This window comes from Bos indicus x Bos taurus, chromosome 19, assembly GCF_003369695.1.
Source record: "Bos indicus x Bos taurus breed Angus x Brahman F1 hybrid chromosome 19, Bos_hybrid_MaternalHap_v2.0, whole genome shotgun sequence".
Classification (NCBI taxonomy): domain Eukaryota; kingdom Metazoa; phylum Chordata; class Mammalia; order Artiodactyla; family Bovidae; genus Bos; species Bos indicus x Bos taurus.
This window is the reverse complement of record NC_040094.1, coordinates 46,072,101-46,208,885: the sequence shown is the minus strand read 5'-3', so window position 1 is coordinate 46,208,885 and position 136,785 is coordinate 46,072,101. Positions and strand designations below refer to the sequence as shown.

The 136,785-nt window shown below is 50.2% G+C and overlaps 2 protein-coding genes and 1 non-coding gene across 9 annotated transcripts; all 3 read left to right on the top strand.

Moving 5' to 3' along the window:
* The first annotated feature begins 15,609 nt into the window (after positions 1–15,609).
* Positions 15,610–72,814, top strand: PLEKHM1 (pleckstrin homology and RUN domain containing M1). Of its 3 annotated transcripts, XM_027517323.1 has the most exons (13): positions 15,610–15,717; positions 18,569–18,731; positions 22,228–22,316; positions 25,538–25,785; positions 27,516–28,142; positions 36,472–36,877; positions 52,665–52,929; positions 56,285–57,205; positions 59,627–59,772; positions 63,096–63,289; positions 68,922–68,985; positions 69,725–69,882; positions 70,614–72,814. In XM_027517323.1, exons 3-13 carry the CDS (start codon positions 22,269–22,271, stop codon positions 70,723–70,725), a joined length of 3,189 nt encoding a protein of 1,062 aa, XP_027373124.1. In that variant the 5' UTR covers positions 15,610–15,717; positions 18,569–18,731; positions 22,228–22,268; the 3' UTR covers positions 70,726–72,814. The 3 variants fall into 3 exon arrangements, with proteins under 3 accessions (XP_027373124.1, XP_027373126.1, XP_027373125.1); XM_027517324.1 differs by lacking the exon at positions 18,569–18,731 and having other exon boundaries at positions 15,616–15,717; XM_027517325.1 differs by lacking the exons at positions 68,922–68,985; positions 70,614–72,814 and having other exon boundaries at positions 69,725–69,858.
* A 1,509-nt stretch (positions 72,815–74,323) lies between these two features.
* Positions 74,324–110,495, top strand: ARHGAP27 (Rho GTPase activating protein 27). 5 transcript variants are annotated; one of them, XM_027517318.1, is made up of 18 exons: positions 74,324–74,514; positions 75,457–75,589; positions 76,876–77,550; positions 99,534–99,941; positions 100,211–100,393; positions 100,578–100,658; positions 100,731–100,820; positions 101,174–101,241; positions 101,538–101,628; positions 102,121–102,225; positions 106,170–106,268; positions 107,256–107,361; positions 107,508–107,630; positions 107,704–107,802; positions 107,995–108,072; positions 108,207–108,341; positions 108,490–108,595; positions 108,701–110,495. In XM_027517318.1, exons 3-18 carry the CDS (start codon positions 76,894–76,896, stop codon positions 108,876–108,878), a joined length of 2,607 nt encoding a protein of 868 aa, XP_027373119.1. In that variant the 5' UTR covers positions 74,324–74,514; positions 75,457–75,589; positions 76,876–76,893; the 3' UTR covers positions 108,879–110,495. The 5 variants fall into 5 exon arrangements, with proteins under 5 accessions (XP_027373119.1, XP_027373120.1, XP_027373123.1 ...); XM_027517319.1 differs by having other exon boundaries at positions 74,325–74,514; positions 99,537–99,941; XM_027517322.1 differs by lacking the exons at positions 74,324–74,514; positions 75,457–75,589; positions 76,876–77,550 and adding an exon at positions 82,664–82,779 and having other exon boundaries at positions 99,537–99,941.
* LOC113878608 lies at positions 81,651–81,755 on the top strand. The gene has a single exon (XR_003507037.1). It is a non-coding gene; the product is annotated as a U6 spliceosomal RNA (small nuclear RNA).
* Positions 110,496–136,785: the final 26,290 nt, after the last annotated feature.

Genomic DNA, 136,785 nt, shown 5'->3' with positions numbered 1-136,785 from the left:
TCTGCACAATGCACACCTTCCAAGTGAGCCAGGAAGGAAGAGGGCAGGGCACAGTCTCTAAAAGAACACCATAGTCCTTGAATATACGACACAAACTGGCTAGAACCAGTGAGGTCCAAGATGGCAGAAGATTTGACTGCTGGTAGACCTCGAGCCTCTTGCCTTCTGAGATGGCCCGCACTCTGTGTGGGGTTTTTCTCCCATGGTCGCTCTCGGTTTCCGAGATGGCCCCATGCCCTGGGGCTGCTCTTGCCAGCTGAAACTACACAACTCAGATGGGACTTGAACCCACTGTCTTTGAGTTGAGTTCACAAAACTGGCCTTAGGACTTAATGAAGCTCAAGTTCTTGATGTTTATCACAGAAAGAATTCAGTGAAAGGCAAAGTGATAGGTAAAAAGTAGATTTATTTAGAGAGATATACATTCCATAGACAGAATGTCTCAAAAGGCATGAACTCCCCTCCAGGACATGTGGTCATTTCGGAAAATAAGTCCTCAAAGAGCTATGTCATTCTTCTAAAGGTTGTGCCCTGCCCTGTCCCTCCTGTTTTACAAACACCCTGCCTCCTGAACGAGTTTGAGAACTGGTGTAACAGGGAACAGGGATCCTGCTTGTAACCTGTATCCAGGTCAGTTAAGGAGGGAATGGGGGTAAGACAGGAAGAGGGCAAGGAACAATCTTTAAAAGAATAACATAGTGGGAGGACAGGACATGAACTGGTTAGAACCAACTAGGCCCAAGATGGCTGGCAAATTGACTTCCACTGGAACTTGACCCTCACTGCAACACATCAGCATGCTAAATGACACACCCACAGGCACCATGACAGTTTCAAGGCTGACCATAAAAGTCAAAAAGTGGACAGTGGCCTCGATCCTGGAAATCTCCACCCCTTCCTCAAAGTAGCCGGAATACTCCTCGCACTCATCCTATGAAAGTACCCAGCCCTATAGAACTGACAACCCGTACTCCACTGCCACTCTCCCCTTTGAGACGGCCCTGTTTGCAGAGTAGGTTTCTCTCTAAATAATCTCACTTCTTACCTATCAGTTTGTCTCTCACTGAATTCTTTCTGTGATGACATCAAGAAACTGAGCTTCATTAAGTCCTGAGATGAGGTGTGTGATACCAGTTAAAAGACTGTGAGTTCAAATCCCAATCTGAGTCACATGGTTTCATGACCAGGGATTGAACCAAATCTGGGCAGTGAAAGATCTGAGTCTTAACCACGGGGCCACCATGGAATTCCCTGCAAAAACTATTAGTTACCTGGAGACAGTGACGTAACTAAGTCTCAAGAATAGTTTGGGGGTGGCAACTCCTTGCCAGTGCCAACTAGGAATTCAATAGACAGGGTCTAAAATGGATAAATCAAGAACTAGATATGCAAAGAGAAATGGAGAAAAGCAGCAGAAGATCCATCTAAAACCTGCTCCGTAGAGGTGCCTAGGCCCACTGAGCAGGCTCGGGAAGGCAGGCAAGGACCTGGTCTGGGGCAAGGAACTGCTATGAGTCCTTGTGTTTCACCCCATTTCATTTCACTTGGTACTATCTGAATATAAACTGCATGTAATACAATTTTTTGTTGGTTTTTGTTTATTTTCCAGTTCATTACTTGGTGACTTTTTTTTTTCCAATAAGAGGTATAATTGACAATTTAAAAATTTAAATCCATTTTTAAAAAGAATGGGACGTGGAATTCCCTAGTGGTCTAGTGGTTAGGGCTCCATTAGAAGGGTCACAGGTTTGATCCCTGGTCCTGGAACTAGGATCCGGCAAACCATGTCATGTGGCCGAAATGAAGAGAAAGAGAGAGAGAGAGGGAAGAAGCAGTTCCCTACTAAAGAGCCTGGGAAAACACCAGCTATTCCATTGTTGAAAGAAATGGTTGCAGTAATTATCTGTTTCATGATTTTAACCTGATGCCGAGTAAGAATATATCTGGGATCCAAAGAAGAAAAGATCTCACTCCGGCGCTCAGAAGAGCAGTGAAAGGCAGGGGCCTGACTGAATTGGGAAGGTAAGAATTGCCTTGGGCTTCCCTGATAGCTCGGCTGGTAAAGAATTTGCCTGCAATGCAGGAGATCCTGGTTCGATTCCTGGGCCAGGAAGTTCCCCTGGAGAAGGGACAGTCTACCTGCTCCAGTATTCTGGGGCTTCCCTGGTGGCTCAGAAGAATTACCAGAATTGTAATAATAATAGTCAGCTTTCAGTGCTTCCTACAGACCAGAAACTGTCTTAATGATATTATCTTATTTAATCTGATGTTTTTCCCAATTTACAGATGAGGAACTGAGGCTCAGCGAGTTTTAGGAACTTCCCTGAAGTCACACATTCCGGACCACTCTGCCTGAGGCTAAGGGGCCAGAGGATGTTGTGACTTACTTCTCTTTTCTAAACATCAATAAAACTCAATTTAGAAGTTTCATTTTCAGTGATATCTCAAGGGACCCATGAAAATTAACAACACTGTGGCAGTTGTCCTAGCTTCACACTCACTGGATGGCCCTGAGCCTGGACTGTTTTAGGGAAAGCTTAGCAAACACCTGGGCTTCCCAGATGGTTCAGTGGTAAAGAATCCGCCACCAGTGCAGGAGACATGGGAGATGCAGGTTCGGTCCCTGGGTCAGGAAGATCTCCTGGGGAAGGAAACAGCAATTTACTCCAGTATTCTTGTATTCAGTATTCTTGCCTAGACAATTCCACGGACAGAGGAGCCTAGCAGGCTACAGTCCATGGGGTCGCAAAAAGTCGGAGATGACTGAGCACACATGTCCATCCATTTACTATCGGCAAACAGTATGGGATTCAAAACTAAGCATTCCTGTCTCCAAAGCTCACTTGCTCTGCCACTGAACTATGCTTCCTCACCAACCAGAATCAGAAAGAGCTGGGTGAGAATCCTGCTTCTGCTGTTTATTCATTGTGTAGCCTTGGGCCCCAAGTCACTTAACCTCTCTTAAGCCTGTTTTCTTATTTGTACAGTTGTTAGGGGAAGCACTGACCAAAACCATCCTCCCTGGCCAGACCCAGTAATAACCACTTGCATGTGTTATCTTACAACAAGAGGTCCTGGGAAGGAACATGAAACTAACAAGCTACCACCAACCAGGAAGAAGTTGGGAAAAGTCAAAAGGAGAGAGGAGACGCCAGTCCATATGTCCTACCGACCTCCCAGAATCCTTCTCGGTGGAATCCATCTTGGCTGAGCAGTGTGCATGCCATCAGGAAGGACCCTGAGTCAGAATGATCAGCCAGAGGGACTTCCCTGGTGGTCCAGTGACTAAGATTCCATACTCCCAATGCAGGGGGCCTGGGTTCAGTCCCTGGTCAGGGAAATAAATCCCACATGCTGCAACTGAGATTCTGCATGCCACAACTAAAGATACCACATGCCACAACTAAGACCCAGAGCAGCCAAATAAATAAATAAATAAAAATAATAATAATAAAAAATGACTGGGTGGAGACAACCCAGAAACTAACACCATCACCATAGAACCTAAGACTGTGAACTGCATGGCAGAGTTCTCCTGGATTCTCTTACCCTACTGCTCTCTGCTGGAGCGCCCCTTCCCAATAAAGTCTCTTGCTTTGTTAGCATGTCTTCTCCTTTGGACAACTCATCTCCGAATGTTAGACAAGACCTCACTCTCAGGCCTTGAAAGGAGGCCCCCTTCCTGCAATACCATGGGCATACCAAGGACGCCTACCTCCCAAGGGCTTGGTAAGGGCAGATCACAATTCCATCCTGGCAAACAGTAGGAGCTTCTATTTTCCACAAATGTCAAACCCTTACCCTTCATCTCCCAGGTTGGGGCAAAGATTCTCACATTGTATTATGCTTCACATCCATCAGAGGTGAGGGCAGAAGACAAGAGGGATGATCAAGCCCAAATTTTTGGACCCTGTCTTGTAGTGACTCTTTAGAGTAGGGGTGGAGTTCAGGATTCTATATGTTGGACCTGTCCCCAGGGAATTTGGATGGCTGCAGTTCTCCTATCTGGCCTCAGATAACTCTGGATAGTGCTAGAAATCTAAGCTTTCAGACCAGTAGGAGATGAACTGCCTTTGCAAATGTTTTGAGCCCTCCTTGCCCTGGTCTCCAACTGTGTCTGTGCCTCCTCCCTTTCTCTCTGGTGGAACCTATCTTTATCTTCCCTTTTATCCTGACCCCCTGCTCTGACTTTTCCCTTTCATTACTTCCTTGCTTCCCCTCCCCATCTTGGTCCACCCTCCCCGGAGCTCAGCTTGCATTTCTACCCACCAGCCATTTCTTCTTCTCCTTCTTCTTTTAATATTTATTTATTTGGTTGCAACAGGTCATTGCTTCAGCATGCGATATAGTTACCTGTGGTATGTGGGATCCTCTATTGACAAGAAGGCCCAGATCAAAAGCCACCTCCTCCAGGATGCCTTTTGAGCTCTCCTGTCTAACACTTTGTGGATGCCCTTATTATTGTTCAAATTACGTGGTGATGTGAGGCTCCTTTTCTGGCTGGAGCCTACCTGGTGCACTCATGGTCCACATAAAATCTTTTGTGGGAATGCACACTCACCTTCATTCTCCAACCCTCCAACAACCCCCCAACCCCTGCCAGGATTCAAGGCTTTATTCAGTTTCACAAAGGCTTGTAGAACAAGAGGAAGAGAGGAAGACAAGCTCGCAGACTTTGCACAGAGGCTGAGAAGCCTGGGAAGAAGGAGAGGACTGAGAGATGGGCGTGCTCCTGAAAAATCAGACAACAGATTATTCCAGGGGTTTCCCACAGCTTTTGCAGATGGCAGTCGTGCAAAAATGCACTGAAATTGAAATTGCTGGGTGGCATTTCAGGGGGCTTGAAGAGCTCTGGTTCTTTATGTCTCAGAACAGAAAGAATTCAGTGAGAGGCAAAGTGATAGATAAGTGATTCATTAGAATAGGGTGCTTTTGAGGTGTACAAGCGGGCGGTGAGAGGTTGCCTTGCCCCAAGAACTTAGTGGGTTACAGATTTCTAATCAAAGGAAAAGTAGGGAGGGGAAAAGACCATCTTCTTCCTCACTCATGAATAGACTTCCACCATTAGCTCCTCCTCTATCTCGTGGCGGGATGGGGGTGGGGCGGGAACATAGTTTTCTTGTCCCTGTGTGGTCAAGCTGGGACTGTCATGACTATGGTGAAAGTATTTCAGGTCTCATTACAATGAGTGCCTTTCACTTTGAAATGCCACATTTCCATAAATTCTTGTTTTTTTTTGTCTGCAGAGAGTATGTCCAGGGGTCATTAAATTACTGAGCCCACTGGGCAGGCTGCGGGTCGTCTGTCACCACTGTTTCATTGTTTGGGGCATGTCTTGTGCTTCTGTTGCGCGTTTTTCTTGCTCAGCGAGCCTGCTTGGTTTTGTGATTAAGCAAACCCCTGCTTTCTTACAGGGGTCTCCCATGCTATTCTTTCTCCTTACAATGCCCTAGTGGAAATAACTGTTAAACACCTATCTTGTCCCTTTACTTGTCCCTATCAGAATAACCAAGGAACACTGAATGCTCCATTTGAGGGGAGGGTATGCTTGACCAAAAATACTGCCCTTTGGCCAAGGTGACCAGATTTCCCTAGTAACTCTCTTACTTTCCACCTTGTTTAAAATGAATTTAACACTGGGACTTCCCTGGTGGTTCAGTGGTTAAGAATCCGCCTGCCAGTGCTGGGACACAGGTTCGATCTCTGGTCTGGGAAAATCCCCTGTGATGCAGGGCAGCTGGCCCCATGTGCTGTAACAGGAGAAGCTACCACAAGAAGCCCTCTCATAGCAACTAGGGAGAAGCCCTCGCTCACTGCAACCAGAGAAAGCCCGTGCGCAGCAATGAAGACTCAGCTCAGCCAAAAATAAAAACATTAATTAATTTTAAAAAGGAGTTTAACAGTGAGAATACTTTGCCTCTATATCCTTCTTTCTAATCTTCCTGATCAAAAATTAACTCTGGTGAACGCATTCAGCAGTCAGACTCATCAAGCCCAAAGCCAAAGATGGGGTGGTTCTCACTCCTGGACAATTTCAAAAGGGGCAGACCACAATGCCAACAGCCAGGTAGGTGGGTTATTATTATTATTATTATTATTATTTTTTGAGAAGAGAATAGAGTTTTATTAGAGTTTATTAGAGTGGGAGACGCAATTAGAACAACAGGCCAGCTCAAGAGAGAGCTGACCCCTTTCAAGGGTTAGTTGCAAATCTTTATAGCCTTAAGAAGTGAGTGAAGTGAAGTCACTCAGTCATGTCCGACTCTTTGCAACCCCATGGACTGTAGCCTACCAGGCTCCTCCGTCCATGGGATTTTCCAGGCAAGAATACTGGTGTAGGTTGCCATTTCCTTCTCCAGAGGGCTTCCCAACCCAGGGATTGAACCCTGGGTCTCCCCCATTGTAGGCAGACACTGTACCATCTGAGTCACCAGGGAAGTTCTTAAACAGAGACAAATTCTACTGGAAGGGTGGTATTGGGATGGCTAGGATGTTACGGTGTGGGTGATCAGTGCAAAGCAATAGAGGAAAACGACAGAATGGGAAAGACTGGAAATCTCTTCAAGAAAATTAGAGATACCAAGGGAACATTTCAGGCAAAGATGGGCTCAATAAAGGACAGAAATGGTATGGACCTAACAGAAGCAGAAGATATTAAGAAGAGGTGGCAAGAATACACAGAAGAACTGTACAAAAAAGATCTTCAAGACCCAGATAATCACAATGGTATGATTACTCACCTAGAGCCAGACATCCTGGAATGTGAAGTCAAGTGGGCCTTAGGAAGCATCACTGCAAACAAAGCTAGTGGAGGGGATGGAATTCCAGTTGAGCTATTTCACATCCTAAAGGATGATGCTGTGAAAGTGCTGAACTCAATATGCCAGCAAATTTGGAAAACTCAGCAGTGGCCACAGGACTGGAAAAGGTCAGTTTTCACTCCAATCTCAAAAAAAGGCAATGCCAAAGAATGTTCAAACAATTGCACAGTTGCACTCATCTCACACACTAGTAAAGTAATGCTCAAAATTCTTCAAGCCAGGCTTCAGTAATACATGAACCATGGACTTCCAGATGTTCAAGCTGGATTTAGAAAAGGCAGAGGAACCAGAGATCAAATTGCCAACATCCGTTGGGTTGTCGAAAAGGCAAGAGAGTTCCAGAAAAACATCTATTTCTGCTTTATTTACTATGCCAAAGCCATTGACTGTGTGGATCACAACAAAATGTGGAAAATTCTTAAAGAGATGGGAATACCAGACCACCTTGCCTGCCTCCTGAGAAATCTGTGTGCAGGTCAGGAAGCAACAGTTAGAACTGGACATGGAACAACAGACTGGTTCCAAGGGAAAAGGAGGACGTCAAGGCTGTATTTTGTCACCCTGCTTATCTAAATTATATGCAGAGTACATCATGAGGAACGCTGGGCTGGAAGAAGCACAAGCTGGAATCAAGATTGCCAGGAGAAATATAAATAACCTCAGATACACAGATGACACCACCCTTATGGCAGAAAGTGAAGAAGAACTAAAAAGCCTCTTGATGAACGTGAAAGAGGAGAGTGAAAAATTTGGCTTAAAACTCAACATTCAGAAAACTAAGATCAGGCACCTGGTCCCATCACTTCATGGCAAATAGATGGGGAAACAGTGGAAACTGTGACAGACTTTATTTTGGGGGCTCCAAAATCACTGCAGATGGTGACCGCAGCCATGAAATTAAAAGACGCTTGCTCCTTGGAAGAAAACTTATGACCAACCTAGACAGCATATTCAAAAGCAGAGACATTACTTTGCCAACAAAGGTCCATCTAGTCAAGGCTATGGCTTTTCCAGTAGTCATGTATGGATGTGAGAGTTGGACTATAAAGAAAGCTGAGCACCAAAGAACTGATGCTTTTGAACTGTGGTGTTGGAGAAGACTCTTGAGAGTCCCTTGGACTGCAAGGAGATCCAACCAGTCCATCCTAAAGGAAATCAGTCCTGAATATTCATTGAAAGGACTGATGCTGAAGCTGAAACTCCAATAATTTGGCCACCTGAGGAGAGGAACTGACTCATGTGAAAAGACCCTGATGCTGGGAAAGATTGAAGGCAGGAGGAGAAGGGGACAACAGAGGATGAGATGGCTGGATGGCATCACCGGCTCAATTAGTTCCAGAAAAACATCTATTTCTGCCTTATTGACTATGCCAAAGCCCTTGACATCTCTTGGGCTGCAAGGAGATCAAATCAGTCAATCCTAAAGGAAATCAACCTTGAACTCAATGGACTCAATGGACATAAGTTTGAGTAAACTCTAGGAGTTGGTGATGGATAGAGAGGCCTGGAGTGCTGCAGTCCATGGGTTGCAAAGAGCTGGACATGACTGAATGACTGAACTGAACTGAACTGAATAGGGTGAGTATTTTACATAATGTGGGGTCAGGGAACTGCCTGGTTTAAACCAGGAGGATCATGGTAACAGTTGCTATGGGGCTTGGTTAATTCTAGACATTTTTTTCCTGGGACCTTGGTATAAGGCTCCACACCTGTGACCTTTGTATGCTGCTGCTGCTAAGTCGCTTCAGTCGTGTCCGACTCTGTGCGACCCCATAGATGGCAGCCCACCAGGCTCCCCTGTCCCTGGGATTCTCCAGGCAAGAACACTGGAGTGGGTTGCCATTTCCTTCTCCAATGCATTAAAGTGAAAAGTGGAAGTGAAGTCACGCAGTCGTGTACGACTCTTCGCAACCCCATGGACTGCTGCCTACCAGGCTCCTCTGTCCATAGGATTTTCCAAGCAAGAGTACTGGAGTGGGGTGCCATTGCCGTCTCCGGTGACCTTTGTATAGGGCTCCACAATTCCCCTCTTCATTTATGGGCCAATATCCTGCTCATGACTAAGACTACCTATCCCTATCTTGGCCCCAACAGCCACTTATAAGTGGGAACAGTCACCAGTGTTCCCTAAAAGCTGGGTTCACCTCTTGGGTGTTGAGCCAAAAGACACAATTATTATTAAGGCTGTTGCTCCAGATTCATACTGCTGCCTCTCCCTCAAATGGAAACTAGTTGCTCTTACCTAAGTTTCAGGAGAAAGTGCAAAGAGAAAAACAAGAACTAGTTATAACCAACTAGGTCCAAGATGTTGGAAGATTTGACTTCCAGTAGACTTTGAGCCTCATTATATACTCACTGTATGAACTATTATACTAAATGACACACCCATCAGCACAAGGACAGTTGACAACTGCCATGACAACTGGAAAAGCCATTTAAGGACTGAAAAGGAGCACTGCATCAGTTACTGGCCCAAACCACACCCTTGTACTGGATAACTCATGGCTATTCCTCCCTCTCTTTCCAATTTACTCCCTTTAAACTGGACCCTCCTATACATATGGTGTCTCCACCTGAAGTGGGTTGAAAAGGTGACTTGAGAACTAAGTTCTGCTTCTCCATTCTTTGTTGTTGTTCATGGCTCAGTCCTGTCCAACCCTTTGTGACCCCATTGATTGCAGCATGCCAGGCTTCCCTGTCCTTCACCATGTCCCAGAGCTTGCTCAAACTCATGTCCATTGACTTGGTGATGCCATTCAAACATCTCATCCTCTGTCATCCCTTTCTCTTCCTACCTTCAATCTTTTCCATCATCAGGGTCTTTTCCGACGTATGGATGTGAGAGTTGGACCATAAAGAAGGCTAAGTGCTGGAGTGTTGGAGAAGACTCTTCAGAGTCCCTTGGGCTGCAAGGAGGTCAAACCAGTCAATCCTAAAGGAAATCAACCCTTAATATTAATTGGAAGGACTGATGCTGAAGCTGAAGCTCTAGTATTTAGGCTACCGGATGTGAAGAGCTGACTTACTGGAAAAGACCTTGATGCTAGGAAAGATTGAAGGCAGGAAAGGGGGATGACAGAAGACAAGATGGTTGGATGGCATCACAGACTCGATGGACATGAGTTTGAGTAAGCTCCGGGAGTTGGTGATGGACTGGGAAGCCTGGCGTGCTGCAGTTCACGGGGTGGCAAAGAATCAGACACAACTGACTGAACTGAACTGAACTAGATTGGTCATCGTTTTTCTTCCAAGGAGCAAGTGTCTTTTAATTTCATGGCTGCAGTCACTGCCTACAGTGATTTTGGAGCCGAAGAAAATAAAGTCTGTTACTGTTTCCATTGTTTCCCCATCTATTTGCCAGGAAGTGATGGGACTGGATGCCACGATCTTCATTTTTTGAATGTTGAGTTTTAAGCCAGATTTTCACTCTCCTCTTTTATCTTCATCAAGAGGCTCTTTTATTCCTCTTTGCTCTCTGCCATAAGGGTGGTGTCATCTGCATATCTAAGGTTACTGATATTTCTCTTGGCAATCTTGATTCCAGCTTGTGCTTCATCCAGCCTGGCATTACCCATGAGGTACTCTGGCTCAGATCATGAACTCCTTATTGCCAAATTCAGACTTAAACTGAAGAAAGTAGGAAAGACCACTACACCATTCAGGTATGACCTAAACCAAATCCCTTATGATTATACAGTGGAAGTGAGAAATAGATTTAAGGGACTAGATCTGATAGACAGAGTACCTGATGAACTATGGACGGAGGTTCGTGACATTGTACAGGAGACAGGGATCAAGACCATCCCCATGGAAAAGAAATGCAAAAAAGCAAAATGGCTGTTTGAGGAGGCCTTACAAATAGCTGTGAAAAGAAGAGAAGCAAAAAGCAAAGGAGAAAAGTAAAGATATAAGCATCTGAATGCAGAGTTCCAAAGAATAGCGAGGAGAGATAAGAAAGCCTTCCTCAGCGATCAATGCAAAGAAATAGAGGAAAACAACAGAATGGGAAAGACTAGAGATCTCCTCAAGAAAATTAGAGATACCAACGGAACATTTCATGCAAAGACAGGCTGTATAAAGGACAGAAATGGTATGGACCTAACAGAAGCAGAAGATATTAAGAAGAGGTGGCAAGAATACACAGAAGAACTGTACAAAAAAGATCTTCACGACCCAGATAATCATGATGGTGTGATCACTCAGAGCCAGACATCCTGGAATGTGAAGTCAAGTAGGCCTTAGAAAGCATCACTACGAACAAAGCTAGCGGAGGTGATGGAATTCCAGTTGAGCTATTTCACATCCTGAAAGATGATGCTGTGAAAGTGCTGCACTCAATATGCCAGCAAATTTGGAAAACTCAGCAGTGGCCACAGGACTGGAAAAGGTCAGTTTTCATTCCAATCCCAAAGAAAGGCAATGCCAAAGAATGCTCAAACTACTGCACAATTACACGCATCTCACACGCTAGTAAAGTAATGCTCAAAATTCTCCAAGCCAAGCTTTAGCAATACGCGAACCGTGAACTACCAGATGTTTAAACTGGTTTTAGAAAAGGCAGAGGAAGCAGAGATCAAACTGCCAACATTCGCTGGATCATCGAAAAAGCAAGAGAGTTCCAGAAAAACATCTATTTCTGCTTTATTGACTATGCCAAAGCCTTTGACTGTGTGGATCACAATAAACTGTGGAAAATTCTGAAAGAGATGGGATTCCAGACCACCTGACTTGCCTCTTGAGAAACCTATATGCAGATCAGGAAGCAACAGTTAGAACTGGACGTGGAACAACAGGTCAATTCAGTTCAGTCACTCAGTCGTGTCCAACTCTTTGCGACCCCATGAACTGCAGCACGCCAGGCCTCCCTATCCATCACCAACTCCCAGAGCTCACTTAAACTCACGTCCATCCAGCCATCTCATCCTCTGTCATCCCCTTCTCCTCCTGCCCCCAATCCCTCCCAGCATCAGAATCTTTTCCAATGAGTCAACTCTCCGCATGAGGTGGCCAAAGTACTGGAGTTTCAGGTTTAGCATCATTCCTTCCAAAGAACACCCAGGACCAATCACCTTCAGAATGGACTGGTTGGATCTCCTTGCAGTCCAAGGGACTCTCAAGAGTCTTCTCCAACACCACAGTTCAAAAGCATCAGTTCTTCGGTGCTCAGCAGACTGGTTCCAAACAGGAAAAGGAGTATGTCAAGGCTGTATATTGTCACCCTGCTTATCTAAATTATATGCAGAGTACATCATGAGAAACACTGAGCTGGAAGAAGCACAAGCTGGAATCAAGATTGCTGGGAGAAATATAAATAACCTCAGATATGCAGATGACATCACCCTTAGGGCAGAAAGTGAAGAGGAACTAAAAAGCCTCTTCATGAAAGTGAAAGAGGAGAGTGAAAAAGTTGGCTTAAAGCTCAACATTCAAGAAACTAAGATCATGGCATGTGGTCCCATTACTTCATGGCAAATAGATGGGGAAACAGTGGAAACAGTATCAGACTTTATTTTTCTGGGCTCCAAAATCACTGCAGATGGTGATTGCAGCTATGAAATTAACAGATGCTTACTCCTTGGAAGGAAAGTTATGACCAACCTAGATAGCATATTCAAAAGCAGAGACATTACTTTGCCAACAAAGGTCCATCTAGTCAAGGCTGTGGTTTTTCCAGTGGTCATGAATGGATGTGAGAGTTGGACTGTGAAGAAAGCTGAGTGCCGAAAAATTGATGCTTTTGAACTGTGGTGTTGGAGAAGACTCTTGAGAGTCCCTTGGACTGCAAGGAGATCCAACCAGTCCATCCTAAAGGAGACCAGTCCTGGGTGTTCATTGGAAGGACTGATGCTGATGCTGAAATTCCAAAACTTTGGCCACCTCATGTGAAGAGCTGACTCATTGGAAAAGACCCTGATCCTGGGAGGGACTGAGGGCAGGAGGAGAAGGGGATGACAGAGGATGAGATGGCTGGATGGCATCACTGACTCGATGCACATGAGTTTGGGTGAACTCTGAGAGTTTGTGATGGACAGGGAGGCCTGGCATGCTGCAATTCATGGGGTCGCAAAGAGTCGGATATGACTGAGTGACTGAACTGAACTGAACTCTACATAGAAACTAAATAAGAAGGGTTGACATACTAAATAAGCAGGTTGACATACAATATATAGCCTTCACGTACCTTTCCCAATTTGAAATCAGTCCATTGTTCCAGGTCCAGCTCTAACTGTTGCTTCTTGACCTGCATACAGGTTTTGCAGGAGGCAGTAAAGTGGTCTGATATTCCTATCTCTTTAAGGATTTTCTACAGTCGTTGTGATCTATGCAAAGAGTAGACACGACTGAGCGACTGAACTGAACTGAACACAGTCAAAGGATTTAGCATAGTCAATGAAGCAGAAGTAGATGTTTTTCTGGAATTCTTTTACTTTTTCTATGATCCAATGGATGTTGGCAATTTGATCTCTGGTTCCTCTGCCTTTTCTAAATCTAGCTTGTACATCTGAAAGTTCTCAGTTCACATACTGTTGAAGCCTGGCTTGAAGGATTTTGAGCATTAGTTTGCTGGCATGTGAGATAAGTGCAATTGTGCAGTAATTTGAACATTCTTTGGCATTGCCCTTCTTTAGGTCTGGAATGAAAACTGACCTTTCCAGTCCTGTGGCCACTGCTGAGTTTTCCAAATTTGCTGGCATATTGAGTGCAGCACTTTCACAGCATCATCTTTTAGGATTTGAAATATCTCAGCTGGAATTCCATCACCTCCACTAGCTTTGTTTGTGGTGATGCTTCCTAAGGCCCACTTGACTTCACATTCCAGGATGTCTGGCTCTAGGTGAGTGATCACACCATCATGGTTATCTGGGTCATGAACATTTTTTTTTTACAGTTCTGTTTATTCTTGCCACCTCTTCTTAATATCTTCTGCTTCTGTTAGGTCCATACACTTTCTGTCCTTTATTGTGCACATCTTTGCATAAAATGTTCCCTTGGTATCTCTAATTTTCTTGAAGAGATCTCCAGTCTTTCCCTTTCTATTGTTTTCCTCTGTGTCTTTGCATTGTCCACTTAAAAAGATTTTCTTATCTCTCCTTGCTATTCTCTGGAAGTCTTCATTCAGATGGGTATCTTTCCTTTTCTCCTTTGCCTTTTGCTTCTCTTCTTTTCTCAGTTATTTGTAAGGCTTCCTCAGACCATTTTGCCTTTCTGAACATGTGTATTTCATGAAGGGGCTTGGATAGTGTATGCACCTTCATGAAGGGGCTTCAGCAGAGGGATTTAACGTAGACTAAGGAAAACGTTGACAGAGTTCAAGTTTTAGTTGATTGAAGTCCCAAAGTCAGAAAGGTCAACATCATTCCTTATTTTTCCTCCAGGCTGGTAACTAAGCATGCAGTTACCACCCGCCACCTGGTGGGAGGGAGGGTGGGGATGTGGGGGGTGAGGGGGGCAAGGGAGACTTAGTTCCTGTAACAAAACTCAAAGATGTGTATCAGATTGTTATGTCCAGCCCTTGAGGAGGAACTAGGATTCTTGTTTCATAGCTGAATTATTGTTTCCTGATTGCAATCCTTTGTTCTTTTCAGATCATTAATTACTGAGAACTGTTCAAGGGCAAGCATTGTGGCCAGGCTTAGAGCACAAAACAGCTTAGGCCGAAAATGGCTTCTCTTATGTCAAAAAGCTATATTGAGTTCTTTTCCTCCTAGGACCTCCCCATCCCCCCATCCTATCTGCTTACACTGGGACCTCAACCTTCCCAGAGATATGAGGGACACCTTCCCTGAAGAGGTGGATGGAGCATAAGATTCCAGCAGGGATCAGTGGAGCTTCCTCCCAAGAACTGGTGTGTCCCCCATCCCCCAGTCCTGTGAAGCCACCCCAAAGTCCCACGGCCCTGCATGTAGTGGTACCTCTTCCACACGCAGGCCCTAGTCTCACTAGATCGATACCTGCGCGTGGTAAATGTCTCAAGTATGTCAGGACCCACCCCCCCCACCCCCACTTTTGACCTTTGGTTCTCAATACCCCCCTTTTTTAAAAATATTTGGCTGCGCCAGGTCTTCACTGGGTTGTGGGATCTAGTTCCCTGAGCAGGGATGGAACCTCCTTAATTGGCAGCATGGAGTCTTAACCACTGCACCACCAAGTAAGTCCCTATTATGATTCCATTTGAAAGAGAAATATCGCTTCTACAACAGAAAGCAAACAACTACAAGGCTACGTGAGAATAACTGCTTGAGCGAGTGTGGCGCAGGCATGATGGTACGTTACTAGATAATGCCCAGGGGACCTCAAGGTGTTTCCTTGATACAAGCTGTGCTTAAAACACACTCTTTTCCTGAGAAACGCCAGGCGGGACAGAACCTCCAAGTTGGGCCTGGGCTCTGCCCATCTGGCTACACTGATGCCCTGGGGGAGGCAAAAATAGGGTAGGCGTTGGTCCCATTTTACAAACGGGGAACCTTCGCTGGAGGCCAAGTGACGGCCCCAGTTCTACGCAGATGAGGTCCGGAACTCAGAAGCCAGGATCTCGTCTGACACAGATCCAGCGGAAGGCGGGCAGTGAGGACGCATTCCGCCGGACGCCGGCGGCCTTGCTTCTCCGCGCCCCGCTAGGGTACGGTGACCATGAGCCTCCCAGACCACGTATCTACCTACACCCGGACTGGGAATCCTCCGGCACCGGAGAGCGCTGGCCCCGCCCCGAGGCCCCTCCGGGCCCCACGATTGGCTCCACGGGCAGGGGCGGGACCGGACGCAGAGCTGACGTGACGGCGTCAGGCGCCGCGGGAGCCGCTTCCTGTTGTCAGTGGCCGGGAGGCCGCGGCGTCCCATCCGAGGCTTACGGGCTGCAGCGGCTGGCAGTGCCCCCGCCCCCTCGCTTCTCCCTTCGGTGAGTTGAGGATCCGGGGCGAGGCGGGCAGCAGAGGGGCGGCGAGGCCGGGACGCATATGGGCAAGGGGACACCAGCCCTCTCCGTGAGCCCAGACCCCTGGTTGCCTTGAGACTGCCCTGCTTCTGAGCCCTCACCCTTCCCAGCCCAAGCTCCGCGCCCCACTCCGACTGTAGCCTTCGGCCGCACTGCCGCTGCTGGCCTTTCCCCTCCATTTGCCACTCGTGACCTGACCCTAGGGCTTACCACCCCACCCCACCACCACCGGTCTTGCGTAAATGCAGCCTTATCCTTGACCTCACTGTAGCCCAGTTCCACCCCTGACCTTGACCACATGCCTCTGCTTACCCCCAACACATGTCGTCTTTACCTCTCAACCCCTTTGGCGATCCTCATACTGCACACTGGCCTCGATTCTGATTCGGTTCGCCCTTTTCCTGAGCAGCCTTCTTATCCTAATCTTCCACACCCTCTGCTCAGCTCCCCAAGGTATGCCCATCCTGAACACCCCATCTCTGTCCCACTGTCGTTTAAGACCCACCACCAAAGTAGATGCCCTGTTGAGCACACGCTTTTCTTTTTGATAACTCTGATCTCAGCCCTTTCTCAAATTTTACATGCCTCTTGTCTTCACAGACTCAACCCCTCACTTCTTAGCCCACCATAGACTTCCTATCCATCTCCAACCATCAGAGGACACTCCTGTCCCTAAGTCTTTGCTAAACTGCCCCCGACTCTTGGTGCTCAGTTCTTAGCATTCTCACCCAATCTTATTAAAAATGAGGTCTCCTGCTCTCTCACCTCTGCTGTCCCCATCTCAGTTCTACACCCATTTTTCCCTTAACCCAGTCCCCACTCAGTCTGAGAATTAGTGAAGAGTCCCCCCGCCAACCTCACTAGCTGCCCTTCAACAGCCAAATGTCACTGCTTGCCGGGAACCCAGCAGTTAGACACTGAGGGGCTTGATGGGTGCAGGCAGGGCCTCAGGTGGCAGGTAAGTGTGGAGAAGTAGAACTCCCTGCCTTGGGTCAGGGTCAGGGATTTTTTCCCAGATGTCTGGTCCCCTGGACTTGCCCCCTGAAATTGTATGTCTAACATTCATAGTAAATGACTTGTGCTGCCGCTGGAATGGTAGGTGTCACCAGATACCTGGAAGGTGAAGAATGGCCACTCACCTGGCTCCCACATAGCCTGGGGCAGTGGAAGCCATCACTTCCTGTTGGTTGGTTTTCTGGCCGGGAGTAAGCTCAGGGAGCACCACTGTGTGGCAGTGTTCACAGAGCCGTGTCCATGTGTGTGGTCACTTGTTATGCGCCCTCGCCTGGTGCTCCTGCCAGCTAGAGCTGAGAGCAGGCCTGTCCTGACACTGAACACAGGGCACGCAGTGGATGCCAGAGATGATGTAACACGTTGTGAAGAGCGTAGGTGAGAGGGCTCCCAGGAGGCTAAGGCTCAGGCGGGTATAGCGCTGTTGAATCACTTCCTCTTTCTGCAGGTGCTGGATCTTTGAGTTTGGGCCATTTGGTTACCCATGAACATGAGGAGCCCAGATATCTGAGTAGCTGAGGCAGAGGGACATTCCTGAGGCCCCACTTTCATCATTTATCGTTGCCTGGGCTTTGGGGATACACATTCTCTTCCAATTCTGACGACCTAGCTTTAGAGGCCATTTGGTAGCAATTTTAAAGGGTCCCCAGTAGGACCTGTTGTCTTTGTGTGCCATTCATGGTCTCTTTTTTTCATATTTATTTACCTGTTTGGCTGCACTGAGTTCTAGTTGTAGCACGCAAGATCTTTTTAATTGTGGCATGCAGGATCTAGTTCCCTGACCAGGGATCAAACCTAGGTCCCCTGCATTGGGAGCATGGAATGTTAGCCACTGGACCACCAGGGAAGCCCTCTTGCCATTTATAGTCTTGTTCCTTTGAAAAGTTGAATGCTCTTCTCCCTTCAGTGTCTACGCCCCACCCTATTAAGGTGGGATATATTGAAATAGTTTTAGCCAGCTGGCAGGGTGGTTTAATGGAAGGTGTTCCATCCTGGCTGAGAACTGTATACCTCAGCTTCCCTCAGCCTGTGAAATGGAGATTCCTGCCCTGAGCCTTATTTTTGTTTTATTCTTCGGTTCATCCAGTAGATACTTTTTGAGCACGACTGTGTGCTGTGTGTTGCTCTAGGCACCAGAAATGCAATGGTGAATGAGTCAGATAGAGTTCCTGTTATCATTCATTCAGAGTTGGTCCTTGCTGGAATCCTAAGGATGGGACAAGAATATGGGGGAGATGGGTGTTATTGATGGAAGGAAGGAAGGAGGAAAGAAAACTGCTCTGTCTTCACTGACTTCACATTTCTGGCCTTACTCACTAGCCTTTGGTTTGGGAATCACAGGGCTAGAAATTTCTCTCCCTCTAGCTGGCATCTGGTGACTTCAAAGCCTGTTCCACTCCCTTCTCCTGCCTCAAGACACTTGTCCAGAAATTCAGCTGTCTTCAGGTGGAAAGAGGTATACTTTACTCACCCAGCACTCACATGTCTGAAAGATCAGCTGCCCTTCTGAATCAGAAGATAACTTTGTCCTTCTTTTCCAACTGTAAACCATGACTCATCAGTTCATACAGCAGCTGGATGGCTTAAATGCCAGACTGTTCTCAATAGCCCGGTACAGGGTTGGCTTCAGGCCGTAGAGAGCAGGCTGTTGGGAATAGCTGAGAAGTCTCTAAGGAGAGGGGGCTGCTGTTTACTGATGGATGGAGTGTTTCAGAACTGAAGAAGCCCAGCAGTTCTTTTCTTCCTTTAGTGTAAGTCTCATCTAAGCCATTCTTTTCTTTTCTTTCTTCCTTGGTCTCTGGAGGAAGTGATATTGTACATACATAGAAGGCCAGGCAGCATAAGAAAGAAAAGCAACCAGAACAATTCCTTCCTGTATGTTGGAACATTTAAGAAAAGACAACTGTGAAACCTGGGTACCATGGAAAGGACTTGGCCTCAGCTGGTTGGGACTACAGACTTGATGGGTAAGATTGTTTGAGTTTCTGAGTGCAAAGTTAATTATTACTTCGTTCGAAAGTAATAAGTTTTGCCTGAAGCTCTTGAAATCAAAGACCTGAAACACTTTGGTGAAAGACACAAGACTTAGAATGAGGAAACCAAAGAGTTCTATCCCTACTGAGCCTCTGTTTTCTCCTCTGTAAAATGGGGATAATCACCCTTCTCTCACAGGATTGATTTAAGAGTTACATGAGATTAGAGAAGCTTGAAGCGTTGAGTCTGGGTGAATTGATACTTAGCGGGGGACATAGACTTTTCAAGGTTAGGATTTGCCTAAGGGGCAGACAGAAGTCATCTGTTCTGCCAAACTCCACCAGTGGTGTTTGAAGAACCTTTTAGCAGTGTTCCCCACATTATCCCCTTACTCTTTTTAGCCTCGGTCTCTTTGCAGCCCCGCCCCCGCCCTTTGGTTTGGTTTTTGGTGTCAGTGAAGAGTGTTCTGAGGACAGGAAGTGAAACCCGTCCCACGGGAAGGTAGACTGGGGGGGCCTGGAGAATGATGGAGTGCTGACCCAGCAGTCAGGAGACCAAGCCCCATTCTGGTTCCATCAGCAAGTTCTCATGTCATCAACCATCACATTCCTGCCCCTGAGCTGATTCCTGCCTCCCTGAGGCATGCCGGGGCAGACCCACATAGGCGGGGTGCTGTGGCTTCTTGCAGAGAAAGGTGTGCCCTAAAGTGTGGCATGAACCCCATAGCCTCAGTCCTGTTTTGTGAATTGTCAAGTGGCCATTGCCTTCTGAACTCCTCTGCGCTGTCATTCTGTAGCTTTTCTGACAGTTGGTTTTAAAAGCGACAGGTACTTGTCTGGCCCTGCTCTGACCTCAGCGTCAGTCTACTTGTGAAGAGACCCTTTCTGGCCTGGAGCACCTGCTTACTAACAAGGCTACCAGCCCCCCTCCCCGCCCATGAATATTATTTTCAGTTAATTCATTATGAGGTCTTAATGAACCCAGGCTATTGTTCGGGTTGCTGAGGCCTAAGCCTTTCCTCTCCCAACCTGTGGCTGGTTGAGGGAAGGGCAGCTGTGGGGCTTGAGGCTCCTTCCAGAAGAGGCAGGCCCGAGGGGAGGCCTGTGGCCTGAGGGGAGGCCTGTGGCCGCTGGAATTACTGAAGGGGATTGGAGCCCAGGGTCTTGGAGCCAGAACACCTGGATTTGGCCTCCTGAGCCACACAAGGTGTCCTGGAAGGAACGTTGTCCAGAGGGACTGTCTCTAACACCGGTCCTTCCGCCTGGGGTGCTGGTGGCCGGAGACTGGACGAGGGCCCGAGAATCCCTGTAGGTGGGAGGGGGAGTGAAGTGAGGGTGAGGTAGTAAGACAGTGCCTGAGGTCAAGGGTTGCATCCTGTGGTCCATCACGCCCTGACCAGGGCTGGCTCTGCAGGGGCCACCCTCCAAACACCCCCCTCACTCCGTGTGTCTTTACTGGGGGAGGTCAGCTCTGGGTCCTGTTTACCCTCTGCCAGCTCCAGGGACCAGGGTCTGAATCAGACCATCTCCCACTGTTAAGGCCACACTGCCTCTGTCACTTCCAAGTGTCGCGCTCCTGTCCTCCTGTAAACCTTTCCCACCAGGCTGACCTCAGTGTCCCACTGCAGCCCCTCACCTGGACCCCCAGGTCTCCCTGCCCCCTTGTCCCTCCCTGCCTCAGCCCTTGCCCACACCCACCTCTTCCAGAAGGGAGGTGATCACACTCCATCAGTCTGAGGGTTTCCCTTGAGCAGGGGTGACCCTTGTGCTGGCAGTGGGTGGTAGAGTTGGCCACTTACCCGCCTTGGAATCTTGGGAATTTCCTTGACCCACATCAGCTTCTGTTTCTTATCTGTCAGACTAAGATAATAAAACACTCCCAGGGTGGTTATGAGAAATGAATGAGGCGATAAATGTAAAAGGTACAAAACCCCATTGAGCGTGCCTTGGTTTTAGTAACGTCTTTGGGCCGTGAGTTTCCGTTGATTGTTTTTTTTGGCTGCGCCACATGGCATGTGGGATCTCAGTTTCCCAACCAGGGATTGAACTCACAGCCCCTGCAATGGAAACATGGAGTCTTAACCACTGGATTGCCATGGGACTCCCATGGGCCATGAGTTTTTGAGAGCAGAGACAGCAATAACCCTTTTTTCTTTTTTTGGTGTCCCCTCATGCTCAGCTGTGTGGCCACTCGAGATTTGTTTAGATGTGAGTGTGCCTCTCTGGGCCCGGTCTGTACAAATTGCTGTGGTGGGACCAGGCAGCAGCCCCCTCAGGTTCAGGCCAAAGTCCCCACCATCCCCCACCATGCCACCCTGGGCCTGGTTGCCTCAGGAGAAAGCCAGCTACCCCAAGAGATGTCTCTGTGTACTGACTTGAGCTGCCGTACACGCTTACTTAGGCAGTGGCATTCTTTGCCTGTAAATTTGGACGGCCACATCCACTAGGGTTAGAGATACCACTTACCCTTGGTAAATATCAGGCCCTGTGCTTGGCACTATCCACACTTATAGTCTCCATCCGAGAGGTCTGATACATGCCCCAGTGTGCCAAGTTGGTTAGTGGCAAATTAGGACTAGAACCCATGTTGTTACCCTTTAGACATGTGCCTGTGCTGTTCAGGCTGGACCCTCATGGCCTGAAGGAGAAGCAGCAGCGTGGCAGGAGTGCCATTCCTTCTGAAGCCATGTCAGTTGTACTTTTCCCCGCTGAGCTGGCCGAGCCTGGGCTAGAAGAGGAGTCAGGGGACAGTTGCAAGGCCCAGGCCCTGAATGTGAATTGTAAGCTCCTGTTTCTCAGCCCCTGTGGGTTCTTGGCGCCTTCAGCCGCAGCAGTCCCCTTGCACCCTCAGCTCTGTATCAGATCTGCCTTTCGTCCCCTGCCTTTTTGTGCCAATGTTTGGTGTGGCATGAAGGGCCCTTTCTGGGCTTCCCTGGTAGCTCAGCTGGTAAAGAATCCACCTGCAGTACAGGAGACCCCAGTTCGATTCCTGGGTCGGGAAGATCCCCCAGAGAAGGAATAGGCTACCCACTTCAGTATTCTTGGGCTTTGATGGTGCTCAGACAGTAAAGAATCCACCTGCAGTGTGGGAGACCTGGGTTCAGTCCCTGGGTTGGGAAGATCCCCTGGAGGAGTGCAGGGCAACCCACTTCAGTATTCTTGCCTGGAGAATCCCCGTGGACAGAGGAACCTGGCGGGCAACAGTCCATGGGGTCACAAAGAGTCAGACATGACTGAGCAACTAAGCACAAAGGGCCCTCTGTACCCACCTTTTGGGACAGACCCACCCTTGGCACCCAGGGCTCCTCTCCTCACGAGGTCCAATCCATCAGCCTTTTTTTCCTTCCTTATTTCCTTCCTTAAAATCCACGCTCAGTTTTCACGTTTGTATTCAGTCCTTTCAGTTGCAGTTTGCATAAGATGGGGGTGCGGTGTGGTGAAGAGGCGGGCTGGCGCAACGATTATTCCTATGGCCATGTCTTCTCTGCAGGTGTCATGTGATTCTCCTGGGGAGCTGCTGCTGGAGTGGAAATGCTCTCAGGGGTGGAGAATGGACTGGACCCCCGGGCTGCCATCCCGGTAGGCAACAAGGGAAGATCAGGGTGGGGGAAGGGGTGCCTGGGACAGCCATGTCTTTGTTTTTTCTCACTTTTTAATGAATTAGCACTGTTTAGAAAGAGAAGCCTCGGGTTGAGAAAAAGTTGCGCCCAAAAGATCCTGCCCAAAATCATCTTATTGATGATAAAATGGGGATTTACATAAAACAATGGGGATTGACTATAGGTTACCTGAAGACCAAGGATTTCTCCGAAGAAATGACCAATAAATACATGAAAATAGGCTCAATATCATTAGATGTTAGACAAAGACAAATCAAAACCATAATGAGAAAAAGAGAAGTAAAGTCACTAGTGTAGGAAACAAACTTATGGTTATCGGGGGATAAGGGTTGGGGAGGGATAAACTGGGAGATTGGGACTGATATACACACTGCTGCTGCTGCTACTGCTAAGTCGCTTCAGTCGTGTCCGACTCTGTGCGACCCCACAGACGGCAGCCCACCAGGCTCCCCCGTCCTGGAATTCTCCAGGCAAGAACACCAGAGTGGGTTGCCATTTCCTTCTCCAATGCATGAAAGTGAAAAGTGAAAGTGAAGCCGCTCAGTCGTGTCCGACTCTTAGCGACCCCATGGACTGCAGCCTACCAGGCTCCTCCATCCATGGGATTTTCCAGGCAAGAGTACTGGAGTGGGGTGCCACTGCCGCCTTCTTCTCTTCTCTTCTATATTTATCTATATATATATATAACTGATTCACTTTGCTGTGCCCCTGAAACTAACACAACATTATAAATCAACTATATTCCAACAAAAATTTTTAAAATAAAATAGGAAAAAAAAAAGCCATAATGAAGGACTTCCCAGGTGGTCCGGTGGTTAAGACTCTGAGTTTCCACTGCAGGGGGTGTGGGTTAACTCTCTGGTAAGGAAACTAAAATCCCACATGCTGAGCAGTGTGGGGGTGCGGAAAAACCATACTGAGATACTTCTTTATACCTACCAGGATGGCTGTAATGAAAATGGCAGACAACAGTAAGTGTTGGTGAGGTTGTAGAGAAGTTGGGATCCGCATCCCTTGCTGGTGGGAGTGTAAAATGGTATAGCTGTTGTGGAAAACACTTTGATAGTTCCTCAAAAAGTGAAACAGTGTTAAATACAACCCAGCAATTCCATTCCTAGGTGTATACCCAAGAGAACTGAAAACATGTCTACACAAAAACTTGTACTTGAATGTTCATAGGAACATCGCAGCCAAAAAAGTGGAAACAACCCAAATATCTATTAATTGACGAATGCATAAATAAAATGGATATATCCGTGCGATGAAATATTATTTAGCAATAAAAACGAATGAACTACTGATCCATGCTACAACACTGACAAACTTGAAAACATACTAAAGTGAAAGAAGTCAGACACAAAAGGCTGCATGTTGTATGATTCCATTTATATGAAATGCCCAGAAAATAGGCAAATCCATAGAGACAGAAAGTAGATCAGTGGTTGCCAGAGGTTAGGGGAAGAAGGGAATAGTGAGTGATTGCTAATGGGTACAGGGTTTCTTTTGAGGGCAATGAAATGTTCTAAAATTAGATAGTAGAAATGGTTGCACAGTTCTGTGAATGTACTAAAAACCACCGAGCTGTGTGTTTTAGTGAGCGGATTTTATGATATGTAAATTATGTCTCATTAAAGCTGTTCTAACAGAAGAACATTTAACTTTTCAAAGACCATTAACATGGATTGTGTTCTCTAAAATAAAAACCAGTGAGATATTTGTCCATAATCCTGTCACCTAATAATTCAAACCAGTTTTTCTGTAATCCCTTCCAGTCCTTTTCCAAACCCTTAGGTAATTTTGACATATGTACTTCTATTATGCTAGAACACTCTTAACTCTGTATTTCCAAAGGACTTTATGTATTTTAAAATATAGGCTTTCTCTAGTTGCAGCGTGCGTGGGCTTCTCTAGTCGTGGCTCACAGGCTCTTTAGTTACAGTGTTCGGGCTTAGTTGCCCCAAGGCATGTGGGATCTTAATTCCCTGACCAGGGATCAAACCCTAGCTTCTTCCCCTGAATCCAAAGGTGGTTTCTTAACCACTGGACCACCAGCGAAGGCTCCTATGTATGTTTTATGATTTACTCATTTAGCAAACATTTACTAGTACACATGCCGAGAACCAGGACCATTGTTGAGGGCACGGAATGAATAAAAAGCTAGTCCTGCCCTCAAAGAGTACTCCCACTCCAGTGCTGTAAATCACAAGGTATTATTTCTGTATAACAGATAGGAAATTGAGGCTCAGAGAGGATAAGTGGAATATCTGAGATGACCCAGCTGGTGACTACCAGAACTGAGACTAAACGCAGGCTCTGACTGCCAGGTCTAGGATCTTTCTTCCTATAATCCACTCTTCTGTTTCTGGGTGTTTTTATTGTTCTAACACAGCGCTTTTTGCCTCTTAACTTATTGACTCTCTGTGGAATGTTGGTCATATGATTAAGATGGAAAAATCTCAGTCCTGCCCTAGATGAATTACTTCAGCTCCCATATCTGTAACTATGGTGGAGTCAGAACTTAAACACAAGTTTTATACGGCTCACTGAAGTTTGGTTTAAAAAACAAGCTAACAGGCAGTTCCCTGGCAGTCCAGTGGTTAGGACCTGGTGCTTTCCCTGCTGTGGCCCAGGTTCAATCCCTGGTTGGGGAACTAAGATCCTGTAAGCCTCGCAGCATGGCCAATAAATAAGTAAATAAATTAAAAAACTGAAAACCAAGCAAGAAACCCCACAAATATCTTTGCAATAATAATAATAACAACAGTTCTCAGTGTGATTTTTTTTCTTTTTCTTCTTTCTCTTTTTTTTCTACCATTAGCCTGTACTAAATTTTTTCTTTTATTTTTAAATTAAAAATTTTTGATTTTCTTTTTAAAAAATTTTTTAAAAGAAAAAAATTTTAATTTATTTATTTGGCTGCACTGGGTCTTTGTTGCTGCATGCAGTATATTTAGTTGGGGCATGTGGGCTCTAGCTCCCTGACCAGGGACCCCTGCATTGAGAGCGCACACTCTTAGCCATTGGACCATCAGGGAAGTCCCGGCCTGTCCTAGTCTTGTTGCATAGATACACGGATTTGTGCTTACATGGGGACCCACGTGTTTGGCGACAAGCAGAGTGACATTGCAGGGGTCGCCGCAGGAGCCTCTAAAGACCTGTGTTGTGTCTGGCACCACCCAGGTCATCAAGAAGAAGCTAGTGGGCTCCGTGAAGGCGCTGCAGAAGCAGTATGTGTCCTCAGACACGGTGGTCACGAGCGAAGATGGAGATGCCAACACCATGTGCAGCGCCCTGGAGGCCGTCTTCATCCACGGCCTGCACGCCAAGCACATCCGCGCCGAGGCCGGAGGGAAGAGGAAAAAAGGCGCCCACCAGAAGCCTCTGCCTCAGCCCGTCTTCTGGCCTCTCCTGAAAGCTGTCACCCACAAGTGAGAGCCGCTGGGTGGGGGCGGGGTTCACGTCGGGGTGGAGCTTCAGAATGTGGGGCTCCAGGTTCTTCCTTCCAGGGCTTTTCTGTGGAAAGCCACAGGGAGCCCCGTGTCGTGGAGAGGAGATGGCCAGAGGAGGGTGGTGTTAGACCAGGCCTCAGTGGGCCCCTCAGGCAGTGGCCCGGCACAGTGTTGAGCCCCTGGGCTGGGCACCCTGAGTGGAAGCAGGAGCCGGCTTTTTTCCATCCTCTGGCAAATTCTGTAGTTGCAACAGAAGCTGTGTGGTCTGCAAAGCCTAAAATCTTTACTGTCTGCCCCTTTCCAGAAATTTGCTGACCCTGCCTGAGGATGTTTGCGTATTTGTGTGCTAAGTATCATACTTGTAAGGAGGTAGGGCTTTTTTTTTTTTAATTTAAGAAGAGCAGCCTCTGGCCAGAGCATCTGAATGTGTGCCCTGAGACATTTGTCTTGTCTGCCCTGCCCTGAACCGCCTGGGCTTTGGAGCAGGCAGCTGGCATGGAGCCTCTCTGGCCTATTAAATGCCCCTGGTGTCTTGTCAGTCCTGCCCCAAGGTGGCATGTCAGTCTCGAATCTTCCTTTTTGTGCCTACTGCCACTGCTCTGTCTCAGGCTCTTACCTTAATTCTGGGTGGAAGTGCCTTTCTAAGTGTCCCCCTTATCTCCTTCTGTCTTTTCTTCGGTCAGTCAGCCAGCCTTTAGTGAGCTTAAGCTGACCAGAGCTCCATCCCTGGGTTCTGCAGAGTATGGTCAGTGCTCCCGTGGAGGAGCCACGCACCGGGGATGGTGCAGTCAGAGGAGGGGCATTTACAGCAGACGGAAACATTTTAGGAGCTGAGTTTGGTACACATGGGGCCCGGATGGAACACCCTACCCTGAAGTCTGCATAGCTGTGGGCGTGTAGCTTTCCTGAGCAAAACCCTGTAGCCATAGGCTGCCATTTGTCAGGCTGGGGTCTGATTCACTTGCCTGGGGCCCCGGAACCTGTATCCTGGTCTCATTCTCTACAGAGTTCTAATGCACAGCCAGGTGTGGGTACCATTGCCCCACTCTGCTTCCCCCATTTGATACTCAAGACTGTGTTATTACCTTGCCTTGCAACCCGATCTTCCACTCCTCCTCCCCAAGCTGTAACCAGAGCACTCCCCACTCCTATTATAGTCTGTTGCTTTTCTCCCCTTTATGCCTTTTTCTCTATCAGTCTCTTATGCCTTGTAAGTTCTCCTTCCATCTTTGCCTCTTGAAATCCCTCAAGGCCCAGCGCAGAGACCCCCTTTCTATGGCATTTTTCTTACTCCAACCCAGAAATGATTGCCTGGCCCCCACCACAGTGCTGCTAACAATAGGGCTTACCTCAGTATGCCCTTGAAAAGTCATTACCTGGACCGAGGGTAGGGACCATGTCTTGACCCCGTGTCTTCACAGCTCCAAAGACCTTGCCCTGGGGGCTCAACAAACGTGTCCCAGATGAGCAGATGTTTTCGGGCCAGACAGATAGTTGTCATGAATGATCCTTCATGATACCAACCTAAGAACATTGGGGGTGATAGCTGAGTCTTTCTGAATTCCCCTTCAAATGCTGTTATCCAAGAATTCTTCATGCCTGTGTATACTTGCAGTCCTTGTTCTCGGCTCTTGCTAGCCAGTGGATAAAATGACATCTCGGTGACTGGCAGTCATTTCTTGAAACGTGTCTGTTCTCTATCTTCCCAGACACATCATCTCGGAGTTGGAGCACCTGATCTTTGTGAGCACGGACGTGGGCCGCTGCCGGGCCTGGCTGCGGCTGGCCCTCAACGACGGCCTGATGGAGTGCTACCTGAAGCTGCTGCTACAGGAGAAGGCCCGCCTGTGCGAGTACTACCAGCCCACGGCCCTGCTCCGCGACGCCGAGGAGGGCGAGTTCCTCCTGAGCTTCCTTCAGGGCCTGACGTCCCTATCCTTTGAGCTCTCCTACAAGTCTGCCATCCTTAACGAGTGGACGCTCACCCCGCTGGCCCTCTCGGGGCTCTGCCCGCTCTCAGAGCTCGACCCCCTCACTATCCCTGGAGCTCAACTGCAGCGGAAGGAGTCTCTGGACTCCATCTCCCATTCCTCGGGCTCAGAGGACATCGAGGTCCAGCACTCAGGCCACAAGATCCGACGGAACCGGCAGCTCACCGCCTCCTCCCTCAGCCTGGACACGGCCAGTTCATCCCAGCTCTCCTGCAGCCTCAACTCTGACAGCTGCCTCCTCCAAGAGAATGGCTCCAAGAGTCCAGACCGTTCCGAGGAGCCCATGTCCTATGACTCAGACCTGGGGATGGCCAATGCCGACGACTCGGACATGTCTCTGCAAGAGTGAGTTCCCCTCCCCCATGCCTTCCCCTTCCTTCCTGCTTCTCTTCCTCTTGTCCTCCCGCCCTTCCTGGAGCACGTGATTGCGTCACTGAGCTCAGGACTCTGTTAGGGCAGAAAGACAGACAGAGGTCATAAACTCTCCCTCAGGGAGCAGAGTTCCTGGGAGCTGTACCTGGAGGCAGACTGGGGCTAGTGGGGAAAATGCATAGAATGCATTTTAAAAATATATTTATTTATTTATTTGGCTGTGCCAAGTTAGTTGCAACACTTGAGCTCTTCCATCTTCGTTGTGGTATGGAGGATCTTTAGTTGCGGCATGTCAGATCTAGTTCCCTGATCAGGGATCAAACCCCAGCCCCCTGCATTGGGAGCACGGAGTCTTAGTGTGGTCCAGCAGGGAAATCCCTGGGATGCCTTTAGATGGGGCTTAGAGCTGGTTCCAGCCCCAGCTCTGTCCTAGGTGACCTGTGACAAGTTAGTTAGTCTCTCTTTCAGTGTCAGATATCATTGTCATCTTCATCTAGAGAGAAGGAAACCAATAGTTCAGAGCTCTGTGTACAACTTCCAAAAAATACAGTAAAACACAGTGCCCAGCGTGATCTTCTAGGACCTCACAGAAGGTCTTCTGGAGGACATAAAACCTGGGTGATGCCCGCACGGGAGTGGCAAGCAAATGGGGACGAGCAAGTGTGTGGAGGAGGAGGACATGGAGGGACAAACTTGACTGGAGACAGAAGCCTGGGCAGAGCCTTCCTTCATTCAGGCTTTTTAACATTGATTTTTGATCATCTATTTTTATAGTTAAAAAAAATCTAAAATGTGTACAGTGAAAAATCTCTCCCACCCCTGTAACCATAAATATTAATTTCTTACATATTTTTCCAGTGTCTCTAAATCCAGCTATACCATGTGTGAATATATAGATTTGAACTTTTTCTTTCTTATTTTTTTTTTAATCGAAGTATAGATGATTTACAGTGTTGTGTTAGCTTCAGATATATATATATATACACACATATATATATCGTTTTATAGATTCTTATTATCATTTCTTTTTTTGGCTACGCTAGTCTTCGTTGCTGCACATGGGCTTTCTCTAGCTGTGACACACACAGCTTATCTGGTTGTGGCACATGTGGCTCAGGGGCTGTAGAGCGCAGGCTTAGTAGTTGGGGTACGCGGGCTTGGTTACCTCGTGGCATGTGGGATCCTAGGTCCCCAACTAGGGATTAAACCCACGTCCCCTACATTGAAGTCAGATTCTTTACCACTGGACCACAGGAGAAGTCCTTAATCTCTTCTTTCTTATTTTCCCACTTCTTTCCACAAAAGCTAGTACAAATTATAAATATACCATTCTATACCTTACCAGGGCTTCCCTGTGGCTCAGTGGTAAAGAATCTGCCCGCAATGTAGGAGACCCAGGTTCAATCCCTGGGTTGGGAAGATCCCCTGGAGAAGGAAATGGCAACCCACTCCAGTATTCTGGCCTGGAGAATTCCATGGACAGAGGAACCTGGTAGGCTACAGTTCATGGGATTACAAAGAGTCAGACACGACTGAGTGATTAACATACACACACATACCTTATTTGGAAGATCTTGTCATATCGGAGCTTCTTTTTCTATTACATATTTGTCCACTGTATGAATGTACCTTAGTTTATTGAACCATCCCTGAGTTTAATGGACATTGGAGTTCAGGGCTTCTACAAATAACCTGTGAATGTGGTCCTTTAGCTCTATGCAAGTTCTCTCTGTTCAGTAAATTCCCAGAAGAAAAATTACTGAACCAAGGGGTAGATTAATTAACAGTTTTTATAGACGTTGCCTATCTACACTTCATCAGGGGTATGCCTGTGTCCTCTCAGCCTTGACAACAGAAGGTATCAGCAAACTTTTGGATGTTGGCTCATCTGATAGGTAAAAACGGTAGCTGTTTATGAAGCATTCCCTCCAGGTAGGACTATTTTTCCATCAACTGTGTTAGGACCTTCTTTCCACAACTGCTGTCCCCACCCTCACCGCCACCTTGGTTCAGGTCTTTCCAGGGCTTGTGGGAATCCCACCAGGACTGGGTGTCTTGGACTGGCCCGGAAGCAGATCCAGTTTCAAGCCAGTTCCACCACTTACAAGCTCAGTGGTGTCCTGCATATTACTAACTCTTTTGGAGGTTCTGTATGTCTTTTTTTTTTTTCCCAGAGTATAGCTGATTTATAATGTTGTGTTAGTTTCCGCCGTACAGCAAAGGGATTCAGTTGTACATATACATCCACCCACTCATTTTTATATTCTTTTCCCATATAGGTCATTAGAGTATTGAGTCGATTTTCCTGTGCTATACAGTAGGTCCTTATGGTTACTGTAGTTACTATTTCATTGTTTCTTTATCTTTAAAATGGAAATTCCCTCACAGGGCCGTTTAAAAGTCAAATGAGATGCCCATCAATCAGTTGCACACGTAAGAATGTGTGGTAGTTCCCAGAAACGGCTTCTGAACTTTGAGCACATCAGGTGGAATTTTCATGTGTCCAAATGGAAGGATTAGATATAATGTTCTGAGAAGGAGCAACCCCTGCCCCAGAGATGGCAGGGCCCGAGGCGTGCCTGACCGTCAGCCACCTGTCCTGGCCTTTGGTGCTTCTCCCCCCGCAGACCAGCCAGGCTTCTCTCTGTCATGTGTCTCGCCTTTATCTTTCATGTGTCTTGTGATTGGAAAATTCCAGCTTAAGGTTGTTGAATCAGTGACCGTCCGCCCTCCTTCAGGGGAAGTGTTGTCCTGGGTATTCTGGGGGAACGAAAGGGAAGATGAGGTCAGGAAGTATAGACCCAGGCTGGACAGTGATGTGGGGACCAGACACCGCACGCAGCCAGCACCAGTGTTCTCAGAGCATCCACAGAGACCAGCGTTTCTTGGAGTGTATGTTTTAAGGGAGATTCTCACCAACACTTAAAGAGTTTACTTAATGTGTTACTTAAATGTATGTAACTTAAAATTGGGCATAAACACATTGTGCTTAAACTCTTACAACTATAAAATCAGAACATCTGCAAACTGGGAATTCCCTGGTGGTCCAGCGATTAGACCTCCATGCTTTCACTGCTCTGGGCCCAGGGTTCAAGCCCTGGTAGGGGAACTAAGATCCAGCAAGCTGGGCTGTATAGGAAAAAACAAAACAAAACTACAAATCAGACATGAAACGCAAAGCCCATTTCAAATGAAATTTATTAATGTTTGGCAGAAACCAGTTTACAGTTTACCTTGTGCAGAGAGGATTAACTGGCTCTCACAAATTCTTTTGCATTCGTTAGCTCTGAGTTATAATTATCGCTGAGAAGCGCAGGTAGTCTAGTGGTAAAGAGTGTGGACTCAGGAGCCAGACTGCCTGAGTCCTGCATCAGCCAGCTTTGCCAACTCAGGCAAGTTAGTAAACCTTTCTGACCTTGATGTCCTCATCTGCTAAATGGGGGTGAGAATGCTTCAAAGGAATGCTGGGGCGGTGCAGCGAATAGAGATCTTCAAGCGCTTAGAACAGTGTCTGACTCAGCATGCATGCTGGCCACATGGTGGTGTCATCTTACTTTGGGTACCTGTGACATCAGCTGTGCTTGTCCCCATATCCACTGCTGAAAAACCTTGCTTAGTAATATTTGTCAGAGGTCACTGTCATGAGGCCTTCCCTTGGGGGAGAAATGATTCTGAGTATATGCAGCCCACCTCTGTGCTTTTATTAGTGGCTCTTGACTGCCAAATAGTACCGTGTATCACCACCACAGTTGGCATGTTCAAGAAAACCACAGGCTCAGAATTGCTTATCAGGGGTCCTTTATAAGGTGACCATTCAGATTCTTGAATCTTTTTTTCAGGCCATGCTTTTTATTTACTTTACACGTATAAGTGCTCATAAGACATATATTTTCCCACCAGATTGCTCTCTAAGTGAAAGCACAAAGTTAGAAACTTTTCAAATAGAAAGTTTTGGGTAAACAGGGCCTTGCACCAGACCCCAGTGGAAGGACTGTAGCATTTTCAGTTTCATTTCTTGGTTTTTCTTTTTTTTACTGTTTCATTTCTATGTTGTATTTTATAAATACAAATATAAAACTGTCAAAATGTTTGACAGTTTTCTTTCTTTGCCTTTGCTTCACGGTCTCCTCTCTATCCCTTTATCCCACTTGATGTACATGTCTCTTATTCTCACTGGGTCCTGAAGACTGGTACCAGTTCTGGTGAAGCTCTGTGAACTTCATTTCACCTTGCCTTTAGTTTTGATTTGACAGAACCTCTAATTGATCACACAGGCTTCTTGCCGTTTGGTGGCATTTCTCTAGGCATTAAATCACTAACTTATTCTAACACCCCATCCATTCTTGTCATTAAAATCTTTCTTCTAGATCAGGATTCATGTCTATTTGATAACCATTTTGGCAATGCTAGTGAGTGTTTCAGTAAATCTTCTCCTTTGCTTACATTTTTGCATTTGTGTACAGGGAGGCTAAGCAGCCTTATCAGTGATAATGAGGTTAGTGTTTATTGAGTACTTACTTTGTGCCAAACCCTGTACTAAGCACTTTACCTGTATTATCTCATTTAATCTTTGTCAGAGTCATAAGAGATGGATGCTGTTACCACATCTGTTTTTCAGATAAGGGAATTATGTCCATGAACTTCATGTTCATATTGTGGGGCCCACAGCCACATGCTGACCAAGGCCAGGTGAACTCAGGGGCCCTGCTCTTAATCACTCACCACACCACCTCCTGGGAGCCCACAAGGAGTCGAGACCTCACAGAGGACCTTGTCAAAAATCTGCCTCGCTAGTTCATTTCAGATGAGGTCCCATTCTGTCCCAGCGGTTTGGACACATACAATTGGTTAGCAAATGTTCCTTCTTCCTTTGCTGGTGGAAACTCCCCTCTTCTCTCCAGAACTCATCATTGCCTTCTCCCTACAAGCTGCACTCTTGGATTTCTCATGGGTCCGTTTTTAGAGTGCAGCTTTAGAGCAGGACTGAGCCCCCACCTGCCTCCCCCATAACTCTCCCACAAATACAGCTGTACCTTTCTCTGACAGGTCATCCATTTATTTGCTGTGCTGTGCTTAGTTGCTTAGTCATGTCCGACTCTTTGCGACCCCATGGATTTCTTTGTCCATCAGGATTCTCCTGGCACAAATACTGGAGTGGGTTGCCATGCCGTCCTCCAGAGGATCTTCCCAACCCAGGGATTGAATCCAGGTCTTCCACATTACTTATTGAGACAGAATTCACATAGCTTAAAATTCACCATTTTAAAGTGTAGTTTTCAGTGGTTTTCACTAGAGTCTCAAGGTTGTGAATTCAGCATCTATTCTATCTTTTTTAAAAAATATTTATTTGGCTGCATTAGGTATTAGTTGCGCCACACCGGATCTTGTATCTTTGTTGCAGCCTGCGTGATCTTTAGTTGCAGCATGTAGGATCTAGTTCCCTGACCAAGGACCGAACCCAATCTCCCTGCATTGAGAGCGCAGAGTCTTAGCCACTGGACCACCAGGAGAGTCCCCAGCATCTGCTGCCATCTAATTCAAGAATATTTTCATCCCTTACCCATTGGTTATAATTCCCCTATTCTGGACATTTAATATCAATCAAGTCATGCAATATGTGGCTTTTTGCAACTGTCTCCTTTCACCCAGTACCATGTTTTCAAGGTTCCTCCACGTTATAGCACCTGTCATGGCCAAATACTGTCCATTGTCCATTGTGTGGATACACTACAGTTTTTCTTTATCCATCAGTTAACGGGCATTTGTTTTCTTTCTTTTTAGCTATCATGTTGCTATGTGTGTTCATGTACAAGTGTTCTGTGTGGACATGGTTTTAATTCTCTTGAGTATGTACCTAAGCAGAGAACTGCTGAGTCCAGTAGTAACTCTATGTTTAATATCCTGAGGAACTATCAAATCATTTTCCACAGAAGCTAGACCATTTTACATTTCCACCAACAACGTGTAAGAGTTCCAATTTCTCTGCATCTTTGCTGATGCTTGTTATTCTCTACCTTTTTATTATAGCCATCCTACTGGGCATAGAGTAGTATCTCATTGTGGTTTTGATTTGTATTTCACTATTATCTAATGATTTTGAACACTTTTTCTTGTCTTTGTTGGCCATCTGTATGCTTTCTTTGGAGTTATATCTATTCAAACCCTTTGCCTATTTTTTAAGTGGCTTTAAATTGGGTTATTTATTATTAAGTTGTAAGAGCTCCATATTCTGGGTACTAGACCCTTAGATACTCATTGGAAAAGACTCTGATGCTGGGAGGGATTGGGGGCAGGAGGAGAAGGGGACAACAGAGGATGAGATGGGTGGATGGCATCACTGACTCAATGGACGTGAGTCTGAATGAACTCCAGGAGTTGGTGATGGACAGGGAGGCCTGGTGTGCTGCGATTCATGGGGTCGCAAAGAGTCGGACATGACTGAGCGACTGAACTGAACTGAACTGAGACCCTTAGATATATGGTAATATTTGCACATTTTGTATGCAAATATTTCTATTAGATATATTTTTTATTAGTTGCTTATGCATTAGATGTCATATCTAAGAAACCATTGCCTGATCCAAAGATATGAAGCTTTATGCTTGTTTCCTTCTAAGAGTTTTATAGTTTTAGTTCTTACCTTTAGGTCTTTGATCCATTTGGGGTTAAATTTTTCTTTTTTGGCTGTGCCACGCAGCTTGTGGGATCTTAGTTTCCAGACCAGGCATTGAACCCGGGCCAAGGCAACGAAAGGGCCAAATTCTAACCCCTGGATCACCAGGGAATTACCTGGGTTAATTTTTTTTTTTTTTACTATTCATTCATTTATTTAGCTTCCTCAGGTCTTAGTTGTGGCATGTGGGATCTTCATTGCAACACACAGATTCTCTAGTTGTGGCCCATGGGCTCAGTAGTTGCGGTACACGGACTCTCAAGTTATGGTTTGTGGGCTTAGTTGCTCTGTGACATATGGGATCTTAGTTCCCCAGCCAAGGGTTGAACCCATGTTCCCTGCATTGCAAGGCGGATTCTTTACCACTGGACCAACAGGGAAATCCCCTGGGGTTAATTTTTTTTTTATGTGGTGTGAGATAGGGGTCCAACTTCATTCTTTTGCGTGGAACTATTCACTTATCCCAGCACCATTTGTTGAAAAGACTGTTCTTTCCCCTACTGAAATGTCTCAGCACCTATGCTGAAAATCAGTTGCCCAGAAATGTGTGGGTTGGTCACCTCTTCTTGACTAGAATGCTTTAAAATGTTGTTTGGGGTCATGATGGTATAAATAAGAGCAGAGCTCACCTAGAAGGCAGTCAGATGAAAACTTGAGATCTGAAATCCTTGTTTCCATGAGCCCACACACAGGGGAGCTTAATGTGTCTTCTGCACCCACTCTAAGCCTTTAAGGCAGATGTGTGCGATGTCTTGGGCTCCAGACAGCTCTTTTGACACGAGACCCTGCATTTGTCTATGGCATCCTCACTGGATTCATAAGCAGAGGTGGAGACAGCAAATAGGTTTACTTCAGAAATAGAACTCGAATTCTCTGAAGCCTCACGAGAGGGAGGGAGGGAGGAGCAGCCACTAGCCAGTGCACATTCCAGAAGGTATAGCAGTGTGTGTGTGTGTGTGTACACAAAGGCAGTGACATTGGCCCCCTTGGCCCCAGACGTTGCCACTGAGAGGCAGGAAGCGCCAGCCCCATCAGGCACACCCCCGTGGACGTGGGCACGCATACCACATCGCTTGTGTGCACTGTTCTCCAGCAGCAGCTTCTGAAACTGTGAGGCTTCTCTGGCTCCACGCCCAGCCCATCACCCCAACCCTGCTGCCCAGTTACTGTTCCAGGGACAAAAAAGATCCTCACTTCACCCCACCCCACATCCCAGGGAGTAGAGTGCTGGAGCCCAGCCCGGAGACACCATTCACCAGGGCTCTGCCAAGGTCGGCGAGGGGCGGGACAGGCCACACAGCCATTTGGCTGAGCAGACTCGCCAGACCCACAGTTAGCCTGCTCAGAGGGTAAAAGACAGGCAGTTCCCATTCGCCTCGAGTCCTTTTCTCTGCTTTATGAGCTTTGTCACCTGACACCCTGGGCTGCACAACTCACCTGGCCAGCGAACCTGCCCAAGTCCCAGCTGGAGAAAAACTTTGGTGGGAGGGTCTGTGTGTGGGAGCTGGGAGCAGCGCCATGACTAAGGGGGTTATTTTGTTCCATCACAAAACGGCAGTTTTCCACTTAGCCTTGGGCATTCCAGCTGACAGCCCCATCACACGGGTTTCTTTGTTTAAAAACTTCTAGGGTGTTGTCGGAATTCAGCAAAGCCCAGGTAAACTCTGTGCCAGCCAATGGACCGATCCGAGAAACGGAGGTTCCCACGCTGCAGGCCCCGCTCCCCTTCCCTGGCCTCAACACCAGCACGTCCCTGCACTCAGAGGAAACAGCAGAGCCCCGCCATGCCCAGGCCTCCCCTGGAACTGGAGATGGGGACCACAAGCGGGAGCCGCTTGCCCACGCGCCCAGCCCCCTGGGCTGGCCGCAGCCGGGCCCTGCCCAAGCTGTCCTTTCGGGGAGTGCTTCAGGCCAGCAGCCTCCTTGTCCCGTGAGAGACGCCACCAGAGCAGCCAGCCAGGAAAGCGGCCAGCAGAAGCCCCCGGAGGATAGCGGACCTCGGCTCAGTCTTGCGGTTCCCTCCCCCACCAGTCCGGTGAGTGGTATAAGCTGAGTCTGGGGGGAAGGGACGGGAGGAGAGTGGGTGTTGGTGCATGTCTCAGAGCCAGTGTAGGGTTTCCCCAGCTAGTGACCCAAGTGGCCTCTGCCTTCTCCCTCTGAGCCCCCCTCGCCTTGCATGGTTCGGTATTAACACAACATCGTGGTGATGGAGCTAATGTTCTGTGGGGTTGAGTAGTGGATGGGAGCTGGGCTCTCGGCCCATCACCTCCCACGGGTGTCTCCTATCACCAGCACACCCACGCCATGGAGAAGGTAGTTCTCTCCCGACCACAGGCTCTGCTCTTCACCACGGACACTCACCAGCTTATGCCTCACTGAGCTTTGGTTTCCTCCTTGGTGCGTGTTATTATTTATTTACTTAGCCGCGTCAGGGCTCAGTTGCGGCACACAGGATCTTTTGTTGTGGTGCAGGGATTCTCTAGTTTTGGCTCATGGGCTTACTTGCTCCACAGCATGTGGGATCTTAGTTCCCCAACCAGGGATCAAACCCGAGTTCCCTACATTGCAAGGCAGATTTTTTTTTTTTTTTTTTTTTTGCTACTGTGTGTCTTTTTTTTTTTTTTGAACTTTTTATTTGGTATTGGGGTATAGCTGATTAACAATGTTGTGATAGTTTCAGGTGAACAGCAGAGGGGTTCAACCATACATATACATGTATCCATTCTCCCCCTAACTCCCCTCCCATACAGGCTGCCACATAACATTGAGTAGAGTTCCATGTGCTATATGTAGGTCTTTGTTGGTTATCCATTTTAAATATAGCATCCCAAACTCCCTATCTCTTCCCTTCCTCTTGGCAACCATAAGTGTGCTTATTGATCACATTAAAATGAAAGCATTTTAAGTACGTATTTTAAATAAAATATAAAGTTCTAATTAACTTTAAAATTAAAGTTATTAAAATTAACTTCACCTTTTTTTTTTAACTTTCTTTAATGTGGGTCCTAGAGCATCTAAGATGACCTATGTGACTTGCATTGTGTTTCTGTGGGACAACACTGTTCTAGAATAAGCTATTCCAGTGTGTTGATGACCCGAAGAAGCCAGCCCTGGGACTGTCCTGGAAACAGCCCTGAGAGTAGAGGCTGGAACTGGGGGGCCCAGCGAAGCAGTAGTCAAACTGTGAACTCGAGTTCTGGTGCCATTTCACATTTGTTCTTGGGTCATGAAAAGCAGAAGTAGGAACTGGAGTGCACAAAACCCAGAGCTCATCCCAGCTGTGTCTGGGGCTCATGTTGGGCATACAGTCTTACTCTTTCAGCTCCATCCACAAATGTCCCTTCTTTGGCCTGTAGCTTCCAGATTCTATAACTCAGGATGGGCCAGGGCCATGAAATAGACTACAGGAGGCACCCCCACCCCCTCTTTTAACAGCTTTATTGTGATATAATTCACATACCATACTATTCACCTAATTAAGTGTATAATTCAAGTTTTTTTTATTCACAGTTGTACATCCATCACCACAGTCTAAGTTTAAATATTTCCATCTTCCATAAAAGAATCCCCCTACCCATTAGCAATGACTCCTGTCCTTTCCTCCCACTCTCCTGCCTCTCCTCACCTTGCTCAACCCCAAGCAACCACTAATCTACTCTGTCTATGGATTTGCCTGTTCTGGACATGTTACATATATAGAACCATATAATCACATTTGTGATTGGCTTAGTTTCAATTAGCAAAATGTTTTTAAAGTTCATCCATGTTGTGGCATGTATTAGCACTTTGTCTTTTTTTTTTAATATCCCATTGTAAATTCCGTCATATGGATGTATCACATTTTATTTATCCATTCATGAGTTAATAAACATTGGCATTTTTCCTACTTTTTGACTGTTGTGAATAATGCTACTATGAACATTCATGTATAATTTTTTGCTCGGACATATGTTTTTAACTTTTTTGGGTGCATAGCTTAAAGTACAATTTTGGGATCATATTGCATCTCTATATTTAATCTTTTGAGAAACTGCCAAACTATTTTCCAAAAGCAGTTGTCTTGTTTTATATTTCAACCAGCAGTATATTTCTCTACATCATCACCAACAGTTCTTACTGTTTTATTTTTTTTATTATACAAGTGGTATCTCATTTTGGTTTTGATATAATTTGCCTGATGACTAATGATGTTGAGCATCTTTTCATGTGCTCATTATCATTTGTGTTTTTCTTTGAAGAAATGCCTATTCAAAACATTTGCTCATTCTTGGGAATTCCCTGGTGGTCCAGTGGTTAAGACTCTGTGCTTCTAATGCTGGGGGCACAGGTTCAGCCCCTGGTCAGGGAACTAAGATTTCCATATGCCACATGCCATGGCCAAAAAAGATTGCCTAGACTTAAATAGGGCTATGTAATAAATTACAGTTTTTTTCTGTATTCTAGATGCTAGACCTTTCCTAGATAAATGATTTGCAGATTTTTCTCCCATTCTGTGCATTATCTTTTCACTTTCTTGATGGTATCATTTAAAGCATAAACGTTTTGAATTTTGATATAGTCTCTTTTTTGTTGCTTGTACTTTCGGTTTCATCTCTAAGTACTCCTTTTCTAATCCAAGGTCATGGAAAGTTACTCCCATGTGTTCTAAATGTTATGGTTTCACCTCTTACTTTTAAATCTATGATCCACTTAAGAGTTAATTTTTGTATTTGGTAAAAGAATGGTGCCGGACTTCATTTTTTTACGTGTGCTTATACAGTTATACGAGCACCATTTGTTGGAAAGACTTTTCCCACATTTTTATTTATTTATTGGCTGTGCTGGGTCTTCACTGTGGCTCAAGAGCTTCTCTAGTTGTAGCACACGAGCATGGTTGCCCAGCTGCATGTGGGATCTTGGTGCCCCAACCAGGGCTCAAACCCACATCCCTTGCATTAGGAGGCAGATTCTTTACCACTGGGCCACCAGGGAGGTCCCTGGTGAGATGACTATTTGCCCGTTGAATTGTCCCACTTTCCCCTTTAAACATTTTTTTGAGGAATGATGTATTTAAAGCACCCAGATCCTCATTGTACACCTCAGTGGAAACTTGCATATCACATACACTCTGTAACCACCATCCAGATTGAGATATAGAACATTTCCAGCCACCAGAAGTTTCGCTTCTGCCCTCTTCCACTCACTGCCACCCCCACTCCAAAGGAAACCACAGTTCTGACTTGTATCCCATAAAGTCTTTCCTGTTGTTGAACTTTAGAATCATATAGTATATGCTCTTTTAGTTCTTTCACTGAACGTTATATATGTGAGCCTCATCTACAGCCTGAGATTCTTTTCCATTGTTCTGTAGTACGCCACCATAAGAATACAGATTCTTTACCACTGGTGCCACCTGGGAAGCCCATAGAATATATCACAATGTCCCGTAGAGTCAATTCCTGTAATGTATTCACTGTCCCGTAATAGACGTTTGAGTTATTTTCAGGTTTGGGCTATTTTGAAGAAAGGAGATATGAGCATTCCTATACTTGCCTTTCAGTGAACCCATGTATTCGTTTCTGCTGCTGCTGCTGCTAAGTAGCTTCAGTCGTGTCCGACTCTGTGCGACCCCATAGACAGCAGCCCACCAGGCTCCCCCCGTCCCTGGGATTCTCCAGGCAAGAATACTGGAGTGGGTTGCCATTTCCTTCTCCAGTGCATGAAAGTGAAAAGTGAAAGTGAAGTCGCTCAGTCATGCCTGACTCTTAGCGACCCCATGGACTGCAGCCTACCAGGCTCCTCCGTCCATGGGATTTTCCAGGCAAGAGTACTGGAGTGGGGTGCCATTGCCTTCTCCATTTGTTTCTGGGTGTGCATCTAAGAATGGAATTGCTAGGTCACTGGGTAGCCATGTGGTGAGCTCTAGACAGGGAAGCCTGGCGTGCTGCAGTCCATGGGGTCGCAAAGAGTCGGACGTGACTGAGAGACTGAACTGAACTGGACTGAACTGAGATACTGCCAAACAGTTTTCAAAGGGCTTGTACTAACTTATACTCACATTAGCAATGTGAGCATTTTCATTGTCCTTCGTCATAGTCAGTGGTATTGGCAATCTTTTACATTCTGGCTACTCTGGTAGGTGTATAGTGGGGTCTCGTGTGGTTTTAATTTGCATTTCCCTGATGACTAATGATACTGATGCCTTTTCATCTGCTTTTTGGAAGCATTCTTTAAAGTCATTGTCCCATTCTTGAATTGAGTTGTGTTTTCCTTATTGATTTGTAGCAGCTCTTTATATACTATGGATGTGTCTTTTATTGGAGAAAAAAATACATATATATATAATAGCAAATATGTTCATATAATCTATGGCTGGCCTTTCAGTTCAGTTCAGTTCAGTTGCTCAGTCGTATCCGACTCTTTGCAACCTCTCAATGGTATTATCTTTTTAGTATTAATTATTTAGCTATGCTGGGCTTTGACTGTGGCATGTGGAGTCTTTTTTTTTTTTTTTTTTTTTATAGTTTCAGCATGTGGGGTCTGGTTCCCTGGCCAGGATCAGACCTGGGACCCCCTGCATTGGGAGTGCAGAGTCTCAGCCACTGGGCCACCAGGGAAGTCCTATCAGTCTTTCTGTTTTTCAACCAATGTGTTTTGTGTCTATTTTTAAAATCTCTTTCTACCCCAAGGCTATGAAGGCTGTGGAAATCCCTGTATTTTCTTCTAGAAGCTTTCTTATTTTACCTTTTACAATTAGGTATATGATCCACCTGAGCTTATTTAGATCTGGTATGAGGTCGGTGTTTTCCACATGGATGTCAGGTTGACCTCGTGCCGTTTATTGAATACGACTATAAATCATGGAGCCGTGTATGTGTGGATCAGACTGTCCTTTTTTGCTATCCCAAAGGTGACTTCAAGCCCAGAATGTCACAAGGCCCTGAAGGCTGTGACTATGAAAACAGCAGCACACGCTGAGGTTGAAGAGAAAGGCTCTGTGGCCCCCACTAAAGGAGAGGGATGTCCCCTGGGGTCGGCGGCTGTGGGCCCCAAACAGGGTTCCCCAGAGTGGCCTTGACTGGGGTGCCTTCACTCCTGTCCAGGGCCAGCTTCTGCTTTGCAGGCTCAGACATCCTATCTTGCCAGGGTCCCAAAGCTGGTGGACGGGACAGCTTGTTTTGTCAACAAAAATCTTCCTCTGCTAACCAAGTTTTGACACCTCTCCCGACCCCACCCCAGCCTTCATGCAGCTGCTCACAAACCCAGCACCTTCCAGCCCTGGCTTTTACATTTTTAAAAATAAGGTTACTTATTTATTTTTGACTGTACTAGGTCTTCGTTGCTGTACACAGACTTTCTCTAGTTGCGGTGAGCGGGGGCTACTCTGTTGCGGTGCACGGGCCGCTCGTTGCAGTGGCTTCTCGTCGAACACGGGCCCTAGGCTGTCAGCCTTCAGTAGTTGTGGTTTGCAGGCTTAGTTGCCCTGTGGCATGTGGGATCTTACTTCCTGGACCAGAGATCGAACCTGTGTCCCATGCATTGGCAGGTGGATTCTTAACCAGTGGCCCACCAGGGAAGTCCCCGCAGCTTTTACACTTGCTGTTGCCTCTGCTTGAACTGTTTGCCATCTCGCTGCTTTTCCTCAGTGTCTGTTCAGCCTTCCCTGACCACCCTGTTTCAAAAACACCCTACCCAGTGACTCTCTTTCCTTCTCACCTGCTTCACTTTATGATACTCCTCACTTGGTTAGATTCTGTTATATCTTTGTCTACTTGTTTATTGCCTTATTTCTGTCTAGAATATTATCTGCGTGATACAAAAGACCATGCCTGCTCCCTTAGCTCTGAGCACTGTACCTGAGAGAGAGTAGGTATCAGTGAAGTTCTTCAGTTCTCCAAAGACTCTCAAGATGCCAGCCTGTAAGTTTACATGGAGGAATACTCCACTGGGTGCGTGGGGCAGGCAGGCCAGTCCAGCCAGCTCACCCGCTGCCTCCTGGCCAGCCTCAGGGGAGTCTGGTTGCTGGAGGGTTGCTTGGGGAACACGGCATCAGGGCACCAGATGCCGAGCCCAGTGTAAGATGCTGGTCCCTCCTGGGGCCTGTCCCCAGGGGGCAGCTGTGTGCCCATCCATCCCCCTTGCCCAGGAGACAGTCCCTGTGCTGCCCCTGGGATTTGACTCTTGCTATGCTGCTGTCACTGAGTCATTGCTGTTTATCCGAGAGCCATTCAGCCTTGCTTTAAAACTTTGTTTTTAATTAATTTTATTCAGAACCCCAGCTATGGGCCCAGCACTACGCTTGGTAGAGTGATGGAGCAGAACAGAGGCCCTGCTCTCTGGAGACAGACACTGGGTTAGACAAAGGCCATCTGCATCACAGTTACACTTGTGTTAAGTGCTGGGAAGGACTGGAGTGACTCTGCGTATGTGGCATCTGGAAAGTCGTGAGTTGGTTTCTCAGTTTGAATCCCAGAGGACAGTCTGACTTCTGAGACTTGGCTCTAATCACTCCCTTCAGGGACCACTGACCTCTGGAATGTGGTCGCTCTGCCAAGTCAGGCCACAGGCAGTCCTTTCACCTGACGTGATGAGGACAGACTGAACAAAAGGGATGTTTTGAAAGTGGTCTAGAGACCTGACATCTCACCCCTCTGCCAGACGCCTCTCAGGGATTCAGCTGTTGTGCGTAGCATCCCGGTACCTGTAGTAACTCCACGTGGCATTCTTCCATCTTGGGTGCTGGTGGCAGGTGCTGCTCTGGCTTAGATCCTGGGTCAATGGTGATCTCCCCCCACAGGAACAGGCCAGACGGGGGCCCCTGAGTGAGCAGGAGGCAGGAAGGTGGGGAGGGGGCACAGTGGTGTGCTTCCCCCTCCCTGTAATAACTCGGGATCCTGGAGTGGGGCACAGCTATAGAGCTCAGTCCAGGCTCATGTGCAGAAGCTCCAAGGACCCAGCGTTCCCACTGTTTTTCTCTATTGCTTAAGAGAACAAAAGGTTTTCCCCAGAGTCTTATTTCCTGGTGGGAGGCCTGTGGTCACTGGGCCATGTGTGGATACTTCCCAGCAGTCTCCCTCTCCTCCTTGGAGAGAGAAGCCCTCACCAGTGAGCATGTTGTTGTTCAGTCGCTAAGTCATGGACTGCAGCATGCCAGGCTCCTCTGTCCTCCACCGTCTCTGGGCATTTGCTCAGATTCAAGTCCATTGTGTCGTGATGCTCTCCAGCCACCTCATCCTCTGCTGCCCCCTTCTCCTTTTGCCTTTATTCTTGCCCAGCATCAGGATCTTTTCCAATGAGTTGGCTTTTCACATCAGGTGGTCAAAGTACTGAAGCTTCAGGTTCAGCAGCAGTCCTTCCAATGAATGTTCAGGGCTGAATTCCTTTAGGATTGACTGGTTTGATTTCCGTGCAGTCCAAGGAAGTCTCAAGAATCTTCTCCAGCACCACTATTTGAAAGCATCAGTTCTTTGGCAGTCAGCCTTCTTTATGGTCCAGCTCTCACATCCATACATGACTACTGGAAAAACAGTAGCTTTGACTATACAGACCTTTGTCGGCAAAGTGATGTCTGTGTTTTTTAATATGCTGTCTAGGTTTGTCATAGCTTTCCTGCCAAGGAGCAAACGTCTTTTAATTTCATGGCTGCAGTCGCTGTCCAAAGTGATTTTGGAGCCCAAGAAAATAAAATCTGTCACTGCTTCCACTTTTTCCCCTTCTATTTGCCATGAAGTGATGGGACTCGGTGCCACGATCTTAGTTTTTTGAATGCTGAATTTCAAGCCAGCTCTTTTACTCTCCTCTTTCACCCTCTTCAAGAGGCTCTTTAGTTCCTCTTCACTTTCTTCAACTAGAGTGGTATTGTCTGCATATCTAAGGTTGTTGATATTTTCTCCTAGCAGTCTTGATTCCAATTTGTGATTCATCCAGTCCAGCATTTCACATGATGTACTCTAAGTTAAATAAGCAGGGTGACAATATACAGCCTTGACTTACTCCTTTCCCAATTTTGAACCAGTCAGTTGTATATCCTGTTCTAACTGTTGCTTCCTGACCTGCATACAAGTTTCTTGGGAGGCAGGTAAGGTGGTCTCATACTCCAGTCTCTTTAAGAATTTTCCACAGTGTGCTGTGATCCACACATTCAAAAGCTTTAGCATAGTCGGTAAAGCAGAAGTAGATGTTTTTCGATCCAATAAGTGTTGGCAATTTGCTCTCTGGTTCCTCTGCCTCTTTGAAACCCAGCTTGTACATCCGGAAGTTCTCGGTTCATGTAGCTACGTTGAAAGATTTTGAACATAACCTTGCTAGCATGTGAAATAAGCACAGTTATATGGTACGGCAGCGTACAGCATCACAAAATCCACATGTGTCTCCTTCCTTGTTTCCTCACCCCACCTTTGTTATTTTACATTGAAAACATTTGGATAGTCAAGATTTATTCCCTCATCTTTTTGGGTTTTTGGGGGAACCATGCTATGCCTGTGACTTGTGGGATCTTAATTCCTCAACTAGGGACTAAACCCTGGGCCCTCAGCAGTGAAAAGCACCAAATCCCAACCACTGGACCACCAGGGAATTCCCACCTTATCTTTTTAAAAAATATATGTTTATTTATTTTTGTACTGTGTTGGGTCTTAGTTACTGCATCAGGTCTTAGTTTCAGCATGTGGGATCTTTCGTTGTGGCATGTGGAATCTAGTTCCCTGACCGAGGATCAAACCCAGGTCCCCTGCTTAGCGGGTGCAGAGGCTTAGCCACTGGACCACTAGGGAAGTACCCCCCTCATCTTTTATAACTCTGTGCCAGGCACAAAGAATGACCATTCCAAACAGCTTTGTAGGTGCTAGGATGGAGGTAAGCGTAAAATGCCATAGGAGCGCAGAAGGGATCTCAAACCTACCTGGGGGTGGGTTGGAGGGGGTGTAGGCTGAGGATGAGTAAGGACAGCTTCCAGGAGGAGGTGATGAATGACCTCTGAGCTGAGTCTTAAGGAAAAGTGGTCTCTCCCATAAGGGTTTCCCAGGTTGTGTGCGCCAAGCTCCAGGAATTTCCCTGGATGGCCACGGGATTGCTCCTGCAGCCCAATTTCCTTAGGGAGTTCCCCTGGGTGTTGATGACTTAGACAGGCTTTGTTCAGGATCCTGAGTTGTGAGTGGTCCCTGGCAGTCACCCTGATTGACACATTGTCCTGTCACTGGCAGAAGGAAGCACCTGCTGGTTCTGAGGGTTTTGGAAGAAGCTTTGGAAGCCAAGTTCTGTGAGCCTCCCTGCCACCAAGCTCCTGACTCAGAACTCACCACTCTTGGCTTAAGGAACTTGACAGCATCTGAATGGACGAAGCTGTTCAAACCAATCCTTCCGACGTTCTGGGCAGCTCCAGCCCTGCTCCCCTTCCCTGTCTGTGGGAGTGGGGAGGGCAGTCTTAATTTAGGGGTTGGAAATAGCAACATCAGAGTGAGGTTTTTGGTACTTAACACAACAGCTGGGCTGGTTGCAGCCCTTGGGTGACTCACTTCCTCTGTGTAGACAGCCACTGAGGGCATCCAGCCAGCTTCCCTGCCTCTGCTCTCCCATGACGCTTAGGCACAAAAAGACAGGGAGCACTTGAAATAGTGAAGAAAAAGAGCCAGAATTCATTCCCACGAGCCTCCTGACCCCCACCGCACTTCCGTCAGCCCAGTGAGCAACATCAGATTCAGGGAGATAGCAGAGAAGGAAGGGGCATGGCCTGGCTGCCTGGAGCCTTGGGGACCTGCTCAGAAATGGGAAGTAAATGCAGAGGAGCTAGTGATATCTCTGGGTCTTGTCTGCCCATGCCTCCTCCATCTCAAACCCTACAAGCAGTGCTGAAAAATTCAACATCCCTTTAACAAATGGTGCTGGGACAACTGGTTATCCACGTGCATAAAGGTGGATCCTTTCCTCACACCATATACAAAAATTAACTCAAAACTGATCACAGATCTAGGCATAAAAGCTAAAACTGTAAACCTCTTTGCAGAAAACATAGGAGTAAATCTTTGTAACCTTGGCTTAGGCAATCATTTTTTTTTTAATGTTTATGTATTTATGTATTTGGCTGCATCGAGTCCTAGCCACAGCACGGGGAACCCTTTCATTGCCACGTGCAGGCTGTTCACTGCGGCATGGGGGCTCTCTAGTTTCGGCATGCTGCCGTAGTTGCCCCGTGGCACATGAGATCTTAGTTCCCTGACCAAGGGTTGAACCCGCGTCACCTGCATTGGAAGGTGGATTCTTAACCACTGGTCCACCAGGGAAGGCCCCGGCAGTGGGTTCTTAAGTGTGATACCAAAAGCATAGAGACAAAAGAAAAAACAGATAAATTGGACTTCATCAAAATTTTAAAATTTTCTGCCTTAAAGAAAGTGAAAGTGAAGTCGCTCAGTCATGTCTCTTTTCGACCCCATGGACTGTAGCCTACTAGGCTCCTCTGTCCATGGGATTCTCCAGGGAAGAATACTGGAGTGGGTTGCCTTTCTCTTCTCCAGGGGATCTTCCTGACCCAGGGATTGAACCCGGGTCTCCCACATTGCAGGCAGACGCTTTAACCTCTGAGTTGCCAGGGAAGCCTTAAAGGGCACTATCAAAAAAGTTAAAAGGTAACTCACAGAACTGGAGAAATTATTTGCAGATCATGTATCTGATATAGGCCTAGTACCCCGAACTTAGAAAGAAACCTTGCAACTTGTATTTACTTCCTAGGGCTTCTTGTGAGAATTAAATGAATTACTATATATCAAGCTTTTAGTCCAGTTCCTGGCTCCAAGCGTTAGCTTTCATCATCCTCCTCATCATTATTTTTTAAATAGACTTTTTAAAATATCTTAAAAATTTTTTTTCAACTTTATTGAGTATAATTTACAAAGTTGTAAGATATTTATAGTATTTTTGTGATGATTTGATATATGATTGATTATTCTGTGAACGGAGAAGGCAATGGCACCCCACTCCAGTACTCTTGCCTGGAAAATCCATGGACAGAGGAGCCTGGTAGGCTGCAGTCCATGGGGTCGCTAAGAGTTGGGCACGACTGAGCCACTTCACTTTCACTTTCATGCATTGGAGAAGGAAATGGCAACCCACTCCAGTGTTCTTGCCTGGAGAATCCCAGGGACGGGGGAGCCTGGTGGGCTGCCCGTCTATGGGGTCGCACAGAGTCAGACACGACTGAATCGACTTAGCAGCAGCAGCAGCTTCTGTAACAAAGGACTATACACTGGATGGCCTGCAAACACAGAAATGTATTATAGTGGTCACCCCTGATCCACAGGGATATGTGCTAAGATCCCCAGTGGATGCCTGAAACTGGATAGTACCAAACCCTACATATACTATATTTTTTCCCATACACACATACCAATGATAAAGTTTCATTTATAAATTCGGCACAGTAAGGGCCATCCCTAGTGGTCCAGTGCTTAGGATTTCACCTTCCAACACAGCGGGTGCAGGTTCAATCCCTGGTTGGGAGGCTAAGGTCCCACATGCCTGGTGACCAAAAAATCAAAACAGAAAACAGAAGCAATATTGTAACAAACTCAATAAAAACTCTGAAAATGGTCCACATCAAAAAATCTATTAAAAAAATTAGGCACAGTAAAAGATGAACAATAATAAAACAGAGCAGGTATAACAGTGTTCTGTAATAAAAGTTACGTGAATGTGACCTCTCAGCCCCCCGAATATCTTACTGTACCAATGTAATGCCTTTTCCATCTTAACTTTAAGCACTTATTCATGTGCTGTGGGTATAACTTCTGTAGTTTGAGGTGCAGCAACAAAGCTGGCACAAATTTATTTTTCCTTCTTCATAATCTCACAGATAGAAGACCCTTTCTTACTGTACATCTTAACAACTTTTGAATATCCTTTATTTCTTTCCTTATTTAGTCAAGAACTTTTACTGTGTTACTTAAAGAAAGCACTTTACGGCTTCTCTGGCAGATCCGAATTGCCAGCATCACTCATCTTGTGCTTTGGGGCCCTTATTAAGTAAATCAGGGTTCCATGAACACAAGCAGTGTGATACCACGGTGGACGATCTGATAACCAAGAGGGCTACTAATGAAGTGACTGATAGTGGGATAAAGGGGTGATTCACATCCCAGGCAGGATGGAGAAGGACGATGAGAGGTTTCATCACACTACTCAGAAGGGTCACAGTGCAAAACTTGTGAATGGTTTATTTCTGGAATTTGCCACTTAATGGCAAATTAAGTTGGCTGTGGGTAACTGAAACCATAGATAAGGGGCAACTGGTGTATCTGATGGTTCTGGAGGCCAGAAGTGCACGGTCCAGATGCTGGCAGGGTTGGTTCCTTCAGGAGATTCTGAGGAAGAATCTGTTCCACGCCTTTCTCTCAGCCTGTAGTGTCGCCAGTAGCCCTGGGAGCCCTGGGCACTCCCCGGCTTGTAGACACATCACTGCAGGCCCTGCCCCTGTCACCACACGGGGCTCTCCCTCTGGATCTCTGGCTTGGCTCGGTGTTCTCTGCGTGTTCTCTTTTCTCCTCTTATAAGTAGATCGGTCACATTGGGTGAAGGGCCCACTGTACCCCAGTATGACCTCATCTTAACACATTTGCAACAACTCTACTTTCCAGATAAGGTCACATTCTAAGGTACTGGGGGGTAGGATTCCAGCATATCTTTTGCAGGGTTGTCGGGGGGACACACACAGTTCAACCCATAACACGACAAAAGAACAAATAAACCAATTTGAAAATCGGCAAAGGATTTGAATAGACCTTTCTCCAGAGAAAATATACAAATGACCAATAAGCATATGAAAACATGCCCAGTGTTTTTAGACATCAGAGAAATGCAAATAAAAAGCATAAGTGTGCACTGCATATTATAGCCATACACTCATCTGACTATAATCAAAAATACAGATAATAATGATGGAGAGGATGTGGAAAAATTGGAACCCTCATACATTGCTGGTGGGAAGGTCAAATAGTACAGCCACTTAGGAAAACAGCTTGGAAATTCCTCAAATGTTAGACGTAGTTATCATCAGTTGAGTTCAGTTGCTTAGTTGTGTCCAGCTGTTTGTGACCCCATGGACTGCAGCATGCCAGGCTTCCCTGTCCATCACCAACTCCCAGAGTGTGCTCAAACTCATGTCCATTGAGTCTGTGATGCCATCCAACCATCCCATCCTCTGTCATCCCCTTCTCCTCCCGCCTTCAATCTTTCCTAGCATCAGGGTCTTTTCTAATGAGTCAGTTCTTCACATCAGCTGGCCAAAGTATTAGAGCTTCAGCATCAATCCTTCCAATGAATATTCAGGATTGATTTCCTTCAGGGTTGACTGGTTGGATCTCCTTGCAGTCCAAGGGACTCTCAAGAGTCTCCTCCAACACCACAGTTCAAAAGCATTAATTCTTCGGCACTCAGCTTTCTTGCTTTCTTTATGGTCCAACTCTCACATCCATACACGGCTACTGGAAAAACCATAGCTTTGACTAGACGGACCTTTGTTGGCAAAGTAATGTCTCTGCTTTTTAATATGCTGTCTAGGTTGGTCATAGCTTTTCTTTCAAGGAGCAAGCGTCTTTTTTATTTCATGGCTGCAGTCATCATCTGCAGTGATTTTGCAGCCCAAGAAAATAAAATCTCTCACTGTTTCCACTGTTTCCCCATCTATTTGCTAGAAAGTGATGGGACCAGGTGCCATGATCTTCATTTTTTGAATGCTGAGTTTTAAGTCAGCATTTTCACTGTCTTTCACTTTCAAAAAGAGGCTCTTTTAGTTCCTCTTAGCTTTCTGCCATAAGGGTGGTGTCATCTGCATATCTGAGGTTATTGATATTTCTCCCAGCAATCCTGATTCCAGTTTGTGCTTCATCCAGCCCAGCGTTTCTCATGATGTACTCTGCATATAAGTTAAATAAGCAGGGTGACAATATACAGCCTTGACGTACTCCTTTCCCGATTTGAAACCAGTCTGTTGTTCCATGTCCGGTTCTAAGTGTTGCTTCTTGACCTATATACAGGTTTCTCAGGAGGCAGGTAAGATGGTCTGGTATTCCCGTGTCTTGAAGAATTTTTCACAGTTTGTTGTGATGCACACAGTCAAAGGCTTAGCATAATCAATGAAGCAGATGTTTTTCTGGAATTCTTTTGCTTTTTCTATGATCCAACAGATGTTGGCAATTTGATCTCTGGTTCCTCTGCCTTTTCTAAATCCAGCTTGAACACCTGGAAGTTCTCAATTCACGTACTGTTGGAGCCTGGCTTGGAGAATTTTGAGCATTACTTTACTAGTGTGTGAGATGAGTGCAATTGTGCGGTAGTTTGAGCATTCTTTGGCATTGCCTTTCTTTGGGGTTGGAATGAAAACTGACCTTTTCCAGTCCTGTGGCCACTGCTGAGTTTTCCAAATTTGCCGGCATATTGAGTGCAGCACTTTCACACATCATCTTTTAGGATTTGAACTAATTCAGCTGGAATTCCATCACCTCCACTAGCTTTGTTTGTAGTGATGCTTCCTAAGGCCCAGTTGACTTCGTATTCCAGGATGTCTGGCTGTAGGTGAGTGATCACACCATCGTGGTCATCTGGGTCATTGAGATCTTTTTTGTTATTATATTATCCATCAATTCCACTCCTAGGTGTGTACCAAGAGAATAGAAAACATGCATCCACAGAAAAACTTATACATCAAGGTTCTCTGCAGCATTATTCATAATTGCCAAAAAGCAGAAAACTACTCATATGTCCATCCTCTGAGGAGTGGATATATAAAACATGATAAATCCATAATTGGAATATTAATTGGTAATAAAAAGGAATGAAGTAATGATACATGCCAGGACATGGATAAACCTTGAAAACATCATGCTAAGGGAAAGAAACCAGTTTCAAAAGACCACATGTTGTTAAATTTCGTTTATACATATTCAAAATGGGCAAACCCAAGGAAACAGAGGGGGTTTCCCAGGTGGTGCAGGGGTAAAGAATCTGTCTGCAGTGCAGAGACACAAGAAAGGTGAGTTTGATCCCTGGGTTACGAAGATTCCCTGGAGGAGGAAATGGCAAGCCACTGCAGTATTCTTGCCTGGAGAATCCCATGGACAGAGGAGCCTGGCAGGCTACAGTCCATGGGGTCACAAAGAGTTGGACACAACCGAGTCCTCACACATGGAAACAGAAAGTAGATTACTGACTGCCTAGAACTGGAGTGGTTGAGGGTAAACAGGGAGTGGCTGCTGATGGGGCTTCCTTATGGAACAATGAAAATGTTCTAAACATAGATTGTGCTGATGGTTGCACAACTCCATGAATATGCTGCTGCTGCTGCTGCTAAGTCGCTTCAATCGTGTCCGACTCTTGTGCGACCCCATAGATGGCAGCCCACCAGGCTCCCCTGTCCCTGGGATTCTCCAGGCAAGAACACTGGAGTGGGTTGCCATTTCCTTCTCCAATGCATGAAAGTGAAAAGTGAAAGTGAAGTTGCTCAGTTGTGTCCAACTCCTAGCGACCTCATGGACTGCAGCCCACCAGGGCCCTCCGTCCATGGGATTTTCCAGGCAAGAGAACTGGAGTGGGGTGCCATTGCCTTCTCCGATGAATATGCTAAAACTACCGAATTACACACTTTTTTTTTTTTTTGTCACATCATGCTAGATCTTAGTTCCCCAATCAGGGATGGAACCCACTCCCCCTGCAGTGGAAGGGCAGGGTCGTAACCACTGGACTTCCAGGGAAGTCCCTGAATTATACACTTTAAATGGTTTAATCTTATGGTGTGAATCGTGTCTCAATAAAGGTGTTTTTAAAAACAAACGAACCTGCCTTTCCTTCTTTCCCAATAGAAAAGCAAGAGCTGGATCTCAGAAGATGACTTCTACCGGCCTCCCCGGGAACAGCCCAGACAGAGTCCTTCTGATGCCGCCACAGCTTCTCCCAGAGAGATACCTGAGTCAAGGCCTGGCCTCCTAGTGCAAGAACCAAGACGAAGCTGCTCCATGGAGGCCTTAGACAAAGCTTGCGCACCTTCCCCAGGAAGCGGGAGAAGCAGGGCCGCCCTGCCGCCGCCGGAACACAGGAACTTCAGGGTGGTGCATCGACGGCAGATGGGTAGGCAGCTCTGCGGGCTTCCGGTGCCGCACTGCGCATGAGCAGTGCCTTTCGGAGAGCAGTTCTTTTGCGTTACTGATTGGGTGGTATCTTCTCCCAAGAAAAACCTCATCCCAAAATGTAATAAGGAGCACCCTTGCAGAGTAATTCAGGAAGGCATTTCGGGAAGAGTACTGTATTTTCTCATAAAATCTTTTTTTAATTTTTATTGGAATATAGTTGATTTACTATGCCGTGTTAGTTTCAGGTGTACCGCGAAGTGAATCAGCCACACAGATACATCCACTCTCAAACTCTTAAGACAGTAATGCTCAAAACTGCCTGCAGAGTACACGAGTACTGTTGCATACACGAGAATGGAAAATAACTTCCCTGAAACTCTCCTGTAAATCTTAATGATTATCCATAGATTATATGTAAGATACAGAAAATAATCTTAGGAGTATGACCCCAGAAGGAAAGCCCCGCCCGCCTCTTGAAGGCTCAGATGTTCCAGCTGCTCCTCCCTAAGGCCCTTCTCGCAAATGGTTTATTTAGCAGGTCTGATGGGGTTTTCAGATCTGCCGTTTGTTCAGTGTCCTCTGTGTGCAGTTCACAAGGAGGCCAGCTCGACCTCCACATCCTATGAAATTCCGTAAAGCACTGAACAACCATAACCTAATTTTTCTGTAACCCTCAGAAACAAACAAATGTGCAAGTGTGTGCTAGGGTCAGTCTGTTTGTCGCCTCATTCTCTGTTTGCAGTGACCCAGCAGCAATGGCACCCCACTCCAGTGCTCTTGCCTGGAAAATTCCACGGACGGAGGAGCCTGGTAGGCTGCGGTCCATGGGGTCGCTAGGAGTCAGACACTAAGAGTCGGACTGAGTGACTTCACTTTCACTTTTCACTTTCACGCATTGGAGAAAGAAATGGCAACCCACTCCAGTGTTCTTGCCTGGAGAATCCCAGGGACGGCGGAGCCTGGTGGTCTGCCGTCTTTGGGGTCGCACAGAGTCGGACATGACTGAAGCGACTTAGCAGCAGCAGCAGCAGCAGCAGCAGAGGATGCTGGCTGGGTTTCTGGGGCCCTGGTTCAGGGAGTCTGGGCACAGCCCTGGTTTCCATGCCACCTCCTCTTAGGTTTTTCTTTCAGTGCATGTGATGGTTACAACCATACCAGAGAAGATGTGCTTTATGCCTGTATCATCAGGTACCCGGAAGGATAGGAAGACCCTACACAATGATTTGAAATCTCTAAGGCTAGTCCAAGCTGGGAGAGAGAATTGTGTGTCCTTTGGACCCCCTTGTTCAGGAAGATGGCTAGCCCCCAGGGATCAGGGAGCCTTGGGCTGTGTGTGGTACACACACTCCCTACTCAACAGATACTTATTGGGCACCTGCGATGTGCCAGGTGCTATTCTAGGTGCTGGGGACACAACAGGAAACCAGGCCAGGTCCTTATCTTCATGGGAGTTGTATTCTAGTGTGAGAGACAGGAAATAAGCAGATGAACAAGTAAACATATAGTGGGGTGGGTGATCACTCCTGTGGGGAATAGTAAACTGGGAGGTGGGCAGGGTACTGTTTCATAAGGGATGGCCAGGGACTTCCCTCATGGTCCAATGGTTAAGACTCCACACTTTGACTGCTGGGGCCCACGTTCAATCCCTGTTCAGGGAATGAAGATCCTGCAAGCTGCACAGCACGGCCAGAAAGTGAATAAATAAATAAAGGCTGGCCAAGGGAGGCCTCACAAATTAGGTGACATTTGAGGAGACTGGAAAGGTGGGGAGAGAGGCACGAGGCGATCGTTGTATTTCAAGCAGGGAGAACATGTGCAAAGGCCCTGCGACAGGAACATGCTTGATGTGTCCAGTAAGCAGCAGAGACCAGAGTAGCTGGAACAGAGGAGATGGGAAGGGGGTGACTAGAGATGAGGTCAGAGTGATGGGGGGCCTCGTGGGCCACAGTAAGGACGTTGGCTTTTGCTCTGAGAGAGACGTGATCTGACTCTGGGGACTCTCCAGGGGAGTCATCCTGGCTCATTTCTTGAGGGGCTTCAGGGAGGCCACAGCCATAAGCCCAGCCAGAAATGATGGTGGACCAAGCCCCTGTGAGAGTGGTGGAGGCGTTGAGAAGTGGAGAAAGGCTCTGGGTATACCAAGAGGATTTGCTGATAGATTAGATGTGGGGTGTGAAAGGAAAAAAAAAAATCAAGGATAGCTCCCAAGTTTTTGGCCCAAGCATCTGGGAGGATGAAGTATGCCATTTTACTAGACGAAGAACATCAGGAGAGAAGTGGGTTTGGAGTGGGAGAATCAGGAACACGTTTTTAGACGTGTCAACTTTGAGAAGCCTATTAGACATACACGGAGCAGATGGAGATTGGAATCTAAAGCTCAAGGGCGAGGTCCAGGCTGGAGATGAAAACTGAGGAGTTGTTGGCATAAAGCCCCAAGACCAGGGAAGACCAGCTTGGAAAAGTGGGTATTAGTAGAGAAGAGAACCAGGGCCAAGCCCAGGGCCTCCATGAAGAGGCCAGTGAGAGGAGGGAGCATCCGGGAGACAGGAGACGGGGACCAGTGTTGGCAGAGAAGACCCCAGGGAAGGGGGCTCTGCGGTGTGCCGCGATGCTGATGGGCCAGGCCAGATGGGGACCAACGACTAGCCTTAGGACTTGGCAACAAGGAGGGCCTGGTAGCCTTGCCAAGGGCAGGTTCTGTGGACTCGGGACAGAAGGCTGCTCGGAGGACGTTCAAGAAAGAATAGAAGGAGGGAGTCCCAGAGACATTCCCACGCCTCCTCAGGGGGGTTTCTGTAAAGGGGACAGAGACCCAGGGTGGTAATTAGAGATGTGAGTAGAGTCGAGAGATATTTTTAATGCTGGGAGAAATAACAGCGAGTTTGTGGGCTGATGGGAATGATCCAGGAGAGAGGGAGAAGACAGTGACGCAGGAGGGGCAGAAAAGATTGCTGGAGAGACGTCCTTGTCCTTGAGTAGGCGGGGTGGTGGTGGGGGGACCCCCTGCACAATTGCACAGATGGGAGGGTGGCCTCAGACAGAAGCACAGTCAGTTCATCCCCAGCGACGGGACTCAGAGTGTGGGTGCAGATGCTGGAAGGGGTGTAGTGAAGCGCACATGGAGGTGATTGTTGAAGTGCTTTTCTTTTCTCAGTGAAATTCAAGAATGCAGTCATCAGCTGGGGTGAGGGTAGGAGGGAGGCTCTCAAAATACGTTCCCATCCAGCCGGCGGTGGCCTATGTTCTCCGGGTGGTCACAGAGTCCACACCCACGACAGGACTCGGGCCCCAGATATTATCCAGGGTGGCGAAGGGGCAGACCTATCATCTAAAGCGCCTCTTTCTGCCTGCAGGGCTGTCCAACCCATTCCGGGGGCTCCTGAAGCTGGGCACGGTGGAGCGGCGGGGGGCCATGGGAATCTGGAAGGAATTCTTCTGCGAGCTCTCCCCACTGGAGTTGCGCCTCTTCCTGAGTGGCAAGGAGCGCACCTGCGTGGAGACCTGCTCACTGCTGCGCTGCGAGTCCGTGGGGCCAGCCCACAGCGACGGCCGCTTCGAGCTGCTCTTCTCTGGCAAGAAGCTGACCCTGCGCGCCTCGTCCCGGGATGAAGCCGAGGACTGGCTGGACCGGGTGCGCGAGGTGCTGCAGAAGTGCCGGCCCCTACAGGAGGACGACTGGGTGACCATCCAGTACCCAGAGGAGCCCGAGGACCCCCCAGAGGTCCCCCAGGGTGGCCACCCCGCCCCCTCGGACCTGCACATAGAGGCTGAAACCCCCCAGGGCCCGCAGTTCAACTGGTCCTTCTCCCAGGTGCCTGAGCCCGACGCTATCAAAGAGTCCCTTCTCTACCTGTACACGGACCGCACGTGGACGCCCTACATCTTCTCCCTGTCCTTGGAGTCCCTCAAGTGCTTCCGCGTGAGAAACAACGAGAAGATGTTAAGTGACAGCCACGGAGTCGAGACCATCCGCGATATCCTGCCGGACACGAGCCTCGGGGGCCCAGCCTTCTTCAAAATCATTACGGCCAAGGCCATCCTGAAGCTGCAGGCCGGGAATGCCGAGGAGGCTGCCCTGTGGAGGGACGTGCTACGCAAGGTCCTGGCGTCCTACCTGGAGACGGCCGAGGAGGCGGTGACCCTCGGTGGCAGTCTGGATGAAAGCTGTCAGGAGGTGCTGAAGTTTGCCACGCGGGAGAACGGCTTCCTGTTGCAGTACCTGGTGGCCATCCCCACAGAGAAAGGCCTCGACTCCCAGGGCTGCTTCTGTGCAGGTGCTGACTCCCTGTCCCCCACCTCCAGCCTGCCCGCACTGGGGTTCCTGCTCTAGGCTCTGCACTCCTTCCTGCTCCCCACAGGCGCCCCCATACTGCCTCGGGGATGTTGCAGCAAATTAGGCTGTTTCATGATCATATTATATTCTTCTGGAGCCAGGGCTTCAAATATTTTTGCAAGCTTTTACAAGTGTGCACAGGTATTTAATTACAAAAATAGGCTCATACTACTTACTGGCCAACAGAACGTTCTGTGACGATGACAATGTTCTAGAATCTGTGCCATCCAGTAGCGTAGCTACAAGCCACGTGTGGCTACTGCATATTTCGTGTGGCTTCCTGGTGTGGAAGGAAGTGAATTTTCATTTGGCTTTAATAATGTGTGTGTGTGCATGCTCAGTCGTGTCTGACTCTTTGCAGTCCCGTGGACTGCAACCCGCCAGGCTCCTCTGTCCATGGAATTTTCCAGGCAAGAATACTGGAGTAGGGTGCCATTTCCTCCTCCAGGGGATCTTCTCGACCCAGGGGCTTCTTCGACCCCATGGCTCCTGGGTCTCCCGCACTGGCAGGCGGATTTTTTACCACTGAGCCACCTGGGAAATCCTTTTTAATAATATATTTAAATGGGCACCTGTGGCTGGTGGCCACGATTTTAGACAGCTCAGCTATATCTATTGTTCTGCAGCTTGGCTTTAATCCAGTTAGGAATATGTTAGCACATTCTTCTGCGTCAGTACATCTGCTGTGTCATTAGCATCATCAGATCCAGTCCTCCCATGCCAGGCACTGGGCCAGATGCTTTCTTTGGATTGTCTCATTTAATCCTGACAACAACCCCGTTGGGATTTGTCTCTATTTATAGCTGAGGAAACTGAGTCACAGGACTGGTGAGTCCTGTCCCAGGTTCACACAGCGAGCGATGGTGGAGCCGGAAGAGGACTTAGTGGACCCAGAACCTGTGCTCTTAGCCAGGCACCCACAGGGCCTCTCCACTCCCGTGCTTTCAAGGCTGCATGATACTCCCTTGCTCACATCCCATTTCTAGGTCTTCTCCTCAGTCCAGACACCCATTTCCTTCAGCCTGGGCCTTTCAGCTGAACTGTGAGGAGGTGGCCCTGCTGCACGGGGAGACGCAGCTGTGCGCCGTCTAGGAGCCGTCCCGTCAGGGTGGAGCATGTGGGACTGGAGGGGAAAGCCTGCTTCAAGCATCTGAAGGAAGTGGTCTGTGGTTGGTCCCCCTCCTCCTTCCACCCCCGGAGGATGGAGAAGCTATGCAGAGCAGAGCTTCTTGCAGAAAAAAGTCTTCAAGCCCCTGTTCACCCCTTGCCCTCCTCCCCCACCTGCCAGCCCTAACACTCACACTTTGCCCTTTAACCCATGGGCTCCAGGTTCAGAGAGGAGGCCAGGCCCCCAGGGCTAGGAGGAGGGCTTCCCCACTGGGGATGTGGATGCTAGCAGGCAGCTTTCCCCACACCTGCCACCATTATCCCTCCCACCCCCACCAGCCCCAAGCCAGCCAGACTGAAACTGGGGAGCTTGGGCCTTCTTTCTGCCCACAGAGCTCTGTGGCCAGGCCACCAGCCTCTGACATCTGGCTTATATCTCATAGTTTACTTTCAAAACCTCATTTAAACTTTGTAATAACCCCACAAAGTAGCAAATAGTAGCTGAATTGGAACCTTGCAAAAATTCAGTGAGGGTCAGAATGAGACAGCGCATACACCAAAGAACCAGCCCTTCTAGTCTCCAGGAGGCTGAAGGGACACCCCCTGGCCCTGTAGGAGGCAGGGCCTGCCCTGCCTCTGGTGCCGTGGGCACACCCTACTTTGATCCCTTCTGTCCCCTGCTTTGGGGGACTCCAGCAGAGGGACTGAAGCTGGGCCCTGTGCCCCATCCCGAGGTAACAGGCCCTGGCTTCAGGCCATGTCCACCACCTCTATGTCCAGCCCCATGTCCCCAGCTCCCTGCCGAGACTTTGACTCCCTGCTTCCATTTCTGGGCCCCAGTGGAGGGGTGAGCTTAGCGGAGGCTGGGATTGGAGGACAAGCCATGGAAACATTGAACAGAGGCAGTTAGGAATAAGAGAATGCGGGCTCTGCTCCAACCTGACCCAAACTTGACTCCAGCTGTGCACCCATTCGTGGTGTGAGTGAGCAGGTTTCCTAACCTCTCTGTGCATCAGTTTCTTCAGCTGGGAAACAGTGACAATAATTCTTACAGTGTTTTGTCATAAAGGTTAATTACCAGAGTTGATTCTCATTGGTGGGAATATGAATGGCGGTTGTTTTTATCTTCATGCTCTCCTTTCTAATCGGGCCGCGTTCCCTAGCTAGCAGGCCCTTTGCCTCGGCAGCTCCTGTGTTGCTCAGGAGCTGACTCTGGCCCCACTGCTGCTCACCCTCCCCCTGTTCCTCTCCGCAGGCTGCTCCCGGCAGATCGGCTTCTCATTTGTGCGACCCAAGCTCTGTGCCTTCTCTGGCCTCTATTACTGTGACATCTGCCATCAAGACGATGTCTCAGTGATCCCGGCCAGGATCATCCACAACTGGGACCTCACCAAGCGCCTGGTAAGTCTTGAGCCCAGCCTGTCATAGCCATACAGCGCTGCTGAGTGACAGAGAAGGGCTCGCTCCTCTCTGCTGCTGCCATTCATATGTTTGGGGGAGTTTGGCTCTAGAGAAGCCAGGGTCACTAGTTTAGGCTCCATGATGTGGGGGAGCTGACCAAGAAAGTAATTTGGTGCTGGTCTACAGCCCCTGGGCAGAGCTCTGTCCATCCCTGCCTTGGTCCTCAGGTAGGAATCAGGATGGTTCACTGTAGTTCCCCATGGGCACAGATAAAACTGCTTAGAGCACCAGCATAGATAGATAGGCAGAAATAATAGAATAGATTAGATATAGAGGATGGATGGATGGGTTAGGTGGGTAGTTGCATGCATGGGTTGAAGGGTGGCTTGGTGGATGGATATGAATGGATGGATGGTAGATATGTGGATGGATGTATAGATGGGTGGATGGATGAACGTAGTTGGGTAGATAATGGATGGATGGATGGATGGATGATGGATGGATGAATGGGCCAGCCAGCTGCTACACTTCCCCTGGGAGCAGTCAACCTTTTCCAGGCATACAGGCGTCTACTTTTTGTTACATTTGGAATCATTCTGGGCTTATACTGCTTTATAACATGTTTGTTCAGTTAGTATTACATCTTAGATACTTTTTGATGTTCACCAAATGCTTTTAAATATGATGCATTCTGCAGTCTTTCAGATTTTCCTCTTCTTCAGCTGAGCTTATCTACTTACATAGCTGTGTTACCCTGAGCAAACTCTTCTGCTTCCCGTTTCCTTGTCCATGCTGCTGCTGCTGCTGCTAAGTCGCCTCAGTCGTGTCTGACTCTGTGCGACCCCGTAGACGGCAGCCCACCAGGCTCCTTGTCCGTGAAGGGGGGTTAATTACAGTGTCTGTCTCCGGGCAGTGAGGACTAAAGGAAACAGAACCCACCAGTCACTTAGATGGTGCCCCTTCCCTTTCCTAAGGCCTCACCTTCTGCCCCTAATTCATTCGGTCAGGGTCTGCCTCAAGAGGTGTGGACTCGGCTTTCTCCCAAAGGCACAGATTTCTGTTAAGACACAGAAACAGAGGAAACTTCTCTCAAGACCCAGGCCTGCCAGCCATGCTGTCTCTTCATATGTCCCCATCAGAGCCCAGAGAACGTAATTCTCGGAACCTGTACCACCCTGGCCTCCACCCGCTGGGGATGGAAAACACCTGTTACCTTCACTTTGGTTCTCTTTCTCTTTTTTTGGCCGTGTTGCATATGGGATCTTAGTTTCCCCACCAGGGATCGAACCGGCACCCCCTGCATTGGAAGCACAGAATCTTCACCACTGGATCACATTAGCTTAGAGAAGTCCCAACATTAGCTTCACTTTGGCTTTTTATTGGTTACCTCATCCTCACCCCTGCCCTCGGTGTTACGTATTTAACTAACTACATGGAGAAAATTAAACCTCAAGATGACCACAAGTACAAAGAACCCTCTGGTCATAAAACACCCTCAGCGTTTACAACATCCAGATGCCTCTGTTGAGCCGTCTCCCTATTCACTGCGGTAATTTTGGTGCCACTTCCTTTTTCCAACTAGAAAATTCTAACAATTCCCTTGGCATACCTAAGGTCAGGAAGCATCCAACTCTCAAAGATGCTAGACCTGGGAAAGACAGGAAGGTTCAGAATAGAAAGTGGCAGGCTGGCAGGGTAGGGGCCCCTTGTCCACTGTCTGGCTGACCCACTTGTGCAAGGCCTGGCTGGCACTTGGCAGGATGTCAGCCCAAGCCTGGGGCTTCTCCCTTTGTCTGTCTCCTCCACAGCCGTGGGGGAGGAACAGTCCCAGGAGAGCTCAAAGCTCATGCCTGTCTGTGTACTTGGCAGTTTCCAGCGCGCATTCCTGCGTGTTATTTCATCTGGGCCTCACCCTAAGCCTGGGGCTGAGTTGTGGGACAGGCTGGGCAACAGCAGTCTGACCTGAGTCACTGACTCACCAGGCCTTTGCCAGTGGGATGCCTGTCGGCTGGGGGCTGGTTCCTCGGGGCTCTGGGAAATGGGGAAAGGTGGAGATACCAGTGAGGTGAGAAATGCTGGTTGAAGCCGGAAGAGCAGCCTTGGCCTAACAGTCTCCTCTGGCCCTGGCCCATCCCCCGGGGCCAGCAGACAGACGCTTGGACCACACAGGCACCCACAGAATCTGATGGCAACTCCCATTCACTGAGAAGCTGCTTACCTGGATTTTCTTTTAATTGAAACTCAATCCCATGCAGTAGGTGCTTGTATTTCCCCCATTTTACAGATGAGGAAACTGAATCACAGAGAGGTTAAGTAAGTTTCTTGAGGTCATACAGTTGAGAAGGGGTGGAGCCAGGATCCAAAGTCAGACTAAGCACTGCAGGGTGGTTGATGGTGGAGAACACCTCAGCTCCTCCATCCTTATCCTCCCCAAAGAGACTGCAGGGGAAGGGGCTTCTCTTTGTAAGTGAGGCGGCCAAGGATGCAGAGACAGCACTCAGTTCACACCTGGGCTCTGCTTTCTTTCTGTTGGCTTGGATCAGTCACTTTAGCTCCTCTGAGTCTCAGTTTCCATATCTGTAAAATGGGGATGATGACACCTTCCCCTCTGGGTTGTTGTGAGGATGAAGAAAGGATGTGGTCAAGGTCCTTAGCCCAGTGTCTGGCAAATAATAGGTGCTCAGTAGTTGGTGTTAGGGTCAGGGCTGAGAGTAGAACCTTCCACGTCTATCAAGTGGGAGAAACCCAGATCGATCACTCAGCTCCACGTGGAGACTTGGAGGGAGGCCCTGCCCTGGTTGGTGCTGTTAGTGAGGACGGAAGAAGCTCGGGAAACCTCTGGTTAAGCTGTATCTGATCCATGGTTTCCTGTGGTTGGAGCCTGACTCAGATCGGTCACCTGGTTCCTGAGTCGGCCCAGGGTAGTGTCTGTTTCCTTTCGGCAGAAAAGTGGGGGCAGGGGCGGGGAGGCCAGGAAATAGTGGGAAGGATCTGTGAGGCCCAGGGGGAGAGGCGTGTGGACCCTCCTTCCCGTCCCCGCGTGGTCAGGGAGGGGCAGCCGCTGGTGCCAAAGGGGGAAGAGCAGGTTTGGAAGCCAGATCAACTGGGTTCAAATCCTGACTTATCTGAGCTGTGGGCCTTGGCCAAGTCACTTCCTCTCTCTGAACCTCAGTTTCCTTGTCTGTAAAATGAAGATGGTGCCGCTTCCCTTGGCAGGTGGCTGGAGGGGTGAGCGAGGGAGTAGGTGGCCCAGCGTCTGGCGACCTCAGGCGCTTACAAAATGGCCCTCCTGTCTCACCCTCACTGCCCGGTGGTGTCCTCAGGTCTGCAGGCAGGCCCTGAAGTTCCTGACACAGATCCGGGCCCAGCCCCTCATCAACCTGCAGCTGGTGAATGCGTCGCTGTACGAGCACGTGGAGCAGATGCGCCTCATCGGGAGGAGCCGGGAGCAGCTGAAGCTGCTGGGGGACTATCTGGGCCTGTGCCGGAGCGGAGCCCTGAAGGAGCTGAGCAAGAGGTGAGCGCCCAGACCTGGGGACACAGACACACAGACACACAGAGACACACAGACACAAAGAGACACACACATACACAGACAGAGACAGAGACACACACACACAGACACAAAGAGACACACAGAGACACACACATACACAGAGAGAGACAGAAACACACACACACAGACACACACACAGACACAAAGAGACACACAGACACACACATACACAGAGACACACACATACACTGACAGAGAGAGAGAGACACACACACACATACACAGAGACACACACACACAGAGAAAGAGACACACAGACACAGGGACACACACAGATACAGACACACACACAGAGACACAGACACACAGACACAGAGAGAGAGACACACACACACACAGACACACACAGAGAGACAGACACCCAGAGACACACACACACACAGAGACACACTGACACACACAGAGACACACACACACAGACACACACAGACAGAGAGAGACACACAGAGACAGAGAGAAACAGGCACACACAGAGACACACACAGACACACACACACACAGATAGACATACACAGAGAGACACACACACAGAGATAGAGAGAGACACACACACAGAGATAGAGAGAGACACATACACAAAGAAAGACACACACACAGACACAGAGACAGAGAGAGATACACACATACACAAAGAGACACACACACCACAGACAGACACACACACACACATACAAAGAGACACAGAGAGAAACACACAGACACACAGAGACACACAGACACACATACAGATACAGACACACACATAAACACAGGCACACACACACAGGGACACACACACAGAGACAGAGAGAGAAACACACACACACAGACACACAGAGACACACACACAAAGAGACACACATACACAGATACAGACACACACAGAGATACAGATATACGCACACACACACAGGGACACAGAGACACAGACACATACACACATCTAAGAGTGGCTTGCTCAGTGCCTGGACACGGGGACACACACACACACACACACACACACATATACTACACACAGGGTCAGTGCACAAGCAACTTCTTGGGAGAAATGCCAGGGCTGGGTGGAGGACTCCCTCTCTGCATTTAGGAGTGGCTTTTATTTGTGCATGTAATGCCTTCATTCATTTGACAAGTGCTTATTGAGAATGCGCTCAGTGCCCGGCGAGGGATGTGGGGCCTGGGGCTGAGCACAGTGGACTTGGATCCAGCCCTCTAGAGGGCACGGCAGGGAGCAGGGCAGCGGCTACCCCCAGGAGTGAGGGCGGAGGAGAGAGCAGGATGCCCTGGAAGTACAGCGGAGTCGGGGGACTGACGCATATTGGAGGGCACTGATGGGGGAGGGGGCTTCCTAGAGGAACTGACCTCCAGTGTGAGATCTGCAAAATGAGTGGGAAAGAGGGGATTTGCAGGAAAGAGTGTTCCAGACAGAAGTAGTGATGTGCATGGGCTGTGGATTAAGGCCCCATGTGTGGACAGAATAGGGAGAAATTTCCGGTGAGAAGGAAAGTGGGGATGTGTGAGAGGAGACCCGAGACGCGAGAGGGGCTGGTCTCCTGGCTCCCCGGGGCCCCACCAGCCCTCCGCCCCACATCGGCTTGACTCTGCCACCCTGGCAGCAGCCCTTCCCAAATCCTTGCAAGAGGACAAGGTTGGGCCAGGACCCTCAGGATGCCCTGCACAGAGCTTCTTGGTGCCCAGTGCCTGGGGGACTTTCAGTGCTCAGCTAGGGGTAGGGGGTGACACCTTCTGTGGGACTACGCTGTCCTGGGGCCCCGGGAGGACAGACCTTGGGTGGACGAGCCTGTGCCTGCTGCCCAGTTAGGCTTCCTTGCTGGTTTCTGGGGACTTGGAGCAGCTCACAAGCCCCTCCATGTTTCCCATGCAGCCACTCCTCCCGACAGGACTGGCGCAGACATCCTGTCTGCTGGGCTCCCCTGCTCAGCCCTGGTCCCTGCCCTTCCAGGGCTGCTCTGCACTGGAGAGATGCTGTGGGGAGCCCTCTCTTAGGCAAAGCACAGAGGCTGGCCCCTCACAGGCTCTCAGAGCAGCTGGCTGATTCCTGGTCTCTGCAGGGCCTGGAAGAGCAGAAAGCCTTCTGGGGGCCACCATGAGGGACCCAGATGGCTGCTTCTGGGGAGGCTATTGCTGTCTCCATCATCAGTGGGTCCTCACTCCCATGCTTTCTGAGATTCCAGGACCCAGGGCCCCAGAGTCTGCCCCCCTGCCCCCCTGTCCAGGGTGGTGAAATCTCAGGTCAGGTGGGACCCTGTGACCCTCTCCAGTTCAGGGATGTCTGCAGACCTGGGTAGACCAGCTGCCTGTAGGGCAGGTCCTGAGTGCCAGCCTCGCTTGCCCATCCCTACCCTGCTGAGATCGGTCAGCAGCCTTACTGGCCTGTCCAGGTTGCCCTGTCTGGAAGCTGGGGGCAGTCTTGCCTCTTTCTCTCTGGTTGCTGTTTCCAGCCTTCATGAAAGCAGGGCCAGGCCTGCAGAAGTCCCAGTTCAGAAGCAGCATAGGGTGAAGAAAGAGCTCAGGAGCAGCCTTCACCTGCCCCCAGACTTGCTGTGTGACTCAAGGAAGCGGCTTCACTTCTTGGAGCCTCGGTTTTCTTGTCTATAAAATGGGCCAGTGATCCCCATGTTCATGTGGCCTGCCAGAGTTGTGGTGAGGGCCACATGAGGGGCCCAGTGTCTAGGGAGGGACAGAGACAGGGGAACAGATGGCCCTGGGTCAGGGAGGCGTGTGCTGTGAGGAAGGAGGCAGGGTGCAGAGGTCCAGGGAGCTTCTTGGAGGAGGTAGCATCAGCTGAAGGTTTGTGGAGTTTTCTTTCTCCTTTTAAAAAGAAAAAAAATGCTTTTCTTCCTCACAAAGATAGTATTCAAATAGTATTAAAGGGAACCAAGCAGAAATCTGGGGTCACCCTTCTCCAGTCTGGCCACCATCTGTACTGTAAGAGCTTCCAGATCCCACTCTGTCCTCACTCACCGGAAAGCAGAGTTGCCCCAACACAAATGGCATCGCCCATGTGGTGAACCAGGGTTTAGTGAAAGAACCAAAGGAAGCCTGGACTGGATTTTCTGCAGGGAACCCATGGCTGTGGGGGGGTTGGGGAGTAGAGGGGAAGCGTGGCTTGCCAGGACCTTTGCAGGGCTCAGCGCAGCCAGACTGGGTACAGGGGCTAGACCTCGAAGACCCTCTGTGCCGCCACAAAGGCCTAGGATTTTATTCTGCTGCAGCCGAAGCTGCTGAGGAGTTTTGAGCATAGGATGGTCACACTCCCTGAAGACCAGTTTGGCAGCACAGCAGTGGGGCGTCGGGGCTGGTGTGGTAACTGGCACAGGAGGTGAGGAGGCCTGGACTCAGGTGGTTGGGGTGGAGGCTGAGAGGACAGGAAGGGTTGAGGAGAAATCGGCAGATCTTGGAATCTTTCTCTCAGGGGGCTGAGCTGACCTCCCCTCCACAGCAACTGAGGGCCTCACTGAGGACCTCACAAGCCCAGGGTAGGTGGCCTGGCTGGCTCCTTGAGCTTCCATGACTCTGAGCAGAGGGCAGATGACAGAGAAGACTCTCCATCCAAACAGGCCCCACCCTTCCTGCTGGCTCAGGAACAGCCTGTGCACCCCCTCTGCCCCTCCCCCTGCATTTTCCTGGTGATAAACGGCAGTTTCCTGTTCCCAGAAAGCTGGACGTTTACCGGGGAGACCGGCACGTTGCACTGAGTGGCCACTTGGCAGCACAGCGTGGGCTGCCTGGTGGAGCTTGTCATCTCGGCCCTGGGTGGGGTTCCTCCTAGAACCGGGGCCGTGCCCTGGGGTGGGCACAGTCAAGCACCCACTCCAGATGCCGTGGGCCTGGGCACCTTCCTGCCTCCAGATGTCCAGAGCACCCTGGGGCAGGCTCCCGCGCATCCTCAGACCGGGGAATTCTCCCCCCAGCCCCACTACCGCACAGACACACAGCAAGGCCAGGCAGGAATTTTTTGCAGGTGTTTCCTGTCCATCTCTCAGGATGTAACCTTTGGGATCTCTGCCATTGGTGAGGTGGAAACTAGAGCCAGGCTGGTGGCAGCTGAGCCCTTGTCCTCTGCCCCCCACCCCCACCTCTGAAATGGGATCTGTGCACTCAGGACACCTCAGCTCCTCTCCCAGAGCGCCAAAACCAGATGCTTAAATGTCTGTCCCTAAGCTAGACCAGGGGCTACAATAGGAAGGCAGAAGCCACGTCTGGTGCATTTCTGTCCCCAGCACTGTCCCTGGTACGTGATGGTGGCAGTAATGACAATAGCTATAAATAACAGCCTCTAGGCATTCACCTGGGAGATAAGGATGCAGGCTCTGGAGCCAGACTGCTGCTTTCAGACTCCAGCTGTGCCTTTTACTAGCTGTGTGACCACAGGCAAGTTCTTTAACTTCTCTGTGCCTCCATTTCCTCTTCTCAAAATGAGGGTTATAATAGTGTCAACCTCACAGGATTCTTGTGAGAATTAAATGAATTAATATATATCAAGCTTTTAGTCCAGTTCCTGGCTCCAAGCGTTAGCTTTCATCATCCTCCTCTTCATTATTTTTTAAATAGACTTTTTAAAATATCTTAAAATTTTTTTTCAACTTTATTGAGTATAATTCACAAAGTTGTAAGATATTTATAGTATTTTTGTGATGATTTGATATATGATTGATTATTCTGTGAACGGAGAAGGCAATGGCACCCCACTCCAGTACTCTTGCCTGGAAAATCCCATGGATGGAGGAGCCTGGAAGGCTGCAGTCCATGGGGTCGCTGGGGTCGGACACAACTGAGCGACTTCACTTTCACTTTTCACTTTCATGCATTGGAGAAGGAAATGGCAACCCACTCCAGTGTTCTTGCCTGGAGAATCCCAAGGACGGGGAAGACTGGTGGGCTGCCGTCTGTGGGGTCACACAGAGTTGGACACGACTGAAGTGACTTAGCAATAGCAATTCTGTGAAAGACTTCCTCCCATCTTATTAATTCACACATCCATCATCCTCACATATTTTATATGTATTATATATATATATGTATATATGAACAGTGAAAGTGTTAGTCACTCAGTCGTGCCCAACTCTTTGTGTCCTTAAGGACTGTAACCCGCCAGACTCCTCTGTCCATGGAATTCTCCAGGCAGGAATACTGGAGTGGGTTGCCATTTCCTCCTCCCGGGGTTCTTCCCGACCCAGGGATTGAACTTGCATCTCCTGCATTGCAGGCAGATTCTGTACCATCTGAGCAACCTGTATAGTGTGTGTGTGTGAGAGAGAGAAAACATTTGAGTTCTGCTCTTAAATTTCAATTATACGATACAATGCTATCAACTATGGTTAATAATTATTCATTTACTATGTACAAGGCACTGTGTTAAATGCTTTAAATAAATTATTTCATCCCGAAAAGAGCTCTCTTGCTCAGGTGAGGAAACCTGAGGTTCAGAGGTTAAGGAACTTGCCCAAGGTCCTGGCAGCTGGGCACCTGGAGTCCAGGTCCCGAGCCCAGGCTGGAGCTATTTCTCCCTGCTTAGCGGTGCTGAGGGAATGAACGCAAACACAGGTGGGCCCAAATTCCTTCTGAGGAGCCTCTTGTCTTTTCTTTGAAGGCTCAACCACAGGAATTATCTCTTGGAGTCGCCTCACAAGTACAGTGTCGCCGACCTCCAGCAGGTGAGAATGCCACCCCTGAGGTGTGTGTTAGTCGCTCAGTCAGGTCCGACTCTTTGCGACCCTATGGACTGTAGCCTGCCAGGCTCTCTGTCCATAGGGTAGCAAAGAGTCCAGGCAAGAATATGAGAGTGGGTTGCCATTCCCTTCTCCAGGGGATCTTCCCAACACAGGGATGGGACCCGTGTCTCCTACATTGCAAGCAGATTCTTTACTATCTGAGTCACCAGGGAAGCCCAGAGGAACCTAATTCCTAGAAACTTATTCCTGGAGAAATCAGAAAGGGAGATGTTGGGGCAGGGGCTGCTGGCTGCAGTTTACTGAGGCAAGACGTCCCATCTTCAGCCTTTCAGCAGCTCAGAATGGGTGTCCAGCCATCCACGCTTCCTGGGGCAGTGACTGAGCCCTCGGTCCCACTGGGACAGGCAGGCACCACAGCCAAGCCCAGGATCACAGGGCTCAGCTGCCTTCCAGGTTGCGAGGGCGTAGGGAGGGTGAGGGTTTGGGACATTCCCTTCCTCGAGGGAGGGGACAGTGGATTCCTCTGTGCACAGGGACCGCACACCTGCATGGCTCGGCCTCACTCGGGGAGGTTTGCTTGCCCAAGTGGAAGGAAACTCCTCTTGGGGTAGGAATGCTCCAGGCAGGGCGCCAGGAGGAGCAGCAGGCCACGTTCTGCAGACGGCCTCGGGCATGGCACGGCCTCTCAGAAGGCCTGGCGGCCGGCACTTGCCCTCCACAGATCGCGGACGGGGTGTACGAAGGCTTCCTCAAGGCCCTGATCGAGTTTGCCTCCCAGCACGTCTACCACTGTGACCTGTGCACCCAGCGCGGCTTCATTTGCCAGATCTGCCACCACCATGACATCATCTTTCCCTTTGAGTTTGACACCACAGTCAGGTATGCGGACGCCATGCCGGCCACCCTGCCCCACCACTCCCACCCCTGGGTGGGGGGCAAGTCCCAGGTGCCACTGCGAGGGGGACAGGCCAAGCCCTCACAGGACTCCCTGCCTCCCCCGAGCCACCCGTCTTCCTAGGGAAGAGGTAGCTGCTGCCCTTTGAGTTGCGTGGGGAGGACCTCACTTTTGTCCTCTGCAAACAGGTGGAGGAGGGGCTGGGTGAGTTACTGGCCTGGAGTGCTGGCACAAGGCCGGACACAAAGTGGGCACCTGGTGGGCAGTACCTGCCACTGCCTCTGCCCCGTAACGATTGTCCCCAGTCATCACTCATTATCAGAAGCCTCTAAATGGAAAGAGGCCTCCATCAAACTTCCATTCCAACCCATGTGGGAGTGGAAAACTGAGCCGGTGGGAGCATCCGTTCATTTTCAGCAGATGTCCCCAGACCCAAACTCGACCCCCCCGAACAGACCTGGGGCTGAGTTTTTTAAATCGTAGAGTGTTTGGAACACAGGCAAGGAAATCAGTGAGTCTCGGTAGTATTTATAAGGGAAATACAATAGAGGGCATCGGTGTGCATCGTGGGGCTTAGAGATCAGCACTGCGGCGAGAACCTTTTGTCCCAGGATGGAGAGGCAGTGCCTTGGGTGGCCGGCTCTGGTCAGGAGCACCGACCAGCCTCGAGCCCCGGAGGCTCGAGGTCCCAGCAACGCTTGCGGCTTTCTCCCAGGTGCAGCGAATGCAAGACCGTCTTCCACCAGACCTGCCAGGCCGTGGTCCAGAAGGGCTGCCCCCGCTGTGCCCGCCGGCGCAAATACCAGGAGCAGAACAGTCTCACCTAATCCCACCTCTTGTCCCCACCCGGGACCCGGGGCTCAGCCATCCCAGCCGGGTTGGCCACCAGCCTGGCCACACTCTCAAGGTGTCACAGAGCCAGGAAGACTCTCAGATGAGACCAGAGGACTGGCCTATGAGAGGGAGCCCCAGGAGCCCCTGATGACACCTCCTATCCCCCAACTATCTGCTCCAGGAGGCGCGGACACCAGCAGGTGCCCCCTGTCCGACGGTGTGGGAGGAGGGGGCCTTTGCACTAATCAGCCCAGCACCCCTCACTGACACCCCATCCCCATGAGGGCTGTTCAACACTGTGGAAACAAGACTTGGGGAGCATTTTCAATTCCACATTCCTGATTAAAAGGTCTAGTTTTTTTAAGGTGGATTTTTTTCCCTTCATATTTCGACAGAAAATATTTTTTTATTCTTGACCCTCCACAAGTCACCCAAGAAATCCAGGCATTCTCACCCTGAGCAAATGTGTAGAAACCGCTCAGGCCCAGCCTGGAGGTGGGTGGTGGCTGGGTGGACAGGCCCCCCAGGACAGAGCCCACCAGCTGGCGGGTGCCTTTCCTTCGCCCTCACCGGGCGCTTGCTGCTGACAGCTCCTGTACAACGTGCCAAACTGCCGTGGGCCAGGCAGGCTCAGTCCTGAGGACCACGTTCTTTCCCTTCCTCTGCCCCCACCTGCTCCCTGGTCCCCCCTCCACCTGAAAAGCCCTTCAATTTCTCTGTGTCAAAACCCACCCCCCACCCCTGCTGCGGCTCTCCTATGGCCTGGGATCTTGGGCCCGAAGGAGGAGGGCTATGACTCGGAACCAGCACTGTCAGCACTTTGAGCCTTCCTTGGTCCAGGGAAGGGTCGTCATCTAGCCCACCCCTCAGCCCTCTGCCCTCCTCACTCCTACCCCTGACTGGCAGCCAGATGGGCAGGGGGCTGCTGCAGACGCATTTCAGGAACACACCCCCGCCTGCCGGGCCTGCCGGGACCGAGGTAGGCTGGCTCCACACTGCCCCCAGCATCTTTCCACGAAGAGTGCCAGCCCTGCTGCGGAGATGCACAAGGACACGCAGGAGAAGCCACCTGTGGAAGGGTGCTCAGCCAGTCCATGAAGCCACGAGTTCACAGAGTTTTGCTGGACTAGCCCAGGAGGGCCGCTGCCAAGAGATTGGAACATTTCACTGGAACACGACTGCCTTTGGAGGGGATCTTCAGGTGGAGCCTGAAATTGTTTTCAAAGCGATATTTAGACCCTGGGGCTTCGGGGGGCATGATTTCTCTGTTGCCTCCCCACTTCTCCTGGACCCAGCAGGCCCCCCTCAGCCCTGGGACCCCCCTGACCATCTTCTCTGTGCTCAGCTGAGATAGGAGGCCTCAGGTAGATATCCACCTTCACTGTCAAGAGACAAACCCACTGCCACCTCTCCCTTGGGGTGATTCGGCTGCTGAGTCACCTGCCTAGCCCCTGTGGAGCTGGATAAATTGTGCAATAGAGTGGAGGAGGTGGTGGGCGGGTCAGGGAAGGGGCTGTCACACAGCTTCTTTGTCCCCATCACAGAAGATGGTGCACACCTGTACCAAAGCCTCCTAAACCAGGAAGTGGGTCCTTAGCCCCACCCCCGCCCCCAGCCAGCATTAACGCTCCACCAGAAACACAGCCTGATCAGAGCCAGAATTGGTGGTCCTGGGGTGGGCAGCACTGCTTGAGCCCAGCCCTGTGAGTGTATTCTGTATCCCAGAAGATCCCTAGGCGGCAGCAGGAGTGAGGCCCTGGAGAAGCCCACTTTGGTTCAGCGGGGCCTGGCACACCACACTCCCCACCTTCTCCGAGACCAGTAGCATTAAAGCTGACCGCCTCCCTCCCCACCACCAAAAAGCTGCTGATGCTTTCAGATGAGTTGATTCACCTTCCTCACCTCCAGTGGGAAGCTGGTATGAACCTCAGTAGTGCCCACACTATTTTTAAAATTTTGTTTTATGCAATAAACTGTTTCTAGTGCAGGGCCCTGGCCCTGAGAAGTGCTTTGCCATGTACTGAAGGAACTGCGGCCATGTGACTTTTGAGTGATTTTGCAGTAAAGACCTGCTGTTTCTAATCTGTGGTCTGGTTTCTGAATCTGAAAGCTTCCACTGACTGGGGGAGACCACAGGCCCTCAGATACTGTCTGATAGCCTCCACTGTTCTCAGTCAGTCCCTGGGCACAGGGGAGGGCTGGAGGGGGGTGGTTATAAGTAAACATTGCAAGCAGGGGGCTTGTGTGCCAGGAGTGAGCATGGAGAATAGTAGAAGTAATTCTTCAGTCTGTCCCCCACCCTTGCCTCTCCTCTGAGTCAGCCTCCCCAATCACCACCCCCCACCCCCCACCCCTGGCCTTGGGGTAGGATTTCAGGGCCTTTGGGAAGGTTTATTCACATACACTCATGTAACTGAAGCTAATGCCTGGAATCCCACTGTGATGGCTTCTTTCCTGTTCCTTAAATGTCAAAGCACAGACCCCTGACACTGGAACATGTGAAACCATTTCCCACTGGTCATCCAAGGTGAGAAAGAGGCTCAGGAAGGAAAGGCTTGTGAGCAGGGCCAGATTCAGGGCTCATGGTTTTAGGGCTCCAGCTGGCCTTGGCTGCCAGCTTTCCTCTGAAGTTCCAGCAGAAGTCTGGGGGGTGGGGAGGGCCTGCAGGAGGAAGCCCACTGCTGCTCTTGTAAAGACAGAAGAAGGAAACAGGCTAATTCCCAGGGAAATCAGGGTGCAGGAACTTGGGACTGAAAGATTCATGTCTGCGGTTTCCTGTCCTTGAAGCAGCCTTTCGGCCTTTGAGGGAGCACCCTCTGCCCATCGCATGAGCCCCAGCTTCCCTTGAGGGCAGGAGGTGGTGGGCTCGGAGGAGCCTTGAGGGACCTGGTGTGGAGAGGCAGGACCCAGAAGAGCACATGGCCAATGTGCTGCCTTTGGATTCAGTCATCCATCCTTAGCAAGGTGTTTCTGAGAATACTTGTTTCTCCCTTCCCCCTCCTGCCTAAAGGAGGATAGCAGATGGGGGGTTTGAGGACCCCAATTCAACCCCAAAGAGGAGGGCTCATCTCATAATAAAATTAGTGATAATAATAATTCATCAGATGTGTGTTCTTAACAATGTGATGATAACAATACGTTAGCCTGACCTGCTGCAGTCCATGAGGTCACAGAGAGTCACAACTTAGTGACTGAACAACAACAATCCTATGAAGTAGGTGTTACTGTCCCCAGTTTACAGGAAAGCAAACTGAGATGCAGAGATAAGGTGAACATCTTGAGTTCAACCCCAGGAGGTTGCTCTGAGCTTTGACGGATTGGCTGGGGGTCGGGGAGGGGGGGCTCCTCCCCCACAAGGATCCAGGCCAGGAGGTAGGGGAAAGGGGATGGAGTAGAGCAGCGGTGGAGGGAAATCTGGCCCGCCTTCCTCCCCGCTCATCCCACCGTCCTGGCTCTGCTGCCTTCCTCCAGGAGACAGCCAGGTGTGGCCCAGGATCCCCGGGAGGTGCAGGGGAAGGGGGTGGCGTCTGCGCTCCTCGGGCGCTGGCCCGTCCCAGAGAGGACAGGAAGCCAGGACACCGGGGATTGTCTCTCGCAGCCACAGCCCCAGCCCCGGGAGGAAGTTCTGCCGGGTGCTCTCCGCCGGTGCCTCCCTCACTATATTGTTGAACAGGAAACAGGGCAGCGCGGGAGCTGGGCGGTGGAGGAGGAAGCACCGGACGCCGAGCCCCCCGCGCGCCTGCCAGGACAAGTGGAGGCGAGGCCAGCGAGCGGACACCGAGGTGCCAGGGCCGGGCCGGACTGGGCGGGGGTGCTGATCTGGGGTGGGGAGGGGGACTGCAGGTGGCGGGGTCCTCACCCGGCAGCACCAAGCACCCTTCGCGCAAGGCGCAGGAGCCGGAGCTGAGCGGTCTTGGGAGGAGCGCGGCTCGGGACGGATCTTGCCCTCGCTCAGGAGGAGGTGGGAGGCGAAGGACTGCTCGCCGTCCTGGGGCAGGAGGGGCCCAGGTCCAGGTTCCCTGCGTCGACCCAGGCGTGGGCGCCGCTGTGACTCTTGTCTGTCTCCCAAGCCGTGGACGCAGGGCACCTCCTGGTGAAGGGTCGGTCTTCGCGCTCCAAGGACCCTCCCCGCTCCCCTGATCCCTCTCCTCTTCGCTCCCCCCAGGATCGGGGAAGGAGACGAGAACTGGGTCCCCTCCCCACCCAACCAGTGACCCCGCGCTCCGGGGAGCGTCTCTGCAGTGGGAACCCCACTCCAAGTTTTTCGAGGCCTGGCCGAGCTGAGTTCGAAAAGGGCCTGGGGAGGACGAGGATGGGACCGGAGCGGCAGTGCCTGCAATCCGGATGGTTCAGGATGCAAATAGCCTTGCTAGGACTGGGGACGCTCGGGCTAGATGTCAAGCCGGGTCGAGCAGTCCCGAAGCATCGCGTCCGCGGGACGCAGAGCCTCTTGGAAGCCGTATCCCGAGCGTGGGGGTGGGGCGCGGCAGGGGCCGGACCCTACCCTCCCTTGGCTCCACTCGTGAACCTTCCGTGCCCCTTCGGCCGCAGCCCTCCCTGCCCTTGCCCCTCCCTCAGGCCTTCTGCTTGGGTCCCGCCTCCAAGGCCCCACCGGCCTAGGCGGATTTCTTCAGGCTCCGCCCCGCCCCTCCCAGACACCGCCGCTTCGGGAATTGAAGGCGGTGCTTCCAAGCGTCCCTCACCTTCTTTGCTCTCCTTGCCAGCTCCAGCTCCCTAAAGTCTCTCCAGCCAAGCCGTCTGAAGCCCCGCCCAAGGAGATGGCAGGGCCCTAACCTGCATCCATCCTCCGGCTCCACCCAGCCCGCCCATGGGCTCCGCGAGGCCCGCCCTGCCGACGTAAGTGAGAGGCAGGGGGTCCGGGGGAAGGTGGAGAGAAGGTTGTCCTCCTTAAGTTTGGTTGGCTTAGCTGCAGTCAGCTTAAGGACCCCGCGTCCAGGGCCCAGTGTGCTCAGTGGCTCAGTTTACACTCTTTCCCCGTCGAGGAAAGTTTGAGAAAGTAGAGAAGGAGCGCTAGGCGCCCCGCGGCCAGACCCTGTGCCTTGGGTCGCTCAGACTCAACCAGAGGCCGAGCTTCCACCTGCACCTGCTTGGTCCCAGGTCACCATCGTGGGGCAGTCCATGTGGCCGATGTAAAGGCTTGGAGGGACCAGCCTCACAGACGGGCTTCCAGTTGGGCTGTGACGCCGCTCCCCCGACACACCAGGGTCCAGGCTGAGCCTGCGAGAGGGAGAGTGGGTTGTGGTGTTCACTCCGGGATAACTTTGGGGGTCCCTTGGGTACACCGCACGGATAGTCACTATCAAAGAGTGCATTCTCTAGGGGCCACTCTCGTGGGGCAATATAGAGACCGCAGGGCAGAGGGCAGGCCGCAAGGGCCAAGCCTCTCTCTGGACGTGGAGGTGGGAGCCGGAGCGCAGGGGGAGGTGCTGGTCGGTCTGGGCGGGCGGGGCTCCGGGGTCACGTCTGTGGCTAAGCCGCTGGGAAAGGAAAGAGAAAATCCAAGAGAACCGGTTTCCCCGGCCTTGGCAGTCGCGGCCCCTTATGCCAAGGCCCTTGGACTAAGCAGGGCAGGGACACTCCCAGAGTAGAGCGAAGCGGGGGCCGCTCCCAGAACCTGCGCCCCAACTCTGTCCCCCTCGGGCCTGGGGCTCACACGCCTTGGTGGGTGGCTGGGGCGATAGGAGCTGCCAAGGACGCGATTCCCTGAGGGCTCCTGGAAGTGTCGGGACAGGGCGGGATGGAGGTATGGGCTATTTTTCCCACTTTACAAATGCGGAAACTGAGGCCCAATTTTTATACACACGTGATGTCCCCCCCAACCAGCCTTAAAGCTTCCTTGGCTTTAAAGCCGGACCGGTGTTAACCACCATCTCCCCACCGAGGGATAGAATTTTATACTCCAGGCCGCAGAATGAAAGGGCTGTCTTAATTCCATCGCTGCGTGTAAGAATTAAAACCGTGGAGATTATTTCGTCCAAGCCCCGCGTTTTCGAGATAGGAAAACCGAGGCCCGAACGTACACGATCGTAGCTTCGGGACTCGAAGTCTTCGGGCTCCCCTGTGCGGAGCGCGGCCCTCTCGGCGGCCCTGACCTCCGCGCCCCTCCTCCTCGTCGCCCACAGGGACACGCGGCGGCCGCGATGGCGGCGGACGTCGAGGGGGACGTCTACGTGCTGGTGGAGCATCCCTTTGAGTATACGGGCAAGGACGGGCGCCGCGTCGCCATCCAGCCCAACGAGCGCTACCGACTGTTGCGCCGCAGCACGGAGCACTGGTGGCACGTGCGGAGCGAGCCGGGCGGCCGCCCCTTCTACCTGCCGGCGCAGTATGTGCGCGAGCTGCCGGCCCTCGGCCACCCCGCGCCCGCCCCGCCGCCGCCCGCGCCCCTCCAGGGCCCCGCAGCTCCCGAACCGCTCGCCTATGACTACCGCTTCATGAGCGCGTCGGCGCCCTCCGGACCCGACGGCGCCCCCGCCGAGCCCCGGGGCCGCGCGGGCTCCCTGTGCGGCCGAGCTCGACCGGGCGCGGCCACTCAGCGTCGAAGCCTGGCGCCTGGCTCTCCCGCCTGCCTGTACACGCGGCCCGCGGCGCCCGTGCGGCCCGCGCAGTCCTTGGACGACCTGGCCCGCACCGCCGCGCCCCCTGCCGGCCTCCTCGGGAGCGGAGGCGGCTTCAAGGCCTGCAGCGTGGCCGGCTCATGGGTGTGCCCGCGGCCCCTGGCGCGCAGCGACTCCGAGAACGTCTACGAGGCCATCCAGGACGTGCGCGACCCGCCGACGGAGCAGCGGCCGGAGCAGGTACGCTACCGGGAGCCGGGAGCGGGGAGACCGGGGCGGGGGTTGCTCCCATCCTCCAAGAGCCCGGACGCTGGGAGACCCCCTGAGCCTTAAGTCCCGGCTCGACGGAGCAGCTGTGTCTGCCGGCTTTAGACCAACTCGCTCACGCCGAGCCTATCTTGCTCAACCACGAAACCAGAGGGGTACAGGCTTACTCAAGATTTCTTATCTGCAGTTCCCAAATGCCAAAGCTCCCTGGAGCTCAAAAGGCTTCTGTAACTCAGTTAACGGTAGAATTTAACTTGAGCCCATGTGCGGCCGTGGGCAGCCTTAATAGTGTGAATATTCAAGTTTTGCTGTAGAAGAGCAAGTAAACCCGATCATACGGTGCCGCTCAAGCCTTGCTGCGAGCGTTATGTCCCCTGTAGCAGGTGCGGGCCCGTTACCTTTCTAAAATCCAAACCATTCCAAAACACATCTGGAATGAAATAAGGGATGGTAGCAGAATGCCGCCGCCGGCTCTACCTGCCTCGCGTTTCTCACATGAGCTTGGGCTTCGGAGGAGATAATGGATGTGAAAGTCAGGGGTCTGCTTCCTTTTTTGTCTGGTTCCAACATTTTAGTTCCTCTTTTTTTTTTTTTTTTAATTTCGATGGGTTTGTTTCAGAAATAAGTCCAGTTATAGTGAGGATGTTCTTTTTTGCCTCAGAATCTGGTTATGTAAATTTGGGGGTTTCTGAAATAATATTTAAATATTATTTTTAAAATAGGGGACGTTTTAAAAACTCTTACAACCTCAAAATCCTTTGCTGGCCCGGACTTCTTCAAGTTTAGGGACTTTTCCGGGAAAGATGTGGGGGGGGGGGGGCAGTGCACAGGCCCCCTTCTGACATCTGCCGCAGCTGTGTACTTATGGGCAATCCACTTCCTCACTCAGAGTCTCAGTTTGCGTTTAGACCAAGAGGCTAGGGGACGGTGGAGAGATGACTCCTGAAACTTGTGAGTCTCTGATTTCCTTTTTTGGACCCAATATGATTATAATAAATATTGATGCCTGCCACGTGCGGAGACTGAGTCTGGGATGCCCAGAGAAAGGATGCACCGTCCCCATCTGCAAGGCCCCGGGTCTTCCCTCCTCCTGGTCTTATGGTGCAGTGTTCAGGATTTGAGGCTACACAGACTCGAATTTGACTCTGCTGGATCACCTGCCAGCTGCTAAACGAGTCACTTCACTCCCCCCGCCACGATGCCCTCTTGTGTACACGCAGAACAATATCAAAGGATTCGAGTTGTTGAGAGCCTTAAAAGAGGTGAAGCGTGGAAGTGCTTGACACGTAGTAGGCGGTCTGCCAAGACTGGCTGAGGTCCCACTGGGTATCTTTTCCTCCGGGCCGGCTCCACCTTTGCTACAGTTTTTGCAAGGGGCAGCCCGCCCTCTGGTGGCCAGAATGGGGAACAACGTGCGGCGTGCAAGGAAAGAGATCAAGGACCCTGAGGGGAGAGAGCTGAGGAGGTGGAGGGTGACGGAGCCAAACCCTTGCGCCAAACGCCTCTGCCAGCCCACCATCTATCTGTTCCATCTGCTCTGGAATATATGGCTGCACGCCTGCTCTCTTTGCCCCCGGCGCCGCTCCGTTTCTTCCGCAGGCTCTCGCGCCTCTCCACACTCTCTGTCCTTGTGATGGTGGGAATATCTATTTGGCTCTTGGAGGTGCACTCCTCCCTTCTGGAGGTGGGGGACTGGCCTCGCTCTCTGAACCCCAGCTCCTGGCATCGAGCCTGGGCCAGAGCCTTACGGAATGTGCTGAGGAGGGACAAGGAGAGGCAGCTCCCTTAACCATGAACCTGGGCTCTGCAAGTCTGCCCAAGGGGCATCACAGCAGAGCCCAGGACCACAGTGGTAGAAGACCTCCCGCCCAGATCCCAGTACCTCCTGAGCTCAAAGGAAAATCATCCCAGCAGCCAGCGTCTCCGCCTCGAGCCTCCAGCACCTCCAGCTGCAGTGGTGTGTTAGGAGTAGGTGGACATATAGATGATCAGGGTAAGGGGTAGGGCTTGTACAGGGAGGATCTGAGGTGTCTGCCGGAGACCTGGGTTTACCACCCAGATGCTCTGCTCAGTCTCAGCTCTGGCCCTAATTCACTGTGTGACCTGAACAAATCACTTAGCATCTCTGGTCCTGTTTCCTCCCCGGTGTAATGGGAATAAGACCACGGTCCCCGTGGCCATGTTTCATTTGAGTGTCAGCTGTCGGCCTCCCTTGACACTCCATCCAGGACAAACTCCAGAGCAGGGGAGTTGGTTCCTTCCTGGGAAGGAAGTCCCACCCTGCTGTCTGTTCACAGCAGCACTTAGAGAAGGAGTTTCCTGAAATGTGAGCCTGCTTGTAATCTCCTTGGAGGAGAAAGTTCCCAGCTTTCCCCTCCATTCACTAAGTGAATTGATGGAACACCTGCCAAGCACCAGGTGAGCCTTTGGATTTAAAGGCGGCCAAGGCACAGCTCCAGCTCTGGGGGCTCATTGTTTGGGTTGGGAGACTGGCAAGAGGGGACAGATCTTCAGTGTGGGGCACAGGCCGTCTGTGATGGAGCTACACTCGAGGTGCTGAGGTGCGTGGGCAGAGGTGAGGTGCGAGAAGATGTGGCACCTTTGGGACCTTACAGGTGGGGCTCAGGGATGAGAGTGTGGGGTCGGGAGTGGATGGTGTCTTGCTGAGCAGGGACTCATGGGCTCTCGGCAGGAATTTGGGCTCTATTCTGCAGCCATTGGAAGGCTCTCAGCAGAGAGGAGAAGGGGATTGAGGGAAGACCCCTGCGGCTGGGCCTTGAGGAACGGTGAGGACCTTTGCGGTCTCCCAGGCATGCAGTGGTGGCGGGAGATTTGGGAGGTAGGCTGGGTGGGACCTGGTGGCCAGTGGGCTGAGAGGGGTGAGCAGGATATCAGGAGGAGCTCCAGTCTCCCAGTGTGCACTCTGGCACTGGCAGCGGTGCTGTTTGCGGCCTGGATAACCGGGGAGGAGGTGGTGGAGGAAACAGGCGATGCTCACTCTGTCCTTGCCTGGCTCCAGTGCGGGACAGCTAGGACTGCTGCCCAGGAGGAGGCCCTCAGCGTGTGATAGTGGAGCGATAGGGGTGGACAAGAGCGCCTGAGACAGTCCTGGGGCCACCGCATTCGAGACAGCCCTGGGGCCACAGTGTTTGGGCAATAGAGGGAGGAGAGAAGAGCGAAAGAGGAAAGAACAGTCAGGGAACAAGAAGGGAAAGCAGCAGAGCACTGGCCCAAAAGCCAAGGAGCGTCCAGAAGAAAAGAGAAAGTGAGATAAAGGTCATTGGGCTTTATTGGAAGTGGCCACCAGAAGGTCAGCGGCTATCTTATCAGGAGCTGGTCCAGGGGTTGCTGAAGGCAGAGAGCAAAGGGTCAGAGGAATGAAGGTTGAGGACACAGGTGCAGAGTATAGACAATTCTCAGAAGCTAGGCAGAGAGGGGAGATGCTATGTGGCCAGGTGTGGGTGTAAATCTTGGGTGGAGGCTCCCCAGAATCTCCTGAGAGGGACAGGAAGACAGGGAGGCAGAGGATGGCGAGGAGGTAGTTGAAGAGATTCCACCCCAGGAGAAAGGAGTGAGGAGCAGAGGCTGGGAGCAAGGGGGGAGGAGGGGGGGAGGAGGGGGGGGAAGGGAGGGGAGGAGGAGGGGAGGGGAGGAAGAGGAGGGGGAGGAGGAAGAGGAGGGGGAGGAGGAAGGGAGGAAGGAGAGAAGAGAGAGAGGGAGGGGAGGAGGGGGGAGGGGGAGGAGAGGAGGGAGAGGCATGTGTGGGTGGAGGTGATGTGGGGTCATCAGAGCAGGTGGGGACAGTGTCCAGTGGGTGGACCATCGGACAAGGGGAGAGGGTGGTGAGGAGGGCAGGATGATCGGCAGAGGCAGGGACTGGCGCCCCTAGAAGCAAGAAGCCTCTACCACATGGGGCATTTCACCAGTCACCCAGCTAGGCTAGCATGTAGTGAACGCGTGCTGTGGGTTGGCCACTGGGACACACAGCCTGGGAAGACGCGACAGCCCCTGTCTCAAAGGGGCTAACAGTTCCATGAGCTCTCACTCATCCTGTGAGCTCTCACCCTCCCAATGCTCACTTTGGCAGCGCATAAATTCAAATTGGAACAATACAGAGGAGATTAGCATGGCCCCTGAGCAAAGATGACACAGAAGTTCGTGAAGTGTTCCATATTTTTAAAAAAACTCATATTCCCAGTGGCTCGGAAGGCAGGCCTGGGCACACCCCACATTTGCCCAGAGTACAGACAGACAGAGGTTCAAAGGGGTTTAGTGACTGACCAAAGGTCACACAGCCAGGAGGAGGCAGCTTCAAGACCAGATGCATTCCTCCAGGCCCCAAACCCCACTCTGACCCCTAGGCTGAGTCTCGGCCAGGCGGCTTTCAGGCTTGGCCGCCCCATTCCTCTCAGCAAGGACAGTACAAGCCCAAGGCAAACAGGTATTCACCTTTCAGAGTGCCCGGTATGTGCCCAGCCATGTCGTGGGCACTGGGTCAGGGAGGAGGCAGGAATTCTCTGTGCCTGATGGTGAGGTGGGAGAATGAGATGTCCCAGGAGAGGGTAGAGGGCCTTCCCTGGTGGCTCAGTGATAAGGGACCCGCCTGCCAATGCAGGAGACACTATCAATCCCTGGTCCAGGAAGATTCCCTGGAGAAGGAAATGGCAACCTGCTCCAGTGTTCTTGCCTGGGAAATCCCATGGACAGAGGAGCCTGGCAGGCTACAGTCCATGGGGTCGGACACAATCGGTAACTAAACAGTAATAACAGGAGAGAAGTAGAAGCACCCCTTCCAAGGAGGGAGAGAGGGAGGAGGGGGAGGAAAGTGGAGGACCACCGGTCCTCCCGGCCCCCCACACACATACATGCTGCCAGGAGGCAGTCTGGGAACCCAGGAAGGGGCCTCTGTGACTCCTCCCCAGAGACTGCGGGGCCCACCCCTGGGCCAGGGGCCGTTCTGCCCCGGGGATTTCAGGGTGTGGTCACCACCGCGCCCTAGAACAACTCAGAGGTGGGAAGGGCCAGGCCGGCCACCTGGACTGGGGCCCGCCCCTGCCGCCGGGCATTGGCCACTGGGAGGAAGGGGTCACAGCCCCAGCCTCCGCAGCGTCTTAGGCAAACGGCCCAGGAGGCGCCGCACCTAAGCAGCTTCCAGACGGCTAGGAGCCCCAGGGCTCTCCTTCCTCCTCCTTGGCCAGACCGGTGAGTGACCAGGAAATGTGCCCTGGAGTCGGGACCCTGGGGGAGGAGGGGCGCGCCACGGCGGTTTTCCCACACCCTCCTGCGTCCCCTCCTGATCATTCTGTGAGCCCACTCCAGAAGAGAACCCACCCAGTGACCCCTGCTGCCACGTGCCCTGCCCTCCTCTCCAGATCCCGGCCCCGCACTCCGTGGGACAGACTCCAAGGGCAGCCCCAGGGAGCTGTGACCGGGATGAGGGAACTGGCCTTGGGCAGACCCAGCTGGATCCCCCTTTGGGACCAGCTGGCGGGAGGGGGGCTTCTGAAAAGGAAGGGGTGGTCAGAACAGAGGAGCAGAGGCCAAGTGGAGGGACTCATGCGTCCACTTGTCCGCCCTCCCTTCTAACAGCTCTCCCCACTGCCCAGTTAGGATAGCTGTCCTAGAGTGGCCCAGCTGGTTTCTTTACACCTGGCCTGAACTCACCCTCCCCGTGACTCACCTGCAGCCCCAAACTAACCTGAGAGCCCCACTGCCCAGCCTATGACCTGGTTTGTGAAAGAGTAGGTCCTAGGGACCCCCCCCTCCATGCTTACCAACATTGCTGGCCACTGAGAGCCCTCCCTGCCCACTGTTCCCAAGGTGGAAAGGCATAGCCTCCAGCCCTGCAGGCTGTTGTCGCTGAGTGGTCCCCCCACCCCCAGCCCGGGTCTCACCTGGCTCCCTTCAGCTCCCAGGCCTCCTGAGACAATCTCCTGGCAAGCCCACCTGCCTCCCCACTTCCTTCCTGAGCTCTGCAGCTTGCTTCACCCTATTTCTATTTGCTCTGTTCTTCCTGGAGCTGTTGATCCAATAGTGGGAGAGGATGGGCAGTTGGTACCGAATGCCAGCCCTGATGGCTGGTCACTGTCACGTCCTGGGCACAGGAAAGCCCATGATCATGACTGGGGGTACCTGATGATCAGAACACAGTCACTGTTCCATAGCAGAGTGTTGGAGTGATTTGGAGCTGGATCTAGGTGGGGCTTCCCTGATGGCTCAGATGGTAAAGAATCTGCCTGCAATGCAGGAGACCTGGGTTCCATCCCTGGGTTGGGAGGATCCCCTGGAGAAGGGAAAGGCTATCCACTCCAGTATTCTGGCCTGGAGAGTGCCATAGTCCATGGGGTCACAAAGAGTCGGACACGACTAAGCGACTTTCACTTTCCCTTCACATTCTGCCTGGAGAATCCCATGGACAGAGGACCCTGGAGGGCTACAGTCCATGGGATTGCAGAGTCAGACATGACTGAAGCGAGTGAGCATGCACGTTCCCCCTATAAAGATAATTTGTGTGTGTGTGTTTAGTTGCTCAGTCATGTCCAACTCTTTCTGACCCATGGACTATAGCCCACCAGGCTCCTCTGTCCGTGCAGTTTCTCTAGGCAAGAATACTGGGGTGGGTTGCCATAACCCCCTCCAGGGGATCTTCCCCACCCAGGGATAGAACCCAGGTCTCCCACATTGTAGGCGGATTCTTTACCATCTGAGCCACCAGGAAAGCCCATAAAGATAGTTTGCTGCTGCTGCTGCTAAGTCGCTTCAGTCGTGTCTGACTCTGTGCGACCCCATAGACGGCAGCCCACCAGGCTCCCCCATCCCTGGGATTCTCCAGGCAAGAATACTGGAGTGGGTTGCCATTTCCTTCTCCAAAGCATGAAAGTGAAAAGTGAAAGTGAAGTTGCTCAGCCGTGTCCAACTCTTAGCGACCCCATGGACTGCAGCCTACCAGGCCCCTCCGTCCATGGGATTTTCCAGGCAAGAGTACTGGAGTGGGGTGAAAGATAGTTTAACCCCATTTCAAATATTTGGATAATGGGGGGATTTCAATCTAATGATTCAGGGTTTTGGTTTCTCTCCATCCATTCTGCTTTCCTAGGCTTACATGTTGGGGAGTTTTATAGACATAGGGTTGTGGCAGCGTACGCTGACATTTATGATGCACTTTTTCGCTTCCACATCTCTTGATTCAGTAAAAAGCAGGTAATGCTACCAGGCACTGGAGACGATGAAAAATCAGAGGTGGTCCCTGCCTGAAGGTAGCTTCCATTCCAGAAGGAGCGACTGACAAGTAAATGACAGTTACACTATTCTGTGGTGAATTCCAATGCAGGGTTCTATGGGGGACATGTCCAAGGAGCACCCCCCGCCTCCATCCCACATCTCTCAGGCGAGAGGGAAATCTACAATGCTGTCCAAGGAGGTGATCTCAGAGGTGAATTCTAACGGCATCTGCAATTCAGCCTCCTGAGAAACCTTCTGGACCTGGTGCTCTGTCCATGGCAGATTTTATTTATTAATTTTGCTCATCAATGGTAATTAGTCTTTTTAGGTTTTCCACTGGTTCGCTAGTTAATTTTGGCCATGTCATTTTTTATTTTATTTATTTTTGGCAGTTTTTTATTTTACCGGGGAAGTATTCCTTTTTTCTAGATTTGTAAAAGCTCCACTTTTGTCATGGATTTCCTTCTGGCCTAGGAAATAATTTTTTTTTTTTAAGTTTTCAAAGACAGAGAAAACCTGTACATTTTCTTTCTTTCTTTGGTTGCATCAGATCTTCATTGCGTCCTGTAGGATCTTGGCGGCACACAGACTCTCTAGTTGTGCCTTGCGGGCTTAGTTGCTCACTGCCTGTGGGATCTTCCCGGACCAGGGATCAAACCTGTGTCCCTTCCATTGACAGATGGATTCTTAACCATTGGGCCACCAGGGAAGTCCCTGTATGTTTTCTATACAAATGTTTTTGTATACTTAAGGGATGTAAGGTGCCATATGTACCAAATCAAGTTTATTGATTATTCAAATACATTTTCTTTATATGCTTCTTTTGTTCTGATTCTGATAGAGGTGTATTAAATCTCCATCTCAAATTCTCTCTATAAAGTGCTTCATGTACTTTTGAAAAAAAGATTTATTTATTCATTTATTTTTATTTTTGGTTTACTGGATCTTCATTGCTGTGCACAGGCTTTCTCTAGCAGTGATGAGTGGAGGCTACTCTTCATTGAGGTCCACCGGCTTCTCACAGTGGGGGCTTCTCTTGTTTGGGGCACATGGGCCATAGAGAGTGGGCTCAGTAGTTATGGGGCACATGAGAGTGGGCTCAGTAGTTATGGCGCGTGGGCTTGGTTGCTCCGCGGCATGTGGGATCTTCCCAGACCAGGGATCAAACGCATGTCCCCTGCATTGGCAGGTGGATTCTTAACCACTGGACCACCAGGGAAGCCCTTTTCTCGTACTTGTAATAGTTTTTTGCTTTTTCTATTTAATTATAATGCTATTGGGAGCATACAGATTTTGACTGTCCTATCATCACAAATTGTGCCTTTGTATCAGTATGTCATATCCCTGTTTACCCTGCTTAGTGCCTGTTGCTCAGTAGCTCAGCTGTGTCTGACTCTTTGCAGCCCCATGGACGCAGCACACCAGTCTTGCCAGTCCATCACCATCTCCCAGAGCTTGCTCAAACTCATGCCCACTGAGTCGGTGATGCCATCCAAACATCTCATCCTCTGTCATCCCCTTCTCCTCCTGTCTTCAGTCTTTCCCAGCATCAGGCTCTTTGCTAATGAGTCAGATCTTCGCATCAGCTGGCCAAAGTATTTGAACTTCAGCTTCAGCATCAGTCCTTCCAATGAATATTCAGGATTTATTTCCTTTAGGATTGACTGATTTGATCTCCTTGCAGTCAAGGGACTCTCAAGAGTCTTCTCTAACACCACAGTTCAAAAGAATCAATTCTTCAACACTCAGCCTTCTTTAAAATAATAATAATAATAATGGTTGAAAATAAAAGGACACAGAGAGATACCAGCAAGTGAAAAGGTTAAAATAAAATGAAATAAAAAGGAAGCATGACCATATTAATAACAGAAAGGTAGAATTTCAGGTTGTATATTTCAGATACTTGCTTGTATCTCTCTGTGTCCTTTTATTTTCAACCATTATCATTTTTTTATTAAAAAAAAAAAGCATATTTCTTGTGTGTATCATATCACTAATTTTTAAACCCAAGCTGTGTCTTAATGGGATAATTCAGTCTGTTCACATTTCATTTAACAATTGGTACACTGTCCTTGATTTTATTACCAGTGGTTTGTGTTACATTTATTAGTTTACCTTGTGGTATTCTTTTCCCCTTCGATGAGGTTGCTATTGATTCCCTTTTTTCTTCTTCTGTTAATCTCTTGTCCTTCTGTACTTTCTTCGTCATTAGTGGCTTCTGCTTTTCCTTCCGGTTCCTAATCCAGTGTGTTCTAGCATGTGTGTGATGAGGATTCTTTTTCTCAGCGACCCATCTGGAACTCACAGAGCCCTGCCAGTCTGTAGACTTGGGTCTGCTTTCCAGCTTAGGGAAATCTGCTTGTTCACATGACTATTGTTTCTTTTCCTTTTTCTGTTGCCTGTTGGCTCTCCTGGCTGGATCTCCCAGTTTCTTATCTTTTCCCCCTTTACTTCCATCTCTGTGTGCTTTTGCTCTGAGGTTTGAGGTATTTTTTTTCTGCTTGATCTCCCAGGCCACACATTTGAATATCAAGAGGAACTATCTTCTCCTCCAATTAGTAGTACAACAATATATTTTAAAGTTCTAAAGCAGTCCCTTTCTTCTTCTTTTGTGCCTTACTTGAATCTCAGAGAGTTTTTTCTTCTTGTTGTTCACATTATAATTATATTTTCTGGCCCTCTGTCTTGCGAATAGCCTCAAGGTATGTGTTTTTTCTTTTAAACTAGGTTATATACTTATGTGGTTTTTTTTAATCAAAGCATTAAAAAGTATATAACAATAATTCTCATACATATCATTTTCCTTGCCCTGTTCTTTATCAGCTTAAAAGTTACCATTTTAATCAATTATTTCTCTATTCTCCCAGAGTTGCTTTCTGCAAACACAGACTAGTATGAATATATTGATTATTTTCTGTCTGTCTGACAAAGATAGCATGCAGGACATCTTGTTTTTTATTTATTTATTTTTTTGCCTTTTTGATTTAACCATGTGCCTTGGAGCTTGTACATAGAAAGTATCCTTCCTTATAGCTACATGCTTTCCCGTTGTAGGGATGTAGCATAAATCATTTAACCAGTCCACTGTTGATGGATACTTGGATTGTGTCCTATCCTTTGCTATTACAAACAACATTATAATAAATAATCTTGTAAACCTGTACAGAGAAATCGCAGTGAAATCCCAAAAGTACAATTGCTGGGGCAAAGGGTAAACAGTAGGTATTTTTTAGATGTTGACAAATTGCTGCACTCAGGGCTTGTATCAATTTGCTCTCCCACCAACACAAATGAACACACCTTTCTCCGCTCAGCCTTGCCAACTGAGTGTCATCAAAATTTTGTTTTCTGCCAATCTGATCCTAAAATACATTATCTTAAGGTAGCTTGAGTTTGCATTTCTCTTTCCAGTGAGAATGAGCATCTTTTTATGTATCTGAGGACTATTTGTTTCTATTTTTCTGTGAATGGTCTGTTCCTGTCCTTGGCCCATTTACATATTAAGTTATTGGTCTTTCTTTAAAATTGATGTCTAGGTGGTCCTTCTATAGGGAAAATAGCCCTTTGTCTATTACATGAGTTGTAATCTTGTCAAAGTTCATCTTTTGGCTTTGCTAATGAAACTTTCTCGCCACTCAAGTTTTCTTGAAATGCGTTTGTGTAGCCAAGTGTATAAACCACTTATCTTATGGCGTTTAGATTTAGAGCCTTTGTTACAAAGGTGCTTTTTTTTTTAAGTAGAGAATTTTGCTCATATTTTCCTCCCTGAGTATTGTTATGTCTTCACTTTTAACCTCTGAATCTTTGATACTTTGGGGGTATGTCTGAGTGGACAGAGTAAGTCCACTTTAACTCATCTTTAATTATCTTTTTTTTTTTCTGGATGGTCACCCAGTTGTCCCATCCCCCTTTACTACTGACAAGTTCTTCCCGCCATGATTTAGTGTGTCCTGAGTCCTAGTCATGCTGGGGTCTGATAGCAGTGGCCTGTTTGGTAGCTCTGTTTGCTCCACCTCTCTCCAGCCCCATCAGAGGAGTGATGTTGATTATATATCTTTGCTCATCAGGACTGGAGGTGAGATGCTAGAATGCCCCACTTCGTGGGGGTCCCTAGAGCAGTAGTGGTCTCTTGCCTCCTTAGCAAGACCAGCCTTAAGCACAGAGGCTACTTGGCCCACCTACTTGGCTCCCCATCAGCTCCTGGGGGCAAGGGGTCTGGACAAGGCTCACCCTGCCTTCACTCCAGGGTCCCATGGCAGGCACAGTTTGCCCCAGGATTTCCTAGGTCCCAGCCTGTCTCAGGGCCTCTCGCCTGTGCCAGCCAGGTCCTGCCCATTCATCTTCCCCAGCCCCCACTTGGTTTGGGCAGTAGAGGATAGCAGTTAGGAGGGGAAGAGAAGCAGGGCATGTTTAAGCTGCCATATTTCCAGAATCCTTGGCCCCAGAACTGTATCTTAAAGGGAGAGAACTTCCTTTGTCTGTGATAGATTGGGAGTAGGGGGGAGCTGGAAGGGCTGGTCTGTTTTCAGATAAGAAATAATGAATACCTCGCGGAGTAGTAACACTGAGGATGCAGAAGAGTTAAAAAAGAAATTTGAAGGTTTTTTCCTTGCCTTTTATTATGAAATTTTTCAATCATATGAAAAAGTAAAAAAGAATACTGACATGAATATAATTATACCTATTACCTAGATTCAACGATGACTACTTTGTCATTGTTGTTCTGTCTTTTTGTTCTATCTTTTTTTGTTCTATCTTTTTTGCCAAGAATAAAATTATAAAAGTTGTAAATTCCAGGCTTCATTATATTTCACCCTTGAAAACTTCCCTGATATCAGGGCTTCCCTGATAGCTCAGTTGGGTAAATAATCCGCCTGCAATGCAGGAGCCCATGGTTTGATTCCTGGGTTGGGAAGATCCCCTGGAGAAGGGATAGGCTACCCACTCCAGTATTCTTGGGCTTCTCTTGTGGCTCAGCTGGTAAAGAATCCACCTGCAATGAGGGAGACCTGGGTTCTATCCCTGGGTTGGGAAGATCCCCTGGAGAAGGGAATGGCTCCCCAACTCCAGTATTCTGGCCTGGAGAATTCCATGGACTCGCAAAGAATCGGACACGACTGAATGACTTTCACTTCACTTCACTTGAAAACTTCAGCATGCATCTCCTAAAAATGATCTTTTTCTCTGTAACCATGATACCATTACGTTAATGCCTTAATGTAGTCTAAGATTCAGGCCATAGTCAAATTTTCCCCATTATCCTAAGACAAGTCTCTCATAGCCCATTCAAACCAGAATCCAATCCTATGCATTCATTGCATTTGGTTGAACTCTCCCTAGACAACCCCTTCCTTTTCCTTCTACTCTGACACGGACAAAGAGACAGACCAGTTGTCGTGTAGAATGTCTGTTTTATTTATTCTTAAAATATTTATTTATTTGGCTGCTCCAGTAGTAGTGGGTACATGGCATCTTCAATCTGCCTTGCCACATTCGAGATCTTTTTTAGTTGTGACATGTGGAATATTTAGCTGAAGCACATGAAATCTTTAGTTGCAGCACGTGAACTCTTAGTTGTGGCATGTGGAATCTAGTTTCCTGACCAGGGATCGAACTCAGGCCCCCTGCATCGGGAATTCGAAGTTTCAGCCACTGGACCACCAGAGACATCCCAGAATGTCTGTTTTAGATTTGAATGTTGGCTTCTGTGGTGATGTTCCCATGTTCCTCTAACCCTGGTGTTACCTGGGGACTGGTGAGTCTGAAAGGTTTCCCTAAGTAGGGTCGCCAGGACTCTGAGACAGATGAGACAAGAGAAGCAGGTGATTCCTCCTCAGCACCAGAGGTGATGCTGAGATGGGGAGGAGGAGGAAGATGAACTCAGTTTGTGTATCTTTTCAGTGTATCAAGGACTTCCCCGGGCAGTTGGATTGCTTAACCTGGAGATACAGTTGAAAGCTGTTAACCCAATAAAGTGGGTTGAGCTTTCCCAGGACAGTCGGGTGAGAAGCAGAGATGAGATAGCAAGCACCCAGGAAACGGGCAGAGGAAGGAAGCAGACCAAGAGGCCATAGCCTGAGGCATCCAGGAGTGGGAGGATGATAAAGACTACATGCGAGAGGAGCCAGGCCAGACCAGGACCAAACTTGCCCTTGAGGAGGTTGTAGGAGACCTGAGCGAGGGGTTGGAGGTCTGAGAGAGCAGATGGTGAGATGCTAGGTGAACAGACTCCTTTGAGAAGTTGGCTCTGAACAGAAGGAGGGGAGGGCTGGTTCCAGTGTTGTAGCCACGCATTCCGGGAAACAAACTCACTCAGAAGGACAATGCAGATAGTGGAGGGGAAATAAACTCACTCAGAAGGACAATGCAGATAGTGGAGTGCAGTTTATCACACTGGTGGGCCCAAGGCAGAGTCTTCTCTTAGCCAAGGATCCCGACCAGTTTTTGTGAAAACCTTATATACCCTAAGCATATGTGCCCAAACCCACCTCCTCAAATTCCCTGAACCTAATCTGAACAAAGGAAAAAGAAAGATACAATCAAAGTTAACCTGTGATTTATATGTCTTAAACCTAGGTAGTTAATAGTGGACAATTATCAATAGGCTGTGGTCATACCCCAATAAGCTTAATAGAATGTATGATTCTATTCGGTTACACAAATAATTAGGATATTCTTTTAGGCGATGGAGAGCCCTGAGGTTCTTCCTTTTGGGGGGCCTGGTTTTCCAGTTGGTATGTTGTTTCCATAGATACTGGGCATACCATAGAGACTGTGGCTCAAAGTCCACAGTCTGGCCCAAGATGGAGTCCTGCTTTCAAGATAGAGCCTGTTCTGTTTCCTCCTTCACCAGGGGCACACTTTTTTATTTCCCAAGGTAGAGAGACCTTGAGTTTGTTGAAATGCCAAAGGGACAAAGGCAGTCAGGTGGATGGGACTGGAGATTTGAGATGAGGCAACTCCTGAGCAGATGAGAGTCACTTGGGTTCCCAGGGCTTAGGTTGGGGAGGTCGGCTTGGACAGGCGGACCCTGAGCCCCCATCGGGGAGGGAGAAGGACAGGCGAGCACAGGGGCAGGTTGGCTGGAGGGGGCGGCAGAAGATGACCACCCTGTCACATTGTCCCGCCTCCTGAGGTTGGCTCAGGAGGGTCCTTGACAGACCGTTTCTTTTTAACTCATCAGTTGTTCAGGCTGCACTGGGTCTTCACTGCTGAGCGCAGGCTTGCTTCAGTTGCGGTGACTGAGGTCCACTCTCTAATCCCCGTGCTCGGGCTTCTCTTTGTGGTGGCTTCTCTCACAGGCTACAGTAGTTGTGGCACGTGGGCTTAGTTGCCCCGTGGCACATGGAATCTTCCCAGACCAGGGATCAAGCCCATGTCCTCTGCACTGGCAGGTGGATTCTTAGCCACCAGACCACCAGGGAAGTCCAACAGACCCCTTCTGATTCCTCCCGCCCCAGCAGCAGGAGACCTCCTGGGTGTCTGCCAGCCTTACTCAGAGCCCAGGGGGTGGTGAGTGGTGAAGGGGCTCCACCCCAGGCCTCACCCGGGAGGAGCAGGCCAACCAGACAGCTTCCCGAGGTCACCAAGAGGCTAGGGGCAGAGTCTAAAACCAAGGGCACTCACTCAAAACCCGAAGTCAAGAAAAGCAGAAATGTAACCCAGCTCTCTTCCCCAAGACTGCAAGTGGGTGTGGGAACTGGGGCATCAGCTTGGCTCCTTCACACCAACCAACCCTATGAGAGAGGTGAGAATGACAACCTATTGAATAAAGAGACTGAGGCCCAGAGATCCCAGGGGTCTCCCAGAGAGAAACTGAGGCAGAGTCTACACAAGACTGGAGTCCATTCTGGACTCCAGCTCTATTCTTTTTTCCTTTTAATTGAATGGAGCTTCTGCCCCAATTCCAGGAGAAGAACCTCACCCCAGGTCATTTACGATTGGAATCTCATCACACTAGATGCCTCTGGGGGGGGCGGGGCCAGGCATGGCTACGGTTTGAGAACCCCTGCTGGCTGAGCCCCAGCCTCCCCACAGCACGTTGGTGACAGCGTGGCTCTGGGTAAGGGGTGGGTACGGAGTGAGACCTGGACTCTGTCCTGGAGAAGGTGTGCTCAGAGGAGGGGCAGACGCCAGACCTCGGGCGGTTCGGTACTTGGCTAAGTCCCTGGGGGCAAAGATCACCATTCATTTCCGCCCCACCCCGCCCACCCCAGCTGGATGGCAGAAAGCAGGCTCTCAGGCCCAGAGTCAGCCAAGGAGGACCTGTCCCCCCTCCTCCATCCAGCCCTTCTCGCCAGTCCCTGGGCTAAGTCACTGGTCTGCAGGCATTTCCCTTGCTTCTGGCTCCAGAGAGCAGAAGGGATTTTCTGGTGGCACCTGCTCCTGACACTTCAGTGAGGGTTTTGGGAAGTTGGGTGAGGTGCTGCTGGCTTCTTCTGTTCCTCCCCCAGCGTGTGCCTCTGGAGGCATGAGGGTGTGGTGAGCGAGGAGGACCCTGCGGGGGAGCTGCCGTGGTCCCCACCTCCTCTCACTGGGGGAGGGGCAGCCTCCTCGGTAACCCAGACTGGCCGGATCTGTGTGGGGTTGGCTCCATCCCTGAAGGGTGGGGCCAGAGCCCAGGGGGAGAGCTCAGGTGTGGGAGCCAGGCCTCTTACAGAGGAGGGGCAGCGGGCGGGGTGCTGGCTGCCTTTCCTGTGGTCCCAGTCCCCTCCGGCCACTGTCACTCCTGGCCTCTGCCTCGGGGAGACCCTGTCGCTCCTGGTTTCTGCTGCAAGCAGACGCTGCTCCCCAGTTGCACCTGCAGGGCAGTGCCGAGGGCCTGGGTTCCCACCCCAGTCCTCCTCTGTCCCTTCCCCACCCCAGCTCCTCCCTAGTAGCTCAGCTGCCTTGGAATTTACAGTGGCTCTTCCCATCTGTCTTCCGGCTTGACTGCACCTCTCTAGGTGGCTGTGTGTGTGTGTGTGTGTGTGTGTCCCCTGGCCCTCCAGGTGGAGACAAAGTGACGTGTCATATGTGTTATAAGTGTGAGAACTCCAGGTCTCTCGGGGGGGATTAGTGTGTCTCTGGGCCACTGGCTTCTAGGTTGGGGCACAGGGGATGGTAGAGAGATGGTACTGGAACTCTGAGGGCAGAGTAGGGCACAGGCCCCAGACTTGCTCTGGATGGGGTCTCCCCAAGTGTCCCACACCCTGAATCCATGCCAGGCCTGGCTCTACTTGGGTGTCCCCATGCTGAGCCCACAGTGGGTGCAGGGGAGGACAGCCCGGGGGATGTGGGCCAGGGAGGAAGGAGAGTCAGGGCTCTGGGCTAGAGGATGACTGGTACGTGAGATGAGGGCCCTGGGATCCTGGTGGAAGGGTAAAGGTCAGAGCTTCCTGTTTAGCCACTGCCGGAGTGCCTTCGGGCTGGCGGGTGGTGGGCACTTGGGGCTGAGGAGGGAACACCTCTGAGGGGGTTAATGAAGAAAGATGGACCCAAGGGCTTGGAGGACAGACCACAGTTGCTCACCCAGGACAGGGTGTGTCCTCTGTGAGCACCCACCTGCTGAGGGGTGAAGAAGGAAGCTCTCATGGTAGGATGGGAGAGCTAGTCCATGCCCCCTTTCTCTGGTCCATGGAGAGTGGGGAAGGGGCCTGGGCATACTTGTGCACGTGTGTGGGCACACCGGTGGGGGTGGACACATGCGTCTGGTGACCAAGGTTGCAGGAGGCAGACCCAGGCGGTCAGGCGAGTAGATGGCGATGTGGTCAGAACCCCTCTGGTCTTCCACGTGGCTGGAGGGATCTGGACCCAGCTCCCTCTGAGACCATATCTGCCCAAACCCCTTCCTCTTTGAGATTATCCCCCCCGCCCCCCCCGCCCCTCCACATACAAGCTTCCTCTTTTCCATCACATCCTCCCTGGGCGTTAGGGGAGTCGATGGCCATTCATTGTCCAGTCTCCTGCAGCTCAGGCTCCAGCTGCCCCCTCTAGCAGCCCCCATCTGTGCAGCCCACCCTTCCCCCACCAGCGGGCCTAATGCCATCCTCCATGAAGCCTGCCCCATGCCTGTGTCTGGGCCTGGGATTCAAAACTCACTGGTAATCAGAGCGCTGAGTGGGGTGGTCTGTGGTTTCCCTGGACATAAAAATACCCCTGACCGGAGGCACCCCCACCCTGTCTCAGGCAGCCTCTGTCTCAGGCAGCACTTCCGCAGCCCTGACAGGAAATGGGCTGGAGGCTCAGCCTCCCGCCATCTCAAGGCAACTTCTTGTTTCCCTGTTGCCCTGTGCCAGTCCTGGGGTTGTGCCCCTTAACTCCACCCACAAAGCCTTCCCAGGGCTGCATCCCAGCAGCTCAGAGGGGACAGGATGGTGGACATCACCGCCAAACTGACCAAGAGGCAGAGTCGGGACCTGCGGGGACAGGTAGGGGACCCTGGCACTGGGGGTGAGCTCAGCCTCTGATGGGGATGGCAGAGGGGCCTGTGTGGTCCAGGGGCTGCCTGTCGAGCTCAGGGAGCAGAGTCAGGAGCTGGGAGCCTCACGGAGGTTGGGACTCCTCCCTTCTCTCCTCTTTCCTTCTCCGAGGCCCCACTTGTCTCCCCAGGGGTGGCATAGGGATGCTGAGAGGCAGTGATCCGCTTGGGGATGGTGAACGGGGTCGGGGGCGTGGAGAAAGGGGCAAGCCTGTCACCTGCTTGTGGGCAAAGGGAGGAGACTGGTGATGAGAGCAGCTGGAGGGCTGGGGGAACTGGGTAGCTGGATGCGGTGATAGCCGGGCCCTCTTGGCTCTGTTCTTGGTTCTGAGGTGGGAGACCACTTCTTCTTTTCCATTCAGCGTCCCCTGTGTCTCTCACCTGCCTGGGGTGTGGGCCCCCAGAGCCCCTGGTGCCCCAGGCAGGCCCTGTGGACGGGCTGTGTCTGTATCTGGCCTGGGCCTCCAGGAGTTGGGGGTGGGGAGGCAGCCCTGCTCCAGTCTGGCCGAGCTCCCCCTGGAAGGCCTGAGGGCCTGGAGAGCTTGGTTCTGCCTGGCTTCCAAGAGCCAGTCTGCACCTGGCTGAGACTGTGCCAGGAGAGGAAGCCACCTCTGTTTTATTAGTAGCACTGTGGGCGCTGTACAGAGAGTTCTAGAGTTTGAAGGGGCCTCAGGGCTACTTCAGTCCAGCTCTTTCTGCAGGGCTGCGGCAACCCTAGCAGGGGTTGAACTCCACTCACCTACCTCACAAGAAGGCCCCTCATAACCTGCCCAGGCAGCCTGTGTCTCTGGGGCAGCGCCAATCCTTAGACTGCACTTCCCTCTAAGGGGCATTGCCTGGCCCCCGTTTGGCCTCTGATTGTAGTCTGGAGCCCCACGGTGTAATTCTGTGTCTTCTCTTCCTGCTGACAGCCCTGTCACATGGGTGGGGGTGGGGGGCGGGGCAGGGGCTAAGTGTCTACCTCCCAAATCTCCTCTGTACCAGCTGGGGATGTTCCTTGTACAAGATTCCCATCAGCCCAACCAGCCTGGGACTCCCCATGGACTCAGCCAAGGCCAGCAGCCTGGCCATGTGGAAATCCCCATGTCCAAAAGCCTGTCTCCTTCATTGGTTCCCTTCCAGCTCCTGTCCCAGGGACAAGCAAGGTCACTGCCTCAGTGGGTCCAGCTGGGGTGGGTAGGAGGTGTGTCTGATTATCCACCTGCCTCCACCTACTGCCTCCATCCTGCCCTCCCCAGGATTTTCCTGGTTTCTGTGCCTGAATGCTCATTTTCAGGAAGTTCTTGCTCAGAGCTAAACCCAGTCTCTCCTGTAGTGTCAGGTGTGTTTGGGTTTCTTTTTTTTTTTTTTTTTTAATATTTATTTAGCTGTGTCAGGTCTTAGTTGAAGCATGCAGGATCTTTCGTTGCAGCTCACAGACTCTCTAGTTTCGGCACGTAAGTTCTAGGTATGCTTGGTTTTTGTTTGTTGCTAAGTTTGGCATGGAATTGACTTGCATTTCCTGGTGGCTTAGACTGTAAAGAATCTGCCTGTAATGCAGGAGACCTAGGTTCAATCCTTGGGTCGGGAAATATCCCCTGGAGAAGGGAATGGCAACCCATTCCAGTATGCTTGCCTGGGGAATCGCATAGTCAGAGGAGCCCGGTGGGCTACAGTCCATGGGATCACAAAGAGCGACTATCACTTTCACTCAAGCAGTGAGTGTTTCTGGTGGATTGGCTGTGTGCCTCGGGGCATTGGACTGTCTGCTGGGTGGTCAGCTGTGGTCAGTTACATCATCCTGGGTCTAGATCTCAAGAATCTCTTGCCTTTGAGGGGACAGAGAAGGTAGACAGATGGGTGGACGATGAACGGACCACCAAGGCAGAATGCCATTGGGCCCAACAGAATGACTAACCAGAGTGCCAGCTGGTTAGACTTCTCACCCGAGGGAACACACTTCCCCCAGGTGAGACTTGTGAGCTGAGCACCAGCAGAGGATCAGGACTTGGACAGACAGGGAATTGAGATGCGGGGGTGAGGGTGGGGTGGGGGCGGGGGGCAGGTTCCAGAGTGTGGGAACATCTGGAGCAAAGGCACAGGTCAGGGGTGGCGGGGGGAGCACTGGTTAAGAAGATGCCTTTTGTGTCTGGGGGAGGGTCAGCAGGCTGGTGTGGTTGGAATACAGGATGCCACAGGAGAGCTGTTGTGGACAGAGAAAAAAGAAGTGGTTTGGAAGGTCCCATTTCAGCCAGACAGGAGTTCGTGGGGCGAGGGAGCAGAGTGGACTGGGAGGAATGCTCAAGTCTTCTTGCCACCTCCAGGCCTGGGGCCCGTCACACCATCTAAACTGGTAACACCCCCTTCTATTTTTGCTTTCTTGTCAGCAGCAGTCATCACCGAGGTGCAGTGCATTTCCTTACCACTCTGCTGGGTTCCTTCCCCACCCCACACACCATTCACACGCGTGTGCACTAGTGTAGCAGCCCCACCAGGGCAGATTTGTGTCTGATTGTCCACGGCTGCATTCCCAGTGCCCAGACCTGTGCCTGGCACAGAGCAGGCAGATCTTTGCTGGCCAAATGGATGCTTTTGCAGGCCCAGTGAGGTTGCATTGAGCAGGACGCACTTCCCCTCTTGAGTAGTTTATAGCTGAATGAAGGTGTTACAGAAATGGAGGAACTTCTATGATTTGTTGTTTTAAAGAGATTTATTGTCCAAAAAAAAAAAATTGTTGCTGCAAAAAAGAAAAAATGAAACAAAACCAAACCCAGTTCCTATAATTACACAACCCAGAGATAACCTCTGTTAACATTTTGGAGAGTTACTTTAAAAATACAAAATGGAAATTGTGCTAAGTTTACTATTAAAAAAAATTTTTTTTTTAATTTGTCTGCATCGGGTCTTAGTTGCAGCAAGGACACAGCATCTCCATTATGGCATGTGGGTGCACAGGCTTCTCTCTAGTTGGGGCTCATGGGCTTTAAAGCCCTTGAGCACAGTAGTTGTGGCACATGGGCTTAGTTGCCCCTTGGCATGCGGGATCTTAGTTCCCTGAACAGGGTTCAAATCTTTGTTCCCTGCGTGAGAAGGTGGATTCTTCTAGACCACCAGGGAAGTCCCCGAGTTTACCATTTTGAAATATGCTTTTCCCTTATAACATTAGGCATTCTTAGAACACAGTATTAATCTCATGCTATTCTGCTGTCTGGAGTTTGATAGTGTCATTATTTTTCTTTCTAATGGGTACTAGGCTGGGTGTGGTGGTCACACAGGAGAAATCTCAGGAAAGATCTTAAACCTGACACCTGACCTGAGTCCTAAAGGAGGAATAGGAGTCAGCCAGGTGAGAAAGGGGGTAGGGAGAGGTTCAGGGTGTGAATGAGCTGAGGTCTGTAGCAGACACAGCAGAGAGGGTGGGGGCCTCTAGCAACTGGGTGCTGCTGGAGCTTAAAGTTCAAGGTAAGGGCCAGGAGTGGCAGGAAATATAGGGGGGAAGACAGTCCGGTGATGGACGGCTTCTGGTGCCCTGGTAAGGGCCTAGACTTTGCCCAGCAGGCAGCAGGGCGCCCTGAAGCCGTCAAGCATGACCAGGTTTATACTCTGTGTAACTGGACCCTGCAGAGGGTAAGGGTTGCCGGGCGAGGTGGGCGCGGGGGGGCGTGCCTAGCCAAAGTGGGCGGATCTGGCTCTTGACCCCGCCTGTCTCTCCCACTTCACTTTGCTTTGGTGGGGTGGGGAGAGACGCATACCCTTTTTTTTGGCCCTTCCTTCTCTTTCTCTCGTCTGGAATGGATTCTGAGGTCTGCAATTCCTGTACTGGGGAAGTGTCAGCTCCAAATCCAAAACCAGAGGCAGTGTGGGTTCCAGTTCCGGAGCTTTTTTGGAGAAGGAGGAGGGAGGGCTGGGTGTTCTTGGTGGGGGTTGTAGAAGGCAGCAGGGCCCCGCCCTCAAGTATCCTGAGGCCATTTCTCTGTTCCTGCGCAGTCTTTGACTCACACCTGTGACTGTGCAGCTGGCAGAATTTAGCTGTTAGTATTTTACTATTGTTAATAATTAATGTAGCTGCCCCACGCTTCTGGGGCACTTCATATTTTACAAAGCACTTTCCAGAACAAGTCCTTATTCTCTCTTCACTACGATTTCCGGAGCGAGGGCAAGGCACACATTTTGCATTTGGGGGAACCGAGGCCGAGAGGTGCTGAGACTTGCTGAAAGTTGCCGAGTGGCGAGTGTGCGAGTGGGGACAATGTGACCGCTGAGCAGCCCCGAAGGTCACGTCTCCTTCCTCCTCGAGCAGGTGGACGAGCCCCCGGAGCCCGTGTACGTGAACGTAGAGAGGCAGCCTCCGGCCACATTGCCCCGCGCTTCCGCGGCCCCTCGCGGTGCGGGAGACTCGGTGTGGGAGACACACACGGACGCGGGCACCGGACGCCCCTACTACTACAACCCGGACACGGGCGTGACCACCTGGGAGTCGCCCTTCGAGGCTACTGAGGGCGCCGCCAGCCCGGCCACGTCCCCGGCCTCGGTGGGCAGCCACGAGAGCCTCGAGACCGAGTGGGGCCAGTACTGGGATGAGGAGAGCCACAGGGTGTTCTTCTACAACTCGCTGACGGGAGAGACGGCTTGGGAGGACGAGTTAGAGGACCAGCTGGAGGACGAGCAGGAGATGCAGCCGGGCCTGGGCCCCAGCAACCAGAGGGTGAGGGGCGGGGCCTCGCTCGAAGTGGGCGGGACCTTGTCAGGATGGGCGGGGCTGACTTTCAGGGCCTCTGACCCCGCCTCCTGCCCCCGCACAGCCCTGGGGACTGAGAGGGAGGGGCCTTGGTGGGTGGGGCTATCACTGAGCGCCTTTGACTGAGCGTCCCTCTCAGCTCTGGAGAACTAGGGTGGGGGGCGTGGCCTGGGCCGAAAGGGCGGGGCGCCAGAAATTCTGGCTCTGAGAATTTCTGGCTCTTCTGCTCCCTGCAGCCCCCCACCCCTGAGACGGACTACCCTGATTTGCTGACCAGTTACCCAGAGGAAGACTATTCCCCCGTGGGCTCCTTCAGTGAGCCTGGCCCCGCCTCTCCCTTTGTCACACCCCCAGGCTGGTCTTGCCATGTGAGCCCAGATGGGCAGACGGTATACACCAACAACATCACCGAAGAACAGGTAGGGGCAGCGGGCAGATGGGTGCAGACTGTCGTGGGGTCGCTTCCCTTACCACTCTATACTGAAGTTCCCGCATGGGTTCCATGCCAGCCCAAGACTCCTTGGGGCGGTGTTGGGCTCTGGAGGGAAACTTTTGTTCCCCTATCCTGTGAACTAAGCGGCCTGACCATCCCTTTCCCCACAGTGGGTGAGGCTGGAGAACCAACATGGGAAGACTTACTTCTACAATCCAGATGACGCCTCCGTTCAGTGGGCCCTGCCCCAGGTAACCAACTGGGGAAAGGAGAGTGCCTGGGAGAGAGGAGGGGGCTCAATATGACAGTGTCTTTCTTTCCAGGTCCCAGTCCCTGTCCCTGCCCCTCGAAACAGCCACAAATCCAACCAGAACAGTGAGACCCCAGCCCAGGCCACCCCCCCAGAGGAGAAGGTAAGGGAGGGGGCATGTAGGACCTGGCAGGACCCCACAGAAAAATTGGGGTGTTTCTGGAGGTTCTGCGATTAGGTCTGGAGGCACATCACCATAGGCCCAAGCACTACCCTGGGCTAAAGGAACCTGGGTTCTGGGTTATCCCAGACTCAGAGCTGGACAGGCTGGGGGCTGGTAGGATGTCTCTCCTGCTGCTGCGGCTTCTGTGGAAGCAGGCACCCCACCACCACTGGCCAGGTGCCAGCAAAGAGGGTTCAGTGGAGACTCAGACCCAACCTGTGAGGAGCTGCTGGCTGAGAGGGAGGGTGGCTCCTCCCCTTAATTACCTCCTCCTTCGCCCTCTTTCTCTTAAGATCAAGACTCTGGACAAGGCAGGCGTGCTCCATCGCACCAAGATAGTGGACAAAGGAAAGCGGCTCCGGTGAGAGCTCAGCTGCCTCCAGACCCCGCGGTGGGCCTTAATGATGATGTTCACTGAGCACCTCCTATATGCCAAACTCTTATTAACCCTTTATGAGGTCCTGCGAGGACCCTGAGGCACAGAGAGATGACTTGCCCAAGGCCCCTTGACTGCCAGGTGTTAGCCCTGGGAGTCCACCTCTCATGACTGGGTGCCCCAAGCTGTGTTCTTAAACTCTGTGCCCTGATCCTGAGGGTGGAGGGGGGGCGCCTCAACCCAGGACCAACCCAAGCCCTGCCACCACTGCCCCTACCCAGGAAGAAGCATTGGAGTGCCTCCTGGACAGTGCTGGAGGGTGGAATCCTGACTTTCTTCAAAGATTCGAAAAACTCAGCTGCCGGTGGCTTGGTAAGGCCCGGACCTCCAGGGCAGGGGCCACCCCATCTGCTCTGACTCCCGAGGGGCTTTGCTTAATCAAGTTTGCCGAAGGCTAGGTCTGAGACCATGGAATGTGAGGGTCCAGGGAGCTGGGCCTTGGCAGGGGCAATAAGAGCAGATCACCCCAGGACAAGCATGTCCAGTCACGTCGGGTGTGGGAACCAGTCCTTGAGGATGGACAGCTCCAGCCTGGTGGGCAGGGAGACTGGAAACCAGATACACCTGCTCGCAGAGATGGGACTACACTCCTTTTTCCTTTCCTCTCCTAGGTGGGCAGATAGCAAACAACCAGCCAGCCCCCAGGCTCCATGGTTCTAGGAACTCTTGGGTCTCTTGCCTCCAGAGCCATGACCCTCATTGTGCCTAGAGCCAAGGGAGCCTGGTGGATTGGAGCCAGGATGCTGAGACAGGCCGGAGCTGAGCTGCAGGCGTCCTGAAACCCAACCCTTTTTCCCTTCACAGAGGCAGCCTTCCAAGCTCTCCACCCCTGAATTCACAGTGGACCTGAAGGGGGCCTCTCTCACCTGGGCCCCCAAAGACAAATCCAGCAAGAAGAATGTGCTGGAGGTGAGTGGTGGGGGTGAGGAGGAGGAGAGGGAGCCTACTGATGGCTTAGGGTCCTCACTAAGCAGGTCCCCCCTGAGCAGGGGGACCCTGGCAGAGCTAAGGCTGGAATTCTCAGGGCTCAAAACCAAAGCTGTCCCCACCTTGGGAATCTGTCCACAGTGTTTTCTGGCATCAGGATTCTGCAGCTCCTTCTCCAGGAGCAGAGCTCCCTGGAGCCCTTTGTCCCCGAGTAGAGGTCCCTGGGGAATAACACTGTCATGTCTGGAAGGGCACTCCTCATCCCACTGCTTTGGCCTGAGACAGACAGGAGATGCTGGGTCCCCCCTACTCAAACTGATAGGCTGAGACACCTCCTCTGGCTGGTTAGAGCCCAGCTTCCAATCGGAAGTGAATAAACCAGGGCAGGGCAGTGGACACATTTCTCAGGCTCCCCCTCAGGAAGAGAGGCCAGATGGGGCCCAGGCAATTGCCTCTCAGGCCACTGTCCATGTGTTGTCTTGTTTTTAAACTACTCTTATCCTCACCTGGGCTTCTCCAGGTGGCACAGTGGTAAAGAATCTGCCTGCCAATGCAGGAGACGTAAGAAATGTGGATTCGATCCCTGGATTGGGAAGATCCCCTAGAACAGGAAGTGGCAACCCACTCCAGTATTCTTGCCTGGAAAATTCCAGGGACAGAGGAGCCTGGTGGGCTACAGTCCATGGGGAGCAAAGAGTCAGACATGACTGAGAAATTAAATAGGCAAGCACTCTCACCTCACTCTCCAAGTCAAGCACTCTCACCTCACTCTCCAAGTGTTTTGAGGCAGCTCACAATGAAAATGCATATAGGTGAGGTGGTAAAAGCTACTGAAAAGCCAGGAGCAGGAAAAACAAGTTAGAGGAAGAGGGCAGTGTGGAGTGGGATTAGGAAACAGGGGATGTACAGATACTAAGGTTACTGTTGCTGAAATAAGTCAGCTCCTCGTTTCCTGGCAGCCAAAGTGAAACATGGCTCTCATTATTGGGTCAGGGGAGTGAGGGGAAAACCATTCTAGATTTTGAGGGAAATCAAAGCATTTTCCTAACCCTTGGCTCTAGAAGAAATTTTTAGTGTGCAGCTCTTCTAGTTTAGTAAGGGACTCTTCGGGTTGCTTCAGGTAACATTTGCTGAAAGCCAAAAAATGCATGACCTTCCATTTCAGCTCAGAAAAAGCAATTCTGCAAGGAGCTTGAGTGTGTTGTTTAATGATGGTTCACCCACCTTCACTCAGTTTTAGAACCAGAGTATCCACAGAGCAGGGGCTTCCCTGATGGCTCAGTGGCAAAGAATCTGCCTGCCAATGCGGGAGGCGTGGGTTCGATCCCTGAGTCAGGAAGATCCCCTGGAGGAGGGCATGGCTACCCACTCCAGTATTCTTGCCTGGAGAATTCCATGGACAGAGGATCCTGGCAGACTACAGTCCATGGGGTATGACATGACTTAGGAACTAAACAACAATAATCCACAGAGCAGAACTGGAAACCAGTTGTATCTCCTGAGCTCTGATCAGTAGGTCTGGAGGCTTCCCCAGGCTCCACCGAGTAGAGCTCTATGATCGACTAGCTTTGTCTGTTGTGAACATCAGATTGAGGAGGGACATCATATTTGAACTGGAGGGAAAGTCTTCAAACAGTACTCTCTGAATGTCCCCTCTCTGACTGGGTTTTTGATGAAAGTTTCAGAGTAGACACTTCTGAGTTGTCTTTTCTGGCAAAGACCAGAAGGCAGATGGTGCTGTTGGAAGCGCCTCAAGCTGACAGGAAGGCTGACAGTCTGGAATGGAAATCCTGGAGTCCCCTGCTTCCCACTGGCTGGCAGTCATCTTCCCTCCACTGGGGTGGAAAAAAAGTGAAAGTGAAAGTCATTCAGTCGTGTCTGACTCTTTGTGACCCCATGGGTATACAGTCCATGGAATTCTCTAGGCCAGAATACTGGAGTGGGTAGCCTTTCCCTTCTCCAGGGGATCTTCCCAACCCAGGGATCGAACCCAGGTCTCCCTTATTGCAGATGGATTCTTTACAGCTGAGCCACAAGGGAAGCCCAAGAATACTGGAGTGGGTAGCCTAACCCTTCTCCAGGGGGATCTTCCCAATCCAGGAATTGAACCAGGGTCTCCTGCATTGCAGGCAGATTCTTTACCAACTGAGCTATCAGGGAAGCCTGCCACCTGTAGGCAACTAAAGATTTTTCTCAAGTATGCATGCGTGCTAAGTCACTTCAGTCGTGCCCAACTCTTTTCAATCCTATGGACTGTAGCCTATCAGGCTTCTCTGTCCATGGGATTCTTCAGGCAAGAATACTGGGCTGGGTTCCCGTGTCTTCCTCCACGGGATCTTCCCGACCCAGATATAGAACTCTTTCATCTCATTTGCATTAACAGGCAGATTCTTTACCACTAGTGCCTCCTGGGAAGCCCTTTTTTAGGAGACCGCCCTAAATACTGTATCATCGAGGATGGCCAGTCTTCCTAGTTGTCCTGGTGGCCCCTGACAATAGCTGGCTTGAGTTCTGCCTGCCTGTGCAGTCAGCAGAATGCATGTCTTGTACAATATATAGATACATAACTAGACAGATTTGCCTTCCATGTGAAACTTGAATGTGAACTGATTACCGCTTTTGAGACAGCTGCCAAAAAGAATGGCAATTGTTTTAGAAGCATTGTTAGGCCATTTGTTCTCTGGAATAACAGATAGGGCCCCTCTCAGTTTAGATTAGAATGAAGTTGCGCTCTCTGCCCACTGAAGGTTCTCTGGTCTTTGCAGGGAGGAGGATGGAGTAGAACATGCAGGTTTGTTTTGTTTTGCCTTTGAAAGCATTTTAAATTCCATTAAAGTCTGCTGCTGCTGCTGCTGCTAAGTCGCTTCAGTCGTGTCCAACTCTGTGCGACCCAATAGACGGCAGCCCACCAGGCTCCCCTGTCCCTGGGATTCTCCAGGCAAGAACATTGGAGTGGATTGCCATTGCCTTCTCCCCATTCAAGTCTAAGTTAAATAATTAGACAGCCAAAGCACTGCACTAAGTCTGGAAGCTATAACCTGTCTGAGACAGTTTTATCTATTTATTTATTTATTCAGCTGTGTCGAGTCTTAGTTACAGCACACAGGTTCTTCGTTGTGTCATATCAGATCTTTCATTGAGGAGCATGGACTCTCTACTTGGGGTGCATGGGCTTAGTTGCTCTGCTGCATGGGGGATCTTAGTACCCAGACCAGGGATCCAACTAGTGTCTGCTGCATTGCAAGGCAGATTCTTAGCTGGACCACCAGGGAAGACCCTCAGACAGTTTTTGCTGACTCTGACTCTCTCACAGGACCCAAAGGCAGGGCTGGTATGAGCTGCAGCCACCAACCATTCCCATCCACCTTGAAGGCTTGGTTCTCAGAGCCAGAGGCCGAGGAGAGATCCATCCAAGTTAGCCTTGTTTTTTGTAGACTTCGTTATAGAAACAGCAGTCAACTGATAAAGAACCCAGGCTGTTAATATCTGCTTGCAACTCAGTAGTGTAGAATAGTGGCTTTGGGGCCTCCCACATGGAGTTCCTTTCATTGATTTTTTGCTGGCTGGTGCTCTGGGTAGGCCTCCCATGGGGAGGCAGGATGGGGTAAGGGAAGGCACACCAGATGGCTAAGCCATGCAGTTCTGCTGCACGCAGATCCTCGCTCCATCAGTCACTAGCTGTGTGTCCTCAAGGAAGTTGCTTAAACTCACTGAGCCTCAGTTTGCCCATCTGTAACACAGAGATGCTGTTACCTACTTCTTTAAAGAGGTGGAATACCTTGGCTTGGGGAGAGGCCCTGGCTCTATTAGTCTTTGAGTTCCTGGAGACAGCAATAGATCACCTCTACCCCTGTATCCCCCTTGGGGCTTAGCCCTGGGGCAGACCCAGGGAACCAGAGATGACTGAGTGACTTGTGTCCCACCAGCTTCGGAGCCGAGATGGCTCAGAATACCTGATCCAGCATGACTCGGAGGCCATCATCAGCACCTGGCACAGTGCCATCACCCAGGGCATCCAGGAGATGGTATGCAGAGCTGGGGGCTGCCAGGGCTGGTGGGGAGGGGTTGGCCAGCCATTATGCAGGGCAGCTGTGCCCACTGTGGGTGAGGCCCTCCACTTGGGTACTGGGAGCTCCATGACACTGGTAGGTAAGTAGTCCTCTCTGCAGATGCAGATGGGCTGCTGAAGAAACAGCTTTTCTTAAGTAAGTGAATCCAGCCCCTGGGGTTGGCCCTACGGGACACCTGTCCAGGTGAACATATCCTAGAGTAGTGACCCATTCCACACTGAGACAGGAGAAAAGTAAATACTCTGGTAAACAACCTCAGGCTGGAAAGAAAGGCTGAAACCAGAAGATATCATTTAAAAGGACTGAATTGATGGGTCTACCATTTTTTTAAGTTCAGTATATCAATTGCATAAGTAGAGATGGGGCAGGCCCACTCTGACAGTTCTTCACCTGGAAACAGCCTGGGGCTTTTTGATCCTTAATTCCCTATTAAGGAAATAGGCAACACTGGATGCCCTGCTTGGCTGTATTAATAATGGTAGGAATCCAGATCCAGAAAGGTGATACTGGTGAGGTGGTTGGCAGTGCTCTGGTCCCAGCTCACACTGCAAAATTGAACTGGGAGCCATGTATTGCGAAATGCTGACCTAGTGGAGTGTGTACAGAAGAGCTAAGGAAAATGGTGGTGAAAGGGGACCAGGAACCAGGAGGTGGGTAGGGGCAGTCAGGATGAGAAAAGGTGGGGGAGAACAGGATGCCTGTCCAACACCTGGAGGGCTCCATGTAGCTAAGAGGGGGCGTGAATGGGGTTCCCTGATGGAAGTAAAGCTGAGTTGACCTGGGTAAGGGAACAGAGAATTCTCTGCCAAGGGGTCTTCAGTCCAGGCCTGCTGGGAGGGCATTTCAGTCCCTCACCCCATCCCAGAAGAATCCCCCCACCCCACCCCCTGGCCCCAGCCAGTTGGCCCCAAGCTCTGCCTTTCTGAGATTGTGTGATTCTAGTCCGCAGACCTGCCTCCCGAGGAGGAAAGTGAGAACAGCGGCGTGGACTTTAGGTCCAGTGAGCGCCTAGGAAGCTGGCAGGAGGATGAGCCACGGCCTGGTGCAGGTGTGCTTGGGTCGGGGTGAGGCGGGTGGAGGCGGATGGCAGACATCCTTAAGGGGAGTGGTGACCACCGGGCTGGGGCCGCAGGGCCGCTCAACCATGGTGCCAACGACTGACCCAGCCCTCGTGTTCCCATTGGCGTTGGGCAGCACCGTCCACCCCGGGGCCCGGAGGCCTGGAGGGTGACGTCAGCAAGGTCCGGCAGAAGCTCCTCAGGTTCCTGCTGAGGCGGCCCACGCTGCAGTCGCTGCGGGAGAAGGGCTACATCAAAGGTACCCAAGGGACCCGAAGAGCGGGGCGCCAGTGGCCCAGGGCCGAGGCAGCGCTGACGAGCCTCTCCCCCAGACCAGGTGTTCGGCTGTCCGCTGGCCGAGCTGTGTGAGCGCGAGAAGAGCTCAGTGCCGCGCTTTGTGCAGCAGAGCATCCGCGCCGTCGAGGCCCGGGGTATGTAACCGCGCTGGGCCAGGCATTCCCGTAGCCTGAAGGCCTCCTTCCAGAACCCCAGACGGAGACCTCCAGGGAGGGGGTGGGGCTCTGGGTCGAGGGGGAAAGAAGGAGAACTTCCGAGCAGGAATCAGAGCAAGGGCTTTAGCGCCAGCCCACTGAACCCGGGGTCAGCGCCTCCCTCCGCTCCAGGGCTGGACATCGACGGTCTGTACCGCATCAGTGGAAACCTGGCCACCATCCAGAAGCTGCGCTATAAGGTGGACCACGGTGAGGCCCGCCCCGTGGCCCTGCCCCAGGCCTGCAGGCGCTTGAAGGAACGAGCTGACCACCTCTTCTTCCTTCCCCGTATCCCACCCCCCCCCCCCCCGCCCCCCGCCCCGCCTCCCGACCTCCCGCCGCAGATGAACGTCTGGACCTGGAAGACGGGCACTGGGAGGACGTTCATGTTATCACCGGCGCCCTGAAGCTCTTCTTTCGAGAGCTGCCCGAGCCCCTCTTCCCCTTCTCACACTTCCGCCAGTTCCTCGCGGCCATCAGTGAGCGCCTGGGGGAGGTGGGGTGGATAGGGTACAGGTGGGGCTGGGCTGCCTCACGCACGCTCCTGTGGTGACCAGACCCCCGAAATACCGAAGTCAGCCCCCTCTGTTTCCCCTCTCTCCTCCCTCTGACCCGACCCTTACCCAGAGCTACAGGATCCGGCCACGCGTTTCCGCTGTGTGCGGGACCTGGTGCGCTCGCTGCCCGCCCCTAATCACGACACGCTGCGGGTGCTCTTCCAGCACCTGTGCCGGTGAGCGCGGGGAGCTGCGCGGGAATGGGGAGGCGGGCCTGAGGGGACCCGACCCCTTTCCCCCCAGCTCTGGGCATTGATTCCAACCCTCCACCCCCGCTGCAGGGTGATTGAGCACGGAGAACGGAACCGCATGTCAGTGCAGAACGTGGCCATAGTCTTCGGGCCCACGCTGCTGCGGCCCGAGACGGAGGAAGCCAGCATGCCCATGACCATGGTGTTCCAGAATCAGGTGGTGGAGCTCATCCTACAGCAGTGCTCGGACATCTTCCCGCCGCACTGACCGCGGGCCCCCAGCCCCACCCCAGCTGCTGGACCTGGGAGTGGGGGCGGCGACAGTGGTCCTGCATGGGCAGCTGGAGGCCACTCAGCTAGACTGTTTATCTCTGGCTAGACTGTTTATCTCTGAGACCTCCCCTCCCTTCAGACCGTAGGCGGCTGCGAGTTCTGCACCCCTTCGGTTCTGAGGGTATGGTGACCCCTTGTGGGCAGTTCTCAAACTGTGGGGGTTCCTACCCACCCCCCCACACCCCCACCCCCACCCCGCCCCGCGCCCCAGTTGGCCTGTTCGGAGGTTAATTGGGGTCTGTTCTTTACCACAGCGCTACCTACTGGGCACGTGCGAGGATGCAGGGTGGGGGCGAGTTTTTTGGGACAGCCGCTGATGCCCCGGGGACGTGGCCGAGGGCATTCCTGGTTTCGTCAGGCCTGCACCTGGTGGAGGCCTTCACGGAGACCCTGAGGGTCCCCGGCCCTGTGCGTGGCACTGTGCCATCATGAAGCAGCAAGTGACAGCTTCCCTGCTGCGGAAACAGGACCGATCCATCCAGTGGGCAGCTGAACTTGCTTTTCCCCAGGCCTCTGGGCTGAAGCTCCTGCCAGGCTTAGCCACTGGCTGGCTGTGCACCATTTTCATCCACTTTCCCAGTTGGAGTTCTGGGTCTCTGCCCTCCCTTGATCCATTTTGTGCTCTGTGCGAGGGTTCTTCCTGGTCACTAAATGTGTACCCTGCACCTGCCACTTGACACACACCATTTCTACTCACAATCCCATTTGACAGATGAGGAAACTGAGGCTTACAGAGGCAAAGTGACTTCAGGGTCTGGTGGGTGATTGGACTCCCCAGCTCAGCCTTCTGTCACACCAGAGCACAGCTTCCTGTGAAGGTGCCATCAGTCCTTTCAGCTACCCCCGCTCAACAGCACTGCCTTATGGGTAAGGCAGTGAAACTAAGCTGGTGGGTTCTGTCTGAGAACGTCCCTGAGGGCAAAGAGGGAGTCTGCCGCAGCTGTTCTTCTCTGGGGGGAGGAATAATAGCACTGGCAGGAGCCTTCTCAGTGCCCTTGCTGTCCCGTGTACCTCCCTAGTGCCCACCTTGCTGTGAAGAACTGGGAAAGACTGCAGGGTAGGGGGAAGGCAGGCTTGACCTCAGGAAAGGAAGTGCGAACCCGACCCCGGCGTCATCGGCCCCCCTTCCCTTCTGACACAAACCACCTCAGTTTATGGGCCTCAGCCTCCTTCCCCCACCCACCCGTTCATGTGTTCAAACAACAGAAGCTAATATTTATTGACATTTGCACCACGCCAAGCATCTTACTTGGATTATCTCACTCATTTCTCGCAGCCAATATTTATTATCTGCTTTTCTGTGCCCGGCACTGTGCTCTGGGGCAGGGGTACCGCACACTGCCTCCCTGGTGGAGCTTCTGGCCTGGTGGGTGGGACTGACCCAAGCCCACCCCTGATGCCAGCAGGCCTGGGGCAAGAGTACAAATGAAGGTTTCATACCATACATACATCAACATCTTGTAAAGTTACCAATCAAGCTGAATCGATAGAATGTGTTCTATTCTCCTACTTTGTTGTCTAACTTTAAAAAAAAATATTCTCCTGTTTGTTATTGTTATTATTTAATTATTTATTTTGGCCGTTCTGGATCTTCATTGCTGTGCTCGGGCTTTCTCTAGTTGCGGAGAGCGGGGCCTACTCTAGTTGCGGTACACAGGCTTCTCATTGCATTGTCTGCTCTTGTGGCCGAGCACAGGCTCTACAGCACGCAGACTCAGTAGTTGTGGCCCCCAGGCTTAGTTGCCCGATGGCATCTTCCCAGACCTGGGATCGAACCCACGTCCCTGCATTGGCAGGCGGTCTCTTAACCACTGGACCACCAGGGATGTTGTAATTCTCCTACTCTGACAAATATGCTTTTACAATGACCTGGAAAGCCAGGTTCTAACATTAACTTCTTTGGCTCTGCTCTCAACCCAGCCCCACCCCTAATCTTCCCACCCTCAGGGCATCCTGGCCCAAGGAGAGGGACACATGTGGACATTCCAACCATGAGTGCAAACTGCTGTCCCTGGTCACCCCACACAGTCCACACTCTGAGGGAAGGGACATGGGGTCCCACATGTCAGGAGCATGGTCTAAAGGGATGGGCCTGGGCTCTAAGGGGACCCCACAGAGTCCTCATTCTGGGGGGAGAGGCACAGAGAATGTCCAGAGTTGTTCAGTCGCAAAGTCGTGTCCAACTCTGCAACCCCATGGACTGCAGCATGCCAGTCTTCCCTGTCCCTCACTATCTCCCAGAGTCTGTCCAAGTTCATGTCCATTGAATCTGTGATGCCATCCCACCATCTCGTCTTTTCTTACCCCTTTCTCCTCCTACCCTTTGTCCTTCCCAGCATCAGTATCTTTTCCAGCGAGTTGGCTATTTGCATCAGGTAACCAAAGTATTGGAACGTCAGCTTCAGCATTAGTCCTTCCAATGAGTATTCAGGGTTGATTTCCTTTAATATTGACTGGTTGATCTTGCTGTCCAAGGGACTCTCAGGAGTCTTTTCCAATACCACAGTAGAACCTTCTAAAGTGAGACCCATGGCAGGTCAGGGGCCCCTCTCACAGGCCTATGGGCAGAACTAGATGGATATTAAACAGCCAACTACTTGACTAACCATGTTTGTATGGGAGCTGGGAAAAGTGCAGGGTGCTCTGAAGGTGTGTCACTGGGGTGTAACTGTCCCCCAGGGGCCCAAGATGCCTCTGCGTAAGTCACATTTGAGCCAAGCACTAGAGAACGAAGAGGAGTCAACAGGGTGAGGAAGTAAGGGAAGGGGTGTCTAGTCAGAGGGAACAGCATGAGCAAAGGCTCTGAGGCAGGGAGGCTTGTGGGGAGAACAAAATCTGAGCGATGACCATGGTGACCAAAGCCCACAAAGCCAGTGGGCATGGGTGGGAGGTGAGGCTGGAGAGGCCGGCAGAGGGCAGAATGCTCAGGGCCTTGGGACCACGATGAAGGGGGGCCCATGGCAGGACAGTGGCAGGAGGATCCTGGGGCAGGAAGGTCTTGGGAAGTGTCAGCTCCCCATCCCAGCCCACCCCAGGTTTTTGACCCTGCCAAGAGTTTGGCGGGTGTTCAGTAATGTAGTCACAGACACGGAAGTCCCAAAATCATCACATTCTATCACCAGGCGGAGCTTCAGAAAGCACCTACTGTGGGGATTTCCCTGGTGGTCCAGTGGTTAAGACTTTGAGCTCCCAATGCAGGAGGCCCGGGTTCCATCCTTAGTCAGGGAACTAGGTCCTGCGTACTTCAACTAAAAGATCCTGCATGCTGCAACTAAGACTCGGTGCCAAATAAATTAGTATTTTTTAAAAGAGAAACCAGGAAAGAAATTACCTCCTACCAATGAGCAAGCTCCTGGAAAGATGTCATAACTCACCTGAAGTCACAGGGCAGGTTGGTGGCAGAGCTTATTGTATGCGGTCTGAGCATCTACTGTGAGCCCACCAGAAATCTGAAGAAGTGAAGTCGCTCAGTCGTGTCCGACTCTTTGCGACCCCATGGACTGTGGCCTACCAGGCTCCTCTCCCAGGCTCCTCCATCTATGGGATTTTCCAGGCAAAAATACTGGAGTGGTTTGCCATTTCCTTCTCCAGGGGAACTTCCCGACCCAGGGATCGAACCCGGGTGTCCCACATTGCAGGCAGACGCTTTACGGTCTGAGCCACAAGGGAAGCCCTTGCTCAGTCATAAACCCTCCACTGCAAGCCAGAAGGTGTACAGTGAATACATTTGAGATGAGTTGGATTTTGTCTGAAGACACAAAGATACATAGAAATAGTATCTGCTGTCTTGAAGTGCCATCTGGTTGGGGGGCAGACAAAAATAAGTGGGGGTAGCACAGCTGATAAGGGCTGTCACAGGGGGCCCCCTCCCCATCTGTCTCCCTCTCAGCAGAAGCCCCAGGTCCTCGAGAGCTGGGTGTCTGCCCTGATGTTGCCCTAGAAACAGCCTCTGGTGCCCCTCTGGATGCTAAGTCCGGTGGTCACGCCCAGCCCTCATGTGAGCGGACTTCTGAACTGCCTGTCATCCTAGAGACACACCATCCTTCGCTCGCAGCAACAAGAGTCTTTGCCCAGCCTGTAAATGTCCATGGCCCACTGCTCTCTCCCTCCACCCTCCCTGACGAGCCTCATCCAATCCACTCTGGGGACTCAGTCACCAAGCCAGCATATGCGTCACCCAGATCTCTGTCAGCAGCCCAAACGGCTCTTTTCGGAGTTCCAAGTGCAAATATCCAACCCACACGGGGGGCCGCCAGGCACCCCAAGTGCAGCCTGCCTGCAACAAAACTGAAACCAGCCCCTCCCCCTTTTCAGGGCACAGCACCTCCAAGCACCCGAGGCGCCTCTCCCTCCGCAACCAGTCAGCCACCAAGTCCCTATCTTCTTCCTCCTAAATATTTCCCAGCTCGGCCTCTCCCACCTCCACTCAGACTCTCATCTGGATCGGCTTCTTCCTTCCCTGTTCCATCCTCCCCTTAGCAGCCATTTGACCAGACCCCCGAGGCCCTTCCCAGCCACACCTTCCATCTCTGCACACCTCTGTGCCCATGGGTGTGGCTCCCAGCCCACTCCAGAATGTTCCTTGCCTCCCTGCCTTTGGGCCCACAGTCTCCCAACTTCCTCCCCTTCCCCTGGCCTCCTCTTCCTCCTCCCAGCCTCACCTCAACACCTGCCCCCAGATCTCAGATCTCTTCTCATAGCAGACAGGCCTTTCTCTCTCATCACACTTGCCTCCCTGTGATGTAACTGTGCCTCCACGTCCTTGTTGTCACCACTAGTCTACGGGCTACGTGTCTTCAAGATTCATCCATGTACATCATTCACTCTTATGGCCAAATAACATTCCACTGTACGATTTTGTTGTTGTTCGGTTGCTAGGTCACGTCCAACTTTTTGAGACCCTATGGACTGCAGCACTCCAGGCTTCCCTGTCCTTCACCATCTCCTGGAGTTTGCTCAAACTCACATCCATTGAATTGATGATGCTATCCAACCATCTCATCCTCTGTTGTCCTTCCCACCATCAGGGTCTTTTCCAATGAATTGGCTTTTCACATCAGGTGGCCAAAGTGTTGGAGTTTCAGCAACAGTCCTTCCAATGAATATTCAGGGTTTATTTCTTTTAGGATTGACTGGTTTGATCTCTTTGCAGTCCAAGGGACTCTCAAGAGTCTTCTCCAATATCACAGTTTGAAAGCATCAATTCTTTGGTGCTCAGCCTTCTTTATGGTCCAACTCTCACATCCGTACATGACTACTGAAAAAAACATATACGTAACATCTTTTTTTCATCCATTCACTAATTGATGGACATTTGGATTGTTTCCATTTGGGGGCTGTTATGAATAATACTGCTGTGAACATTCAGGCATGAGTTTCTAACGTGGAAATACCGTCTTAGTCAGCTTGGGCTTCTATAACAAAATAACATAGACTAGGTAGCTTCGAAAACAGAAATCATTTCTCTCAGTTTTGGAGACCGGAATTCTGAGATCAGGGTGCCAGCACAGTGGGGTTGTGGTGAGGGCTCTCTTTCTGGCTTGCAGATGGCCGCCTTCTTGCTGTGTCCTTATACAGCAGAGAGAGGGAGAGGGAGGCAGGGAGAGAGAAAGTTCATCTCTTCCTCTTTGCTTTTTTTGAGTCAAAAAATTTAAAAATCAAAAGTAAAAAATATTCATTAATTTATCAAATATTTTGAGGGGTAAACTTAACAATAGCCAAGCACTGACTACCATTGGCCAGTTTCATTTTCAAGGGAAAGTGAATACGAAGTCTTGAGAATTCATTCTGGTTATCTTCTGCTGCACTTTAAAATGGGAACCAGCCAACTCACTATAATGCCTCACTCAATATCCTTAAAAACTTACATTGCATTGTCTGAAAACATAATTTATTTCAGCTTCAGTTTTATGAATTTATCTATAATAGGAATCAACCAATTAATTATAGTACATGTGATTCAATTTAAAAGTTATAATCAAGCTTTTTGTGGCATAGTTCATAGTAAAGAAAATTAATGCATTTTAGGGCCAAATTTGGCTTCCCAGGTAGCTCAGTTGGTAAAGAATCTGCCTGCAATGCAGGAGACCCTGGTTCTATTCCTAAGTTAGGAAGTTCCACTGGAGAAGGGATAGGCTACCCACTCCAGTATTCTTGGGCTTCCCTGGTGGCTCAGATGGTTAAAAAATCCACCTGCAATGTGGGAGACCTGGATTCAATCCATAGGTTAGGAAGATCCCCTGGAGGAGGGCATGGCAACCCACTCCACTGTTCTTGCCTGGAGACTCCCCATGGACAGAGGAGCCCAGTGTGCTACAGTCCATAGGGTCACAGAGAGTGGGACACAGCTGAGCACAGCACAGGGCCAAATTTACCAGTTTGTTTATTTTAAAAATGATTCTGGTAATGGTTTTCTTTTTTTAATTATTTTATATTGGATTCTAGTTGATTTACGATGTTGGGTTAGTTTCAAGTGTGCTCATCTCTTCCTCTTCTTATAAAGACACTAATCCCACCCTGAGGCCCCACCCTCATGATCCATCTAACCTAATTACCTCTCAAAGGCCCCACCTCCAAACACCATCACATTGGGAGTTAGAACTTCAACCCATGACTTAGGGAGGGACACAGTCAGTTCATAGGAATATGTCTCACTCTCTTCCATATATACTTAGGAGTGGAATTGCTAATTCATACAGTAACTATGTTTAGCTTTTTGAGGAACTGTCAAACTACAGTTTTGGTCAAACTCTGGTTTTCTCCACTGATTGCATCATTGTACATTCCCAGCCTGCAACGTGTGAGGTTTCTGTTCTCTGTTGCCTGCTGTGACATCTGTTTGAGGCCTTCGTTCTCCCCAGGCCCCTCCCCCACTCTCTCTCTCTCTCTCTCTCTCTCTCTCTCTCTCAACAGGTGACCTCACTACGTCACAGAAAATATGGGAACCCTTGTACGTCCCACCATCAGGCTCGGAGCTCCCTCACCACAGCCCCCCTCACCTCCTTGTCCCTGATACCTCAGAGCAGACCTCTCTCCAGGGCACAGCTCACCTCTTGCCTTTGTTTCAGAAAGTATCCCCGATCACAGGCCATTTCCTGTCTTCTGCTTTTAATTGCTGTCTCGGGTTGAGTTCTGCAGGATACGGAGAGAAGCCTGTAGGCAGTTAGCTGGGGGGCGTTCAAGGATTGTTGGCATAAAGGCAGTGGCAGGGCTGGACCAAGGGAAAAGCTGAACTGTGACGCAGGCCCATCTCAGGCCTCGGCAGCCCCGCAGGAAACTCAGGCTGGGACACGCTCAGTATGGCCCCACATTGCGACAATGAGGCCAGGACTGTAAAAGGCCTTAACTACCAGTCGTTGAATCATGGCTGCTTTGGACAATTGGGGGAGGTGGGGCTGGCGGCGGGGTGCATGAATTTGAGCAAAGAGACTCTCTATAGCCCAGGGCTCTTCCAGGAGAGAGGCTCAGATGAGAGCTCTCAGCTGCCAACCTTCCCGAAGCTGGGGCAATTAGTGCTTCAGTCCTGGAGGGGTACCTGGGTGGTACCCAGGGCGACCACCACAACATCCAGGTGGCTCCTTCCTCTCACCATTTTCAGCCCTTGCTCACTCTTCCAGGCTTCCCTGGTGGCTCAGAAGGTAAAGAATCTGCCTGCAAGGCCAGAGACCTGGGTTCGATCCCTGGGTCAAGGAAGATCCCCTGGAGAAGGGAATGGTAATCCACTCCAGTATTCTTGCCTGGAGAATCCCATGGACAGAGGAGCCTGGCGGTACATGGGGTCACGAGGAGTCGGAGTCGTCTGAGTGCAGTTCTGTTCTCCCCTTCCTCAGTCATCTTTTCATATTCCGCTTAGGCAGCCCTTCCTCAGGCAGCCCCTCTCCATGCCCAGCTCAGTCAGTTTTCTTGGTTATATACCATTGGAGACCCACGTGCCTCTCTTATCTCAGCTTGGCATTTTACAATCATATATCATGATTATTTATTGTTATCTACGCCCAGTAGCACTAGTGGTAAAGAACCCGCCTACCAGTACAGGAGATAAAAAGAGAGGCAGCTTCAGTCCCTGGGTTGGGAAGATCCCCTGGACGAGGGCATGGCAACCCCCTCCAGTACTTTTGCCTAGAGAATCCCCTGGACAGAGGAGCCTTGTAGGGCTACAGTCCATAGGGTCACATAAGAGTTGGACATGACTTAGCGACTTTACACACACCCACCGCCATGATACTGTAAGCCCCAGGAGGGTGAGAACTCTGTTATTGCTCACCCGAGTATGCCTGGCACGTAGCACAGTGCCTGGCACGTGATAGGTATTCGTTAGATACTCATTAATGAACCAACGCATGAAAAGGTAGAGAGTCAGAGTTCAAGACCCAGCTCTGCCTTTTCCCATCAAGGGATCTTGGCCAGGTTTTACAGCTCAATGTGCTCATATGGATGGTCAGGACATTCACACTGATCTTGGAGAGTTCTTATGATTATAAAATGAGGCAACATGCATGGCCCAGAAACTGATGCAGAAACATTGTGAAGTCCTGCTAATCTTTCTTCCTCGGACCCAAGGATAGTCCTGGGTCCTGGGGCAAGACAGTCTCTATGATGGGACCCGTAGAAGCATCCTGGAGGAGCCCCCAGGGTGCAGCCACAGGGCAGGACAGCACACTGGGATATGGCTTTTTTGTTTCCCGGCAGTCCAGAGCAGCCTTTTCTCTAAGACTGAGCCCCAGGAATGTATTCGTGATACCCAAGAGGACACCAGCATTATGCAGAAACATTTTCATCAGTTCAGTTCAGTCGCTCAGTAGTGTCTGACTCTTTGTGACCCCATGAATTGCAGCACACCAGGCCTCCCTGTCCATCACCAACTCCCGGAGTTCACCCAAACTCATGTCCATCGAGTTGGTAATGCCATCCAGCCATCTCATCCTCTGTCATCCCCTTCTCCTCCTGCCCACAATTCCTCCCAGCATCAGAGTCTTTTCCAATGAGTCAACTCTTCGCATGAGGTGGCCAAAGTACTGGAGTTTCAGCATTAGCATCAGTCCTTCCAAAGAACACCCAGGACTGATCTCCTTTAGAATGGACTGGTTGGGTCTCCTTGCAGTCCAAGGGACTCTCAAGAGTCTTCTCCAACACCACAGTTCAAAAGCATTAATTCTTCGGCGCTCTGCTTTCTTCACGGTCCAACTCTCACATCCATACATGACCACTGGAAAAACCATAGCCTTGACTAGACGGACCTTTGTTGGCAAAGTACAGTCTCTGCTTTTTAATATGCTATTTGGTTGGTCATAACTTTCCTTCCAAGGAGTAAGCGTCTTTTAATTTCATGGCCGCAACATTTTCATAGAGGCTTATTATTGGGTTACACATGTAAGCAGCTTCTGTCAATGGATAGTTCTACCACTCCCAGGCTGTATTCTTGTGAAATTTTATTAACATATTTAAATAAAACATCTTACTGAAATAGGACTAAATATTTAGCTGGTGAAATGTTTGCCTTTCGATACTTAATTAGCCTTCTAACATCATATAGAGGAAAACAGCCATTGAAATGATTTAGCGTGATATAGAAAAGTACTCGGAGAAGGCAATGGCACCCCACTCCAGTACTCTTGCCTGGAAAATCCCATGGGCAGAGGAGCCTGGTAGGCTGCAGTCCATGGGGTCGATAAGAGTCAGACACGACTGAGCGACTTCACTTTCACTTTTCACTTTCATGCATTGGAGAAAGAAATGGCAACCCACTCCAGTGTTCTTGCCTGGAGAATCCCAGGGACGGGAGAGCCTGGTGGGCTGCTGTCTATGGGGTCGCACAGAGTTGGACACGGCTGAAGTGACTTAGCAGAGAAGTGCTAAGGACTTCCCCGGTGGTCCAGCGGTTAAGAATCTACCTGTAAATGCAGGGCACACGGTTTCAATCCCTGGTACTGGAAGATTCCACATGCCGAGGAGCAACCAAGCCCATGAGCCCCATCTACTAGCCTGCACTCTAGAGTCTGTGTGCCGCAAACTCCTGAGTCTGTGCACTTACAGTCTGTGCTCTGCAACAAGAGAAACCTGCACACTCCAACTGGAGAGTGGCCCCCACTCGCTGCAACTAGAGAAAGCCCAAGCACAGCAACAAAGGCCCAGCACAGCCAAAAATAAATAAAAGCAAATCAATTAACTTTTTAAAAAGTGCTCAGATATGATTTTCATACACGACTGTATCTAGATATGAAGCTTGAGGTGTCTCCAAATTTTTTAACTTAAAAAAAATTTGTTTCCAGACTACAAAATTTATGTCATCATTTAAAAATTTTGAGAGAAAAACTTTTTTAAAAATAAGACTGAGCCCCCAGTGTTAGGAGAAGGGCATTTTGTCCACTTGAGGACCAGAGCATCAGAGATGAGAGAGTGCTCCCTTAGGCCAGTACAGGACAGGACCCACTGGAATTAACAAGCAAGTCTCCCCAGGCAGAAAGTGAAAAGGAACTAAAGAGCCTCTTGATGAAGACAAAAGAGGAGAGTGAAAAAGCTAGCTTAAAACTCAACATTCAAAAAACGAAGATCATGGCATCCAGCATCTTTAGGATTTAAAGGAAATCAACACTGAATATTCATTGGAAGGACTGATGCTAAAGCTGAAGTTCCAATACTTTGGCCATCTGATTCAAAGAGCTGACTCACTGGAATAGACCCTGATGCTGCGAAACACTGAGGGCAGGAGGAGAAGGAGGCAGCAGAGGATGGGATGATTGGATGGACATGAGTTTAAGCAAACACCAGGAGATAGTGAAGGACAGGGAAGACTGGTGTGCTGGAGTCCATGGGGTCACAAAGAGTTGAACATGACTAAGCAAGTGAACAACAACAATCCCCCAGGTTGTGGGGCCCAGCCCCCTGTACCCACCAAGAGGGAGTATTCTTCTATTGCCAGCCTCAGAGGAGAGCTTGGTTTATTGAAGGAGGTAGCACTTTTCATTCAACGGACTTCATCCTCTGTAGCCCACCAGTGACACAAGATAGAGATAAACAGGTAGCTGATATGGCCAGCTGTGCTTTTTTTTCCCTTTGCATAAGCTATTTATTTTGAAAGAATTATTGACTCAAAAGAAGTCACATGAATAGTACAACGAAGTCACATGTACACATCACCCAGCTTCCCCCAGCAATGACAATTTACATAATTGTCGCTTGTTACAATGGAGAAGGCAATGCCACCCCACTCCAGTACTCTTGCCTGGAAAATCCCATGGACGGAGGAGCCTGGTAGGCTGTAGTCCATGGGATCACTAAGAGTCGGACATGACTGAGCGACTTCACTTTCACTTTTCACTTTCACGCATTGGAGAAGGAAATGGCAACCCACTCCAGTGTTCTTGCCTGGAGAATCCCAGGGACGGGGGACCCTGGCGGGCTGCTGTCTCTGGGGTCGCACAGAGTAGGACACGACTGAAGCGACTTAGCAGCAGCAGCAGCAGCTTGTTACAAAAGCCAGAGAAGTGATTGACATTAGACACAACTAGACTACAGACCTCTCTCAATTTCACCATTTTGGGCATGCACTTATTTCTTGTGTTTCTTTGTGTATAATTCCATAGCATTTTGTTACATGTCTAGATTCATCTAACCACCGCCACAAACAAGATACAGAATTGTTCTATCACCTTAAAAGAAATGGCTTCTGATGCCCTTTTACAGGCTTGCCCTCCCTCCCCTTCCTGGATGACTGGCAACCTGGCAACAGTTGTGTCATTTCGAGAATGTTATATAATGGAGTCATAAAGTATGTAGCCTTTTGAGGTTGGCTTTTTGCTCTCAGCTTAATTGGAGAAGGCAATGGCACCCCACTCCAGTACTCTTGCCTGGAAAACCCCATGGACGGAGGAGCCTGGTAGGCTGCAATCCATGGGGTCGATAAGAGTCTGATGCGACTGAGTGACTTCACTTTCACTTTTCATTTTCATGCATTGGAGAAGGAAATGGCAACACACTCCAATGTTCTTGCCTGGAGAATCCCAGGGACGAGGCAGCCTGGTGGGCTGCCGTCTATGGGGTCACACAGAGTCGGACACGACTGAAGTGACTTAGCTTAATGTCCTTAAGAGCCATTTAAGTTGTTGCCTATTGGATAGTTCACTACTTGTTATCAAGAAGCAACAGTTAGAACTGGACATGGAACAATAGACTGGTTCCAAATCGGGAAAGGAGTACGTCAAGGCTGTATATTGTCACTCTGCTTATTTAACTTATATGCAGAGTACATCATGTGAAATACTGGACTAGATGAAGCACAAGCTGGAATCAAGATTGCCAGGAGAAATATCAATAACCTCAGATATGCAGATGACACCACACTTATAGCAGAAAATGAAGAACTCAAGAGCCTCTTTATGAAAGTGAAAGAGGAGAGTGAAAAAATTGCCTTAAAACTCAGCATACTGAAAACTAAGATCATGGCATCTGGTCCCATCACTTCATGGCAAATAGATGGGGCAACAGTGGAAACAATGACAAACTTTATTTTGGGGGGCTCCAAAATCACTGCAGATGGTGACTGCAGCCATGAAATAAAAGACGCTTGTTCCTTGGAAGAAAAGTTATGACCAACCTAGACAACATATTAAAAAGCAGAAATATCACTTTGCCAACAAAGGTCCATTTAGTCAAAGTTATAGTTTTTCCAGTAGTCATGTATGGATGTGAGAGTTGGACTATAAAGAAAGCTGAGCACCGAAGAATTGATGCTTTTGAACTGTGGTGTTGGAGAAGACTCTTGAGAGTCCCTTGGACTGCAAGGAGATCCAACCATTCCATCCTAAAGGAAATCAGTCCTGAATATTCATTGGAAGGACTGATGCTGAAGCTGAAACTCCAATATTTGGCCACCTGATACGAAGAACTGACTCATTTGAAAAGACTCTGATGCTGGGAAAGATTGAAGGCAGGAGAAGGGGACAACAGAGGATGAGATGGTTGGATGGCATCACCGACTCAATGGACATGAGTTTGAGGAAGCTCTGGGAGTTGGTGATGGACAGGGAGGCCTGGAGCGCTGCAGTCCGTGGTGTCGAAAGGAGTCGAACATGACTGAGTGACTGAACTGAACTGATTTCACAGTTATGCTTTTAAAGAGATTCTCTTTAATCTGTGAGTGGAGGAAGGAGGGAGGGAGATCAATTAGGAAGCTGCCAGAGTCCAGGTAAACATCACAAGCCAGACCTGGGTCCCGGTGAGGTTCCACATTACTTCCTGCCACTGAAACTGGCCCTCAGTGTGTTCTGGCCTCAGGGGTCAGGGTGGGCTGGGAGAGATAGGATTGGGATTGCTGAAGCTGAGATGGCAGTAGGGGGCGCCAGAGGTCTTTTCCCCAAAGGGTGAGTCCCAACCCTGAATACCCGGGACGGTTTGCCCAGAGCTTTAGGCCTCTGTGGGCGTTGGCCAAGAGAACCTATGAGTCTTGTCCCCTACAGCCCCCAACCCCCAAGTTTCAGCGCAGCCCCAAATTGCAAGGCTGGGAGATGAGGCTGATGATGTGTAGAAGGGGAGGAGGCATGTGTGTGTTAGTCGCCCTTCTGTCCATAGAATTCTCCAGCCAAGAATACTGCAGTGGGTAGCCATTCTCTTCTCCAGGGGATCTTCCTAACCCAGGGATCGAACCCGGGTCTCCTGCATTGCAGGCAGATTCTCTACTGTCTGAGCGTCCAGGGAAGCCCTGGGGGAGGATGTAAGGTGAGACGTGGACCAAGAGGAGATGCAGAGGGAGCAGGCTCTGACTCTTCATCAGCCCAGGGCTCCCGCTCAAGGGGTGGCTCGGAGCTCAGGCCGCCAGGCTGGACCCTGACACCTTCCGCCCCATCCACACTTCTCTGTTCCTGACAGATGCCCTCAGTTCTCGGCCCACTCTTTCAAGAACGCTCCCAAGACGCTGGAGTGCCGCATTCTCTACCCGGCTCTCACATGCCTCTCTGAAAGATGCCTTTTAGCATGAGCCCACCCCCTCTCCCGGGGCTCATCCAGGGTGCTCTGGGCTCTGTGGGGCTTGCAGAGTGGGCCCTGGCTTCACTCAGTGCTGCGCCTCCTAACTGCTGGTGGAGGGGAGGTGGGAAGAGAAGGGCGTCTCCAGGGGCTCCGGCTCCTGTGGGCTTGGTGGAATGGTGCCGAGTGGCAGGCACTGTCTTCCAAACCTGCAGCGGCTCCACCATCTTCTGAATTCAGCCCGCTCTCCTGGCATGATCTTAAGGCTGTCCCAGCCTTCTGGTCCTCTGGCTTGCTCCACCCTTCTGGTACCTGTGGATGCCCGGCTGCCAGAACTCACCAAGCAGCTTTCCACCTTCCACTCTTGCTCAAGCTGGTCCTTCTCTGTCAATGCCCTTGCCTCCCCTCCCCTCATTCTCTTAACTCCGTGCCCACTCCTCTAGGAAGCCCAGCACTTAGTAGGTTCAAAAAGTGGGAGTTCCCAGCCTCTGTGCTCTCAGGCCATACATTGTGTGTATTCCATAATAGAAATTTTCTCTTGTAGCCTAATCATTGGTAGTTTACACGACTGCCTCCCCCAGAGACTTCACATCCATCTCTGGTTCCCCAGAGCCTGGTACTCAGAGGCGATAAGTAAAGTCTGATCGAATAAATGAATGAATGCATCCATTGAAAGATCTTTGAGACCCTCTTCCTGTGATCCACTTCTGCCCTCCTCCCCTTCTGATTATTCCTCTGTGGTTTACTTAAAGGGTGTTCCTTCCCCCGCTGCCCCTGAACACTGGCATTCCACCCTCCACTCTGGTTTGCTCTGCCCTTCTCCCTAGGCAAGCTCACTCACACCAACAGCTTTAACTGCTGTGCTTACTCCATCAGGGCCCCAGTTCACCCCATGGCCCTGAGCCCTGTGCATCCTTTGCTTGTTCTTATCTATCTTTCCCACCACCCATCTTTCTCATGAATGTTAAGGTCCATCAGAGCAGAAATCTTATTCATTGGATTCACTGCTACACCTCTGGCACCCATATGTGCTCAGTGAGTATTTGTGAAATGAATAAAGAAATGGGAGACTCTCCCTGTGAGGTCCTGCAAACAGTTCAGATTCCACACATCACAGATTGATTTCACCATCTCCTCCCTCACACAATTTGCTTCTCCAATCTCTGCTACCTCCCTCCTCCTAATCCTCCAACTTAAAAACCCCACAGTCACCCTAGACATCTCCTTTTACTCTCTTAACACACCAACAGCCACTGCGTTGTCCTGATTCTACCTCTTCCCAGTCCCCACATTCACCCCAGTCCCTGGCTCACCCCTGCTTTAGACCCTTGACACTTACCACCTGGACTTCTTCACCTCCTCCTAACTGGGGTCCCTCACTTCTATTTCTGCTTTTTATTCACATTTTCATCTAAACAATTTTTCTAAAACATTAACTTCAATATGTCAACCCCTTAGTTTAAAAAAAAAAAAAACCACCTCACTGGGGCTTTCCGGGCAGTTCAGTGGTAAAGAATCCACCTGCCAATGCAGGTGATGTGGGTTCGGTCCCTGATCTGGGAAGCTCCCACACGCTGCGGAGCAACTAAGCCCATGCACCACCACTACTGAGCCTGTGCCTTGAGTCAGCAAGCCACAACCAAAGCCCAAGTGTCCTAGAGCTGGTGCTCTGCAACAAGAGAAGCCACATCAATGAGAAGCCCGCACACCACAGCTAGAGTAGCCCCTGTTCACTGCAACTAGACAGAAGCCTGTACAACAATAAAGACCCAGCACAGCCAAAAAAATAATTAATTTAATTAAAATTTTTTAAAATCCTCATTGCATCCACCTCTCCTAACAGTTGTGCCCACCTCACACAGTGGGTGGTATAACTGTAGGAGACTCAGGACAAAGGGTAGACTGAGGTGATAATTAACAAGGAGCTGCAAAATGAGAAAGTTATTTCTTTTCTAATTCTTTCCAACCTTCTCTTTTTTGGGGTAGGGTGCACCCTGCAACGTGTAGGATCGTCCCTAAATGGGGAACCAAACAAGAATACTGGAATGGGTTACCATTTCCTACCCTAAAGGATCTTCCTGACTCAGTGATTAAACCCCCTGGAGGGATGGAACCCGAGTCTCTTGCATCTCCTGCATTGGCAGGTGGATTCTTTACCACTGCGCCACCTAGGAAGCCACGAGGGAAGACCTCTAATTCTTTCCAGCCTTCTGCAGATATCCAGGGGAAAGTCTCCACGTGCTGCTAGAATGTCATTAACACCTCTTTTTCACTTGCTAATCTCTTAACAGGATTCTAGCCATGCTGCCAGCTGTGTGATATTTAGCTAGAATATAGTAACATTGTCTTCTTTTTATTTTCTGTATTTTGCAATTACCTACCACCCATGAGATCTGATATTGATTTTTTATTCATAGTAATCATGATCAATAAAATTAATTTATTTGGGAAAAGATACATAAATCATATATCCATCAAAGGAATAACATCCAGAATTAAATAAAGAACTCTTGTCAATAAGGAAAATGAATAGAAGTGAAAAATCAAATAGAAAAATGAGCAAAAGGCTTAAACATTTCAAAGAAAGATGATATATAAGGGACCAATGAACAGATGAAAAATGCTCAACCACATTGGTCATCAGAGAAATGTGAATTAAAACTACAATTTGATATCCCTGTACACCCACTAGGACTAAAAAGAAAAAAAGACTTTTGGTATCAAATGTTGACAGGACTGTGGAGTAATTGGAGCTCTGACTCATTGGTAGTGAGGATGTAATTTATAACAACTACTTTGGGAAACTGGCCATATCCACTGAACCTGGGCATTGCCATACTGCTCTCTGACCTAGGAATTCAACCCCTGGTATAAACCCAGCAGAAATGAGTATGTGTGTTCACCAAGAATCATGCATAAGGATGCTCATGGCAGCTCTACTCATAATAGCCAAAAACTGAAAACAAGTTACATGTCAGCAGTAGAATGGAGAAATACATCCTGTTATATTCGCATAATGGAATACTGTATAAAAGTGAGAATGAATAAATTAAACTACACAAATGTTGAGCCAGACATATTAAAAAGAACAGTCTTTACAGTTCCATTTATGAGAAGTTCAAATGCAAACGAAACTAATCTGGGCTGTTACAACTCAGAGAGTGGTAACCTGACAGTGTGTGTCTAGCAGGCGGTACCAGGCCAGCGGCTGAGGGCTCATAATGTTATTGACCCAGGCAAAGAGTTGCTTTTTCTTACTTGAGTGAAAGTTAGTTGATTTGTGTACTTCTTCATATGTGTTGTATGTCAAGAAGAAATGACTTAAATTTGAGTTTTTAAAAGTGAAACATATAAAGACAAGCATTTCAGGAGGGATAAATGAGGAGTTTGGGATTAACATACACACACTACTATATATAAACTAGATAACCAACAAGAACCTACTGAATAGGTTTGTGAATCACTTTGTGAATCACTTTGCTGTATACCTGAAACTCACACAACATCATAAGTCACCTTTACTTTAATTTAAAAACGTAAAGAAAAAAATTTTTTCTTTTTATTTTTTATTGAAAGATAATAGCTTTACAGAATTTTGTTGTTTTCTGTCAAACTTCAGCATGAATCTGCCATAGGTATACATTTATCCCCTCCCTTTTGAACCTCCCTCCCACCTGCCTCCCCATTCCACTCCTTTAGGTTGATACAGAGCCCCTGTTTGAGTTTCCTGAGCCATACAGCAAATTCTCATTGGCTATCTACTTTACATATGGTGATGTAAGTTTCCATGTTACTCTTTTCATACATCTCACTCTCTCCTCCCCTCTCCCCATGTCCATAAGTATAAAGAAAAAATATTTTAAATAAAGATAAGCATTTAGACGATGAAAATGTGAAGATATGACAGGTCTCCTGAAGACGGAGCTCAAATGGCTGGTGTTCAGGGAATTCTGACCTTGGTCCTCACGTCTGAATGGTTCTCCCTGGCTTCTCAGGTCCTGTATCAAGTCATGGGGCAGTTCAGTGTGGTGGTTAGGAGCACAGGTTTGGGAACCTGACGAGTCTGAATTTGAACCTGAGCTTTGCCACTGGCTATATAGGACTTCAGACAAATTACCAAGCCTCTCTGGGCACCAGCTTATTCATCTATAAATCACCTTTGAGTTGGGCTTGATTAGTGAGACAGTGTGGTCCAGCGCTGGGCACACAGGATGGCCATGATAAATGGAACCACACCCAGAGCTGCCTGATGCTCACTGCATAAGACCTGCTGTTTCACACCCTCTTTGCATCCCTAAGTGTCTGTTCTTCTGGAACACCCTTCTACCTGGTGGTCATACAGCCCATCCTTCAATGCCCATCTCAAGCACCTCCTCCTGTGTGATACCACACCCTCCAGGAGGCTTACAAAAAGATTAGGACTCTGAAGGCTCAGATGAGTTAGCGTTTTTAACAATAAAGTATTTTTAAATTAAGGTAAACTTAAACTGGGGCTTCCCAGGTGACTCAGTGGGTGTGAAATCCACTTGCAAGGCAGGAGACTCCAGGGTCGGGAAGATCCCCTGGAGGAGGGCATAGCAACCCATTCCAGTATTCTTTCCTGGAGAATCCCATGGACAGTGAAGCCTGGTGGGCTACAGTCCATGGGGTCACAGAGAGCTGGATATGATTGAGCACAAATTGATGTACATTGTTTTTTTAGAGATAATGCTACTGCACACTTAATAGACTACAATATAGGGTAAATATGAATTTTATAGGCACTGGGAAACCAAAAATTTTGTGTGACCCCTTCTATTGAGATATTTGCTTTATTGTGCTGATCTGGAGCTGAATCTGTAATATCTCCAAGGTACCTATGTATGGTTTATTGCTCCTTTAGGAGAAGACTCTGGAAAATACTTGCCAAATAAAAGAATGAAGAGCTTTTCAAATGATTCTAGCGTCTCTGCATTTCCTGGTGGGGTGGGGCGGAGGCTGGTTCCCTTTGCGTGCCCGTAAGAGCAACATACACACAGCCCCGTGTGAGGGACCTCATTCACCTCGGTGGGGCATGGGCACCACGAGATGTGTTGTGGGTGAGTGGTTATCACCATGACGTCAGCCTCAAAGGTTAGGGATGTCCCCAAGTCATCCCAGTTCCCTTTACCACCCTATATGGATAGGTCACTCATGAGAGTGACTCCAACTTCTACTTAACCTCTTGGTCACCTAACAGGTTCCCTAAGCCAGGCACTCGCTGACTGAGACTGTGATGCTGAGTTTTCCACTTCTACAAGTCAGGGAAGAGACAGGGAAGAGAGTAGGGCAACTTACTCAGATGTGACCTCACAGGTGACTAAGCCCATCTCAGTGCTTTAGTAAAACATAGTTTACTAAAACATGTTTTAGTAAAATATGTAAAAAAATATTCCCTTTGCAAAGCAAGGGCTAGAGAACCCCATCTGAAACCTGAGCAGCCCTCCATGACAATGGTCATGCCGCCTTCACCCCGCCCCTCACCTGCACCCCATCCTCCCCCCAAACGTGCAGGCACTGGCACAGTGCCCTGGCCCTGCCCCTCCGCCCAGAACATCACACCCCAACTTTTCAGCCTCTGAAATTCAACTCAAAGCTCCAGTTATCACCAGTGCCAGGTCTGTCGGGATAAGAGATGGAAAAGGCGGGAATTTCAGCCGTCCTATCTCCTAAGTGGAGACGGAGACACACAGAAATCAAGTGCAGGTGGGGGAGGGGCACCAGGGTCAGAGAAGAAGCCCCAGGTGTGAGGAGGGGAGGCTGAGGAGAGGGAAGGCTTCCTGGAGAAGGCTGATGTTTGGTTGCTGATCAGTTTGCTCTCTGTCTCACCCTCTAGAATGTAAGCTCCGTGAGGGCAAGAGACCTCACGCCTTGTCCTCAGCGGTCTTTGCAATACCTGAAAGTCAGGTATAGTGAGAGGCATAGTGCAGGGTTTAAGGAGCATCAGTGAAGGAATCGGGGAAGGGCTGAGCTAAGATGTGGCGGATGAGTGGAAGTCAGCCTCTCTGCAGGCTTTTTAGGAGGGAGGTACATTGTGAACAAAGGGCTGGAGGTGGGAAAGGGCAAGAGTGGAAGGAGATGCCATCGTGGGGGTGGGGCGGGGCAGAGATTGGCAAGGGACGAGGCTGGAGAGACAGGCAGGGCAGGAGTGCCAGCCAGAGCCCCCCACTTCCCCCACCTTCTTCCTCTGATGAGGTGCCTCTGCCCCCTGGCACTTTATCTGCACTTTCTTTACATCCTAAATCCTGCCTTGTGTTGCATGAGCTCATTCATCAGCACTTACTAAACACCTACTATGTGCCAGTTGTGGGGCTGGAGCAAAACACCCACCACGTGTGGCATAAGCCAGTCTCCAGAGTGATTGCCCACCCAGTATCACAGCTCATCCTCACAGCAATGCCAGAGAAAAAGACCCCTCCCTTCCTCCTCCCTTCCATCCATTCATATATTTAACAAATATATACTGACAGCTTAGTATGTGTCACAGACCAGGAACGTATCACAAGGAAGACCCCTCATTGCGGTGTGGGGGAGAGCAAACTCAAACAAACCAGCAAGGTAATCTTAGGTGATGATAAGTTCTGTGAAAGACATGGCAAACAGGGTGATGTGACCAGGAGTGACTGGTGGGATGTGCTGGACGCATGGTACAGAATGCTCCCTGAGAAGGTGACGTCTAAGTCACCAGCCATGGGAGGAGCGCAACAGACCCAGTGCACAGCACATGCAAAGGTATTGGGGTGGGACAGTCCCCAGGGCATTGGAGGAGCAAAAGGAAGGAGTTCTGCCTAGCTGGAGAACTGGAATATTCGATGTGGGTGAAGTGGAGAGTGGAAGGGATAAGACAGAAGAGGAAGCCAGCAGCCAGATTAGGAAAAGTTTGTAGGGGCTTCCCTGGTGGCACAGTGGATGAGAATCTGCTTTGCAATGCAGGGGACACTGGTTTGATCCCCACTTCAGGAAGATTCCATATGCTGCGGAGCAACTAAACCCATGCGCCACAACCACATTGAATCCATGCTCTAGAGCTCGCGACCCACAGCTACTAAAGTCCACACGCCTAGAGCCCGTGCTCCACAAGAGAAGCCACTGCAATGAGATGAGAAGCCCAAGCACTGCAATGAACAGTAGCCCCTGGCTGCTGCAACCAGAGAAAGCCCACACAAAGCAATGAAAGCCCAGCATAGCCATAAATAAATAAAACCTCCTGCTGATACGGATGTTGGAGATTTCTTTAAAAAAGGGGGGGGGCAGTCTGCAGACACTGGGTTAATTCTGCAGTGAGATATGAGTCCGTTGAAAGGTTTTAAGGGAGCTAGCTGATGTATTCTGCGTGATGCTTTAATAAGACCATGGGGCTAAGCTGGAACGAAGCAGAAGACCAGCAGTGGCAGACGGTGGGTGTGGGAGGTAAACCAGGCAGAATCCGCTGCAGGAAGCCTGGGTTTCTCTTCCAAACCTGCTTCTCCCCATCTGTCCCATCTCAGAAAATGGCCCCACAGCACACCTGACTGCTCCCTCCAGCCAAAAACTCCCAAGTCCTTCTGGCACATCCTTCCTCCCTTTCACCCTCCACACCCCTTCAGTTCTGTCCATGTTCGCATCCGGAAAAGGGGACCATCTCCAGGCCAGGCCAGCGCCCAGCTCAGGGGGTGCACCCTGGCAGCCGGGCTGTGGGACTGTCTCAGCAACTTCCTGCTTCTCTGGGGAGAAAGTGGAGAATAGGTTTCAGCCACAGGGAGGCTCCGCCAACAGGCGAGGACGATGAAGGGAGCAGGGAGCAAGAGGTGGGCGTGTTGCAAGACAGTGGTGGTGGTGGTGGTGGTTTAGTCACTAAGTCATGTCCGATTCTTACAGCCCCATGGACTGTAGCCTGCCAGGCTCCCCCGTCCATGGGATTCTCCAGGCAAGAATACTGGAATGGGTTGCCACTTCCTTCTCCAGCAGATCTTCCTGATCCAGGAATCAAACCTGGGTCTCCTATATTGCAGGCATATTCTTTACCAACTGAGCTACAAGGGAAAGACAATAATCAGATCCAAATGGTAGACCATGGACTCCAAGGTGGGAGAGGCAGACGGGAAAATGGGAGGGGTGATGGCCAATGGGGGAGTCCCTGAGTGGGGGTTTTAGACAAAGCACTCATGGAAGAAAATGTGAGCTGGGAGGATGAGAGCAGTGATCAGGGTGGAGACACAGGGAGTGACCCTGGGAGTGGGCGGCTGGCGGAGTGGAGAAAGCAATGTCAGGAGGTCTGGGTGCTGCAGAGCATCTGTGTGGATGTGGGAGTCATGGAGAGCCAGGCCAGGGTGGATGATAGGCAGCAGGCCCCCAGAGTGTTGGGGGTGGCAGAGAGGTGATGGACACCAGCACTAACAGATTCGTGGCTGCTACAGCTGGTTGACATGTGTTCAGAAGGGCCAGGGGGTTGAAGGAGGAATGATGTGGAAACTGTACAGGGAATGAGAAGGTCACCCCCGCCACCACCGCCCCCCACCATCCCCCTCCCCCCTGCCCTGAGATTCCTCCTTTTGAAAGGGCTGCTGTGGGTCCCCATCCCCTTCAGAAGGTTGGGGGACACACTGAGAAGCCCAAGGCCCCCAGGAAGGGCTGCAAAGGAGTTGAGAGAGGAGCCTGGACAGGGAGGTGGGCCAAGCTGAGGCCACACTTGGCCAATTTCCCAAGTAGCTGAAGTGGAAGAACAAATGGGCCAACCCAGCAGGCCTCGTGGGGCAAGAGAAGGTGGTGGCCATGGGTGAAGGCAGAAGAGGGAGCTGTGGAGGAAGAAGGTCCCCAAGACAGTGAGAAGTTAATTAGCTTGTAACTCTGGTGGCTCAGTGGTAAAGAACCCACCTGCCAATGCAGGAGACAAAGGAAACATGGGTTCAATCCCTGAGTCAGGAAGATCCTCTACAGAAGGAAATGACAACCCACTCCAGTATCCTTGCCTGGAAAATCCCATGGACAGAGGAGACTGGCGGGCTACAGTCCATGGGGTCAAAAAGAGTCAGACACGACCGAGCTACTGAGCATACACACACAACGTAGGTTAACAATCCAGTCTTAATTTTTACTTGTCTGTTTTTGGCTGTGCTGGATCTTCGTTGCTTTGCTTGGGCTTTCTCCAGACACGATGTACAGGGTCCTCATTGCAGTGGCTTCTCTTGTTGCAGAGCACAGGCCCTAGGGCACAAGGGCTCAGCTTAGATGCCATGCGGCACATGGATTTTTCCCGGAGCAGGGATCGAACCTGTGTCCCCTGCCTTGGCAAGTGGATTCTTAGCACTGGATCACCAAGGAAGTCCATGATCCATTCTTTTCTAGAATCGCCTTGAACCCCGCCCCCCAAACGGCCAGTACTGTGGCTTCTACCCCTGGTCTTCCAGGCCATCAGCACTGGTCTTCCCCAGCCCTCTTCCTCCTGCCCTCATTCTGGGGGAGGGGCCCCCTCTTGGCCTGGGGCCCTGAGGTAGCCGAGGGACGTAGGGAGGGCAGGCCCCTCCCCTCACCCCTGCTCCTTGGCAGATCATCTCCCTGAGAAGCACTGCCTCACAGCACAGACACTCTCTTCAACCACCAGGTCTCCCTGCTGTGTTTGCTGTAAAGAAAGCAGGTGGCTCTCAGAGGTCACGGCCACCTCATCCATGTAGGTGCGACTTCTCTGACACTACCACTGCCTTTGTCTTGTCTGGTGGCTCAGAGGGTAAAGAACCTGTCTGCAATGCAGGAGCCCCAGATTCAGTCCCTGGGTCGGGAAGATCCCCTGGAGAAGGGAATGGCTATGCACTCCAGTATTCTTGCCTGGAGAACCCATGGACAGAGGAGCCTGGTGGGCTATGGTTCATGGAGCCAGAAAGAGTCGGACATGACTGAGTGACTCTTTCACACTTTATCGTGACAAGCCCACATGGAACTCATGCTCTAGGAGGGAAATGAGAAGAAACTAGCCCTGTGGGCCACCATCTTGGCTGCTATAAGATAATAATCCTGTGTTGACAGAGTGAGGCTAAAGTGTTTCAAGTCAAATTTGAGGAATGGGAGGGTATCAAGCAATCTCAGAAAAAAATCTCTGACCAACTCAGTTCAGTTCAGTTCAGTTCGGTTGTTCAGTCATGTCTGACTCTTTGCAACCCCATGGACTGCAGCACACCAGGCCTCCCTGTCCATCACCAATTCCCAGAGTTTACTCAAACTCATGTCCATTGAGTCGGTGATGCCATCCAACCATCTCATCCTCTGTCGTCCCCTTCTCCTCCTGCTTTCAATCTTTCCCAGCATCAGGGTCTTTTCCAATGAGTCAGTTCTTCGCATCAGGTAGCCAAAGTTTTGGAGTTTCAGCTTCAACATCAGTCCTTCCAGTGAATATTCAGGACTGATTTCCTTTAGGATGGAATGGTTGGATCCCCTTGCAGTCCAAGGGACTCTCAAGAGTCTTCTCCAACACCACAGTTCAAAAGCATCAATTCTTCGGTGCTCAGCTTTCTTTATGGTCCAACTCTCACATCCATACATGACTACTGGAAAAACCATAGCTTTGACTAGATGGACCTTTGCTGGCAAAGTAATGTCTCTGCTTTTTAATATGTTGTCTAGGTTGGTCATAACTTTTCTACCAAGGAGCAAGTGTCTTTTAATTTCATGGCTGCAATCACCATCTGCAGTGATTTTGGAGCCCCCCAAAATAAAGTCTGTCACTGTTTCCACTGTTTCTCCATCTATTTGCCATGAAGTGATGGGACCAGATGCCATGATTTTAGTTTTCTGAATGTTGAGTTTTAAGGCAACTTTTTCACTCTCCTCTTTCACTTTCATCAAGAGGCTCTTTAGTTCTTCATTTTCTGCCACAAGGGTGGTGTCATCTGCATATCTGAGGTTATTGATATTTCTCCTGGCAATTTTGATTCCAGCTTGTGCTTCATCCAAGGCTAATAGGATTTTGCCAAGAGAAAGCACTGATCATAGCAAACACCCTCTTCCATCAACACAAGAGACGACTCTACACATGGACATCACCAGATGGTCAATACTGAAATCAGATTGATTATATTCTTTGCAGCTAAAGATGGAAAAGCTCTATACAGTCAGCAAAAACAAGACTGGGAGCTGCCTGTGACTCAGATCATGAACTCCTTATTGCCAAATTCAGGCTTAAATCGAAGAAAGTAGGGAAAACCACTAGACCATTCAGGTATGACCTAAATCAAATCCCTTATGATTATACAGTGGAAGTGACAAATAGATTCAAGGGATTAGATCCTATAGACAGAGTGCCTGAAGAACTATGGACAGAGGTTTGTGACATTATACAGGAGGCAGTGATCAAGACCGTCCCCAAGAAAAAGAAATGCAAAAAGGCAAAATGGTTGTCTGAGGAGGCCTTACAAATAGCTGAGAAAAGAAGAGAAGCAAAAGGCAAAGGAGAAAAGGAAAGATATACCAATTTGAATGCAGAGTTCCAAAGAATAACAAGGAGAGATAAGAAAGCCTTCCTCAGTGATCAGTGCAAAGAATTAGAGGAAAACAATAGAATGGGAAAGATTAGAGATCTCTTCAAGAAAATTAGAGATACCAAGGGAACATTTCAAAGATGTTCTGTGCAAAGATGGGCACAATAAAGGACAGAAATGGTGTGGACCTAACAGAAGCAGAAGGTATTAAGAAGATGTGACCAACTCAATCCCCTCATTATCTATTCGCCAGCCCTGGGCAGCAGTGTTGCTAGACCTGGGCTTTAGGGGTGGCACCCTGTCCCCAAACCCTGGGATTTCACAGACCAACAGATTTCCAGAGCTAAGACTGAGATACAAGTGGGGCTCGGGGAGCCCCAAGAAGGTGCCTCATCCAATTGGAGTGTCAGAAGCCCAAGTACGCTCAGCAGTTGGGTGGCTTCGTGGAGTCTAGGCCAATGGCATCAGAAAATCTGAATTTGCCTTTTTGGTCAGAGGGAATGCAACCAGTGTCCTGGTGACAACTGATAATGATAACAGACCCAGCAATCATCCCTCGAGCATTAGTGACACACCAGGCAAGGGCACTAGTCCATCCTCTCAAGTCACCCAACACCCCCGGATGGGTAGGTCATGGTGCCCATTTCACAGACAAGCGAGCAGGACCTAGTCTGCCACTGATCTGGCCTCACAGTGACAGACACACCATTGATCCGTCCACTCATTTACTTACTCAGAGAATGTTGATGGAGCGCCTACTATATCCCAGGCATTGTTGTAAGGGATGCAGATTACAATACAGACAAACTCTTGTGAGCTCCTGCCTTCATGGAGAGAGAGCTAAGTAAGAAACCAAGAAACGAAGGAAACATAAGTTAGAGAGCTGGTGTGGTTGAGACGCCCAGATCACTGATCCCTCCCAACTTGCTCACCAGGAGAGCATTTTGCCTGGGCTGGAGCCCATGGGGAGGAGGGTGCTGGCTTAAGAGCTAGGAGCAGGACCCAGAGACAGTATCTCTCACTGTGAGTCCAACAGAGTGGGACAGAGGTCTGGCCCCTTGAGCCCATCCATCTCTGGAGACCCTGGACATTGAGTCCCTGAGCTTAAGCCAGGTTCGTGGCCAATGTTCTGCCAATTAGTTGGTCCTGATTGAGAAGCTCCCAGCATCCCTGGCAGGCACCTCTGGCTCATCCATTTTTCTCTAAGTGCAGCTCCCATTACTGTGTGCAGTTGATGCTGGTCAGCACAGACTTTCCTTGGCTGTGACTGGAGGCAGACACCTGTACGTGGTCTGGGCTTCCTCACAACAGGGTGGCCTTGCACTGTTTATATGGCACCTATGGGCTCCAAACCTGAGTATCCCTGGAGAACTTGGTGGAAACGGAATTGTCCTTTAGACCCAGCCTGGGCAGTCACATCATATCACTTCTGCCATTCTCTATTGTCACCATACTCTCTAAGTTTGTCTCAACTCCAAGAGGAGGAGACATAGACCCCACTTCTGGACGGGCCGAGGGTCAAAGAATAGATGGACATATTTTAGAACTGCCCTGCACAGCTAGGAATGGTAACATCAGAAGGTGAATTTGGGATGTCTGAGAGCAGACTCTACACAAGAGGCCATAGGACCTCGCATGACATCAAGCTGCCAAGAAAGAAAGAGTAGGATCTTGGGACTTCCCTGGTGGTCCAGTGGTTAAGAATCTGCCTTCCCATACAGGGGACACAGGTTCGATCCCTGGTAGGGGAGCTAAGATCCACATGCCATGGGGAAGCTAAGCCTATAATGCCACAACTAGAGAGAAACCCTTGCACTGCAACTAAGACCCAACACAGTCAAAAACAAATAAATATTAAAAAAAAAAAAGAGAGAGAGAGAAGGGTCTTCCGGAGAGCAGTAGATGTGGGCTTGGAGAGGAGACGGAGCAGAGAGATGCTAAGAAGGTGAAAGCTCTGTTCTGTTCACCTGTGGACATCTCAGCCCAGAGGACTGAGGACTCCTGTGCTGGCTGGATGGTTCTGGGGGCTTGGAGAGCCCCTTCTCCAGGGCAGGGAGCCTGAATCAGTATCCAGCACTGGGGAGAAAGGAGAGAGGGTTCCTGCATTCAGTGAACCTGGAAGTGTCATGGGCTCAATTCTTCCGGGTTTTTGCAAGGAGCTATTGAGGGAACATTAGGGATATCAGATCCCACTGCCCAGATTATAACCACCACCATGAAATTTGGGAAGTGAAACTGTTTCAAGGTCAACTTTCTCGTTTGTTGTTTGAGGTTAGCTTTCTGTGGCTCCCCTGCTTGGAGCTGCAGGCCTGAGGCCTGAAACACACCGAAACTTGCCTGGGGGATGTGGGAGAAGGGGGGCCATGGGCACCCAGGTGACCCCTGCGGGGATTCCCAGGGGAGGCAGAGCAGTAAGCT

Bases quoted from the DNA above. Each gene is read 5' to 3' on its own strand.
- ARHGAP27 (XM_027517318.1), top strand. From the start codon at position 76,894: ATGGCGGCGGACGTCGAGGGGGACGTCTACGTGCTGGTGGAGCATCCC. The intron at 77,551-99,533 runs GTACGCTACCGG...TTCCTCCTCGAG, and splicing joins CGGAGCAGCGGCCGGAGCAG to CAGGTGGACGAGCCCCCGGA. The intron at 100,659-100,730 runs GTAACCAACTGG...CTTTCTTTCCAG, and splicing joins TTCAGTGGGCCCTGCCCCAG to GTCCCAGTCCCTGTCCCTGC.
- PLEKHM1 (XM_027517323.1), top strand. From the start codon at position 22,269: ATGCTCTCAGGGGTGGAGAATGGACTGGACCCCCGGGCTGCCATCCCG. The intron at 25,786-27,515 runs GTGAGAGCCGCT...CTATCTTCCCAG, and splicing joins CTGAAAGCTGTCACCCACAA to ACACATCATCTCGGAGTTGG. The intron at 68,986-69,724 runs GTGAGAATGCCA...TGCCCTCCACAG, and splicing joins GTGTCGCCGACCTCCAGCAG to ATCGCGGACGGGGTGTACGA.